This window comes from Melospiza melodia, chromosome 15, assembly GCF_035770615.1.
Source record: "Melospiza melodia melodia isolate bMelMel2 chromosome 15, bMelMel2.pri, whole genome shotgun sequence".
In the NCBI taxonomy this organism is placed as follows: Eukaryota; Metazoa; Chordata; class Aves; order Passeriformes; family Passerellidae; genus Melospiza; species Melospiza melodia.
The window spans coordinates 12,085,869-12,227,858 of NC_086208.1; the positions used below are offsets into that span (position 1 = coordinate 12,085,869).

General features: G+C 39.4%; 4 protein-coding genes across 5 annotated transcripts; 2 read left to right on the plus strand and 2 right to left on the minus strand.

The window, feature by feature from the left end:
* The first annotated feature begins 17,012 nt into the window (after window positions 1–17,012).
* On the plus strand, window positions 17,013–37,470 carry TMC3 (transmembrane channel like 3). The gene is made up of 22 exons (XM_063169816.1): window positions 17,013–17,233; window positions 18,508–18,651; window positions 19,903–19,978; window positions 22,028–22,109; window positions 22,501–22,607; window positions 23,550–23,648; window positions 23,741–23,883; window positions 25,314–25,461; window positions 26,728–26,771; window positions 26,910–27,057; window positions 27,767–27,876; window positions 28,029–28,107; window positions 28,560–28,787; window positions 30,335–30,463; window positions 31,133–31,200; window positions 31,450–31,578; window positions 32,401–32,511; window positions 32,900–33,025; window positions 34,368–34,446; window positions 34,644–34,686; window positions 35,292–35,589; window positions 36,308–37,470. Exons 1-22 carry the CDS (start codon window positions 17,124–17,126, stop codon window positions 37,146–37,148), a joined length of 3,342 nt encoding a protein of 1,113 aa, XP_063025886.1. The 5' UTR covers window positions 17,013–17,123; the 3' UTR covers window positions 37,149–37,470.
* A 698-nt stretch (window positions 37,471–38,168) lies between these two features.
* On the plus strand, window positions 38,169–43,253 carry STARD5 (StAR related lipid transfer domain containing 5). The gene is made up of 6 exons (XM_063169817.1): window positions 38,169–38,274; window positions 38,369–38,418; window positions 38,520–38,652; window positions 40,037–40,154; window positions 41,153–41,246; window positions 41,768–43,253. Exons 1-6 carry the CDS (start codon window positions 38,185–38,187, stop codon window positions 41,913–41,915), a joined length of 633 nt encoding a protein of 210 aa, XP_063025887.1. The 5' UTR covers window positions 38,169–38,184; the 3' UTR covers window positions 41,916–43,253.
* Window positions 43,254–45,065: 1,812 nt separating this feature from the next.
* On the minus strand, window positions 45,066–84,755 carry IL16 (interleukin 16). The gene is made up of 22 exons (XM_063169818.1): window positions 84,482–84,755; window positions 75,311–75,364; window positions 70,855–71,260; window positions 63,095–63,231; window positions 62,283–62,415; window positions 60,697–60,790; window positions 60,104–60,246; window positions 58,262–58,372; window positions 57,761–57,875; window positions 57,486–57,559; window positions 57,179–57,392; window positions 56,022–56,139; window positions 54,746–54,878; window positions 53,918–54,005; window positions 52,737–53,215; window positions 51,015–51,156; window positions 48,698–49,790; window positions 48,015–48,198; window positions 47,720–47,821; window positions 46,791–47,043; window positions 45,787–45,912; window positions 45,066–45,538 (listed from the first exon to the last, which is right to left on the minus strand). The coding sequence occupies exons 2-22, from the start codon at window positions 75,358–75,360 to the stop codon at window positions 45,345–45,347; spliced, it is 4,389 nt and encodes a 1,462-aa protein (XP_063025888.1). The 5' UTR covers window positions 75,361–75,364; window positions 84,482–84,755; the 3' UTR covers window positions 45,066–45,344.
* Window positions 84,756–95,899: 11,144 nt separating this feature from the next.
* CFAP161 (cilia and flagella associated protein 161) lies at window positions 95,900–102,378 on the minus strand. Of its 2 annotated transcripts, XM_063169819.1 has the most exons (7): window positions 102,310–102,378; window positions 102,070–102,159; window positions 101,665–101,900; window positions 100,968–101,052; window positions 99,939–100,097; window positions 99,212–99,285; window positions 95,900–98,289 (listed from the first exon to the last, which is right to left on the minus strand). In XM_063169819.1, the coding sequence occupies exons 1-7, from the start codon at window positions 102,370–102,372 to the stop codon at window positions 98,121–98,123; spliced, it is 876 nt and encodes a 291-aa protein (XP_063025889.1). In that variant the 5' UTR covers window positions 102,373–102,378; the 3' UTR covers window positions 95,900–98,120. The 2 variants fall into 2 exon arrangements, with proteins under 2 accessions (XP_063025889.1, XP_063025890.1); XM_063169820.1 differs by lacking the exon at window positions 99,212–99,285 and having other exon boundaries at window positions 98,154–98,289.
* Window positions 102,379–141,990: the final 39,612 nt, after the last annotated feature.

Genomic DNA, 141,990 nt, shown 5'->3' on the forward strand with positions numbered 1-141,990 from the left:
CACAGTATGGCCTCAATTCAGTTGAGTACTTAATATGTACTTAAATCCCACTTAAATCAATGGGATTTAAACATTTGCTTAAATGCTTTGCTAAATCATGGCCTATTAAACTGTCTGTGTTGGAGATCAAACTGTAATTTATATTGCTGTGATTTCTTCTTCTGGTGTTAAACATGAGACCCCAAACTACATTTCACTGTAGACTTGCTTGACTGAAGCTGAACTGTTTAATGGGAATTTGTGCAAGACCTGTATTCCTCACGTGTAAGAAACAGATTTTATTCATCTTGGTCATCAGCTGTTGTAAAATTATGTTTCTGATAAAGTGAAGTCAAATAAGCTCTGTTTAAAGGCTGAATGTTTCTCACACACCATCATTTTGAAGATTAACAGCATGAAATTTTTCTTTTTCAGTAATGAGTGCAACTCCTGGTTAAACCTGGGAAGATACAGTTATTTGTACAGAATGTAGATACGTGAAAATATTTGTAGTGGAAGGAGGAAGATTTTTATTCTTCTGCTGATTTGCTGGCAATCTCTTCCTGGCTTTTTTTTTTTCTTTTTTGCAAATGCAACCAGGGTTAACAAGAAAAACAGCCTTTTGTAGCTGAGGAGGCAGCAGGAAAAGGAGTTGCCAAAAGAGCCGTCAAGAGTCTCCAAGTAATTGGATGTGTGGAGAAAATATGTCAAAATTATTGCAACTACATATAGTATAAGTTTTTTAGAAGGAAGTCAGATGCTCCGCTATGCCTGGGATGCCCACAGAGATTACTCTGGCCTTATCACTGTTTTTTTGGAAAAGAGTGAAGATGAATGGTGGGAAAGTGAGGACACTTCTTGACTTCTTCTCTTCTCTGCTTGTAGTGGAAATCAGCCAAAACTCCAGCTCATATGCCAAGAAAGCCCAAACGAAGAGATGAGTGGAAAATACCAGATGCTTAAATTTGTCTTGGATTTTCTCAAAACTGCTAAGACTGGTTTTCTCCTTAATTGGCCAAATAAGGGATGGAGTGCATTTCTTTTTCATATACAGATATTTCTTGGATCCTATGAGTTAACCACCTCTAGGGCACGGCTGTCCTTGCCAGTGGAGGTGACAAATGTGGCTTTTTTGGACGACCTGAAGAGATGAGTGCTGCAGAGGACATCTCATCCTCCTCACCCTCAGCACTGCTGCCCTGCCAGGATTCCCCCAAGACTGAGATTCCTGGGACTGCTCTTGTCTAGAAATGAGTTTACATTTCTGCCTTGAGAAGGAATTACTCTCACAATGCATGATTTTTTTTTTTCAACTAGACAAGATTTATTTTCAGTCCAAGAGTTGTCTTTTGTTCAGTGCTTAGTTTGTTGTGTCACTTGTAATGAGTACAGTAATATCTGGGAAAAGAGATAACTGGAAAAGCCTACAGCACTTGATTATTCTGCTCAGAATATCTGATACAGCCCTTTCAGACAGCAGATGTAAGTGGTGTGAATGCATACAATTTCATAGTAATATTAATATTCCAGTTATTTCCATGATTTTATACAATATACAGATACATTAATATTAATGTCACACTTAGAAAAATGACATACATGCAGGAAATTTATGGTTTAAAACAAATGGATTTAAAAGTAATGTTTATATTCATAATATACTTCAATAATAATTTCCTACTAATATTTAAAATCCATGTGTCATCATTTGGAAAAGAAATCTTACTTCAGAATGTAAAATATTCTAAAAATTTTAGGGTTCATCACTGATTGGAAATGCTTGTTATGTATTTTATATATATATATACACACATATATATAAAATATGTATGTATGTATACATATATATGTATACATATATATGTATGTGTATTTATACATATAAAAAATAAAATTGCTTCTCAGCAGGTGTTTTTAAACTCTCCAGACTACCACTACAGAACTTCAGTGAAAGGGAGAAAACAGTAATTTTTTGAGCAGGGGAAGTAAATCTTTTTTTACCCATCATCTGCTGTTACAATTTCTTCATATCTGTGTGTTTATTGATAAATCTTTCTTTTGCAGCTTCCTTTGTTCCCAAGCCTGGATAAAAAATTATAACTGCTTTTAAAAATCTGAGAATGTTGCAGCACACTTTGTTTCACCTCAAAGGCTGATTTTTGAATTGCACATGAAAGTGTTCCAAGTTTTCATATTCGTTTTTTAAGATTTAAAGTTTCCACAAATATTTACAACTACCCACTCTTTTCTCACAACTAAGAAGTATAGATATAAAAAATCCACCTCCTCTGTTTTCGCACTCTTTATCACATATTGAATTAAATTGGAAGGGAAAATGGAAAAGAGATTAAATTGCAATTATATTACTTTCTTCAAATGATCATAATTTGATTTAATTTCAAATAAAATATTAATAAAGTGCTAACTTGGTGGGAAATGCCATTAATGGAACAGTTTCCCAGGGAAACAGAAGCAAAGTGATTAACTATCCTTTCTGCTTCAGTAATGAGATCTTTCTAAAATAAACAGTTTTGCCTGGTTTAGCACTTGTCTTATATATTTATGCCCAGTTCTAGAACCTCAACCTATACATGGCATGTTCTGGACCTTGTTTGAGGGTCTCTGTCTTAATTGCCACACTTTTTAGAGGTTGTAAATAGTAAGCTGCAAGAAAATCCTTTTTAGATGCTATAATTAGAAATAGGGGAAAATCATATACATGTCTAATTTCAATGACACAATGACTGAAAGTATCTTTAAACAATAAATGGGAAAGATGCTCATAAGCAAGTTCTCATGAAAAGATTCAGAGGCTCAAAATTAGATAATTTTAATGTACTCTTATGGTCGGTTTTCAGTTAGAAAATTGAGCTCCAGAAATGTCCCCCTGGCTAAATGAGGCTTTTGCAATGTTGAAATTAATCAATCAACTCTCGAATAAGAGCCAAGCCTCAAATCCACAAGCATGAAACAACAGCTAGTAATGGCCACGTGGAGTGATTTCAGAAGGTGAAATGTGCACATTTGGGCTTAGAACAAAGCCTTTGTGGCCTTATCCAGAGGGGATATCTGTGTGACTCACATGCTTTGCATACACTATAATAATGAAAATTAAGGGACTGGGTTTAGATGAGGCCATGAAGGTTTATTCATGGTCAAAATCCAGACCAGAGCTTTTTTTTCCCCTGATGAACAAGGTCCATGGAAGTCTGACACTGAATAATTTTGTTCCCTCTTGGGGCAGAAAAAAAAGGGATGTAAAAACCCAAATGTACTAAATATATGTGTGATAGTAGGGTTTTTTTTATTGCTTAATGGTTGGGCACAATTAAAGGATAAAATAGGATGCTGGCTTCTATGCTGAGGTTGTGGCTGAGGCTGGCATCAATTGTTTGTTTAAACTTTGGAAGAATCAGCCTGAAAAATGGTTTCATGGTAAAAATGAGGATGTAAATCTGTAAGTAATAATGCCTAAAGATGGGCTGGGTAGAAATAGGTAGGCTTTGGTTTACTGTTTAGCCAAAGTTTGCTCCAATATTGGCATAATTAATGGATTTGAACAAGTGTAGCTATTCTGAACAGCAGAGAAACCTGACAATGAGCCAGGGTTCAACCAAGGGTGGGATAGAGATGGATTTTGGAGAAATCATATGTAGGGTTTTATTGTGGGACTTAGCAAACTAAGGCTGTTATTAGATATAGGCTAAGAAAGGGATTCTGGGTTGACATTTAATACCCATTACAGAAGAGGTTTCCGGGCTAAAATCAGCACTGTGTCCTTCAGACCTCAGAAAATTACAATTATAAAGGCAAGTAGCTGTCCCTGGACTAAAGTGTTTGTGTTACCCATGCTAAAACTTGGATTCATCTGCTCACACTCACAGGGAGTGGGAGTTTTTGGCTGAGGTTGCTGTTTAGGTGCTGTTGATCTTCCTTGTCAGGGCAATGTTTCCAGGGCTAGGTGACCAGCCAAGCTTTTCCTGCTCAAGCTTGTGTTTAGAGTTATGCATATGTTCCTCAGCTGAATTGGAGCTTAAGACCCACAGCTGGTGTCAAGCTAGGAAATGGCATGGCCAGTTACCAAAAAATCCAAAATGAGAAGGAATGGGCGGAACAGGCACCGTGAGCAGGGAATGGAAGCCAAGCATGAGAGAGATGGAAGAGTTTGGCAATCAGTGTAATTAATACAAAAAGCTTAATTGCAGAAAACAGAGACACAGAAGCTTCAAAAGAACTTCCCAAAAAAAGACTGATTTTAAAAAAGCAGAAAAGAAAAAATAATCTGATGCTGATTATTTGAATTGTGTGGAGCATATAACCAAAAAATAAGCAGAACAAAATGCCAAACAGGAAGGGAAAAAAATCTAAAAAACAGGAGAATTATTAAATTCTGTTGTTTTTTTTTTTATCATTTTTAATGATGTTTTGAGAAATGTCTCAAGGATTTGCATTTTTGAAAGAGGAACTTTTTGCAGTGCCCCATGCATTTGAGGCACTCTGAGCCCTGCAGCTGCGGGCTCTGTGTGCTCGCTGCGATGCCACAGCCTCTGCAGCCATCTCGTGGGGACATTGTGCCTGGGCACCAGCAGAGCAGGCTGGCACACTGAGCTGGGCAGCAGCACAGCCTGCCTGGGACAGGCTCATCTCCAGGCTTTGCTTCCCTGCCACAATGAGTTTTTTCTGGGGCGCAGTAGGCAGAGTCCTACAGCACATGTCAGTGAGTAGTGACTGCTCGTACTGGTAGGTGATTTCTCACTTGCATTCAAATCCTGGGCGTTTCCCCCCCCCCCCTCACCATCACAGAGTTACTACAGGAGTGAGCATGCAGAGCCTGGGGCACTGGCTGAAAGCAGGAAAGATCCCTTTCATGCTGGAGCTCCATCTCTTGTGTCCTGGCAGAGCCCACAGCTTCCCAAAAGAGCCTTGGAAGGGTTGGCTGTGTCTGACAGCAGCACCAATAGGCTGCAAGGCAGAACAATCTATTTCTGTTTCCTCCTCCAGTCGACTCAGATGCATTCTGTTATTCTGTTCTCTCTGATTATACCCTTCTGATCCCATCCTGCCAACTCAACCAGCCAAATTCAACTTGGGGATGGTATTTCCTTTTTCATAACTGCTTGACTGTCTTCCTCTCTCTATCTTCTTGGCAGTTTTTTGCTTGGCAAATCAGTGAAAGAAAGGCTGCTCATTTCACTGGAAATAGCAATTGTTTTCCTGAGGGTTTTGTTTATTCAGCTTCCAGAAAGGCAGAGACCAAGCAGGCTGATTTGTTCTGACAGGATGAAGTGATGAAGGTACAGGAAATTCACTACATGGGTTCTCCTCTAAGGACTATTAATGCCTTTTGACTATGCTCATCCCACTGCCAGCAGTCAGCCTTTAGCCCTAGCAGGTACTGTTAAATATTCCAGGAGAAGTTTCCCTTGCTGCTTCCAGTGATTCACCAGCAGTTTGGGACACAAAGGTATCACAGGCTGCTCACCCAGCCAGGGAGAAATATGTTCACCACACTGAACACAATTTCTTTGAATCCCTAGGGGAAGTTCCTGCAGATCCCTAGCAAGCTGGCCCACCACCACCATTCCCAGGTGAGCTGACCATCTTTAACCATCCACTCGAGAATGGGAGGATTCCAGTCCTCAGGTTTGGTTCTGAATAACCTTGTTTCCTTGGCCTGGTGGGCAGAGTGGAAATGATTTCTTGGTGACAAGTGGCTGTGTTCTAAATGTATGGGAGGTCATGGCAGAAGGCTTTGTGAAGAGCTGAGTACTGCAGAAGCTGAAGCCTTTGTTGCCTTTTCAATTCTCTGGCCTTGGTCCCCCAGTGAAGTTTTTCTCTCAAATGGGCTTCAGTTGAAGCACAGAAAATGATTTTAAAAGAATTCTTTTCTTGCAGATTGATCAGGGAATTGCAGTTTATAGTAGCACTCATTTAAATGCTCAGAGACTACTATCCCCAACAGATGCATGAAAAGGATTAAACAGCCAAACCACCTATGTTTGTGTAAAAATCACCAAAGATTGATTAAGCAGTTGTCTACCAGATCTGATATGTGTGATGAGATATGAGAGCGAAATAGAAGTGTAATTTCCAGAGGTGTAGTAATTATTGATGTGGCTTCAATTGATATGGGGGTTCTCAAAAATGTTTGTTACTAAAAGAAAATCTTCAGACATCTCAAAGTTCCCCCTATAACTTCTGTTCCTAGGAATCTCTCAAGAATTTTCCTAACCTGATAATTTCTCTTTATGTGTTGCTCATGTTATTTGCTGAAACACACATGGTCCACAAACAACCAGTGAAACTCGTTGCTAAATGATCTTTGACACATTCTGAGATCTGATAAACAACATCTGTTTATCCCAGCAGTGTTTCAGAAGAATCCCTTTCAGGCTGGTTTGGATGTGGTGTGACTCAGAGCATCCCGGGTTCCAGCACTGGTGAAACCTGAAATGTGAAACTGATGAAACCTGTTCCCCTCAGTCCTTCCTGTTGTTGCCCTGCTGCATTTCCCACTTCTATCAAGTTTTCTGCAGACACTTTCCCTATTCAGTGGACAAATGTTTTAGGCTTTGCTTTCATGCCTTCATTTTTCTTTGCACTATGGAATTTCTTGCAAGGTGCTGCCCTGACCACAGGGAGGATGTGACCTTCAGGAATGGGTGCTCGAGAATTTTCACCTTCTAAAATTGAGATTTATGATCCAGTGACTTGAACCTTTCCCCTCCAGGTATTCTTGGTTTCTAATTTATCAGCAGCAAATCACATTGATTTTAAATGCTCCAGGAAATCAGTGTATGTCATCTCAAATGAGAGAATCTTGTTTAGCTACATTCATCTCAGATTCCAATTGTTTTGTGTCTGTGCATATCTATGGATTTATTCTGTTGGGTTTTTTTCCTCAAAGTACAGGTTCCTAATCTCATTGATTTGGTTTCTTTATTTTAGATTATGTTACAAATTTCAAATCAGGTTACAAGAAAATCAGATTAGCTCCTTGTGTTTAAACAGAACACTTATATGTCTGGACTTGGTACTTAAAAACAGGCTTTACAGAATTTGTCTGGTTTGTGTGTGCAGAAGCAGCAGAGCACTCAGTATTGAATGCACCACCCCTTCATTTTATTTCAAGGAGACTTTTCACAGTAAGTAAACAGTGGATTATACTAATGGTTTGAGAAAGTAATTTTCAGAAGTATGCTCTGGCAGTTGAAATATCAATGCTGTTTCAACTGTTTCATTTACCTTCTACAAAAAGGACCACAAATGTGGCAAATCACGTGTTCTGCACTCCAAGCTTGTTTTATGTTCTGACACTTGCAATATATTGATTTTATTATTCATCGTTATGAGAAGAAGAGATTAGTTTTATGAAAATTAGACAATGGAGTCACATTTCTGGGAAACATTACTCATTAGAACCAAATGCCTCCCTTTAGTATCAAAAACATCTAATTATTTACAAGAACTTCACATTTCAGCAGAAAATGTTATTTCTCTAAATGGGAGCCTAAGTATCCCTTCTTTTTGATTGCTTTGTTGATAAATGTTAATAATAATATTTATTTTCTTAGTCACCTGTGGATATTAAGCACTTAATGTGGCACTGAATATTTATGCTATATGGAAGAAGTAGTGCTTAAAAAGAAGAACTGAGCAAAAAGGATAAACTAAAAAAACATTCTTTTCTTAATGCTTCTTATATTAAAAAGTAAAGAAAAAATAACCCCAATGCTAAGTGAAAAAGTGGCGTAGTTTATATATCTCGGAGAGAAGGAGGATAATGAAAGCATTTTGCATAATATATAGGAAGATTTTTTTTCCTAATTAGTTGCTCACACCTTATTAACAAATGAAAAGAATGGTCTATGATTTTGAAACTCTGATATGGACTTTGAGTGGAGATTTAACTTTTGCATCAGTTCCCTGTGACTTTAGTGCTCTCAGGATTATCTATGGCGATCCAATGCTCTGCAATTAAACCAGATACATGTGACTGTAGTGACTGTATCTGGAGAATTTCTTGAGGATTGTTTTTTTTTTAGCTGAAAACACGTTATTTTCAATGTTTTGCTCCTTTCCCTAGAGTCAATCTAAATTTCCTTGGAGGCAAAGCACCATTCCCAGCGCAGAGAGCACCATTCCCAAAGCAGAGAGCACCATTCCCAACGCAGAGAGCACCATTCCCAACGCAGAAAGCACTATTCCCAACACAAAGAGCACCATTCCCAACGCAGAGAGCACCATTCCCAATGCAGAAAGCACTATTCCCAACACAAAGAGCACCATTCCCAGCGCAGAGAGCACCATTCCCAACGCAGAGAGCACCATTCCCAACACAGAGAGCACTATTCCCAACACAAAGAGCACCATTCCCAACTCAGAGAGCACCATTCCCAATGCAGAGAGCACCATTCCCAGTGCAGAAAGCACCATTCCCAATGCAGAGAGCACCATTCCCAACGCAGAGAGCACCATTCCCAACGCAGAGAGCACCATTCCCAATGCAGAAAGCACCATTCCCAACGCAGCGAGCACCATTCCCAAAGCAGAGAGCACCATTCCCAATGCAGAAAGCACCATTCCCAACGCAGAAAGCACTATTCCCAACACAAAGAGCACCATTCCCAAAGCAGAGAGCACCATTCCCAATGCAGAAAGCACCATTCCCAACGCAGAAAGCACTATTCCCAACACAAAGAGCACCATTCCCAACGCAGAGAGCACCATTCCCAATGCAGAGAGCACCATTCCCAGTGCAGAAAGCACCATTCCCAATGCAGAGAGCACCATTCCCAATGCAGAGAGCACCATTCCCAATGCAGAAAGCACCATTCCCAATGCAGAGAGCACCATTCCCAATGCAGAGAGCACCATTCCCAATGCAGAAAGCACCATTCCCAAGGCAGCCGTGCAGAGGGAGCAGCTTGGCCACACGGTGGAGCGTTCGGATCTCTGCAGGGAAAACCCAAACGCTGCTGCCTGCCAGCAGCCTCCAGCAGAGAGGGATGCTGCAGGTGCTGTAAGTTCTCCCGGGAGCACTGATCTGATCTTTACAGTGATTTATGCTCATACGTGCAATAAGGGTGGGAATGGCTTTGCCCCCTCCCAGGTCTGGAAAAAGCATCTAATGGCGAAATTAATTACCAGGGTGTTTAATTCAGGCAGCAAATCCAGTTTGCCTGCAGCATCAGGGCTGCACTCTTGTCCTCCTGCCACAGGCAGGGGTTCATTTGTGTCCTCCTGCAGGTGAAGGGGTTCTCATCCCACTGATCACCCCTGGATGCATCCAATTCTTCCCACAAACACATTTATGGTACAGACAGGAGCAGGGTGCTGTCCTCACCCTGTTCCCTTACAAAGCTCATGATGTGCTTTGCCTTCCTCCAGGCTCACCTTGGGCAGTGCTTGACTTGGACCACACAGAGGGGACAGGCTGAGGACCAGCAGAGATGCAGGAACTTTACTTTATAAATTTCTAATATATCCTCATTAACATAGGAGCCCTCCCAGAGTGGATATTAAGACAAAGAGCTTTTGGCATTTGTGCAGAGTTAAGGGAACATCTGTGTTTGTGATGGCAGAAAATTTATTGTGTGATAATAGAAATGGAGCCTCGAAGGAAAATCCTTTTATTCATAAAAAGTAAGACTTTTTATAAGAAATTTCACTCATGTTCTTTTTGTGGTTTTTTGTCCCCAGATGTGCCCACTCCCATAACATTTTCTTTCCTATTGTTAGACATGTTATCTATTTAAAAACAAGTACACATCATGAAAGGACTAATTAAACCATCAGACAATATTTTCAGTAGTTTATTCTAGTTCACCTTTATGTACTTTGAAATACAATACAAATCTAAAGGTTTGCACAGGCTGAATTAAATGGCTTCCTATTTTGGAGCTGGTTTAGTTTAGTCCTTTAAGCATTTAAACCAGTTACCCAATTAAACAAATCAGGATTAGTTACAGCTAAGATGATTTACAAGTTGCAAAGAGATTGCACTCATTTAATTAAACCTAAACAAATTTATTCAATTCTTTTGTATGTTTTCTGCATTTAGGTGTCACCTTAGAAATATTTTTATATAGTGAAGAACTGTACATCTTAAAAGCTTGAGAAGAATATATTGTGTTTAAAAGTGTGAAAATTAAACACTGTAATGAGAACTTAATGATTATACCATAAGCAGGAAATACAAGAAAGGGAAGTGAAAAAAAAAAAAAAGAAATCAGACTTAGTTTGTTGTTTAAGAATAATAAAAAGTTAAATATTAATGATAGGTTGTGAGTCATAATTTTCTTATTAAGATTTAAACTGTTTTGCTTGAGCTGAGCCTTAGAGGCTGCTCATATGCATCTTCACAGCACATCTCAAATCCTAGATGGGTTAATTTAGCAAAGCCCATGCTGGCTATTAAAGAGCTTTCTCAAAACATTCCACCTACAGAGGAAATAAAATCTACCATGAGACCAGTGAACACAATAGATGAACTTCCAAAAGCCAGCATGTGTTTAATGTGTGCTGGCAGGAAGGAGATCATCACTGCAGTAACTAAGAAAGTCTCTTCACTGCTTTATGATTTGAGGCTTTTCTTGTAACTTTTGTCCTCAAACATTTGATGTCCATAAGCTCAGTGATAATTAATTCAGCAGCAGATAAAGGTATTTGCATGGTGAGATCCTGGGAAAAAAGGACTGTTTGAAATATATGTATCAAGATCTTGTTAGTGTTTACCTAATGTTTGTAAACTGCATTTTGTGTTGTTTTTTAATGCTTTTGCACTGAGGGTAGCACCCATAAAAGACCCCAAATGCAAACCACAAAAAAGTCCAAGATCCTCACTTTAAAAAGTGGGTTAAGAAGGGATCATCCCTTGAAGATGTGAGTGTTCCATGTGGTCTCCTGGGACCTCGATTAATGCAAAGGCTGTTGGCCCTACTTACCATCCACAGAAGGCAGGGGAAAAAATGTGATTTTATTCATCATTGCAGTGTTCCCACTGTTCAGCTGAATCCCATCAATCCAGAACACTCAGAAGTTCCGTAGCTGTGTCTTTCCCTTTTGAGACTGAAAAGCCATTTGAGAAAACTTGTTATATTGAAAAACCAAGGGTGCTAATGGATTATTAAGTGTCTGGGTTAACCTTACTAGAGATGTTTTAATTGGGATAACTTAATTTAATAGAACAGAATAGAATAGAATTTTCTAGTATATGTGAAAGTCCAAATGGTGATGTGTAAAAGCAAAGATGAAAAGTCCCTTTGAGAAATCTGTTTCAAAGCTGATTATTTGAAATTGCTGTAACCTTATAACTGCTTGTCCTAGTGATGAGATAATGATAGAATTTAGAAGTGGGAGGCTGAGTGATATATGTTTCATTTAGATTCCTCCTAATAGGTGACATTTGTTGAAAGCTGACTCTTGAACTGTGCTGCATGCCTTTGCTATCTATCTGCCTTGGAGCTGTTGGAGAATGTAATTGCATTTTGCTTCATTTCCTGTATAATTTATGTGAAAATCCCTCAGTGGTAGGAAAGTACAAAGCCCAGATAATGAGTAGGTGACGATGTATAAGATTTAGGATGGTTGTTTAGGCTGCAGCTTGAACTGCCCATGACTCAGGCACTTTCAAGGTCATCTGATATTCAGTAAACTCAGGCAGCACAGTGCTTCTGAGACTGCATAAATTTAATAACATTTTTGCCTACTTTTAATAAACATCAGTCTGAACATCATTTTTTTTAGCTTTAGAGATGTGTCTTTGGGGTAGGATAAGAAGAAATGACCAATTTTATTGCATTGAGTTATTGAAGTATTTATTTATACCACATTGTCTTTCTGTGAAGAATATTTAAAGTCATTTTCTGCAGGAGTGTAATATTTTGAGGTCTCCAAATCTTTTCTTTTTGTTTTTATACCCTTTCAGAGTTTTTCCCTCATAGTTTCTTGATCAATTTCTAGATCTGTTTTTTTAAAGCTAATTTGTTAGGTGCTGAATTCAGGTGATTCTGTATCCACAGCCTGGTACCCCAGCTTTCCCAAGCAGTGTTGATGCAATATCCTGGAGGGCAAGAGGATTAAGCTCATCCCTTTGCAGACACTAATTTGAGGAGCTGCATTTGTGGTTTTTTTCTTGGACAAATGATGATTACTGTTTGCTAATGAGTTAAGTATTGTGTACCTAAACAACCTCCTAGGTTTTAATAGAATTATTTACATTCCTTATGCAGTGAATTAAGCCCATCTGAATTTCCTTGCCCATTTTTTATTAACATCTCCTTTGTAAAGATGTTAGCCAATAAATGTAGGTGAACTAATCTTACTATTCCAATGCCAAACCCTTTAAAATTAGGGTGGGATTCTAAGCCTGGGAAATTAAATGGATGTTACAAAACCCAAGGAAAGCAAAAATAGATTTTTATGGATGTCTCCTCCAGATACATCCCACCTCCTCCAGGCTTTTGACTAAGAAGGTTGTCCCAAATATCAGGACTCTGGTAAGTCCTGGCTATTCAGTTACTTTCTGCCATTGTCAGTTCCTGGAATTTTTTCCTCTCTTCTTCTAAAATGACAAATTTCTTCTTTTTTTTTTTTTTTTAATTGATTCATTAAATAGTCTAAAATTATCTTCTTCATTTTCACTGACTCCTAGGTCTGGCTTGTAACGACTCACGTAAGTCTGGAAAATAATTTGGTTACAGGGCTTTCAAAAAGGTCTCTGGTGAAATGCACACGTCTGTGGCATGCACGTCAGGCTGCTGGCAAAGAAATACTCATTTCATCATTAGGCAAAGAAAATACTGATTTCCTCATAGCGGAAGAAGCTGCAGATTATATATTATTCTTGAAAAGTCAGTTTTCTGATGGTGTCTAATTACTTTTTTGCCACCTGAAAGTTGAAAGCTGCAAGTCCCAGGGACAGTGAGCCAGGCAGGGCTGCAAGCCAAGGCATCAGCTGAACTGGCTATAAAAGCTTTAATGCTTGTTCTGCCCCTCCATGGGTGTTTGGCTCAGCATGGGGCTGTTTCTCTTTGTTTTCAGCCCCCTTTTCTTCCTTTGGTTTTCTTCCTTAGCCTCTGTCTTAGTATTGGTCTCTAAAACACTCCTGAAAGTTTCCTGATTTCAATATATTTTCTTTTGAGTTGTACTGTCAGAGAAATGTATATTTTATATTTTAATAGTCATGAAACTCATCCAAGAATAAAACTAGTCATCTCATGATGCTGTAAGATCAGTTAACTGCACAGGAGGAGCTTTTTTAAATGGATTTTTTTTTATGTGGGATGTGAATTCACAAAGAAAATTGAACTACAATGGGAGCGTTCCCCTTGATCCAAGTGTGATAAATGTCAGCAAGAGTTATGAACATGCTGAAATTGAAGAGCAGAACCTACTGTATGAAATTAGGCTGTCCAAACAATCTTAGGAGGAGAGAATGATTTACCAGAGCTCAGTAGATCAATTTTATTCTCAGTAAGTGAAAACGATGGCTTTGGCACTGTTACCCTGGAATTCCTATAACTGCTCTTATGTCCAGCTGCGTATTTGGGGACTAAACAGGTGAACTGAGATTGCAATCTGAGAATTAAATGTCTGCCTTTGAAGTCTATGTGAAGTCTAACTTTTGATCTTAGTTATTTCAGCTCTACAAGTCAAGGTACTCTAACTATGAGGAGCTTCAGTGTTTTCACACAAACCTGGATGCTCTTCAGCACCATTACTTATCACTGGGGTCTGTGAATATTTTCAGCACTACTGATAATTACTTCACTTAAAAATACACAAGCTGTCTTGGTCAGTGTTTCCAAATGCTTTTTCCCCACCTTGGTTTTCTGTACTTAAGGATGTGGAGGGATAATATTCTCTTTTTCTTACAAAGATGACTGAAAAACTTGTCCCTTTCTTAATTTTTTACCTTGAAATTGAGGTCAGCAATGTTCTGAATCTCCCAAGCAGGGAGATTTTGATAAGGTCCTGAGTTGAACTGCAGTGCTGGAATGATGGGTAAAATTTAAACTCTACCTCTATGGGAATAGAGCATGTGGGAAAGAATAAAGCCTACTATTTCCTTAAATTGTCAGTAAGCAGAGTTCACCAGCCCAGCTCCTTCCTGGGTAAGTGTTTGAAAATGCAAAATGATCCTGTGGATCAAATGTGAGTCTTCCTATTACACACAGAGAGCTGAAAGTTTTGCAGTAAAAGGCTAATGTCCTGTTTTACATCCTGTTAATAGCAATTGAAATTAAATCTATAACCCCTGTAGTATTCACTCAGACTAAAACAAACCCAAGCAGGTTTCTGGATTCAATAGAGCAGATTGGAATGGGCAGCTGGGTGCTCTGGTTGCTGAACTGCTGGCTGAGTCAAAAAGCAAAACCAAAACCCTCTTTGTGATCTGAGTTAACACTTGAATTCTTCAGAGGCTGTTGCAGGGACCATGGACAACAGAGGATATTGCCAGCTTCAGGGCTGAGCCCTCGAAGCCTGCTTTCCATTTTCCCTGCATGCTTCTGTCAGATGGGCTCGGAATTCATAAGTCTCTTGCTGCTCATTGTGCTTTTAGTGTTTGCTAGTAACTTCTCATGATGTATGTGCCTCCAGCACTGGCACTATTAGAGCTGTATAAATGTCAGCCTTAAATTGTCCCTTTGTTTTTTTTTTTTTTTTAGACTCTCAGCTTTCTTCTAACAAAGGGGAAGAAAATTTGTCTGCCTTGTTGACATATTAACATGCACTAGCCAATTAAATCCATGTAAATCAGTAATGTTAGTGTTTTAATGGGTTTGGTAGTGCTGTAACACCATGACATGGAAGGATATTGCTTTTTTTTTTAAATATTCAACTCTAGGAACTATAGATTATATTAATCTCTCCACTGTGGTTCCTTTAGATGAAAAGTAGAACATCTAAAATCTCAGGGAAAACAATGAGGCAGGAATGGTAGTACAGAAGGAGAGATATTTGTGTTTCTCTCCAGCAGATTTTGGAGACCTAGCTTATGATTTCAGGGGAATTCAGGCCATTACTGTGTCAAAACCTGTCTTTTGGGTGAGTGTTTATCTGCAACGTGAGATACATTTATACACATAGCTGGAACAAGCAAGGAGATGATGGACTGTGGTAGAGGGGCACTTATCCTCATGAGCTGAGGCATCAGAACCTGCCCCCCAGTACTGTGCCACTGGCTGAGATGCAAAGGAAAATGGCTACAGCCAAGGAAGGACATTTGAACTAACATATTCCTGCTTTTAAATTATATAACTGAAAATATATCTTGTGGAATGTCAAAAAATGTGGTGATGTGGGTGTGTTTGCAGTTCTCTGAGCATCAAATCTCTAAAGGGTGTTCCTGGCAACCAGAATAGCTCTTTTGTTTTTCCAGCTAGGAAGAGATGATAAGACTTTTAATGGAGATGTGCTTCTGGGCTGATATCTATTCCTTTTGGCTGTTTGCTTTCACTTGATGAATGGTCTGATAGAGAGAGGGTAGTGGGATATTTTCTTCATCATGTGAACTGGAAGCCAAATAGGAAAGCCATTCAGAGGTTTGTGGATTTAGGAATGGTACAGAAAGACTGAGATGTCAGAACTCTAACAGCCTTTATTTTACAGACTTCAAACAAAAAAAAAAAAAAAAACCAGTAAAAAGAAAAAGTAAGTTTTTCTGTGAGGCATCCGTGGTAAGCTGAAAATTGGAGTCCAGAGGCTTTAGTCTCTACTGGGGCTAAAGGAGGTGGGTGCAAGAGATGCTCAGAGTGAAGCTGGGACTAGAGAATCTGGCTTTTTCAGAAAAAGCCCCACACAGTAAATGGGTTTTAGCAGGCTTTAATAGTCATGCATATGACACATTCTGTAGTGCAGAATACAGCTGAACTCTGAATAGGGGCATTTCTTTACCATTCTGATTTGTGCTAATGGAACTCAGATTTCTAAGGAAGCTTCACCCGCAAGAAAACTCTGTGCTTTATTGTGAGATACATTTTGGAAATGCCGAATCATATTTATCTGGTCATCTCAGAAATTCAGTGAATTACACCTAATTAATTTACTCTTTCAATTCTGTAAGAAAAGATAAGGCTTGTGACCACTTAGCCCTTTGGTTATTTAACGGAATAAGTCTAGAACAATAGACAGTAAAAAAGTAAAACTTTTCACCAAGTGGCAGTACTTTAGCTTAATTCAGGATGGAGAGAAAAAGCAGTCTGTGCTATTCTCTACAGGAAATTTAGAAGCAAGAACTAAATGTTCTTTTTGTCGGACGCTGCAAGGGAAAGTTAACTACAACAGAGCATTGATTTATGCAATCAAAATTGTTGCTGCACTGTGTGCAGAGCTATTAAGGAGAGAAAATACCAAGTTAGGAACAAGTAAAAACTTTCTTCAAACCCTTCCTTTCACTCCCACTTTCTGAGCATCAAATTATGGCTGCTGGTATTAATATCTAGTATTTTTGGTCTGTTTTGCTATGTTTTAATAATGGCACCAGAATATCTGTAACTTCTATGATGGAGAAAAGCTCTAAAAACTCACTTCCCTGGCCCCAGCAGAACCTGGAGCAGTTCATTCGATCCTGGAAAACAAGGCCAGCATCACAGAGATGCTGACAGAGGTTGTGTTGGTGCTAACCATAGAAAGGATGTCAGGGGACTCTCCACCACTGAACTGGAAGCCCTGTGGGACAATGACATTGCATGTTTCTCTGTTACTAAAGGCCAAAACACCATCATGCTTTTGCTGAGCAAGAACCTTGTGTCAAGCACAGGAAGCAGGAACACCAACAGCACCTACAGAGGGTTTGTTGGAAACACCACCCAGAGCTGGACAGTGCGGTGTGGTGGCGTGATGAGGGATGTCCCTCATCCACAACAAGGCAAACTTGGCTGTGAATTAAGCTGGGCCTCCTTTGAGCTCTGCTTCCCACCTTGATCTGGCCTTGGAGGGGCAGTGGAGGGGCTGCAGTGTGCTGTGGCTTTAAGGCAGTGCCAGGCAGCAGCAGCAGCTTCTCCAGGCTGGAGCAGCGGGCAGTGATCCTCTGCTCCACAGGGCTCGCTGCTCTCTGCTTAATAACATTTGGCTGCTGCTGAGACGCCTGCCCAGCGAGCTGCAGGCTGCCTCCAGCCCTGCAGAGTCCCACCTGCTCCATGGCAGCAGCTCCAGGCTCCCCTGCACCCAGAGCTGCCAAGTCCTGCAAGAAGCAGCGCACGGTGAAGCGGCAAACCGGCATCTACACCTACCAGGAGCCTCCCCACAGGTAAGGGATCCCCCCTCTCCTCAAGGGACAAGCTGCTTTGTCCAGCACAGCAGTGGGAGCTTGTCTTTTCACTTCCATGCAGACAGGGTGTGTGTCAGGCTGTGGAAGGTAGTCTGGTTTGAGTAACAGTGTGGTAGCGTGGAAATGGGCATGAGAAAAATCCTTCTCTGTATTTTAAGGTGTGTTCCAAACCTCTTTGTTTTTCTTTATTTTGTCAAACTCGTATTTCATACTGAAATAGAAACACTGTACATAAAGCAAAGTAACTCCAAAGAGTTCAGGGTATAGCAGGGTAAGAAGTCCCTCATTATTTTCCTGTGTAACTATAAATTTCCCTTGAATGTCCCCTGTGACTGAAGGGACGGGAGCACAGACTAACAGATTAGTGGTCTGATGAAGTATATCCCCCAAATATTATTCCATGGCATGGTTTAGGTTATGATTTATTTCTAAGTGACTGAAAGGCTGCCTCTTCAGCAAAATTGCAGAGAACTTTCCCAGCAAGTACATAGCCATACAATTGGGAAAGTTCCTGGCTGGTGGTTGCTGCAGTACATCAGATCCCTTCGTGTCATTCAGGGAGAAACAGTCACCACAGGCTTTTAGACCTAAGCCTCTGTAAGAATGAATATTGCTGCTGTTTCATAGACCAACAGGGAGTTGCAAGAGCTGGAGCGTAGCAAATGTGGTGACAGCATCAGAAAAGATGATTTAATAATCATCCACAGAAATCTGCATCAAAGCACAGGAATCTTTTCACAGGGACAAGTAATCCTTGGTATGTGGGGTCCCACACCCCTGTGCCCCTCAGCAGGGAAGAGGATTAAATGGTGACCATGACTGAATCACCAGCTCCCCTCATTCTAACAGTAAAATAATGGGTATGATTAATAAATAAATGTTATCTGCTCTTTCTGGAAATGTTTAGGCAGCACTTTGTTCCAGAAAAATATACAGACAGTCTTGCTAGCATGATGTACAATCTGAATGGCTGGAAATGCTTGACTAAGAAAGACTGGGATTCATGGTCAGGAGTGGGGATAATTTATGACCGAACAGCAAGTGGTGGGGAGGGGAAGAGGTATGTCCTGGAGATGGAGAAACCATCCAAATTATCAATCAACTTTAAAACAAGAAGGTTTTGTGAGTTCTCTCACTCCCTGTTCCTACAATGCTCCAAGAGGTTGGATCCTGTGTGAGCCAGTGCTTTGCTGGGAATCCACAGCAATACCTTGTCTCCTTTTTGCTCTCATGGGGTATGTGCTGCCTGCCAGCAACTCAGAAGACGATGCTGGTGAAGAGAAGGCTGAGAGCCATGACCCAGAGCAGATCTTTCAGAACATCCAGTACCAGAAGGAGATCATGTCCAACATCCGCTGCCGGCCGTGGCCCATGCGGCAGAAGCTGAGGGCGCTCAGGTAAAGGTGTCTGTGCAGAGATTTTCAGGCTCACTGGCTGTCACAGTGCTTCCAGCCCCAGGAGGGAGAACAGGGATGATTTAGAGCTGCTAGGAAAGTGTTCCATGAGGATGCTCTGGGAGGATATGAGGGCTGGCTGACACAGCAGCCTCTGGGTGGACAGTCTGTAAGGGAAATTGTCTCTGGTGCGTGCCCGTGGCTCCCTTTAGAAAGTCACAGAACAAAAAAGAGCAAGAAATCATGCTTTGCCTATTAACTGCTAAAAGAGACTGTCAGCTATTAATTGGTCTCAAGGAAGGCTGTTGGTAATGCTCCACAATATGTTTTTAAGGTAAATTGTTTCACTGTGTCCCAAAAAGGAGAACCAGCCTGCCTTTTTAAGGTAATTACGTGGTATGAGAACAGAAACTGGTCATAGCACAACAACACATTGTAAATGCAGTAAATACTGGACACTTGTAAGTTTAAAAAGTATGCTCAGTGTAGTAAAAACATGTTTCACAGTTTAGGATTTCAATTATTATAATTCCAGATTTCCAGTGAAGAGCATGTGACTAACTTTTCAGGCCCATCTGTCTAAACTATGTCAGGTCTTTCACCTCATGATCTCTGTGATGTTTGGGGTTTTTTTTCTCTTTTCATCTGGCATTTTCTGTCCAAACCCTGTATGGTGCTCAGATGGCAATGCAGCCATGAGGAATCTCTACCCTACCAAGAGCTCTTGTGTTATCTGGGAAGCAAAGAGAGGTTTTTCCCTCTTAGGGTCTGTGACTTCCTGCTTTCCTGTCCTTTTGATCAGATCTTGGTGGTCCCAATCCTCCTTCTGCTGACGTCATAGACTGTGTATGATCAGATAAACATGAAACTCTCACAAGACCATACCTGCAGAAGGGGTGTCAGTATCTACAGGAGATTGCCAGACTGTAAAGGGGATCTTGCTATTTTACTCACTTGGGTTCTACCATTTCAAAGAAAGACCTTGAAACAAAAGGACAGAGAAATAAATTAGAGGAACAGAAAACTCTCCCAGCAGTCAAACTCTTGAATGCCAAATTCTCTCAGACAAAGTCTGAGTGGTTTTAAAGAATCAGTTAAAAGCTCAATAGTCAGAGAAAAAAGCATTGTCTGTGTTAGGGGCTGATGGTGGGACAGCCCATGGCTGTATTTCAGAGCATTTGAGCCCTCTGGCAGGTGCTGTTGGTGCAGAATGAGAGATGTGAGCGATGCAGACTGACCTCCCCTCTCATGCAGGCAGGCCAAGGAGATCGTGCTCAAGTACGAGGGGAGGCTCACCAGAACCAGAGGGTACCAGGCTGCTGGGGCAGAGGTAAGGCTGCTTGGGCTCAAATCTCTGACATTTTTGCTGCTGGGGCAGAGGTAAGGCTGCTTGGGCTCAAATCTCTGACATTTCTCTGAAATTTCTGCTTCCCACCAGTTTCATTTGCAGTTCTGATTCAGAGAAGTGTGTGCTTGCTCTGCACTCCTGATACTTCAGCTCAGGACTGTAGAGAGAGAAAAAAGCAGTTAAAAGCTTCTTTATTTTTTTTCCTTCTTCTCTTTTCCATTGTAATTTTAGTAATTACATTTTTGCAGACTAATTTCATGTGTTGAGGGATGAATATCCTTCTGTTAATGCAGTATAAGCTTTCTTTTCAGATAGCCTACAAATATTGATGCCTGTTAGAGGGGGTGATGTGAAAGGGATAACAACAAACATGATGCAGTATCCTCTGAAGAGCAATTTCAACAAATTGGGGCCACAGTTCAATAGCTTAGCATGAAAAATGTGTCTGGCTTTTAGTTTGGAAGACAATCCTACAATAGCTTATGTTAAATACATTATTAAAGAAGAGGTTTTGCTTGCATTATACTTAGAGAATTTGAATCAAATCTTAGCAAATCTATTTACACTACTGAAAATAGACACTGGCCTGAGTTTCTGGAAATTTATAATATTCAGGAAATTGTATTTAATCAGCAACCAGGAGAAAAATTCTTTAGTCATCTAAGCAGTCAAGAATATTTTTGTCATCATAACAAGTAGACTTTTAATTACTAATTTATCTTAATGCAAAAAGGCAGGGTTAGGCCAATAGAACACCAAGCATTTTATTCATGTGAACAAGTGAAGAGCTGCACATGTATCTGGTGCTCTGAGATGCTGGCCCCCATCTCAGAGCACTTTCCAATGTAAAAAGAGTAAGCTTTCTTTGTTCTGCCTTTGCATGTGTGGCAAATGCAGTGAAGTAAAAATGCAAGTAAAATAAACACTATTTTTTGCCTTTGATATGAGTGGAACTAGGACTTTAGCTAGAAAGAAAGTGCCAAATCAGAACATCAGTAAATCAGAGATCGGGCTCGGTGCTTGCTCATATAATTCTTCCTATACAAACACAAAACTTTTAAATTATAGTTCACAGTGAATAAAATTTGTGTCTAATCTAATTGCCTCTGTTGTATTTGCTAGAAGACATTGAGCACAGGGATGCAATTCAGCAGTTAATTAGTACCACTCATTATGTGTAGGGGATCTGTATTCTTTTATCTAGCACAAATTAGGGGTATAAAATTTACATTAGGGCTAAATTCAGCAACAGCAACAGAATGAGCTGCCTTTTTTGGTGAGGGTTTTTTTGGTTTATTTTGGTTTTTTTGTTTGTTTGCTTGTTTGTTTGTTTGTTTTTTAACTGGAAGAGATTTTTTTTCCCCACATATTTTCTTACAGAATAACATGGTGACCAAGGAGACAAAAACTGTAGCACAGCAAAACAAGCACTACATCATCAAAATTAAGAACTCAGTGGTTGAACACGCGCTAAGAACAAAATGCAGCTACTAGGCGTATATGTACTTACATAAATTTTTCATATTTGCAAAATATGCCTCAAAATATAGGTGGGATTTTAATATCTAGAAGTAAGAAAAATACTTTATAATGCCTGGAATACATTTTTTTTCCTGTTGACATTGTGAAGTTATAACTCTAACTCAACAACTCAAAAACTGCTCTCACTTTTGCACAGGTGGATTTTACTTTTTCTCCTCAATGTGTATGGTGTGTGCAGGAAGAGCATCTGGCCATGCAAAAATGGAGTTTGAATAAAGACTACAAAATAGAACCACAGGATTTCTGCAGGTGTTGGCTGCACAACATAGAGCTGAGAATAAAGTAGTAAAATATGCTGCTGTTGAATAAAAAAATCATATTTTTGCTCTAAGAGAATTTCCTTTGAGGCATTATGCTCCTAATAAGACCTTAGTCATCAATTTTTGTAACAATTCTTGTGATAAAAGACATGAGCAAAATACCCAGCACTTTATTTTTAATTATTTTTTTCATGTGAAGAAGTGTCATATTTCTCTGCTTTTTTCTCAGCTTTGGAAGAAGTTCATTCGACTTGCATACAATTTTGTGGTAATCTTTATTCCTTGGGAAATGAGAATAAAGAAAATCGAGAGTAAGTATAAAGATTTCATGGTACTAGTAAAACACTTGTTAAAATGCTGAGTCTTTTGATTTATTTTTTTAATGCACTGAATTAAATATTTGGGAGGGAGTTGAATGCATATTTTCAGCAGTGAAATCTTTATTTTAAATTTTGTTTTTTAATCTTTTCCTCATGCCTCAGAAACTGCACAGTTCTCATTGATGGTCTTAGTTGGGGGGTAACTTTTGAAAAAGTCAATTTTGTCCTTTTGGGACTCTGAAAATGAAAAAATTCTCTAGTTTGCTGAATGCCCTCCATAAGAAAGGTTTTTCTTTTTGCCTGTTATCCAACCACTTCATGGATAAATGATAGAAGCTTTTATAGACTGTGCAGGTCACATAATGGTTTTTTGTGGTTTAAGGTCATTTTGGGTCTGGAGTTGCCTCTTACTTCATCTTCCTGAGATGGCTGTTTGGAATCAATATTGTCCTTACCATAATGACAGGAGCATTTGTAGTCCTACCAGAGGTAAGAACACACTGTTCATATTTACAGAGAAGCATTTACTGTTGAACTTTCCTTTCTCAATGGAACAAACACCACACTTTAAGTCATGCATCAGTTTAAAATGTACACTGCAAAATTAATTATTTAAAATAAATTCCCCTATTAAGAGGTTTTTCTCTGCCAAAGGATAACAGACTTTTTCTATTAGTGTTCGAGATTGTATTTTGTCAACATGGTACTAATGTTTTTAGAGAATATGTTTTTATCTGATTACTAAAATAAAGAATCCATTCTTACAAGATGTAGTGGGTGTTGAATACACTTAAGTCCTATTAGTGTCATTTACACTAATGAGAAGTTTAAATGACACCAAGAAAAACAAAGCATCCCTCTCCAGACTCTGGATTATTGTGCATTAGAAAGCATTTCCTAAAAGTTCTGAACAGCCACAACTTTGTTTAGCTCTTGCATATGAGTAAGGCAATTTGTTAACTTGGTTCAATTACTCATAAACATTATTTTGCCTCACCTACCCCGTGCTTTAACAGCGTTATCAGAAAACATGGGAATACCTGATTTTATTCTCACTGCACAAAATAAAAAAGTAAATACCCCTCATATAATAAAAAGTAAACTGGAAAAATAAAGGTATTCACATTCACTTTTTAATTTTTAAGAAAAAGTAAATTTAATCCTGAACTATCATTTTGAGATCAAGCACTGCCCCATTTAATTTAAAAAAGCTCACATTGAAAGCATGGCTTTTAAAGCTGGCACAGTGCTGACACAGTGCTCGCTACCCTGAGAGCACCACCCATGTGGGCAGCTCTCGATGGGCTCCACTGTGCAGCCCTGGCCCAGATGGGCTCGTGGAGCTCCTGAGACCTTTTCTCTGTTTTCCCCATCTCCTGAGACCTTCTCTCTCTCTTTCCCCTGTGTCCTGACACCACCTCTTTCTTGCAGCTCCTGGCCGGAGCCCCGTTTGGCAGCACGCTCAGCAAGACCATTCCCAAGGAGCACATTGCATCTGCTCAGGACCTGGACACCATCTGGTCCCTTGGGGCAAGACTCAAACTACTCCTTGTTATTTTGCTGTCACTGTTCTGTTGTGATTGTTGGTTACTGCTCTTACTGATGGGCTCTGGTCTTTGCAGGGCTACCTCCAGTACTCGGTTCTGTTTTATGGCTATTATGGCCGGGACAGGAAGATTGGGAAAGCTGGATACCGGCTGCCTCTTGCCTACTTCCTTGTTGGAATGGCTGTGTTTGCTTACAGCTTCATCATCCTTCTAAAAAAGTAAGACTGCCCATTTATTTACTGCTGTTCATAAACCTGTGTGCCCAGGCAATCAGCAATGGTATTTACTCCACTTCCTTTTTATTTTGTGTAGTTCTATTAACACATTCACCTCTGCTATTATCATGGAGGCAGACTGAATTCAATTCTAGACTACCCTTTATCTTGCTGTAATCCTCACTCTCTCTTCCATTTCCCAGCCTTTAAAAGAAGGGCAGCACAGGTCATCTCTAACCTTTGTCTCTGTGGAAGTCCTTTCCCCTATTTTCTGTTATAAATATTGTTATGACAGAAATTTATATTTGAAGTGCAATGCTTTCAGCATTATTAATATTCCCCTCTATTAAAATACAAATATAGAACTGCCATCCTAGGTGTAAAATCATTTGCATTGCTTTAGTGGGTACGTGGCATCCCATTGGAATGTAAGCTTAATTTCTTTGCCATGGAAGGGAAGGAGTGGGAGTTACTTAGCAGAGAGAGCAAGACTGCCTGAGCTGGCCATAAATCCAGGGATGTGCAATGCTTGGAGAAGGGGCAAGGTCACTCTATCCTCTCCTGATTTGCTTTCTCTTCTTCCCTTCTGGATACCTATTCATCTGGCACAGTGCAGTCCAGGGATGTTTTCAGTGCTGTCTGTAATAGCTCTCAGTTTTGAGGTCAAACCTTCCCTTTTCATTTATTTTTAATCTACCTGCTGGTTTCTGCCAAGGGTCACTGGTATATTTGACACTGATCTACACATCTGTAATTTCTAGATAGGATCAGCTTTTCTTCTGACTTAGCTCAGTGATCCTTGCTTAGCTTGTACAGCTCCCCTTTAATGTTGTCCTTTCAGATGCCCTTTCTTTCATAAGCTATTAATCTTCATTTCATTTCCTATGTTTTGCAATATTCTGCCACCTTGCTCACCTGACATGAGTAGGAGGGTTTTCTTTCTTTTTCCCAAGGTCTGTAAAATGGCCCTGGGTTTCTATTTGACAGTAATAGATATTTTGAGGGCTAAAATAGTACAGCAAACAAAAAACCTTGTGCACAATCACTAGTTATGCCAAACTAGATTTAATTCCTGTAACAGCGATCTCAGTGATTATATATTTCAGCTGGATCCTACCTAGAGGTTGTAAGACTGAAATAGGTGTAACCCACATTTAGTAAGATTTATTTGCTTTATATGTCAGTTGTAAAGACTGTAAATATTGAAATGCTTTTCCACAATGAGTCATTGCTCTTTAGATGTAAATTCAAGTTCATGAGCTGCACCTCACCCTGTTTTATGTTCTTCAGAAAGCTGCCAACAGTGATGCTAATTTCTGCAACCTTTGGTAGCTCTAAATGTGTAAACATCTTAAAACTATGAACCAAACCAGTGACTTCCTTCATTGCTATCTTCACACAGAAGCAGTTAAATACCTGTTACTTTTTTACAGAATGGCAAAGAACTCAAGAATGAGTTTAGCAAGTGCCTCTGATGAAAATTACACTTTCTGCTGGAGACTGTTCTGTGCTTGGGACTATTTGATAGGAAACCCTGAGGCTGCAGAGAGCAAAGCTGCAGCCATAGTCAACAGCATCAGGGTGAGCAACTGACCTTTGAATTATTTCAAGTTGATTTACTTGTTAAACTGTAAGACATGTAAGTTTTTCCACTCATCCCCTTGCACTTCCTATTGGTTTTTTGTATTTATTTGCATACCTATTTGCCTAGAGGAGGGCTATATCACATCTGTGTGACATTAGAGGCACATCATATTTGCTGACATCCCAGCAAGGCCATTGTGTCTTTGCTTGGGAGAGTTTTATTTAATGTGCCTGTATGTGTGATAAGAAGTTAGATAACCAGAAACAAATCTGCTGGGGATGAAATTTCATTGAGTGTTGGAATCAAATTGATTTGGCAGGAAAATAAACAAATTTATAGAATGTATAATTGCTTTTATGCAAAGGAAGAGTTTTATGCCTCAGGGAATCCATGTACAACAGCTCATATTTTACAAGATGCTTTTTTACATGATAATAAGTTTTATATCTCTCTCTTTGGTTTATAACTTTCTGCACACAATTTATTGTTCTTTCTTCTTTATTTTATCAGCTATTAATCAGGCTCCCCAGGGAAGTGGTCATGGCATCAAGCCTATTGGAGTCCAAGGAGCATCTGGATGATGCTTTTAGTGAAATGGTTTAGTTTTAAGTATTCCTCTGAGTATCAGGAAGTTAGATTCAAAAGTCTTTATGGGTTCTGTCCAACCTGAGATTTTCTATAATTCTATGGTTTATTTCATCTCTCCATAACAAATGGAGGGACTTATTACAGGTCTCTCAATATTAGAAAACTGCTAAAAATATAGATGTTTTGCATCTATAATGTAAGAGCACATGTGTTTTTATCAAAATTAACTTATTCCTCAAATTTGGTGTAGTCCCATTCTCATTGGAAAAAAATTACTTCAAATTGTGCCAAGAGTAAATTAATAAGCTATGATATTTAGTTATTTCAATGGCTGAGGATAACCTTTGACAGTACTGTATTATATTAGGGACACCCAGATTTTAAAGCTCATCCTGCCAAAAAATCTGGAAACGTAACCCTCTTGTTGTATCTCCTTGAACATGCATGACTGAAAATGCCCAAGTATCTGATTACTATGTATTTGTTTCTCAGAAATCTCCATCAGTTTTTAATATCACATATCAGTGCTATAAATCAATACGGACAGTGGCATTTATCTGCTTGCACCTCCAGGATGTGATGGTTTTTTATCAGTTTACTTTAATTTCTGTGAAAGATATGTACATTATTTTCACTGAACGTTATTAAAACGGTAATGCTGTGTTTCTTTCAAGGAAGCTATATTGGAAGAGCAGGAAAAGAAGAAAAGCAAAAACCTGTATGTATATGAGATAAGAGATACTTTTCAAAGCACTGTTTCAATGCAGATATCAGTGCTAATCTGCTTGTCTTATACTTCCAAAACCTGTTAGAAATTACCAAGGTGTCATTAAGACTGTATAAATCTTTTTCCTAGGGCAGTGACCATCAGCTTAAGAATTATTGCAAACATCCTCGTGCTTCTGTCCCTTGCTGGAAGTATTTACATCATCTACTTTGTCGTGGATCGATCCCAAAGGCTGGAGCGCACCAAGAAGGAATTGACTCTTTGGGAAAAAAATGAGGTACCCTGTCTTTATGCCACCTCTGTTTTAGATGCAGGATTACTGTCTGGGGGCTTTCTGCAGCAGTAGTGTGCACAGAGGTGTAAATAGCAAGAGATGAGCCAGGAGAAATGAGGAATTAGTGGGCAGAGTGGATCTGCCTTGGTGCGCTTGCTCCCTCAGCTCTGCAGCCAGGTGTCGGTGCAGCTGAGCTGGGCAGTTCTAGCAGGTCCCTATTTTGTGAGCACAAAGCTTTCCTGTCACTTACAAATCTACTTTTACACCTAGGACAGAGCTGACCAGAGACTGGACTCATGGACTAGAAAGGAATTGACTTTGATAACAGTAACTGATTCAGTATCAGGGGATACTGAAAGTTCTGTGACTATTTCCATTCAGAGGAATGAGCGAGAGTAGGAAGTGAATAGGCATGAGGAAGCCACTCAGCCAGAGGAAGACGCTAGCACCATATTTCTTGCACAATAACTTTTAATTTCAATTAATAAAGTAGAACTTTGAAGCTACAATATCTGGAGTAAGGATTCCTGAGTGGTATTTCAAATCTATAACTTTTGATCATAACTACTGTTATTACTAATGTCAATAATAACGTTTTAAAGCATCTCCTCCAAGAAAAGCAATCACCAAAGCATGTGCCTCAGCAGCATTTCAGTCAGCCCAAGATTCCACAGAAGGCCATCATCAAGCACTGCATGTTTCTGTTCCACAGGTCAGTGTAGTTGTGTCGCTGATCACAATGATTGCACCCTCTGCTTTTGAACTTGTGGCAGCTCTGGAGATGTACCATCCAAGGACCACTCTTCGCTTCCAGCTTGCCAGGTATGGGCATTATTCAGTGTAAAAAATATGTGGAGAGAAAAGGAGGAAAGGAGAGGTGTGTTCTGGTTCATGTTTTAGTACATCTAAACCGGAGAGCTTATGAGAAGTCAATGGTTACCAGTGCTGGTAATCCTATATTATTCTCTTTTCAGAGTTCTTGTCCTATACCTGGGAAACCTCTACAGTTTAATCATTGCCCTCCTGGATAAAGTGGACAGTATGAGTGTCACTGTAAGCTTAACTTGATGTTTTCTGACATGTAAAGCTAGTACACTTCATAGACAGAATTCTGTTTATTGTGAAGTATATAAAGTTAGATAAAAATTTGTTTGAAATTTATTAAAATATTATGGGTTGATAGGATTGCAAAGTTAAGTTTAGATAGTAATGTTTATTTACAACTATTTATAGAGTATTTTTAATTATTAATTTTAATTATTAATTTTTAAGGATAACTTGATCCATTTGAAATATTTCCACCTACCTAAATTAGCTTTAAGTCCTGCCCTTTGGTGTTCCATCTGACTCTGTCCATTGACAGCTGTTTAACAGTTGCCTAGCTGCTGCTTGTAAATATATGAAAAATATGTCTATGTGTGTGTGTGAGTGTATGCTGTAAAAGGTACAGACATCTGCACCTATGTACAGTTAAAAAGCAGCTTTTGGGACATTTATTATTTCAGGACTCTGATGTGAACAGCAATGCAAGTAATTCTACCACCTCCTTGGCAACCAACACTCTTTCTAAGGACGACAATGTAACCATTCCTAATGTACAAATTAAGAGAAATGGCTTTGTCATGTCAGAGGAGCATCGCACCCAAGGCCTGACAGACTCACTGGTTAACCAAACAATTTCCCTTAACACCCAGAACCCACAGGATCAGTGCTGGGAGACATATGTTGGTCAAGTATGTAATTGTTTTATTGTCATCAACTTACTCCACTTAATTCACATTTGACAAAAAGTTAAAATCATGTTGTGCTGTGTTTTATCTTAGAACTTTTCTTTGCATAAATTCCAGAATTTAGCTAGGGATGACGTAGGAAGAGTAAAGACTATGCAAAGTGCTATGGCCACAGATACAAGTTTTGGATTTTATTCATTATCTGCTGTATGTTTAGTGCTGTTCAAATGTTCTTTTGCCAGGTTTGGTGTCTGTCTTCAGCGCTCTGCACAGGCAGATCTGTACAGATCTGTGATATGGATCCTATTTTAACATGGTGCATCCTTCTAACCCCTACAGAGAAACAAGACTATACAGATATATAAGCAGCAAAATGCACTGTGTGCAGTTTCAGATTGCTGCCTCAAGAGATGGAGATGCAGACCTGAAACAAGCACGAGATTGTGCTCTTGGTCATTTGTACAGTACCAGAAGTCTCTGCTTCAATAAATCTCTAGACAATCAAGTGCTCTTCACTTTTTCAGAGGGAGAGAGAACAACAACAAAAGGTTTCAAAATCCCATCAGTTTGTAGGAATGGGGAAAGTTGGATGGCAGTGCCATGTTCCCACATTTGGGGTGCAGAAAATCTGCAGATTTAATATGACACCTCTTGCTTCCCTACATGTGAAGGGTACATTGATTGTGACTTCCAGGGGCATTAATACATTCAGAGAGAAATTTTAACCACAAAAATGCAAGGATGTCACTGTGGTCTCTGACAGTGTCACAGTCATGTCCAGGCCACTGGATTCAGAACCATGTTAGTGTGCTTCTGTTTTTCTGAACATCTTGTTCCAGAATGAGGAATATTAAAGGTCTTGTTTAAATATGCGGAGGAAAAGACCCCTCTGAGGTTTATTAGCCTGATTTCTGTTCTTGTATATCCTTTGTGCACAATCTCATAGAAAATAGAGGGTTTGAATGTTTGCTTTTTCCCCCAGAATAGCCTAGAGATGTATGGAACTGAATTTTTCCTATTTTAATTGTATCTATTTAAAGCTCAATTAAATATAGGATAACCACATTCTTTTTTAAGCATGAAACAACTATTTTTTATGGTTTGATGATCCTATGCCATTGGGTTGTGAGTTTGTCTGAATAGTAAGATTTTTCTCATTGTGAAACACTGCAAATATGTATTACAAGAGTCAGCTTAATAAAAGAATGGATGCAGTAGAAAAAACAAACCGTTTCAGTTTAGCTAGATACATTTTTAGAACATCAAAAAGAAAATCATTAAAGTTTGACCATCACGACCAGAATTTTACAGCTGCAAACAAAAAAAAGCACCCTGGAAGCTTGATTATATTTATTCTCTTTAAGAGAACAAAGACAAGTAAGGGAAAAGTCAACTAGGAAAAATTTAAAAGGAAATTATTCATATATTCAATTCATATTTTATCAGAATATTGAGCTTGAGCCAAAAATAGAATTACAAATGCAAAAGAGCCATATGCAGTCCATTTGCTTTCAGAATGACTCAGTATGTGTGAAAAATGTGCATTTCAGGAGATGCTCAAGCTTTCAATTATCGACATGATTTTCACAGTGGCAAGCATCCTGCTAATTGATTTTTTCCGTGGGCTGTGTGTCCGGTATCTGAGTGATTGCTGGTGCTGGGATCTAGAAAGCAAGTTCGTAAGTACAATCCTTATTTCATCAAGCTAAGATGTGGAAGATTGGTAGGCTCCTTCCCTCAGTACTAAAAGTCCTTAAAGTCTTTCCACAGATGAATAATTTCTCAGTAGCACGCATCTAGAAAGGCAAAGCTCACACTGAGTTTAAATTGGAGGGTACAGGATAAACATTGAGATTAATAATGTTCTCAAGCCTATTCACATGGCTCTGATGCAAAAACTTTTGGTTTTCACAAAATAATATCTTAGCACAGTTCCCACAGTCTGAGGTGACACAGAGGGCACGTAGTTGTTGCCCACATCCTCTTTTCTGCAGCTCTAACATCTTTACTTAATGTAGCTAGTGATCCAAAAAACAGTAACCAACACCACACAGCCCTCTAAGAAAATTACAGTGGATAATACTTGTTTTGCAAGAAGCTGTTGGCATGAAAGGCTGCGGACTGTTTGTCCTTAAAGATGTGAAGTAAACTAAAGAGGAATAAATTTGTTTAATCCTCAGTGCAGAGAAGGTTTTGCTGTGTTCCCACTGCCTGCCAGCAGTTGGTTTTTGATTTGGATGTTTCAAGCCATGTACTGTCTGCAAACTGATTCAGTCAAATGAACCTAATAAATGGCCTGAAAATGAGATTAAGATAAAGGTATTCATCTTACACTGTGTTTCTTGTAGCCAGAATATGGAGAATTCAAAATTGCAGAGAACGTATTGCATTTGGTCTACAACCAAGGAATGATCTGGTATGTAGTCCTTAAGTGTTTTTTTCTTGTCCTTTGTTGGCTGATTGCGAAATCAATCTGATTATTTAAATGAAACCTATTTAATTACGATATTGACAGGGTAGTCTTTTAGATTAAGAGATCATCTGTTAATAGTGAGCTATTAATCTGTTTACCTGGTGTGAGGTTGGGGTTTTTTTTTTAGTTTATTCTACTGCTATCAAAATGGCCTCTGGCAACACGATATATGATATGATATGATTTTTCCAGGATGGGAGCTTTCTTTTCACCTTGCTTACCAGCATTCAATGTGCTCAAGTTGATTGGACTCATGTACCTGAGGAGCTGGGCTGTGCTCACATGCAATGTACCACATCAGCAGGTTTTCAGAGCATCTCGGTGAGTCAAAATGAGAGTGAAAGAGAAGGAAAAAATCAAATGCAGGCAATGGAAATATGTTGCATCAATATGAAGAAAATTACAGGAGATTTTAGCTCTAAAAGTTAAAATCAAATTTCACACTAACACTGATGGCAAAGGTCTGAGGAAAAAAGACAAAGTAACTGAGAAACTGAAGGGTTTGTGAAGCAAGGTAGTTGAAGATGTGCAAGAATTAAAAAATATGTCAGAGAATGTTCCTAGATAGCTACTATGGCCAAACAAACGCTTTATTTCCATACAAATCTGACAGAGTACAACAACCTGTATGTGTTAACTGTTGCAAGTCTTATTTCTTGATGTTTCTCTCTTTAAAAGCTATGCAATATCTGCTTTTGTCCATTGCATTGCACAACACATTTCCTCTTTTTTTTAATCATGATGAATATTTTAATTCTTTCTTTCAAATGGAAATAATGTTAGGCATCGTTAATTCTTAATAATCCATTATTTCTAACATTTTTTAAGATTAATCGACTTCTGCTGCTGTTCTTTTTCTCCCCCAACACAACTGGGCAGTAAGGGCAGCTATTTTCAAAGGGTGCAGTAACCAGTTCTCTGGCTGCAGCAGTGGTATCTGGAAAGCAGTGCAAATAGAATTTTGATCATTAGAAGTCTGTTGAAACCATCTCTGTTCAGACTTTCTAATTATAGCAGAAGATTTCAATCTTTCAGACATGTTGATCTTGAACTGGATAAGTAGATTCAGACTTGCACCTTTTATGTTGTCTCTGGTTTCCTCTCTGACAAGTATAATCTGAAACATGTTACACCTTCTTGCAGATCCAATAATTTCTACTTGGCCATGCTGCTGTTTATGCTGTTCTTGTGCATGTTACCAACAATTTTTGCTATTGCCCGATATAAGCCATCCTTAAGCTGTGGCCCTTTCAGGTAAGGTATGATGGACAATGAAAATTGCAAAGATTTTATTTCCCCTTCTTACAATAAACTTATCTTTCATAATACACAAATTACAGATGTAAATTCAAAACAAGTTGAGAGGAAAATGCTTTTCTGCTACCAATATTTTATTGTTTATGGTTTAAGAAGGTGAACAGGTCAAAGTTCTGAGTTGATTTGCTTTACATACATAATTTAGTTAGTTTATATTTACAAAATGTAATGTGCCACTGAGAAATCTCCCAAACATCACTGTCTTGTGTCTTCATACAAGCACCCTCCAAGCTTGCTTTTATTCAGTGCAGCACTGCTTAACAAATATACTCAGGATTCCTTACAACTTAATTTTACTTTTTTTTTCTTCCCACACCTCCCGTAGTGGTCAAGAAAAAATATATGATATTGTTTCTGAAACAATTCAAAATGATTTTCCCACATGGTTCAACACAGTGATTACTTACATCAGCAGTCCTGTGGTTGTCCTGCCTGCACTACTCCTGTTATTGTAAGTACTTTGGTTTTTGTAGGCAGGGTAAATGAATTGTATTAATACTGGCCTTATCTCTGGAGAGTCAAATGTAGATACTGAGGAACAAACATTGCACTGTTACAATTTCATTAAGCATAACCGAAACAACAATTCCAACACCCCATTGAAGGTGTGGTATATGGACCAGACAGGATGGAAGTGTGTTAAAAAGACTTTCAAAGGGAATTTCTCCTTCTGAGATACTTTGTTAGAACATGTTCACTGCATTGTGTCAAGGCTTGCAGTGCTGATGGTTCCAGGAAGTTTAAGAACCTCTTCCCTCTTAAGAGCTCTTCAGAAATAAATTTTCCATTTCTTCATGGTCATTAGTTCAGTTTCTGACACTGAGCAGGACTCAGTCTGTCATTTAAAGAAGCTACTCAGTCATCCAGATTTATGACAAGACAAATCAATTACGATGGTCTGCTCTTAAGTGTTAATTTAATATAACTTCCTGCAGACTCTCCAGTGGAAGTCTTTTCTTATTTGGGTTATAAATAATTGTTCACAGTTGGGAAATAATATTGATTTTGAGCTGTTAGAAATTCACTTTGCTTCTCTGAAAAGTTCTATTTTGTTTTGCTTGTATCTTTGTACCATTTTCTTCTTGTGCAAACTGCAGACAAAGCCAGAGTTTATCCCACTGGTAGCTGTTCAAATCAGAAAGACCAAAGCATCACTTCTGACTTGTAACTTTTTCCTCTAAGGTCCCAGCCATGTATTATTTATAAATTTAAGTATGACTTTTGACTGCTTCAAACTGACAGCTAGGCACACATGTAATTGTTTCTAGTATGAGATCCAGCTATAAGACTTTGTCTGAAAGCCAGTGCAATCCATTTTGTCAGGCCATAATCTGCCAGGATCTGATCTCATCTGTGCCAGGGCAAACAAGGTGTTATTTCAGCCAGCCAACAAAATAACATTGCATTGGTATGGTTGTGCAAACTCAGCTGTAACTATGGTGTCCCTGTTCTGTAACCTTGGACTGGAAAAAAACAAAACAATATCTGTCAAAATTATTTGTCTAGAAATAAAAAAACCAAAACAAAACCATTTAGAAATGCATCCCAGGTTACATACAAAATGAAAGTACTTGCAAAAACCACAGGTGAAATTAGAACCGCTGTTAAATGTGTTTTCAGTGTCATTTCTTTCATCTATATTTGCTTGAAAGAAGGCTGTAATCCATTATTACAATATAAGAAAATGTTACAGAGCAGCAGCTGAACTTGCACATCATTTTGACCTATAAACCCTTAAAAAGAAACTGTCAAGAATGTGTGAAATGACTCATAATCACCCCTTTCTCTTCTAGCATGCTAATCTACTACCTACAAAGTATTGCAAGATCATTAAAATTCACCAACAGTCAGCTGAGAATGAAGATACAAACGGTAAGTATGGTGAAAAGCACTATTATATGTAATTTGAGGGGTCTTCAGTAAAGTATGAGCCTAATTAAATCTCTAAAGTCACTTCTAGTCTTTCACAAAATAAAACAAATCCTGTATTTTTAATCCTTACAGAGCTGGGGATTTATTCTCTAATCCATAATAATTTACAAATTCTCATTCTTCTGAATGTCTTTTAGGAAAGAACTGAAGATAAGAAAAAGGTGGTTCAGATGGCAGTAGGTAAGTTGGTGACCTTTAGAAATGCCACTATTAATAAAGTATTTGGATGTAAACCCATTTTGATTTCTCATACATATAGGGAAGTACAATAACATTTTTAAAGCTGTATTTCCTGTAGAATCCTCCTTTTAGATGGTTTGTGAGCTCAGTTTGACCCAATCCTGGCAACACTGAAAGGCATTGTGCATAGTTTAAACCTGAATTCACCTGAAATTTTTGGACTGGGTATTTTCCGGCTTTTATCATCAACAGGGAAAAACCTGGGATGCATCTTTGATAATTCAAATAATCTCAGACTTTGCATGCAATTCAGAGACTGGTAGGCAGATGAAAAATTGGCTTGTTGCCCCTTTTGCAATCCTATAGTGCAATATTCGGTATTTTTTTGTGTCCCCAGTACTACATCTGCTATGTAGTGTAGTATGAAGATCTACCCCTTTATCCCTGAGTCTCCCAGTGCGACAGCTGTTTCTCTTTTCTGAATACAGGAGGTTCTATTGGCCTTAGATCCCTGACTGAAGGGGGAAATTCAAGCCACTGAATTTGCACAACAGTTTCTAAATGTAGAGACATGGAAATTTCCTCTAATAATATCTGTTTTCCAGCCAGAATCCAAAATCTGGATGCTAATGACAAAAGACCAGAGCAAGAAACTGATATCATCAGCCAGGAGTCTTCTGCTCGGTCCTCAACACCCCGAAAGAATGGCAGTGTCTTGAACTTTGAATCTCCCGTGAGCAAAGGCACCAGAATTCAAACCATTTCCCAGTCTGTGCCCCAAGCTGTGCCAGCAACTGATGTTGTGAGACCTGCCAATGCAACTCCCACAACTTCGACCTCTTTAACACCAGCTCCCTCTGTGTCAAGTGTACAGAAACCAAGAAATGATCATATCACAAACAGGTAAGACTGCTTTGGTTTTGAAATTGTATTTATTCCAGCAGCTCCATGCCATACTTGTTTATTTTCAAAACAGCTGTGCATTCAGACTGTCTGGAGCTGTAAGACAGCAGAGGGATTTTTCAAAAGCAGATACATTCACAGGTACTATTGATATTGTTGGTGACACCACATCCTTAATTCTCCCTTAACAGAGATGGGATTATAAACCTTTTGAAATGATGTAACTGATGGAGTTTACACACAGCTCAAGCAAAGGTAAATACTAGACTTGCCCTCAGGCACATAACTAAAATACTTTGTGCAGGATACCATCTCCATGAAGAAAACAAATATAAAGTGAAGGAACTCTCTGCAGAATGTCTGTGCAGCTTTAGTTGTAAAAAAACTAGTCTGGTATATCAGTAGATGGATGCTTTAAACTATCTGCTGGGGTTTTTTTCCAAGAATAAACATAAAGAACAATTCTCAGAACAATAAGAAAACAGAAAGGGAATATAATTTGAGAGGACAAATGTGAATCCTTTCCTAGAGAACAACAAATATATCTCCTAATTTCTAGGATATGTTTCTAAAAATTGTTCTAAAAATTTGGAACAGTGGAGATATGATAATCTCTACTTTTTCAACCTAGTCTTTGACTTACACAGCAGTGAATTCTTCTGTATTAATTTATAAGTGTGTATATCAGTATTTCCTCTCTTTTCCTTCCTTCCTAAAGATACCCAAGTGTTGTCCATAGGAGTGCAAGTGAGCTGTCCAAAACAAAGCCCTACACACCAGTGACTTTCAAAAAGCACACTGAAGATGTCCATTCTGAGCCTCTGTTCAGAAAAGCCATTCGGCAGGTAAATTCGGATGCCCTTGGGGCAGGGGCTCCTGTATTTTTGGGATGCAGACCGTATGCTACCAGGTATTTTCTGGTTAATGAAAATGAGTCCCGCAAAAAATCGCTGCGTTCAACCTCCCGACTCCAAAGGCACTTCAGAAAGGAGGAAGCAGGAGACATTATTGAGCTGTATCCACGCCATGTCAGGAGATACGTGGTTCGGACACCACACCAGATGTATTCCCCTCATCCCAGTGAAGATGAGGAGGATGAAGAAGAACTTGAGAAAGAATTCATGAACAGATCCCATCGCCCTCGCTCGCTGTCTGACCTTCGGCCAGCATCACGGTTTTACATTGGGGATCGTGCTGATGGCCACATTGTAATGAGCAAAGATCTAGCCAGAGTGCATTACAAATCCTGGGATGATGGTTTTGAGCTGGACCTGGACAGGCCTCCATATGCGTACAAGAAAGTACACCTGAACTATCCTGAGCCACGTGTGAAACCAAAATCAAAGCAAAAGCTGGAGCAATCTCTAACAGAGTCTGATTCCATTTCCATTGAATCCAGCAGTGATCCGCAGAACAGCAGCAATGACCAGTACATCCAGGTCATTCATACCAAGGACAAGTATCCAAAAACTGGGGCAAAACTCGCCAAAAAGAAATCTAAAAACAGTGTTGATCTAAGTATGTCTGAGCCTAGTGAACTGGTGTGCTCAAATGTCTGAGAAAGAGCCCCTGCCTTGTTGTGTTTTGAGCCGGTGTATGTGCAGTTGTGCTTTATTTGCTGTTGGAGGTCTGTCAGAGTAACTGCAATGTAGTTTTTGTAAAAATCGTGTATGCAGCCGCTCAAGCTGGGAAAAGCCTTATTTTACTCTTTATTGTACCTTGCTTTAACATCACAACTGATATGTCGCAAATCTTAGAAAAGAAGGTTATTCCAATTTATTCCCTACTGTTACGCTGTCAAAACCCAAAATCTCTGCCTACTGGAAAATCAAAAGCAATGTACTTGGGGCACTTCAATTAAAACAATACAGAAATACATCAGATGAGGCTCTTTTTATCTGATGCAGCCAGAGCTGAAGATGCTTCCTGAATAAATTCAGCAGGGAATCAGCTTCCTGCAAACCGAGTTGCTAGAGTAGATCTTGTTTGAATATGCTGTGGCCTGAACAAACCAGGAAAAATGTTATATAGAGAGAATAGTGAGTTTCTTTAGTGTATCACAAGGGCAGGGGAGTTATTTGACAACGTGAGTCAGACTTCTAGATTAAATCCTAGATCCTGTATTAATTTTCTGGTGAACCTCAGATCAGCCTGGTAAACTTCTCAGCGGTAAACTTTAGATCCGTGGCCTTTAAAAGACTCACTTTATTACTCGCAGTTTCCAAATTCTATACGGTTTTTCACACACCGCTGCAATTTCGCACTTCCTTTAGATACTGAAGATTCCTTGGTTGGTTTTTCGCTTGTTTCTCTCCGCGTCACTGGGATTGGGACTACACCAGTGACGAGCGCGGGGCGGCCCGATCTCTGAGGCAGCCCCGCTCCGCCTCCGATCCCACACGCGTTACCACATCCCCGCCGTGCCTTCCCCGCTGCCCGGGCTCTGCCGCTCCCCAGCCCCGCACTCGCTGTCCCGTGAGGCGCGGCCGGGCCGGGCCGGCGTCACCCTCAGGTGAGGGGCGGCGCCGCCATCGGCCCAGGGGCGGCGCGGCGCGGGCGCTCAAAGCGGCGCCGCAGCGGCCACGCCCGCCCGCCATGGACTGCGCGGGGCGCGCTGAGGAGGCGGCCGAACAGCTGCGGCTCTACCGGCGGGACCCCGACGGCTGGCGGGGCTGCCGCAGCACGGTGGGTCAGAGGCTGCCGAAGCCCGGTGGGTGGGTGGGATGCGGCGGGGACGTGCGGGAGCCGGCCTGGGGACTGAACGCTTCCCGTCCCGCAGGGTGAGGTGGCGGTGTCCTGGAGACCCTCGGCGGAGTTCGCTGGCAATCTGTGAGTAATGCTTGTTCCTGGGGAGCGGAATCCTGCCCGCGGTGCTGCCGGGGCCAGGCGGGGTAGAGCAGCGCGGTTCGGTTTCGTTTTGTCCCCCGCAGGTACAAGGGAGAGGGCGTCCTGCCCGCCAGCCCGCAGAACGTCTGGGAGTGTATAAAGCCGGTGGCCGGCGGGCTCAGGACCAAGTGGGACCAAAACGTGAAGGACTTCGAGGTCATCGAAGCCATCAGTGATGTAAGTTCCTTAAAAACTGTTCTGGGGAGATTAGTGCAGCGTTTGGGCCTTATGAGACAGCCGATGTTATGTGCAGGGAGGTAGCAAGTCTTAAGTTGTAGTGTGTTTCTGGCTGCATCAGCTGAACGATTCTGGTTTAAGTAAGAAACCTTTTTTCCTTTTTTTTCCTTTGGTTTTGTTTCTTTTTTGCTTTGTCCTTTTGCATACACTTTATAAGTTTTATTAACATATATATATATATATATGTATAGACAATAGTTTATTTTTCTGGAAGGAAAAATATATTGTTGGCTAAAAATATGCAAATGTATAACATATACATACGTATATATGCATACATACATATATATATGCATGTATAACGTTAAATATATAACGTTAAAGATTCCTGCACTACATTGTTGTTAATGCTGCTAATCAAGTTAAGAATGATTGTTTTTAGCAAGCCCAGTGTGATGTAAGAATAGGTTTAGAGAATACACAGACTTAGCTAAGCAGTGAGGCATTCACGTCACCAGCCATCAATTCAGGCCCCATCTTTCACCATGGCAGCAGTGACGCTCTGCCCTGCACATCACACCCTGCCTTCAGCTGGCCTCAGCACCCAGTGCTTTGCATCTGTCATGAAAATGGAGATGCTGCAATTTGAGCAGACAGATGAGCAGGGCTGTGTATGAGCAGCAGCTTCTGCTGGCACGCTTGTACAGTCTAATTCCTTTTTTTAAAGGATATGGGAAAATTAAAAGAGCATTGGTTTTAGCTCCCGAATCTGAAATGGTCATATGTGCTCAGAGGGAGCCAGGTGCAAACACAACTAGTCTCAGAAATGTTTTTGGAAGTTCCAGGAAGTTTATTTTTCTTGGGGAAATCCTGTAGGCATTTAGTACTCATTATAGACAACTTCAGGAATGCTGCAGCCTGCCACTTGAAATTCACAGACTTGCCAGGACCTACCAACGTGGTAGAAACTTCTGTTTTGGGAGCCAGTCAGGGAGGCAGATGGCAGCATTAATATTTGTGCAATGTAACAAACTGGGTTATCAAGTTGTATCCTGCGTATACCACACAAAGAAATTATCTTTGCCAGTGTCCTGGGGAGGACAAGGGTTTTAACTATCCTGGGGCACAGGTGTGCCAAATTTGCATTTCAGCATCTCTTGTGGTATCTGTCCCTTCTGAACATGGAAGCAATGCCTCGTCACTCTGTTTTTCTCCTGTCCTTGATTGATCATAGTGGTGCCTTTTGCCTGTGGTGTTTCTACATCAACAAAGGATGTAGAATACCTCAATGGAGTTTAGAAAGTATAATTAAAAGAGTGCCGTATTTTTCTGCCGTACTTTTGGAAACATAACTGACATAATAATTCTGTTCTGTGATTTCCAGACTGTGTCTATATGCAGAACCACAACCCCTTCAGCTTGCATGAGGATTATTTCACCAAGGGAATTTGTGGATGTAGTAGTGATGAAGCAATACGAAGATGGGACGATGCTGTCTGCTGGTGAGGCACTTGTGTTCTGAACAGCTTCATGTTTCATTTGGAGATAACCAACAGCTACTGGAGACAACTATAAAAGCTACAGAAATAAACATCAAATGAAAATTAAGTAACAAGCTGGTCAGTAGTTGTTGACCTGATCTTAATCAGAAGAGAAAATAGTAATCTCTCTACATTGTTGTTTCCAGAGTATATAAATCATCTTAAGACTCAGATATTGATAAGACTGGCCTATGGTTTGTTCCCTTGCCATGCTTTTGAGCTTGAATAAGTATTTAATTTAGTGTTAAATTCTGGGGTATTTTGAATGTGTTTTTTGTTGTTTTAATAGTCTGAAAGGAGTCCCATTTAGGCGAAATCCTGTTTTAACATTTCCTGCACAGGGTTCAATGAAGCTATTGAATAAATGTACCACTCCTGTATGTGAAAACAACTGATTTGATGAAAACAAGCAGTGCTGATTTTTAAGGGGCTGCCACTGTAGGTTTCTTTGGTTTTTCACTTTCATTCTGTTAATTGTTACTGATCTGGGCTTTTATTGCCCCACTGTTCAGGTGTCCCATTTTCCTATCCTGTTCAGAAAAGCCTTGTCAGGAATTTATATACTTCCTAGAGTGCAGCTTTTCAGCAGCCAAGTGATGTATCTGTGTGATGTGGATTTGTTGGAAGCAGCCCAAATGACCTCTCAAGAAAAGCAATGCCCTCGCACAACATGGCCTTGATGAAACTGTGTCAAATGCCAATGCTTCCTCCTTCAGAGCTCAGCAACAATTGCTTCTAAATTCAGCACTTCTTTGATTTCTCTATTCTAAGGCCAAAGTGGTTCCTTTTAATGGTCTTTTCTGACCACTTGTCAGCCCCACACTGAAGAGGTTGTACTGCAGTTCTTTTTAAATACGTTTTGAATAGTGACTTTGCTTCCCATCTGGAGCTTTGCCTGCCAAGGGCTCTTTCCTGTCTGCTGGAAGAATGACACTTTCCTTCAATGCTTTTTCTTTCAGCCACCAATGTGGAACACCCGCTGTGTCCTCCTCAACCAAATTTTGTGAGAGGTTTTAATTATCCTTGTGGCTGTTTCTGCATACCTGTTCCAGGGTAAGAAACATCCTGCTTGAATGGTATAAACTCTAAAGCCCTCCTTATCCATTGTGTGGTTTGTTTATGTGTATGTGGCCACATGTGACCTGCAACCTCTTGGCAGTGGTATGTTTCTGCCTTCCCAGTAGTCATTATGACTGAGTGTTCTTCTTGTTCTCATTTTTGTGCAATGAATTAGTTTATATTCATTTCCTAGAGGGAAGTCTTTACAGTTACAGAAACTGTTATCGTGGTGCAGTTCTCCCTGACCTCTTGAAATTCACAAATTCAGACAAGAATGGTCTTATTTTTTGGTAAATGAGGATCTGGTTGATTTGCCATATTTTATAAACAGTCATGTAGCTAATTAGGGCCTGGATAAACTTCACTTTTGTAGCTACATTCACTGAAATTTGTCTGGTTTGTTTGAAAAAAGAAAAGCTTTTGGAAGTATCTATTCTAATACAAGTAAGAGTCACTGAAAAGTTCTTGATGCTTTTAAACCACTGTCTATAAAATTACTTTCATTGTCTTTGCAGGGAGCCAAACAGGACTGAGCTCCTCACTTTCTTCCAGACGGATCTTGGTGGATATCTTCCCCAGACAGTGGTGGATTCCTTTTTTCCATCTAGCATATCTGGATTTTACAGCAACCTGACCAAAGCTGTTAAGGCATTAAAAGCATGACAAGATGAGTTCTTTCATCAACAGCTGAGGGTAGGAAACAACCTGTCAGCTCGTGGGTATAAATACAAATTTGGTCTCAGGGCTTTTCTGTCTGCTGAGATAGAAAAAAAGATGACATGAAACAATGAACTGAGTACAATATATTTTTAAACCAGCATTTTCTGACTCATTGCAGAACAATGCATTCTTATGTAATACAAAAATCTTCACTTTAATGATTAGAAAAATACCACATCTGAGGCTGGAAGAATCCTGGAGGCAGCAGTGGTGACTCTGCAGGAAGACAGGCACATACTGGATCTGTTCTTGCCCACTCTTTGGCAGTGTCTGTGAGGTGAAGCATTGCTAAAATCCACTTAGCACCACATCCAGGTGCAGGTCAGCTCTGTTTGGTCTCTGAAACCTCCCTGTAGATTCCTGTGGAAAAATGTTTCTCCCCCAAAAGAAGATGTATCCCTCCTGCTGCCAGCACTCCTAGAGCTGCTGCGATGCCTCAGTGGGTCCAGCCTGCACATTGTGAAAGCCAGAACAAATGAGATTATGTAGAGGATTTCACTTGTTTGTTCCAGCAGACAGCAATAGTGATGGTAAATATGCCTTAAGTGCTTTTTTTTTTTTTTTGGGTCAAGGTCCAGCAGTGCTAATCAATGCACAGGTGTGTGGGCTGGCAGATGGACTCTCTCCCTTTCCCCTCTCTGGTACCAAAACCAGTGGTTTCACAGTGTCATGACACAAACTGAACTAAATAGAGGCAATAAAATTAGAGGATTAAGCACTTTAATTGCCATTTTTTAAAAGGCCTATGAAATGACCACTTTGAACTGTATTTGAATGTTTTTTGGTTTCCTGTGGGGAGAGGTTTAACGGGTAAATAATCTTTTTATTAGCTTTACCTTGACAGGCCATAAGGATGTTGCTTTTTTCTATGACTGGTTTGCCTCCCAACATTACATTGGGAAATCAGCACCTGAGTTTTGTGCCAAGGTGTGTCCATTTTAGGAGATATCTATGGTGCTGGTTGCTGCAAGAAAGTCAGACATTACTGTGGATTACATATAATTACAAAAATAAAAATAATTGCTGAGTGAGGAAGTTAAATGCAGGTTGTGATTTTACTGTGGTGACTCGATTATTTAACAAGGTTTATATGCTCTGCTTTCTGCCCCTGTATTTTTTTATCTTTGGTATAGGACATGGACTTGCACAATAAGTTTCCCACTCTAAACCTCACCCTATGAACTAGTTTATCAAGGAGATAGTTTTTAGTCCAGTCTCCTTTGTATACAAAGATGTAAAAACCTGTGTGAGTGTGGTGAAATAAATATTTTTTGTGCTACATCTTACTGTTTTTTCTGTATCATCCTTTGAAATGGTTCCTCATACACTGTTCTGCCATCAGGGAAGCCAAACAGCTGCTTAGACCTCCAGCATGTCTCTGAATTTAAGGCAAAGAGAGGGAAAAAGCCTTCCCTGATAATGTCCACTACCTAGGGAAGAGGTGTTTTGGTGAGAACACTTACCCTCAAGGTTCTCTGCCCTTGGTTGGTCTTTTTTTCCGATTGCTGCTTTCTATACTTAGGAAGAATGACAAATTCATTGAGAAGAGATGTGGGTCTTGATACTGCGGAGGCTTATATATATTTTTGTAAGTGTACTGAAGTTTTTAGGCAAGAATTATAATATCTTGGCAAGTCTTGCCAGGATTAGCATGAATTTAATTAGCAGAAAGTTCAAGAAGCGCAGCTGTGGTCGCCACTCATTATTCTGCAAGTAATGCATATTATTTTTGCAATAATTTGGCTTTTTATTAGCTATTTATAATTTCTTTTTTATTGCTTTGAGCAATAAAGGTGGTGAGACACTTCATGGAATAACTTAAGAACCCTTTTTCTGAGTGCCCATCACCTTCTACCCAGGAATCAAGAGCTCTTCATATTCAGCGTTCTGCCCTACCAAATTGGAGTTGGAAATGTTTTGGCAAAGACTTTTATTTAGGTACCAATTCAAAAATATATAAGAAAATTTTCTCTCACATTTTTCTCTCATTTTGGTTGCTACCCAACTAATAAATGTTTTGTTTTGAGATAGAGGTTATTTTTTGGGAAAGAGAGCTCAGCTGAGTAAGTGTGGGGACAGATGGCTTCTCAAGAATGTTCTTTCAAGGATTAATGTTCAGTTGTCTTGTGAGAAAAGGCCACAGCAAGTTCAATGCCTGGATTTAATTAATAACCTCCTGCCTATTCTCCTTCCCTTTCTCTTAACTGCTGTTTTTGAGGCATTGTTTTAAGTGTATGGAAGACAGCTCCTGAGCTCCTTAACTTCTTCCTGGTGAAATTAGGTAACAGAAAATTCCCATCTCCAGGAAGGTGAGCAGCCAAGGACAATAACCAGATCAGCCATCTGGCTCTCAGCTGGGGAGTCACCACTTCCATCCTGCCCTTGCATCTCTCTGTCCCTTTAATGGAGAAGACCAAGTGTGTGCATGAGACCATCTTGCCATAGGTACCTGTGCTGCTGGCAGAATTCCATACAGTGCATGTAGGAAGCAGTGTTTGAAGCATGGATTTGTCTCCAAGTTATTTAGCCTTTCCAGAGTAAACAGTTCAGAAATACTTGGATTCACAATTAGTCCTGCTGCTACTTTCCCTTGCAAAATTAACACAGACATTTAAAAGAAAAAAGTGTTGTTACAAGGTAAGATTTTGTTCTGAATGGCCTTGTTATTCTCCTGCTGTAGTCCTCTTGAGACCTCTGGCTAGAGGAAGGTTATGAAAACTTTGACTACATTACCCTCAGCTTCCTGCCTCCCCCTTGGAATACCATGAGAACTCCTTTCCACCCTGTGTTTGCCTGCTGCAGTTGAGATGGCTCTGTCAGCTGCTAGTGGAAAGTCACTTACAGGTTTTGGCTGTCCTGAATGTTCTATGTTTTTTATAGGAAAGCTGGAATTTTCTAGGGGATGTTTTGACACACAGAATTGCAACCCCTTTCTCTGCCCTACCCATTCTCTAAGTGTTTAGTCGTAGGCTCAGACACATTTCTTGTTGCTGGGAAGGTAAGGTAGGGAACAGGACTTGGAGAGTAGCACTGAAAATTCAGCACAGGATCTGCTTCGGATACTCATTGAGTTAATAGCTTAAAACAGGAGAGTACTATAGCTATGAAGGATTTTATTACAACCACTGTATTATTAACAAAGTCATTATTTTATAATTATACACTTTGTAACATCTGTTTCTGAAGGTTGAAATAAGAATCATGCCCGTTTCCTGCACGTTTTAGCTAATCCCAGACAGCTTTCTCTGTAACTGGCAGTAAGCTCCAGTGTACTCCTCGTGGGTGCTTTCTGAGTATCTTGCTGAGGCAGCCAAGTGCCTGCAAGTAATAAAATCCTTTGTTTGAATATTGGCAGTAGTCTAATCCCTCCTCTTACAAAGTTTTGGATGACTTGCTGGTAACAGAGCTGTGATTCTTCCTCTTGATGATGGCTGTGATGGGCCCATCAGGTAATGCCTTGATTGCATTCCACGCCTCAAAACGAGTGAGTCCTTGCATGGCAGTTGTGTGCACTTGCAGGAGCTCATCACCGGGCTGAACAGGGCTGCTCTGCTCCAGTGCAGTCCCTGGGGACAGAAAATGAATTCCCTTTAATTCTTTCTGTGGAGGAAACTTTAATGGATCTTTCACTTACTAGTGAGTGGATCACCAGCATGTTTGCTAAAAACCACCTGGTCCCAGCAGGCAGCAAATTATTGGTAGTGAACAATATAATGCTGCATTTGAGAAAATAACATTTCCACAGTTATAAATCAGCAGTCAGTTATGAACCCCACAAGGCTGCCTGAGTTGGGAACATGGTAAGTGTGTTTACCTTTAAATATCCTGTTGATGATGATGGGTTTATCTCCCTGAATAGAGCCTTTCCCTCCTTCCAGACTGAATCCTAAACCAGCAGATGTTTTTTCTAGAGTTACAGTGCAGATTGTATCCCCAGTGGCTGGAAACAAATGGAAAGTTACCACATGGACAGCACACAGTCTAAAAAGCTCAAACATGTTACAAGAAATTAACTTTTGGATTGTTTGCAAAGGTCCTATAAACTGCCAAATGAAAGAGAAAACTAAAGCTTTTAGTTTCTCATTATGTCATTTTAAGGCCCTATGGGAAGCTGGGGAAAGAAAGTTATGTTTGAATTAATGGGAGAATGGAGATTTGAGATATTTACTAGAATTATAAAAATCTGTTAAATGAACCAAATCTAAGGGTAATATTTGACTTAATATTAGTTAGGAAGTTGTTATTGACTACCAGGCTGCTAATTTGCAGTATGGAAATAAAGCTACAGATCTCCAGTTCATGCTGTAGAAAAGAAAAACCAAAACCAAATCAAAACAAAACTATTCTGAAAGTGAAATATTCTGCAAAACTCTGACCTTGCTGTGTTTCAGATGTAGCCACCTGCCATGTCAAACAATAGCATATTGTTTGTTCAAACTGAAATTCTCTTTCATGGAGAACAAGTCTTGTAACAATATTAGAATAAAGAATCGCTGTTCTCTGAGTTGTCATTATACCTTCAATTAGATGGTGTTCTACAATAGCCATCTTTGTACATCTCCAGAAATCCACATAGAGAATCATGCTTGGGTTGTTTTAGGAGTTCTTTTATTTTAGAAATCCATTAATTCTTTCCCTTTTCAGTAAAGTTATTTCAAATATTTCAATGTATATTTCAGAATGCTTTATTAGTTGTGCTGTCTTTAATCATGTTTCACAGATTTATACAGCCACTGCTGTTTTTATGAACACCTGGATTTCAGGTGATGAGTAAACACTTATCAAGTGGGGGCTGCAAGATAATGCCTCTAAACTTACCAGACTCTTGTGAGGCATCACTTGCTACGGATGATGTACTAGAGCTGATTGAAACATTGAGATTTGTTTCTCCATCTTTGGGTTTTCTGGTGACAACAACAGCTTGTCTGGCTTGCCGGGCCTGCCGCATGATTGCTGAGGCGTCACTGTGAGTTGCACCTTTCAGACACTTCCCATTAATGGAGAGCACTTCATCTCCTTTCTGAATGGTTCCTTCCTGACAGGCCAGGCCATTGGGAAATACTTTGTGAACCTATTGAAGAGCCCAGTCACCACACACACACACAAGGGAAAAGAGGACGTCACTAAATCCCTTAGTTAACACTACACCATGTGCATTTTTCATTCTTTGCCAGGAATAAGTTGCTTCTATCACATTTCAGGATGGAGGACAAATAAATTTGCACTGAGAAGCTTTCCTGTGCACATCCCTCCTCAAGCAGCCAGGGGAGCAGTGTGGCCCTGGTACCAGATGGCTAAAACTGTGTTACCCATGCTATGTACCTTGCATATTCTACTTCCTGACCCTCTTGCTGCTCGTGAGAGGAAGGAGGTGTGAGACTTATCTCTAACTTCCAGACCCCTGATGTGTTTTACCCACCTCATTTTTCCAGACCATCCTGCATGGTCTTCTATAAGCATGTGAGTAAGGTGTTGGTTATTTCCTGCTGGGGGCTGTGTGTTCTGCCTCAGCTTTCAGAGCTGCTGGAGAGGAGGTGCCCAAGGCAACAGGACACTGCTACCAGACACCTGGAGAGGCAGCTCTGTGCAGAAGGAACCTGTTTTCACTCACTATGGTCCTTCCAACCCTATCAATACAGCTGCCTGCTTTGATTATCTAAAAGCCAAAACCTGTAGTAGAAAACCAGTAAGGTATGTATTTTTAGATAGAGCATTGTTTTGAGAGTAATTTTTAAGATGCTACTTACTGTAACCACTTTGTTTTCTAGATCAATGCCCCCTGCCAGGCTGAATCCAAGCCCAGTATCTTCTTCTTTATGCAAAACTGTAACATGAATATCATCAAGTTCCTAGGTAGAGAAAGAAATAAAGTCAAGAACTTCCCAGAAGATATGTCACAATGATTAGAAAGTCTGTTGTGCATTTTTTAATGAGACTTAGTGGCATAAGCAAAATATTAAGTTGCAAAGTTAACCAGACACATTCATTCTACAGCTTTCTGAAAATCATGCATGAAAAAAGAAAAAATAAATGCAGGTTTACCTTTAAGGTTTCTTCATCTAGGGCTTTAACTTCCTCTATAAGCTTTGCCAGCTCCTCAGGGGAAAGCAGAGAGATGACTGACTGCCCCAACACAGCGGATGCTTGAGGTGAGCCCTGTTCCTGTTTGTCTTCCTCCTTCCCTTTGTCTGCCAGGCTCACTGTGTATTCTCTCAGCTCTGAGAGGCTATCCCATTGTGACAAGAGCAAAAAAGAAACATTGAGCTATGAGAGAACATACCCACTAAAGCAAAAGGCAATTTTGGAGCAGTCATCTTTTCATCTTATTAGCATGTAATTCAGGTGGTAACTCCTACAACTATTATAAATACAGGCAAATGGAAATTAATCGTGTTCACTTAAAGGAAGTACAATCCATTGCATAAAAGAATGAGAAAAATTTCATGGCCTCAGGCAAATGCACTTAATCTGCCTTACTGTGGAGATACTAGAAATAATGCTCCTTAAATAGGAGGATGTTTGAAATGTCCATGTATGGATATAATACAAATCAAAAACAAGATTAACAGTCATGAGTCATTTAACCTTCGTGCTCTAAAAAGTTCTTAACTTAGTCTGTGCTTTACTTCTGTGTGCTGCTACCTTAGAACTTTACTCTGTCAGTGAATCAGTGCAGCTGCTCATCAGGGCTGACCTGTAAATCTGTTTTAAATATGGCATCTTACTTTAGGGAAAAGCCAGTGTCCAGCTGATGGTTCTCACTCGCCGCTGAGGTGGAAGGCCCATCCTCCTCCATGGAGGACTGAGACACTGTGTCCAGAGTTTCCCATGCACTGTTTCCAGAAGAGGCTGGGGACTGAGGAAGGCAAAGCAATGATTTCATTAAAGCAGATGACACTTGGCTGCTGATGGAATAGATTTTGCTACACTTCTCATCAAATGGCTTCATTATCTCACAAGCCTGGGCAGCAGTGAGAGGGAAGCTCCGTGACCTCAGGCTGTGCGCCTTCGCTACTGATACAAGATGGGAGTTTACAGCCCCTGCAGTGAGGAGACTTGATGAACTTTCAGTGCTGCCATTGCTGCTTTTCTCTGAGCTGCTTTTCTCTGAGCTGCTTTTCTCTGGTCTGTCAATGCTCTCCCTGCGAGAGGAAGATCTATCCAGGCTCTTTGTAGCCACAGGCGGCTGCTGGTGGCTGTTTTCACACTGTGAGTGGAAGGGTTGGTTTGAACAGGCTGGAGCTGCCTCTGCTGCAGGGCGAGAAGGTTCTTTCTGCACCGATGGTTTTAGGCTCAGCCTTCGGGGGGTTTTTTCAGGTGACTGTGGAGCACTCAAGGATTCAAATGAGCTTATTCTTTGTTTTATTGATGATCCTCCAGGAGACGCACGTGAGAAGCTGGATTGCTGTTTTTTGCTGGAAACACTGTCATGATTGGGAGGACTTTGATCTGCCTGTGGTTTTAGATCTGAATTTGCTTTCCTCAATCCTTTCAGACTTTGGCGGAACCAGGTGGGCTTTGGTGCAACAGGAGGACCCTTCTTCACACTGTCATTTTCATCTGATTTTAGCACTTTGGAACCCTCTGATTCTGATTTCTTCAGAACTGTCTCTGAGCTGCTTCGATTTTGGTTCTCCTTTTTTTTGTCTATGCCAGGTTGCAGATCTAAGTGGACGTTGTTTTCACTCATGGTAGGATTAAATAAGCTTTTTATGCAGTCAGAAATTTTAACCCAGGGGTCTTCTGTTGTATCAAGACTATAATCTACCCGTGCTTGTCTTTTAAGTACAGGCCTTTGTATTGATGAAAGTGGATTCCCTGTAATAAAAAGACATGGATTATAAACAACCATCCATCTACTTCTCGCTGCATCATTATTAATTCATTAACCTTGAATTTCATTCAAATCTCTGATAATTTTTTTGAAGTTCCTAAAAAATTTAAACATTTAAAAATTCATAGTTCTTGATCCATAAGTTCTGAATCCAGACACTGAAGTTAACTGAAAAACAAGGCTCTTGCACACTTAAATATGAGATTTTTTTTTTTAGAGTTTACAAATACTGAAATTCTGGGGTGCTGAAATCTTGATACAGAATGTAACAGCTAAAATAGAAAGTTAAAATTGCAATGGTTTTTTGCAGCCTAGAGAAAAAGCTGGTGTTACAGTAGATTCTTTAAAAAAAACATTTATTTCCTACATTTATAAGTATATCCTATTCTAAAAAGGCTATCATAGGAAGATCTTCTATATTTATGCTTCCTCAAATTTCCTCAGGCATTTCCAGTTGATTTTTCTGATAAGTAAAAACTTGATTCTAATATTGGAATATTTTTTACTTCAGAAAGCAATTAAGCATTTTAATGTTAGACATGGTGGAGCTGAATGGCAGCAAAGTTCTGTTTGTGCATCTGCACAGGTACTGTTTTCTGCTCCAATGTGAACTTTTTTTAAGGTAACATTTTTACCTTTTTTAATTATCTGAGCCATAACTTACAGAATTACATAAGCCTGTATGTTGTAAGAGACCTCTTGAGATTGTCTGTTCCCTTAACATTAAGTTTCCTTAATTCTAACTAGCACAGCAGGAAAGTAACTTATCCGTGGTTTGTACCATTGCAACACTAGGGTCTTGAAATTGTGCATAAAAATATCCTTTAGAAATGCTAAGACTGAGCTTTAATGTGAAATGTTCAGAATAACTAAGCAGTTTCATCTGAAGCAATACAGAAATACTGTACCTGTCCATTAACATTTTTTACAATAAATCATCTCTTATGCTGCTTTTGATCTAGATTATCTTTTTTCAAAGATTAATAATTACAATAAATCATCTCTTATGCTGATTTTTATCTACTTTCCATTTCTTTACAGAGATTAATCAATAATTTGAAATTTCATCTGTTCATCCCAAAATTTAGAGATAAGGTTTGAAGACTATATTTAAAGAGAAAGTGAAGTCAGCTCAATACCCATTTTGGAATCCAAACTAAATACTATATATTTAGCTGGGGAAAACAAGTTAATTGAATTAAACATACCTAATTTTTCTTTTCTTTCTTGATCTCTGCCCCCTGTAGCAGCAGCTGTGTGCTCCTTATCACTTGCAGTAGGAGAAGTGGTGAAGACACTGTGGGTCACATGGGTTTGATGTCCCTCTAGCATTGCTTCTCCAACTTCCTGCTGAACAAACAGGAAAGAGAAGTGTGTCAGAATGCAATTATGCAAACCACACTATATATGAATCTGAAAAAAATATATGCATCTGCAACAAAACTAGAAACCCTATTTAAAATTGTGGTATGCAGGCCTCAGACTGAGTAATACAAAATTTGTGGGGGATAAGGGTTAAAAAAAAATTTAAAGCACTAATAAAACCTTTTTTTAATGATCTGAAATACATTCTGACCAGAAACTTTCTCTCTTGGGTATATACAGATATAAAGACAATCTTAACAGAGGAAGTTGTCTTCCTGAACAGATCTTGATTTTTCATGGATTTTATTGATTTTAAGATTTAGGTTTTTCTCACCTAGAATGACTAAGTACAAAGAGTAAGAAGTTGCAGGGAGTGGTAAGTTCAACAAGTACTTATTGCCCTTAATTTTACTTCTGAAAGTTGGTTTTCTAGCAGTGATTTCTACTTAGGGGATGCTAAAAATGACCTTACCTAAGAAGCTTAACTGAAGTTTTCTTAGATATTAACATTATATGTGGGCTTCAGTTTGCTCTGTATAATTTTGTATTGATCTTTGCAGCTTGGGAACTGGTTAGGGGGGGTAGTTTATGGTTTTTGTGTTTGGTTATTTGTTGTTTTGTTTTGGTTTTTTCTGTGATTGTTTTTTTGTATTTTTCCTTTGCATTGCATTGAGAGCAGTTCATTTCTACTCCCATATTACTAAACCTGAAGAAAAGAAGTTTCAGTTTTAAACAAACCACAATTTTGTTTCAACATGCAGATCTCACAATCCTTCACGCTCATGCAAAAGTGAAACACACTCTGTTGCCCTAGATAAGAGAGGGAACTGAAATTTAGTAATATACAAATGTACACTGTTTTTAAATACTGTAGCTCATCAACAAAGATGTATGTTAAATGGTTTTATTTAATACCTCCTGGTTTCAAGAAATGTATCTGAGCCCAAGATTCCCTGCTGCACATAATGTTAGTGCTTTCTTCCAATAAAAATCCACTACTGAAACAATGAAATTATTGTTTTCTGACTACTTCCATAAATGATATGACTCTGTGACACAGGTAGTTGTGGTGAGCCACACCAAGCTGGCATCAGAGGCTGTGTAAACCCCTCCAGGCCCAGCCTAGGGCATAACCCTGGCAGCAGAGCATGCTTGATTAACACCAATGGCACATGCTTGTGAGGAGAGGCAGGGACTCAGATTCGTTCTTGCAGCTGCTCTCACTGGGATTTTAACTCAGATACCTTAGTATGGAAGATTTTCTGCAGACAATTCTCTGCCTTCTGACCTTATTTTGAACATAACATTTTGTGATATACTGGCTTCACTAAGATACTCGCCTTATTTTCAAAACAGAAGAGCCTCATCTTCTTCCCCCAGTTCTCACATATATATATATTTTCTCTTTCTTTCCTACTCTTCTTCTTGCTGTCATGCAAAGCCACTTTGCTTTCTCTTTCTTTCCTACTCTTCTTCTTGCTCCCATGCAAAGTCACTTTGCCTTCCTCCTTCCCCTGCCTCACAAATACGCAGACACAAGAAAAATGTTGTAAATTTTACTTTACCTGAACACTCTCAGAAGGTGATGCAGCCACTTCTGATACAAGCTTTTCTTTTCTGTCTCCATTACCCTGGTCATCACACGTGCAGTCTTGCTTGAAGTATTTCCTTGGTGGAGGTTTGGGCTTTGATGATTTAGGTTTTCTAACGAGGATCTCTGATGACTTCTTAGTGTTTTGCAAGGCTCGACCGCCTTCACTACAGGTGGGAGGGGAATTTCTCCCTGAATTACTGGCAGAGAATGAGTAGAGCAGTCCAGGCTGCTGGGTGATTGGTACATCTACACTGTGTACTCTTGCTGTCAGGTCTGTGAGCTGGTGCACAGCAGCAGCAGGGGCACAGGCGGCCCGGGGGGTGCAGCTGCTGTCGCTGCTGGAGCGGGTCATGAGCCGCTGAGCCCTGCGGCTGCAGCAGCCCGTGCTCCTGTCCGTGTGCTTCTCACAGGGCTGCCTCCCGTGCCAGCTCAGCTCCAGCCTCTTGGCACCTGCACCAGGAACATGGACAAATGTCTGCTCAGTACAGGCAGAGTGCTTGCTTCTGATTCAGCTGATGAAATCTGCCCCTAAATATCATCCTTGGTGGATGCAAAGGAGTGATTTATGCAATGAAGGCTTGTACGGTCAAGAGTCAACAGCCAAGTTCCTGAACAACCAAATAATATTCTCCTTATACATAGGTATGTCAGCACTATCATTTTACTGATGATGACTGTTTCCTGTTGGTTCTTTAGAAGACACTCAAAGCAGTATCATTACTGGGAGACGTTATACCTGAGCTGGGCAAATAGCTCAAGCCATGACTGCATTTCCTCACAAAAAAAGGAATTTACAAGGTTTACCCCTAGGGCATCACCTTCATAGTTCTTTGTTGTCATAGTTCTGTCACCTACAGACAGTGGTTTGAAGAGCTCTAAGCAGGGCTTGTGAATTAGAGAGGATAAGCAACTGTGAGAGTAAGTTTGCACAAGAAATTTTTGTGGGTAATCAGACAGACTTGGTCTGTTCTCATCACTCTGGTAATGTATCATGGAGACGTGTTAGGAGGACTGTCCTGTAAGGTTTCCTCCTCTTTCTTTCTGCTTTAGGTCACTTGACTGTTTTCAAGGATTCTAATACAGTGTGTACTCATCCTTGACATCTTTTAAGTCAAAATTACCATATCTCAGTGAATGCATTTATTCCCTTACCTTCAGTACTCCATTGATGTCTCTCCTTTCCAAATCTGTTGCTTTCCACAGCTTGTGCAACAGCTTCTTTTAGCTGTTGTTCAGACACCTAGGAAATATAATGCCATTTTACTCTCATGAGGTGAGTTAATTGCACACCATTATATTTGCATATATCCCAGTATATATGAAGCATATCTATAGATATGCTCTTTTTAGTGGCAGTTTAGGTAAAATGGGACCTTTCAAAGGTAAATGTTCTTTTGCAGATTTCACTAGAAGTGGAGTCCTGGATTTACCAGTATAAGGTAACTCAATACAGCATAGTTAATGTAACAATTTAAACTTAATAATAATTTCTACAGTATTTGGTGCTAGGAAGGATTTTGTTGAAAAATCTTGCAGGAATAAAATACTTTACTTCAATATTAATTTAATTATAAATATTGGCAGGGCAAGATCTAAATTTTAATTACTGAAAGGTAGTGTATAAACATTTATTTCATTTTGGGGAGGCATGTTCCCTCTTTCAAATTATTTACTTATTATTGTAAATTCTTTCTTACATAAGAATTATGTTTTGGGTTATTCCTTAAATGTTATTTCTTTAGTTTCCTTATTCACTGCATAGAACCTCATGTAAGACTGTCACCAGTGATCTTCAAATCTTAAATCATTTTCCTTAAGAGAGTGCATATCTCAGATTTTTTTTTGTGTGGAGTGATGATCATAAAGAGATAAGCATCTTTGTAGTCAACATTTTTCCACCTGTGTTAGATCAGCATTTCCTCCCTCTTAGTTCTCAATACGTGCTATATTGAAATTCAGAAAGAGTACAGACTGTGCTACCTGTGGTTCAGGGTGTCTGCTAACAATGATTTGTACTGCACCAGGATCACAATGGCTCAGCACAGCATAAACTTCATTAAGGGTTGTATTTTGTACTGAAGTTTCATTAATTTCAAGAATTTCATCTCCACACCTAGAGAGATATTAAAAAAAAAAGATAATGTGAACAAAGATTTTTCTCCTGACCTCATCTTACTCATGTGAAAATATATTAAAAGCAAATTCATAAGGTCTACCTAATTAATTTTCTTACAGATTAAATCTGTCTTTCTGTCCTGTTACAGAAAATGGAATGGGAATGAGTTAGATGTCAAGGGGTTTTGATCTGCCATGTTGCATGCAACCTCTGAGCTTTCTGCATGTTCAGCTCTGCACACTTGGTGTTCTTTCTGCCGTCTGCAGCTCAGCTGTGGCTTCCACCTACACCTTCCTTTCCAGTTAACACTTCACTTCTCATGTCTTTATTTTATGTCAGTGCTATTTAAGGTCAGAAACGATGTTATCTTCCTGCTACATAGGTGAATAACCAGTTAAAAGAAAAATTCCAATGACAAACTCTCAAAATCTGCTAAACTGGATCTTTATTGATGAAATCAAAATTTGGCTCATATGGAAACTGAGATTGCCTTGCTCTGCTCTAGTTCTCGCACACATTAGGAGCCTGACTGGAGGCACTGATTTCCATCATACAAATATTCAAATCATTTAGGACTACAGTTCTTTCATCTAAAGCATTAGAGAGGAGGATTACAGAACACCTAAACTTAAATCAAAAATACTTCACTGAAACTGCTGTGGTCAGTTCCATTCTCAATATGTTCAACACTACTAGTTGATCAAAAATCTCTGAAAGTGAATTTCTACACTCTCACTAAAGCTCATTTCAGCAAATCTGTTTTTCTATTGGGCAAGAAGTGATAGAATTTGAGGAGCTAGTATCAGGAAAAAAATCGAGCGCTCAAACAAGCCAAGTTATGTGATGTGTTTAGGTATTTCCAAATACTTTCTCGTTTGGAGATCTCCTCCAGTAGTTTGTCTAATACCTTCAAAGTTAGCACAGCTTAGACAAGAGGAAGAGATTTCACTGGGTTGCTGTATTTCTGGAAATTCCACATATCCTGAAGACATGCTCCAACCCTGAGAATAGCACATGTGCCTTAAACCCCAAATTCCCAGAAATCAGTATTTCTTCCTGCTCAAATAGGTCAAAAGCAAACTCATAAAACAGATCAATGAGAGATTTGTAGCATAAGACAGCCAGCCTTTCTCATCCTACCTGAGTCTCCCATCCATATGTGCCACTGAGCCTGGCGAGAGGGTGTGAATAAAGATCCCTGAAATACACTGGAAGTAAGGGATGCTACATAACCCAATTCCAAGGCCAACACCTGGCTCTGAAAAAATCAATAATAATTGGAAAAACTCCATAAGAAACAGTCAAAGAAAACTATTGAAGAACCTTCTTAAAAATTAATTAAATTTAATTATTTTTTCTGCATGAACCAGAAGAAAAGGCTCGTGTTCATGAGTGTTGCACATTCAGTATTTGTTGCTGCTTCCACTGCATTTTTCTATACCTTTCTATTGTTTTATTGTGGGGTTGTTATGGGGGCTTTTGTCCCCCTCAGGATTAAAGTGTAACAGACACAATAGAATACAGTTTTATTTTGCAAAATATCTGTCAGATAGAAGAATTCAAATGACTTTACAAGGAGACAGAATAGAAAAAAATTAGGAGCTAAAATTAACAGGGAAGAAAAGCTAAAATTAAGGATATATGGCTACTGTTAGCTATATAATTTCAGTCTTCTTTCTGTTTTATATAATACAGCTGAAGACTTCTGTGAGTTTACCCTCTTGCTCTGGACAGTCACTGATGTCAGATCCCTGTGTGTTTGGTAAGTCACTGGTACCTCATAGAGGCTTTGCTTTGTTTGTTGCTCTGATGTTCCCATATTTAAAAGTTTATTTCATTGTGCCAGTAGTTGTTTATAAAAAGAAGATGATGACAGTTGGAGAGGAGGTGAAAGAACTACAAGAAGATGTAGATACTTATTTTATTTGGTTTTAAGCCTTTTCAAGAGTGAAATTAACTGCTTGCATAATTATGGGTAAAAGTTGCACAGTCTGCTTAATAAGAGGAATTTCTTGGCAAGAGCTTTACTCTTTCAAGTGAAGGATATGAATGTGACTCTAATGCTTGAGAGCAAAAACTCCTCAATGATTGGCTCTTGAGGACAGACGGTGCTCAAAATCCTGTTGTTGATAGATACTTGTTAGCACTGACAGGCAACAAGATATAATTTAGTGTATTAAAAAAACTTATTTCAGGAAAAGAATCAGGTTTGTGAGGAAAGACATTCACAGAGCAAATGAACAGTGGTTTGTCAGTCAGTGCTTTGTTGGCAGTGCTCAGTTAATGTCAGCACTCACCTTTGTTTAGGGTAACTTCCATTATGACCCTGTCATTGGGCTTTGTAGGATTTAAGGAGAATGCTCCATTTTCTGAGCTGAAAGAGCTGTTTTCCTTGGTTATGCATGTACTGGAGCTCAGTGACTGACACAGGAGGGGTGACTGACAGCTGGAAGCAGAATGAGGTGTGCTGAAGCTTGTCCTGACTGTCAGTGTCAGAAGACCCTTTTTGGCCTGCTGGAAAGAACAGACAGTGAGTGAATGGGTTGAGCTCACATGCACATTGTGTCTAAAACCAGAGGTTGTTCTGGAGGGAGAATACATAACCTTAAATTTCTGCAAAGCATCATAATGTGTTAATCCATGCATGGATTCTCCATTCAGTTCCAGGATTTCATCACCTGTTTCAAAAGAGAAAATTTATATTACTATTACTGTATTGTGCAATAAGTTACATGATATAATACATGCACTCCAAAAGACTCTTGCAAATGCAAAAATGGTTGCAGGTGTAAAAGTCACTTAGGGCTCATTTCAGCTTCAATCTGTCTTTCAGTCATTTTTTGGGAAGTGGGAAAAGGGAGAGAAGAGGTATTTCCCACCTTCTTGTAGCCTCCCATCAGCAGCAGCAGCTCCACCAGGAAAGATGGTTTTGACATAGATGCCTATTGGTCCATAAATGCTGTCTTTACCACCAACGATACTGAAGCCCAAACCCTAATTTATGAAAGGAAAAGTGTGTGAGAACCCATGTTCTGTTCTCATAATAGTTCATTTGCAGTCTCTTCTGCATTACCTACATGGGCAGTCTTGTCAGTGGGGTAGTATAACACATGAAAAAATAGTGGTTTTTTTCTGCTGCCTGTAGTAAGTGTAAATGGGAATTTCAGCAGAATCCTCTCATGTTTTGCTTTTTTGTTTGTTCCAATCAATTAATCCACATTGCATGCACATAGCAAGGAGTCTAAATGATTTTTTAAATGTTTTCTTGGATATGAACTGGCGGCCCAAAAGTAGCAACCTGCAGTCACTTCTCTGCACATTGCAGATCACATTTGTGACATGAAGTAAAACTCAGAGTAAATCAACAGAGCCAGTCTTACCTTCCCTTGTCCTTTCATCAATACAATGTTTGAAATCACTGAAGCCTGTGAGCCGCAGGATGTGTGCACAAGTTGTGCTGTACTTAGGGATCTGGATGGCCTTGAAATTGCCTGTGAACATTAAAAAACCAACAAAACCAACAGTTTTCTTTTATGCATAAGCAGTAATTCTTGAACATACATTGCAGCAACTTGTTAATTTATAATTTTCTTCCTTGTAACTGATTGTACTAAAAAATATCCTTGCAATTTTCATAATCTATTCGTTATTCAGAAAATCTCTGCTCACTGAATTGGTCCTGTAGGGACTAAATTGGAGAAAAATTGGGATGTTGGTCCTTGAAGTGGTGAAATGGTGTAGAAAGATATATTTGTGCTCTGGCTTGAGTCCCCAAGCCAAAACCTATTTGTGGTCACTAGGGAATATAAACAAGTATTATAGTTTTTGCCTTCAAGAACTGAACTAGAATCAAGACATTCAAAATCTTTCCTTCATCTTGTGGCTAAAAACTTTATCTTGGCACATACCAAACCTGTTTTCAGCATTTTCCCCAAAATATGAATTTCTGCTGGATTTCCTAAATTCAGCCTCTGAGATTTGGCCCATTTTAATAAACTTTTAATTAAATATTTAGTGAAATATTTAATGAAAACCTCCTATTTCAACACGGAATTGGGTATACAAGATAATTTAAGCACTGACAGAAGTCATTACCCAAAACTAGCTATGCATGAAGTTCAGCAGCGTCAGGGTTAATTGCACTTATTACATATCTGAGAGAGTTCAACACTCTTTTTTTCTCTTTTTTTAATGCAGCAAAGTGAAACTAGCAGGGATTGAAGAGTGAAAAATCAGCCAAAATTATTGCTTCTGCATATGTGAGAATCTCAATTTTGACATGAAAACTGGTTTATCTATTCCACATGAGATTTGGAATGGGACTAAGAAGTGAACAGGTATGCAACACCAAAACCACACTCTCCAGAATGCATTCCTCTGTCTGACCAGGGTGACTGTTTATTCTGGTATGAGTCTTCTGAATCTGAAACTGGAAATTTTCAAATTTCCTTTGTTTCTGTGTGAGAAGGTGTATTTTTTATTTCTGTTTGTGGTGGGTAGCAATACCCAAAGCCAGGATGCTGCCGAGGAGCCTCTTCAAATGGGCAGCCATGCAGGAGCTTTGAGGAGAAGGAAAGCCAGTGAATCCCTGAGGACCTGTCTGTGCACTCAGGCGTGGTTTGGTTGGGTTTGTGCTCTGGTTTGCAACCTCCTTATTCCTGTTAAACCCTTGGGTCCCTCAGGGTTGGTGATGGGCCAGGAGAAGGCAGCGAGCAGCAGGGAGGGAGGTGGGAGATGAGTGTGAGGAGCTTTGCCTCCATCTCCTTCTCCACGTCTGAGTCTGGGGACCATAAATACTTGAAACATTTCCCAACATCTCATGGATCAGTTGGCATCTATCTGGAGAGCACCTGAGCCAGTCTCCAGCCTCCTTTAACAGGTGTTTAAATCTGTCTCTTTTAGTGAGAGCCATGGTCAGTCCATACCCACTTGTGGCCATGGCTGGGCCAGTGGGGCACTGGGGCTCAGAGTGGGGTGGTGTAAACCACCCTTGGGAATTTAGCCACACCAAAGAACCTGCTGGGCAATGGGAAGGAGAACATGGAGAAATGGCACGGAGCCAACAGAGGAGATGTTGGGGGCAGAAAGCAGAGGAGGCAGAGTGACCATCGCCCTGGCAGGGCCTGCAGGACAGAGGGATCTGGCAGGATGCGCCATGGTCGTGCAGAGAGCCCTGTTGGGGACAGCACCGTGTGTTCCTCGGGTGTCTCTGTGGCACTCACCGGGGCTCTCCCTGCAGGGCAGTCCAGCTGCTGTGACAGCGATTTTCGGCCGGCGTGGAGGCCGTGGGGCGGGCGCTCCCTGAGGGGCCCAGCTCTGCGCGGCGCCGGGCCCTCCACAGCCCCGGCCCAGAGCGGGCTCGCACCTGAGGGTGGGCAGAGAGCCCAGTTACTGCACAAGGCTTGGACAAACAGCACAGGCATGTTAGGCAAATGTTACCCAGAAATGGTTTTCCCTTTGTAAATCTCGTTGAGAAGGCACCGATGTTTTCAGTTGTCACTTTGGCGACAGTAATTAGTGTTAAATATGGTAAAAAGCATGCATTCCCTACCAAAAATGTGTTGGCCTGTTTAGAATACACCATTAAAAAAAGCCCCAAACCATAAAATGCAAACCTTATGCACCAAACTGGGATGCAGGATGTTGTGAATACAGCAGCTGATGATTTTATGCATCAGCAATTCTTAGCTAAGGATCCCAGAATAAATCTGGATAACATTCAACATTTCTTTTAGCACCGTAGTACCATCACACAATGGGGTGATCTGCACCCCTTGAGTATTGCAAGAAAACAGATTATTGCTCTGCAACTTACTGGTGGAGTTACTGCGAGTCCGCTGGCATGCAGCCTTACCGTGCAGAAAACCATTCTGTATTTCCAAAGGCCTGTCCTTACGTGTTGGTGCTTCCTAAAACAAACAAAACAAAGAAAAACCCAACAAAAAAAAGCCATGGCTATGCAAGAAACTTCCAAAATGATCTATTCTTAAAAACCAAATTTCTTCTAATTTGGCTTGCAGAGATTTCAGCCTGAATCTAAAAAAAACATGGAGCGAAATTCATTATTTAAAATAAATAGGAGGATAAAGGGGAATGAGGCTGAAATTTTGCTATAAAAATTATTATAACGAAATAATAACATAGAAATAGTTCAGATCCTTAGACAAAATGAACAGAAAATTAATTGAGCATGCCCAGTTGGTCCAGACAGATTGATGGATGAGTAAGATATAGCCATGTTTATCTAAATTCTGGAGGTAGCTGATACTTTTCAGGTACTTAAGCACCTTAGGGAGGTGTTACATTTAAGAGGAAAAATTCTTAATCCCATTTTATGCAATGGTGGATGGGTGTCTAACTTCTGATTCAGATGGATGTTTTTTAGTAAAAGTGCAATCTGAGCATTCAGAAACCTCCAAGGACTAAGTTTAACAGCTTTTGAAAAAATCAGTAACTTCCAGTTGGAATTGCCTGTTGCTTTTGAAAATGTGGCCCCTAATTCTAGCATTTAAAAACTTGTAGATTAAACATTCAGCTCTCTAAATGCAGGTTTTTAGAGCTGTTAGAAAATAAGTACATGATCACATCTGAATGACAGTTGATTTTAGGAATAATTTCTGGGTGGTTCCTGCAAGTCCTGATTCTGATCCTGTTTCTGTGACACAATTGTTTTGATCCTGAGGGAATCCCAGTTAAAGGAAGAAAATTATTAAATACAGACACCATATGGAAACTGATATAAATAAAACAAAATGCCAAATTTTTGCTCAGTGTAATTCTGCAGGAGCTGAGACAGGAGCAGTGTCAGAGCACGTTCAGGAGTTCTGTTTGGCGATACAAGGCCTATGGAATGCTAATTTTCCTCTTGGACAGCAGGTGGGGGTATTGCCAAGTAGCAAAATCCTACTCGGGCTTTTCCCTTAGGGAACTCCTCAGAATTAGAAACATGGAGAAGATCCTCAAAGATGAATTTTGGAAATGATTTTGCAGTGTTTTTCTTGCCAAGCTAGCTAGCTTGAAAATTCTTTGCTATTAACTATGGATGCTAGATTCACAGAACTATTTGTTACAGGGCCTGCTCTCTATAAATCCCTTCTCTGGGATTTATGGATCTTCCCTTAAATCCATTTCTGCCTTTCTTCTAAATGGAAAATTAACATTGGCAAGCTGTGTGTTTCTAAAAGAAGGGTTTGAACAGCCCTTGCTAGAGTTTCCCAGAGCCTTGGCCTCCCCACAGCCTCTGTTTATCTGGGAAAAAACTATGCTGAAAATCACCAGAGTCTGACCACAAGAGGTTTTGGGTTTTGTCATGAAAGGCAAAACCATCTTCAAATGTCTGATGAGCAAATTCCCTCCTCTCTAAAGTAAATGTCCCATCACCCCACAGTTGCTCATGCTTACTTTGTGAGCCATCATGATGTTCACCAGCCGTGTTGGTGGGGGAATGAGAGACTCAGCCTCCTTTCTGGGCAGGTCTTTCAGTGATTGTACATTTAGTGCTAACAGTTCATCCCTTGGGCTCAGACAACCATCCCTTAAAGGAAAAAAAGAATCATTTGTATATTATTTGACGCAGAATAGTATACCCCTGTTCCATGTGCTACCTGTCTCACTGTCTGAGGAGTCAGCTGCAGTTCCGCCTCTGCCTTGACCTGGGCTGCCATGAGGTACCTGGGCATGTGATACTCCCATCCCCTGCTAGGATTTTTCCCAAATTTTGCTTTGCTGCTCTCTTTTGCCTAGTCCTGGTGATCACTGGCTGCCTGGTGATCACACAGCTGACATTCAGGCAAGACATTCCTCCCTTCTCTCTGTCTTGCGCTGAAAAATTGATCAAAGACTACATTTACTTCCTGTCAGGAACCTTGACTCACATTGCTTTCCAGTGTCCTTGTGGGACTGATGCCAGCCTACACTGCCCTTTAACAAGGAATCACCATTTGAATACCTGATGTTACGTACACTCTCTCTTCTTCCAGGTTTTATTTCTTGGTGTAATTGAGCAGCATAGATCACTGAGTGGTCACAGTTCTATTTTTCTACAATCTTGACCTGTGTCTCCAACTGGAAGCAATGTAAGAAAAGATTCCCAGACATCATTTCTTTTCTCTGGAACTGAGCTCAAGGCATAGCTTGTCACAAAAAGCTGGTTGTGCAAACTCTGTGCAAACAAATGTCTCTGTAATAACTTGCTAACTCCACATGTACTTTACCTGTTTGCTGGGCCCTCAGCAGGCACATGGCTGCCTGTTAACCCTTTCCAGAAAGATGCACATCTCGGGCTCCTGGAGAGCTTCATTCCCAAGCTGCTGTTCCCTGATGTTGAGCACAGCCTGCAGATACAGCTGTCCTGATCCAGAAGATGAGAATTTGCATGAGCAAAAATGTTCTTAAACTGTTAAAAGTTACTTACACTTATTCTGAACCTTTTTAAGAAAGGCTTAGAACCAGGTTGCCTCCCAGGAGAACAGGAGCCTTTAACACTGTCCATTTGAGAAAAAACAATGGTGTTATAGAGTCAGTGTTTTACAGAAGTTATTTTCCTTAGGACTTCAGTGGCTTCTGGCTACAAGAGGGAAGAATTACAATATAGTGTCCCTTTGCATGAGGGGAAGAGAACAAATAACAGACTTCTCATAGTAACTGGGTAGACTTTGCCTATGCTAACTATTGTAAGAATAGACAGGGAGGAAAATAAACACATGCCAGAAAATTAAATGCTCTGGAAAACAGAAGAGGTCTGAATGGAAAATAAGTAAAATAAGTGTATACAAAACACTAGACGCTCCACCCCTGCTGCTGACTTGTTAAGTGGGGGCAGGGGACCAGAGAGGTCTGCAGCAGTGGAAAATTTTTTGTCCACTCCAGACTAGTTGAAATTGCTGTAGTCTGCATTGCATCTGGAGGACTAATTGTAAGCATATCTTTAATGCAGTTATGAATCATTAACACAGGGCCATTCAGAAGGAGTAGTGCTTTGAGACATATATGGAAAGCAAAGAATGGAGCAACTGAGCACATGAAGCACAACACATTTGACTAGGAACTACACTCCTGTGGCACAAATGTGAACACCTAAAAATTTTAAAGAGACAAGGAAAGCTGGAAAGTTAGCACACAATTTATTTTCCATTTGCTTAGTATTTCTCCTGATTGAAGAGAATCATTCATTTCTCCCTTATTCTGCTCCCAGCTGAACCCACCTCCTCTGCCCTCGCCAGCCTCTCCATACTCCACAAAGTGAAGAGGGCTCTCAGTGTATCCTGGATCCAGGCTTGTTCCCAAGAGATTTGTGTGACTGAGGTATAGATTTCTGAAGGGGAGGCAAATTTCATATGTTAGGACAGGCCACAAAACATAACAGTGGTCAACTGTCTGTGTTGCTCCCAAGGCCCCTGGTCAAAGTGCATAAACTATTTCCAGTAATCTGTAGTCCTCTGAGAGCACAAGGAAAGCTGTGTAGCCACTTTCACCATCAGTAGGGCTTCATTTCCTCCCTAGGCAGAGCTCATCCAGCCCTGAGGATGAGAATCATTGTGCTGCTTCACCAAAAATCAATAGGTATTGCATCATTCCTAACTGACAGCAAACACAAAATGCAAATTACAGCAATGTCAATAGAGGTTATTATCTTTCAGGCTGACTGCCGAAGCCTGGCTCCCATTCTGAAACCTGCCAGAGTGAATCTAAGGCTGTGAATGAATGAAATATTTAACTTGGGCCCTGGGCTGAGTTCAGTAGGTAATGGATAAGGGCTACACTTGTATTGACTGACTCGTTAACTCTGTGGGTTTGCTTGCATTCCAGATTGTCTGCCTTTGATGAGGAGTGTCTGAATTTCACGAAGCCTTTTTTGTTCCTGAAGAATTTTTCTGGTGAGTAATATGTTGGTAAGGATATAAGCATGGACAGAGTTCTATCTTAAACCAGTTGGCTTGAACTGTAATATTAGTTTTGGAGCTTTTATATTTACTTTTCACCCAAGATAAATATCTTGGGAAATGCTTACTTGAAACCAGGATTACATTATGTTCTTTTTTTTTCATGATCTTATGGCAGTTCTTTGAAGTCTTCGGCATGGTAACAAAATAAAGATTAACATTCTGATGCCTTAAAATTTGAGATCTTGAGTAGCAAAAAATGTGAGTTCCTTTTCTGTTTGTTTGCACTGTCCTTTATTTCAGGCATGATTATGACATTAGAGGTCAGATTCTGCATACATGGAGCATCCACTGAAACTCACAGGTTTTTCAATAAGATGATGTGCTTGTTGTAAAACATGAGAGGTGTAAGATAGATATTAAAGGCAGGAAATTATTCTGCCATTTGGCTGAGTATTTCTGAGATGTCAGCTGCTTGTGTACTGGGGCTGTTGTGAAAGAATAAAGGTATTTAAAACTCAGTGTTTAAGAAAGTAATTTTCTTCCTTTTTACCTGTATTCAGAATTCAAGTTTGGACTTGCCAGCTTCTCTTCTTAGGAATCCCTACTCTTGTGAAATGCTCCCTTGAAAGATACACATATCTTCTCACAGACACCTGTCAGACACACACAGACAACTTTGCACAGCTGTTCTCCACACTTCATTTTATTGATTTTCATTGGCCTTTTCAGACTGTTCCCAGCTCATCTCTGATAAAAGCTGAGTCTGCCTTTCCTATAGCTTGTTCACATTAAATAGCTACTGTGTTCATCCTGCTTATAAATATCCTCCTAATTAATTGTCCAAAAGTGTTGTGTCTCTGCCCAGTTTCACAGGACATCACAGAGAGCAGTGGGTTTGGCTCTGAGGTTTTTCATTGCAACACTGTGAAAGTCTTTTGGGGAAGAGATTGTATTCTGTACAATGGGACATGTGCCAGGCTGGAAATTCTGGGTTTTATTGGAACATCCATATGAAACATCACCAAATATAAACTGATATGAAGATTTTTCCAAGAACTGTGAGTTGCATGCACTTAGTCACCAGGAAAGTAGAGGTTAAATCCCTTGTACACAGCAGAAAAATCCTGGGAACAATTTTTGTTTAGATTTGTAGTCATATTACCCAGTTGGGATATATTTCAAATTAGCTCTGTGTCTCAATCATTGCTGCAATTCATTTAGGTGAATTACTTAAAAAAATAAGTTTTTATTGGTCTATGGACATGTGGCAAATATCTGTATGTTGTCAACATCTGTTGGGTCCTGGATATAGATCATGATATTCATATCCAAGTTATTGCAACATGACAGAAAATTAATAAAAGCTGTTCTTCAGAAAAATAAATGTTTGACCAATTCTTGTGCGCACAGTCAATTTGCTTTGGGTTTAGTTCTTTAATATTTTTTCCTGTCTCTGATTATTTTATGCATAGAGATACTACTGATGGTTCCAAGAGTAAAGACAGTATTTATTTTTACATCCTTTTCCTTTTTAAAGGATCCTTTTATTTGTTCTGTTTGTTTTGAAGGGGGATTTGTTGGTCTGAATACAGTGAGTACTGAAAATTTGCTAAAAGAAGGTTGTCAGATTTGAGGCAGGGGAAGGTGGATCCTGGTCAGCCTTGTCTCTTCATTATTAGAATATATATTTAAACATATATTTTTCTGCCAGTGAATAAACTTTCTGCTTTTTCTTTCCAGCACGTCAGGACTCTGAGGAAACTTTTATCTGCATTGTATGTTCCACTCAAAGCAAAATTTGTATTTAAACTGAGTCTGCTTGGCTGAAAGACAAAAAGTAAAGGACTTTAAGAGCCTTCTGGAACGTTACACAGGTGAGAATAGATTAACTTTTCTTGTGTTTTTTCTGGAAAAATAATTGGTACATCCAGGCCAACTCTCTCTTCCTGTTACCATTTTTTGTCATCCAAAATGTGAAGCTTCTGAGAATGTTTTTTATCTGCCATTTAAAAGATTCTTTTTTCCTTCATGCTTTCATTAGACATTTCTAACCCAGAGTCCCATCTCAAAACATCTAATTCCAGATGTTGTTTAGAAATAAGGGTAACCATGGCATCTGTGGAAAACTGAAAAACTTTTGTGCACTCTTAAAGTAAGACACAGTAGTTAGATTGTCTGAATTGAAATGTTATACAAGGCTAGTTCAAGTAAGGTCTTGGACTCAGTTAACCAAGTGCATGACAATGAGCTAATTGACTGCTGGTTTAAAAAAAAGGAAAAAATAAAAGGAAAAATATATCTAACAGCAGGACAATAATTTATTAAAATATTTAGCTTTTCTGGTCTTTCACAGTCTTATGACTGTGAAATGGCTGGGATTTCTGAGAGAATATGATCTTTGGGGACTTTCTTCAAGGAGAAATTTTTTTCTGCCTCAGTTCTGACAGAAAGGGCCAGAGTCTCTCTGGCATAAACTCACTCCACTGGCTCTGATGTATCCTAGCCCAATGCCTTGGTCTTTTAAAATATTTATAGAAGGTGTAATTCATTTTCCCAGCAGCATATTCCCTTTGAAACCAGTAAAATGGCAGAAGCTGGAAAGCCAGGATGATGCAGGGAGCAGGGCATGAGATCAAGCCGTCCCTTTGACAATTCAGCACAGCAGATGTTACAGAAGAACCTTTTCCCCTGCCATCTGCCATTTGGTGTGTTTTCCTGGGAGCCTTTGCTGGCCTGCATTTTGCACCACATGCTGCATTAATGGAACAGCTCCTCTCCCAGCTTGCTCTGAGGATGACCTGGTGATGGGCACCAAAAGCAAGAAGGCTGGGCAGACAGAAAGAGAGAAGTGTGAAAACTGAATAAATACATAAATATCTAAATAAATATAGTCTCTTCTCCTGGCTTTGGTTTTCCATCCTGCCTGTGGGCTTGTGTTTGAAACATTACAGTCTGTTGCCATAGCACTTGTCCTGGTACCAAAGGGCCAGCTAACTGGTGTTTGCATCAAGGCAAGTTAATAAAATTATATTCTGCTGATGACCAAAGGAGAAAAATTACCTTTTGCTTTTTCCCTTTTTCAAGCAGAGAGTCAGGGACTAAAGGAAAAAAGGGATGCAGAAGTTTCTAGAACTAAGTAAAGCCATGCAGTCAGGTCAGCTCAGTTCCCGTATTTATTTAATCAGAATTCAACCCTTTTCTATTCTAGTTTATTCTAGATGATATTTCATCCCTGCTACCAGCCCCACTGGTAGCTCTCAGTGCTTCCTGGGTTTTAGGGAGTGTTGGGAAGATGTAATGGAATGCTTCTTGGAGTAGTAGACGTGCTTCTTGCAGCAGCTCTCACACTCAGCAAAGCCTGCTGTTCTCTGAAGGAGATGATATCATCTATTCCTGCCCAGTTCTCCAACAACTGGAGTGATTTCAGTCTGAGCAGGCAAAGACATCTTCTACAGTATTTGCTGTGTCCATGCTCAGGGTATCAGATACTGATTACCATTTCTTTGGTTTCTTTTCTTTCAGGCCTTGTGAAAATTGCTGATTTTGTGAGAAGCAAACTGTAATGGAGATCTGCTTGTTTATACATAGACCAGCTGGCAGTCCAACATACCATACCATACCAGATCAAGCACTACTCATCTCAGAAAGTGTCTGAACAAGTGACACCAGGGTAACCCTGGGCCTCTAGACACAGCAAGTAATAGTCAATATAAGTGAATGGTGGGCCACAGAAGCCAAATGAATTAAAAGACAGTTCATCTGCTCTCATTGCTGACAGAATATTAGAGGAGGAATAAAAAAATCTATTATTTAGTCTTGCAACACTGATTTGCTAATAATTTATTGCTTATGGTGTATCCCATGCAGTCAGCAGAGTATGGCTCAGAGAGGCACTTATGGTGAAAAAAAGGAATTTGCATTTTGAATACTGATGTTACAGGTTCCCCTTACTCTGGAGAAGAAATACACAGGGAGCATTAAATCATGCAGCACTTTTAGGCATTCTTCTCTCCTTCCTTGTGACAGCAATATTAAGTTGTTCAGTTCTGTGGGAGTTATTAACACCTTCAGAGTCACGCTTAGGGCTGGAGGTGCTGGAAAGGAGAAGAATAATGGAATATCCTCAAAAACACCACAGAAAGAATGGAATCAATTTTCTTGAACAAAGACAAGGATTCTTCAGCTCTGAGTCACACATCATGATTTTCTGAAGTGTCACATTTAGATGGAGGAGAGAGAATTACACTGGGACATGAAAAAATGCCTGTTTGACTTCTTAAAGAGAGAAGGCTTAAGCTTTGTAAGACATGTGGTACAGAAGATTGTTCTGACAGGCTTGTGCTGTATGGAAGGTAGAGATCACTGCTTTCATACTCCAGGAGAAAGCCTCAGAGGCACAGGACAGGGTTGGTGTGGCTGTTACCAATGTTCATCCTACTTAGCAAGCCAAGATAAGACTTCAGAATCACTCATTGATCCGTGACTCTGAAAGGTATGGAAGATTAGCAAGTAGCATTTGAAGAGGTTTAGATTGCTATGAGAGCTCTGGAGTGGGAATTTAATGGTACTCATACCCTACAGCAGCACTAAGCAACCCCAATGCTGCTGTGAGGGACTGAGCTGCTGACTAATTTATGTCAGCATCCTACACATGCTCTTCAGTGACACTGATGCTTCAGCCTAAGAGTGGATTTATATCCTTAGGAATTCTATTTTATATGTGAAAAGGCATTGTGGGACTTACTCTGTTCCTCAGATCCCTATTTTAGCTGTTTGCCAGCTATAAAAGCAAACAACCTAAACTTCCAGTCTGAGATAAGATACTGAGGAGTTGCATGTGGATATGGATCACAGCAGTAATTGGAGCCCTCACACTTGAGAGATGTGCAAGGAAATAGACTGTGGCAGCTGACACAAACCTGAGTGCTTCAGCTTTTGAAAAGAAAAGATGGGGAGTGCACAGAGGCCAGCTCCTTCACTCAGACACATCAGCAGGGTGCTTAAGGACTGTTTCCAAAAAGGAGGAATCGGAATGGTTTTGCAGGGGACTGAGTGAGTTTTGGGACTTGGGTCTTGTTTTCTGTCAGAATGCAATAGCAAGTTGGTTTGGTTTTGTCTTCCTGCAGGGACTTTGTCAAGAGTGGAAACACCTTGATTCATCCTGCTGTGGTCTTTGTGATGCAGGACATGCTGTGGTCATCATCAAGGGTAAGGGGAGATTCTGATTTTCAGTACCACTTGTGCCACTGTGTGTTTAGACATAGATGTCTAATTTTAGCCAACATATATTTTATTTTATATAAAATAAAATAGAATATACAAGGACAACTATTTAGGTGAAAGAATCAGTTCTTTCAGGTAAGCATGTATCTGCACAGATAAGAGGCATAAGGTAATAAAGGAGATGCCAGGATGACACTTGCAGTGAGGTCCCTTTTACACATCACAGCAACAGGTAGAGAGAAAGTGGAAAAATTAGGCTATCCTACTGAAAGAACTTTCTAAAGCCATCTAAAATATATTACTCAGACTGAAAGGTTGTTCAGATTGTTTGGGTTCACATAGCTGATTAAAAAATAGCATTTTAATATGAGGCTCTTAGACTTTTCACATCTCTAGGAAATGTGACATCTCTGGTGGTTTTAGAGCCATCACTACCTTCTCCCTGAATAAGAGGGAAAGAGCATCTGCCTACTGAATCTCCTGTGTCTGACACAGTATTAATACAATTCATGCTTGCCTGGCTTGTGAGATATCATGGTATCACACTACAAGAGCGCTTTGCTACAGTGACGGGTTTATATTTTGAGCTGAAGAGTCTCTTGCAGACAGAACACGCCAGCTGTACTTGTCTGAACACTGACAGTGGCCTAGAGGCACTGATTTCAGCAGGCTGTGCATCAGCAGAGTGCAACAGCACAGCAGGGAAGCCAGTATATTTTCATGCCTTTTATGCAGAGCAGGAACACTGCAGGTTCATAGGCTCTGAAAAAGCCAAGTAGAACACTAAGTTCCTGAGAAATAGTAATTAATCCATTTAGGAACTACTGCAGTGGGAAGCATTACAATACCCAGCACGAGTTGCCTACCTTGGTGAGGAACTTTCTTCTCGTGTTGTTGCAGTTCTCATTTGCTGCAGCTTTGGACTGGAGGATGCTGGTGACCACACGTGGAGGATCAGGTGGGCTGTCCTCTGCCTCTGCTGTGTATGGCAGCTGAGTTCTGGGACAGCAGTTAAAATCCTCTTGACCCCAGCTGGTAGAGCTCTCCAATGGATCAGGGTATTTCTCATCGGGACTCGACCCATCATCGCTGGTTTTGGCATTGCAGAGTATGAGGGATCTTGAAATGGAGCGAAACTTTCTTGACTTCCTGTTCCCAGCACTGTTCTTTTGATCCATCTTCAGAGAGCTGCTGCTCTTTTTCCTATCATTCTCCCATTTATGTGGCATGATACTTTCAGTAGTTTTCTCTGCTTCTGCGGTGCTAAATATCCTTCAGGAAAGGAAATATAAAAGTAAGTTGTAATATACCCTACTTTCTCCCACTTAATAACCTACGCTACTGGAAAGCCCTAATGAATAAATCGAATCAACAGAGCCTTTCAGTCTGAGAACAGCCACGTGATATCTCATGACTTGCTAATTCTGCTTCTGTGCAGAGCTCTCCTAGATCCTCCTTCACCTTTTCATTCTCTTGCCATGTTACCCCAGCAGAGTGGAGTGCTTTTAATAAATGTTTGTGATGCTGCCATTGTCTGCTTGCTTTAAGCATCTGCTGAATTTGCATGTTGAAATCCCAAATTGAAAAGGAAGATACTGTAAAAGCATTGCTCTATCCTCCTAATATTATTTGGAAAGAAGAAGCTCCTTCTGAAGTTTGATTCATGAAACCACTATAATTCAAAGAAGATTAATCAAATTGTCAACTCTAAATTTTCTGCCTGGCACATCTGAGTTGTAAGTGGTTTAGCAAAAGTCGATCTTAGCCTTGAGAGAGTAAGGGATGTCAGGCTGCCATAAAGCTTCCACCTTTGCAAACCAGAACTCACTTTAGACTGTGCATTTAAGAGTAACAGAGGGATCCAGTGAAGCACTTAAGATGTGAATATCTGATTAGGGATTGAATTCTATAAAGGAATACACCTCCAGTACATCAATCAAAAAGTGTCCTATTACAGAAATGGTTTATTTCAGCACATGATTCAACATATAAAATTAAGATAAACTGGAAAAAATATATACAATCAAAATAGACCAAAATTTGGAGCTTTTGCAAAATGAGTAACATAATGAGCATTTTAAGATAACAAAGTAGTTAAAACTCTCTCAAAAAATTTTTCTAGAAATGCTATGGTAGGTATGTGTCAGCTTAAACATTCAACAAGAGGATGTCTAAATTAATTACTTTGACTCTCTCACCTAAGTTCTATCATAATATTTACTACACAAACTTTTCTATTCTCCTCACAGAACCTAACTGATACCAGTGTTGCAATTCTAGAGAAGATACCGATTGAAATGTAAGTACTTGCATAAATCAAAGATGCTGTAGGTGTTATACACAAAACTGAAAATCAATGTAGTTTGAAAAGCATTTTCAGGTATCCTATTGAGAGAAAAAATTGTCCATTGCGCTGTTAACTGGGTTGTTGCATTTGGTTTGGGTTTTTTCCCCTGTTTCTATGCAGAATTAAGAAGATATGTATATATGCACTTTGTACCTGAAGTTCCACTGGTGATACAGACAGAAGGAAGGCACATTTTCTAAAGGCTCCTTGCAGCCACAGTAATAAACACAGGCCTACAAACTCAGACCAAGCCGGGATAATAAATCCAATTCAGCCTGGTAATAAAGCTGCAGGATTATTTTTCTAGGGGTTTTTTTCCTTATACAATTAAACAGGAAGAACAAAAGCAGATGATAAACACTATGCCACTGAGCATCTGCCTAAAGGAGCTACATGGCATTGCTGGAGAAATTCACAGTTCAGCATGAATCTGAATTTGCTTGAATTTGTAAAAACAAAATAATTTTCAGGTGCATCCAAGATGTCCCAGGGAGAAGGATGTTTATTTGTGCAGTCTTTTTTGGTGTTTTTGGATAGGTAATGCTTCTTCAGCTTTCCATCATATTTTCTATCACACCAGTCCTATTATTGCTCAGCCCTTATGTCTTTTTTCCCCAAAACAAATCCCTAATGCTTCAGAAACTTGTTCCCTGATTAGTGGAACTCCAGGGATTTCCTTGCAAGACACTATTTAAGGACAAAGTTTGAAAGTAGCAAGAATATGTCAAGTTCCTCAAAGCTGGAGTGCTTCCTGCCCCTCTCTGTGTGTCTTGGGGATCCTCTCTGCTCCTGTGAGAGTCTGACCCTGCTGGATTGGAGCAGGGGAATGGAGGTCACTGGGCTCCCAGCCTCCCTGACATTGGCATGGGGGAAGCTTTCAGGGTCAAACTGGACTTGCATATTCTCCATCCCCTTCAATTCACAGAACATTCTACTTTTTTCTTTTTTTCAGAGCAGCCTCTCTTATGAATGATGAGTCTGGTGTGATTGAGAGCTGCCCAGCAGCACAGCCACGCTCTCTTCCTGTGACACAGAGCACACAAATGTAAGGTTTGGAGATCTTGTTTGTGACTTTTTAAAAATGCACTTTTTAGTGTTTTGATAAGCCTAAAGCCCTAATCTATAATCATATACATGACCTAAATTTTTGAACTTGGAAATCCCCACTGTTAGCATCTCCACTGTATTTGGAAATTAATCTTGTTAAAGCCTATGATGTTGTGTTTCCTGTATGTCTAAATGTAAAAATGCAATCTGGCCCATTAGACCAGAATGTGGAGTTGAAAAAGAAAGAATGGCTGGGGTGAAGGGAATTTCTGCAAGTCTCTACTCTCTGCACCCAGGTAGGAAGCAACAGAACTGGAGGTGAGTGGAATGGGCATCATTTGAAAATCTGCTCTAGGGATCAGTGATAATGGCAATTGCTATTAGACACTGATAACACCACCACAAATGTACCCAAGCTGCACATTCAGACCTAAACAGTCCTGCCTATGTGGGGAAACTAAAAGAAAGAACACTTTTCATTCAAGTATTTCATTTTTGCACAACATTAAACACACTCTTGCTTTTCTCAAAGAGGAAGAATTTTAAAAGAGCTATTGAGCATTTGGATAAGCAGAGGACTTGATAGCTTAATGGTCAGAATGCAGCTCTCTGGAGACTGGCATGCTAGAATGAAGTCCTTTCTAGCTCAGCCTGAAGCTAGTGGACTGAAGGGAGAACTGCCATCAGTACTAAACATCCAAGAGGTGCCTCTCTGGCTCTGCTAAACATCTGGGATGCAGGGACGATGGAAGCACCTGTTGAAACAGCGAAGGAAACACGGGTCTAAGTGCATCCTGCTTTCCCATCCCCCTGCAATGCTCCTGAGGAATTTTATCTTATGCAGAGAGAACTCTTTACCCTGCTCCATCAGCTGTTTCCTCCTCCCCTGCCCCCAGGAGAGCTCCATCCACTCAAAGGCCAAGTTTAACCCTGAATGACTTACCCAATCCCACAGTGAGGCAGGGGCTGACGTGGAAATAAACCCACTAGACCTGAAGACTTCCAGTTAAATACTTTCTCTTGCTATAAGTATTAGATCACAAGTCCTAACTAAGGCAACATTCTTTCCAGAGCTGCTGATTCAGGGTTGCATAAGTGACAGAAATATAGGAGGTACCAAAAACATACTCTATAAGCTTTCCAATAAAAATAACCAGAAAAGCTATTTTACACAGCATACAATATCACAAGTACCAGAGAAGCTTTATGATTCATTGCCATCTTCCACTAAATTTAATTTGAGATATTGATGGCCATGGACAATTACTTCAAAGTCAATTCTCCAAACTATTCATCTTTTTCTCCAGTGCACTCACTGCTTGTCATTTTCTTTTGCCATTCTTATACCTCCAGCTTGCCTGATGGAAGCTGTCTGTGGTTTGTAATGCAAACCAAATGTTCCTTCTATGTTCCATTTTTTTTCCCCCAAGCTTTATTTTTCCAGCCTTAAATCTTAAAAGCCCAAACTCAGACTGTCTTCTGCAAACAAAATACATGATCTGAGCTGTAGCCATTTGGTTCAAATTTTTGGTTGGATATTAAACCAAGCATTTACAAGATACAAATAATTTGGTGTAGCTCCCAGATTGAATGCGAATGCTCTGCTGTTAACCAGACAGTAGGAAATACAGGACTTTACTAGCAAGAACAAGATGAGTTTTACATTACCAAGTGCTAGCAGCATCCTCTTTTAATCTAGATCTTTCTTCCTAATTTAATCTAGATCTTGTGATCTTACTCAGATTCATTGCTGCGCAGTACTATTAGCACTGAAGTATTGCAGATGTCTAGGGTTTCCCCACAGCAGGTAGAGCTAAAGATTTGGAAGTTTTCTAATGAAGAGTAAGAAACTCTCAGAGAGTAGAATTAAAAAATTATAATTAAAAAAACCCTGATGGTAAAATAAAAATTTAAAAGGAGGAACTTACAACAGCGAGGCAGACAAACCTGACTCCTGCAGAAGGCTGTTCCTCTTCATAGGCCTGGCAAAAAAAGACAGAGTGAATAATTGAAAACACACTCTCCTGGTGCCACGTGACTCAGTTTCAGTAATTGTGCTCAGTACATTGGAACGGAGCTATTGTTTCCTAATTGAGGAAAATGTCAGCAAGGCTAGATAAACAAAAGCAATGGGATGCAGTATTGGGGAAGCTGTTTCCAGCAGGCTCCCAGCTACCCAGACATGGCAGCATTTAAGGATTTTGTGCCATTTGTTTTCACCCATTGCTCTCTGGTCCAAGGTTTGATGGGTTCAGTCATGTTGAATCCACCTGAGGGGAGTTGGGGCAACAGCAGAGTATGTGCTAATCCAGTGAAGGTTTTCTGTTGGAGGCTGAGATGGCAAGAAAGTTTCTTGCATTTTTCAGCTGATATTTTAGCATTAAGCTAGTAAGAGTTCTGTAGACAAATTCTGCTCCAGGAGCAAAACATAAGAGGGGCAACTTTTGAATGCCAGACCCCTGTATTGTTCACCATGAACACAATCTCTTTGATTTCCCAGTTCTTAAATACTTTCCTCTTTATGGGCTAGACTGCAACTTTGTGATCCCACCAGATCAAGGACTCAGAAAATTGTTGTTTATCACACAGATCATGTCAGTCCCCACCTGTTGATCCTCAGTTGTGCTCAGACAGACAGGTAACAAAATTGCTGCAAAAACCTGCTTGCTCTCAATGAATTCATGTGATAACATGCATAGGGTGTTTGTTAGCTTGAAAAAAAATCCATAAAATAAAACATTATATCTGAAACAGTTAACGTTAGTTTATTGAAATAGTCAGGCCTCTTTAGAGTATTCTCACAAACCATCAATATCATGCTTTTCAGGAAAATGTAATCATAAACCTGGCCCTGTCTGGTCATAGAAATGGTCAATATGAAAGTGCTTAGGTACCTGCTGCCCTCTGTGTTCTGTGTCTTGAATGTTCGGGTTTTATTGCTCTGTCACTAACCTTGCAAAGGAGAGAGAGGAATTATAGAAGAGATTTAAAATGTTGCATGGAGAGGGGCTCATGTTTGGTCATCCTATGGCTTCTAGGTAAACATAGACTGTAAAGACAAACATCTCTCCCATGAGAATGATTCCATACTGGGAGAAAAAGGGAACATGAAATCTCTGCTCTGTACAGTGTCTACAAGAATCCTGGAATACTCTGTCCATACAATTTTGTTTTAAACATGTATCGAGAGAATTTGACATAATTTTCTTAACATCTATGTCATTGGGATATTTGTTCCTCAAAGAAATCTTCTCTAAAGGACAGAGGTTTTACCTGACTCACTGCTTAACAAATGACATGGAACATTACCCAACTCTTTCACAAGAGCAAAGCTTTGGCACTGAGTAGTGATCAACAATTAGGAAGTAGCTTTCCTGGAAAGGAGGAGAAATAGGGAACTGACTTTTTATTTTGGGGAAGAGTTTGTTACTGTATTTGAAGAGAGAGCACAGTGGCCTTGTACATAAAATGGGGTTTTATATGTAGTGCTAGTACTGTAAAAAAGAAATATCAACAAGGAAGTAAAGCCACAGACTGTTTACCACTTTACTGTCTTTCACTACAACACAGACATGTTTTTGTTTAGCAATAGAGAACTCATTCACACAAAATCTCAACAGTCTCTGAGTTCTGATCCAAGCTGATTGAGCTAGAAGCTCAATAGCATTGGAAAGCTTGCTTTATTTCTTCCCATTGTCACATGCTTTTGCATTTCCTGACTTTGGGCTGGATAATGTAGTCCCTAAGCCACTGGGAGTTTTGTTCATTCCAAGTCTGGGCTTCTGCCAGGGCCAGCAGCAGAAACATAAATATCACAAGGAGGGGCTGTTTTTTCATGTTACTTTACTCTAACCTTTTCAGTTTTTTCCATCTTCTCTGTACAGTAATTGTTCAGTGCCCAGTGGTGAACAGAAAAGCAGGTTTTTAGAAGCCATGAGGAAAAGGAGAGGGAGAAGCTCTACCGTGCCTGCCTCTTGCATTAATGGTATGCTTTGATATTGGATACTGTGGTCAATCTTCATTACTTAGCTCAAAGGTATTGTAGCAGGAAAAGGGCAATGAACACTGATCAGAGGCTGGAATTTTGTATTAAAAGATTGAAATTATGTGGACTTTCCTGTGTAGAAAGGAACTACATTGATAACAGTTTATGAGATAATAGGAAATATAAGGCAAATCAGTGTGGTTTCTTTATTTCCTTCTCATGTGAGGTACAGGAAAAGAATGTGGTAAAATAAAGAGTGTTCAAACAAATAAAAGGAAATACTTAAAATCTAAACCATAATGAATGTGTGGAACAAGAAGGCAGCAGAAATCATGAGCACTTTGAAGTTAGCTATTTTGTCTTTTATTTCAGTCAGACAGAGATTTTACCCCAAGACGTGAATCGATGAAAATATAGATCTGTGGTTAAAGGGAATAGCATAACGAAGGGGCAGCAACTCCTGCCTCAGAATGAAAGTCGAACAATGCAGTTTACAGGTAGAATGATACTCCTGCCATGGGATAGTTACCATAAAATGGAGTAACTCTTCTGATATCTGGAGTTAGGATCTACTGGCAGTGAGTAAAGGCAAGAGAAGAGCCACTGCACTCAATAGTTATGGCAATTCTTCTTTTTTGCATTACTAAAATCAGGATGTGTCTGGAACTATAGCAGATACAGGAACTGATCCCTCTTTTCTCCAAATTATTTTCCACACACACAGGTTTGGGTTCTAGAGGACAAATATGCAGACTATTCAATACTAAATATTTTGCCTGTTGCTACTGGTGATAACCTTTTCCAAAAAGGAATGTATAAATTTAAACAGGACATTAGTACTGGGCAAAGCAGATTTAAGTCATGATGGAACAGCCTCAGTCCTGATCTCCACCCAACCCCAAACACTGCTTGTGTTCATATGAAAGCAAGCCAATAGTTTGGAGTGTTCAAGTTTTTTCCTGTCCTTACATTGTTCAGCAAACTGATAATTTACTTTTGCCTTAAACACAGCCACAGTTTTCACATTTGCCATGTTCCAGACTACAAAGTTATGTTGCAAAGGACAGTCCATCCTCTCACTGCTGCTAAGCCAAGTTGGATTAGTCATCTCTGTCTTGGCTTTCATGACTTTCCCACTGCCCTTCCATCCATGAAAACATAGCTACATGGCAGATTGAGTCACCATATTAGCCCAGCTAGTCCAGCATCCTTCTCCAGCAATAACTGATAGCAATTGTTTTAAAGGTATTAACTTAAAAAAAACAAAATCAAGACAGAACTTGCTTTCAGGAGGAGTTTCTGAGTACCTTGGTAGAGTAGACTGGCACTATGCGGTTTTGTATATTTATTCCAAAATACTTGGATATATCATGATATGATATGATTGATATGATATATGATATATGATAGTCTTGTGTTAGCAGAAGTTACAGCTGCCCCATCTTGGATAAGTATTGCATAATGTCAAATTAGGTAAATCTCTTTTTAATTCCATTCATTACTTAGTACCTAACTTATACCAGGAAGCACAAAGATATTTTTTCCTTTCTACACATGAAATGAATCCTGTGTAATAGGACTGTAATTTATCCATTTCTGGTTCCCATTAAGCTTTTGATTTCAAGAGCATGCACAGGGAATGAGTTTCATGTGTTACATATAAATGTACTTCCTTGTAATTGTTTGAAATTTGTTGCCCCTAAGATTTGTTCAGTTCTTGTACTAGGAAAAATATTCTGATCTTCACATCTCCATGGAATACTTTTCTCATTGATCTCTGTACTGATGTCATCCTCTATCTTCTGCATACTTTTATCTTTTTGTCTTCTGCCCCTCCTTTCAGCTTCACACTGCTTTTATATGTTTGGAACTCTTCTTTTCGCTTCAGATCCTTTTTGAAAAAGCTCACTTCCTTTTGTGAATTTTATTACCTGACTATTTTATGATAGTATCCAGCTCTGCAATCTCCTAGACTATTTTCAAGTGAATTGCTTTCCTGTGAAAGTTCCTAGACCATGTCTTGCCAGAAACATTTGTGTTTCATGACTTGCATCCTCACTCTGTGATTACTGACCTCTCTTGCTGCAGTGCCCCAGAGATGAGCAGTAAAATAATGCTCATATAGTTCCATGGAAGAGGGTCTAATAGTAAGTGTACACCCATAAAAAGTATTTTTACCTCATCTTGAGAACATATCCTTGAACTCCATAAAGAATATGTTATTTTATGCATACAATGCTTTGTTTACAAAGTAGCCCATGTGATTTACATAAGTGATTGTGTTAAGAGTGTGTGATTGAAAAAGTCCAGCACTGTGAGTGTAAAATTTGTTGGCTGTAGCCATGGAGAGGTGAATGAGGCAAAAATTGTACCCTTTCAGCTAAGTGTTGTGTGCTGTATTTTTATTTTAATATTTTTATAGTGTGTATGTAGACTATGTGTAATATTATACTGGGCTTTGAGAACCACTAAATATTTATGTCAGCTATGAAGCTGCTAAAAACCTAGTACTGAAGGAAAGGTCCATCTCTTTTTTTTAAACCATTGACCAATACACAGTTTATAACTTAATGCAGCACCAGAGTAGTGAAAGCATTATGTGAGCTCTCCTGTATGGTGTCATTTAAATTTAAACAAATATTTTTAAAACTTATGACTTTACCTTCTTTCCCCATAATGCTCCTTTTTCATCTGGCTTAGTATTTCCTTTAATTTATAGTTCCCTAAACTGTAGGCATACATAAAGGCCCCTTTAGGCTGTATGAAAGGAGAATTATCAATAGCCAAACTATGATTTATAAGGAAAAAACCATAAACGGCAAAAAAAACCTGAATTGACTCTACCTAAAAAAATTATTTAATTAATTTCTCTTTATTTTTCATGATTTCAGTTAAAAGGTGTACTTAGACCTGCCCTTTTTTAACCTGCTATTGTGAATTCACATTGGATTTTGTCATATTTGTTGCTGCTGCCTTCTTTACTCCTTGAACAGATGTGAATGAATGGAAGTACTGAAAAGGTGAATATACTTAGTCCACCTGAGAACCAGTGGCAGAATTTGCTCCATATTTCACACTCTGGTCCAGGCACCAGTCGCTCCAGCAGTCTGATATCAGGCTCACCAGAGCCAGGGGCTTGTCATCTCTTAGCACTTCACAGGTAACAGGCATGGTCCTCTCTGGGTGGCTGGTTGGGTTGGGTTGGGCTGTCTGTGAGGGCTTTTTGAGGGGGGGAAGGTATTGCAGAATGTTTTGGGGCGCTGTTATGGTTTGGTTTGGGCTTGGGCTTTTTTGTTTGTTTGTTTGTTTTCAGTTAGCTTTGTCAGTGATTGGTGATGAATTACACAACCTCTTCTCTTGGATATTAGTGTAAGAAGAAAATGACTTTACCACGTTTGCAGAGTTGTCATTTTAAGCACAAGGCTTAAGCAGTAGCTATTTCTGAGTATTTGTCATCCCTGGAGCTTGGCAGAGGCAAAGCTACTTAACACAGGCTGCTTCTTAACTCTGCCTTAGAAAAGTCTTGAGGACCCTTCACATTTCTGCTGCTGTGCCTTATCTCTAAGGCTGTGACAATCAGAATGAAGCAGAGAAGACAGGTTTTGTTTGTGCTGTTGAAGATAACAGTATAAAGTTCCAATGGCAGCTCTCTCGTTTTTTGGCAATACTGTAACTTTTAACACTGACTTCAGTCACAGTGCACACCACATAGACCACTCACCAGCATTACAGAAAAATCAGGGTATTTTACAGGTTTCCCATGAGGATACCAGTGTAATATAATCTGGCACATAAATATGTCCCTGGTAAGGCACAAAACATAATGTTTTTGGTGCTTCATGAGATCTGATGATCATAGGTGTGATAAATGGTGCTGGGGTCAGCTGCAGCATCCCAATATAAGTCTGGGATTTAGTGTCTGTGGGACATTACTCTGCTTCCACATTTTGAAATCAGCCTACACCTCCAGAGCAGAGCTTATCTAATATTAAGCAGTTTAGAGCTAGTGGCTAAGAAATCTCAACTGAGGATTCCTGATACTGGGTTTTGATTTTTCTACAGAATCAGTTCTCAAGCCCAGCAGTTGTTGTTCTAATTAGCTAGCACGATTAACCTGTTAAAGATAAAATCTTAACCTGTAATTTGTACTGATGAAAATAATTCCTACTCTAGCTAAAACTTGTCTTTAAAAATAAGCACCAAATCTGAATGTAAAGACATTATTACACCAGTCCTGAAAACTTGCTATATACTCAGACAGATTGTTATGCTGCTTAGTTACCATTTCTTTTAAACATCACTGTGTCCTCATTTTCCTTTATTCTGTGTTGGCCCAAAAGAGCTTCACTATTGCTGTTATGGCACAGTAAATAGTTATGATCACTTCCTCAGAATTTTTTATGAACATGAGTAGGAGGACCATGGAGTGAAAGGAATCATGGAAGAGCAGCTATAAACTGGATTGTGGGACAGACTTTGGGCCTCCAGACCCAGGGCTGACTTGAGAACTGACTCTGTGGAAAGGCTGGAGACACTTAAAGAGCTGCTGTGAAACATGTGCTGAGGTTCTGCACAATCCATCCCCTAGAGCAGCCTCGGTGCACCTGGCCACTGAATGAACACGACCCTACAGCACAGATGTGCTCAGGGAAACAAATTTTTCAGGTGTCCTTTTCTTATGTGTGCTCATTTTTGATCCAGAGAATACCTGATAATGATTTCCACAAGAACTGATGCTATATTCTTTGTCTCAGTTGGATTTCCCAAAAGAAGCAGCCTCTTCTGGGATTTAACTCCCAAGAAATTGTCCAAAATCATGTTCCAATACAAAAATATGACCACCAATATTACCCAGGATTTTCTTTCTCTGGTTCTTTCTTTTTTATTTCAACATCTTTTAAACTGATTATAAATGTTGTCTTTTTATTCATTGACTGGATCTTTAAAGACTCAACTCAAAAAACACTCAAGAATACCCAGACCTTTGAGGGTTGCATAAGCTGAGGGTTTTTTTCTTATTTCTGTCTTAAGAAAAGGACCCTAAAGACATAAAATAGGTATCAGAAAAATGTTAAGACTTTGACAATATCAGTTTAGGCTCAGCATTAATTTTGGGCAGAGAAGTAAACTACCCATAACTGAATCTTACCAACCACATCTAATGCACTATAAAGCAGTAAAAATCTGCCCCAGCTCATTTTTGACTGAACATTCTAATTGAGTCTGGAGATCTCCTTCCAACTCTGATGGTGACTTGCTGGTTTGACTCAAGGTTTGCTTTCCTCACTTCTGAATCCTTGTCCTCATCAAAGAAAGAGGGTTATGGCTTTGTGGTCACCTTCTTTTCTGGATGTGTGGGGTGAGAATTTCTCTGATGAAAAGTACTGGAAGATAATTAAGTGTGTATTGTTTGTTTATTTAAAGGGACGATGAACAAAATAATAGCGAGAAACATTCTAATTATTAGAAAAAAACAAGAATTTGCTGTTGTCAAGTAATGATATCCTTTCAATCCACCTCCTATTAAGCAGAATCTATTGCATACAAAGCTTATTCCATATGATAAGGCATGCAAGCTCTCTCGCAGGGTGCAGTGTGTGCCACACTGTAATACAGAGAGCAGAAATATTATTAACAGCAGGAGGCAAATAAAGCAGCAGATCACAGCTCTGGTGCTCTCTGAGAGCCAGGAGATGTAAAAGCAAAGAGACCTTGACTGTCAGGTCTGTCCTTCAGCACAAATGGAGGCGATTTGACAGCCCCACAGCTTCACACCAGGCTGGTACTGTGGGGGAAGAGGGGAGGGTTTTGTCCCCACTCCACCCTGGCACCAATCCTGCTCCAAACCCTGCAGTGTCCCAAGGCTCTGCTGGCCAGGAGCTGGGTGCCAGATCTGGGCTCCCCAATCTGGGCTCCCAAATCCGAGCTCCCCAATCTGGGCTCCCAAATCCGAGCTCCCCAGTCTGGGCTCCCCAGCTGCACCAAGCAGGCTGCACTGGCGGCAGGGCCAGCACAGCACCTACACCCTGTGCTGCACCAGCCTGGCACCTCCTTCTGCGGGCTCACGCTGCCTCAATCAGTCACTAATGAGGCACAAAATCACGGATCCTATTAAGTGAACGCTGCATTAATAATGCTGGCAGGGTTTCAAGTCTACAGATGTTATTTATAATAGATGACTAAACAAATACGTATTCCCTGTGAGACTCAGACTCAGGAGCAATTTACTGATTTCCTGTATAGGCTAGTTCATACAGAGATTTGAGTAAATACTGCATTTAAATGTCTTGCTTGGATCTATGCTCTGGAACTGTAGTAGACAATCATATTAATGTTCAATTTTAAATTTATTAGAAGATTTATTTTCAGATTATTAGATACTGGCCCTATCTAGTTCTCATGGAGGAATATATTTTTCTGTATTGCTTCTTTAAAGAAAAAGAAAATATTTAAAGAATATAGCCTTCAGTTACACAGCACAGTGGAAATGAGTAGAAAGGTTAAAGAAAATTTTGGGAAAAAAGGGACTTAGAAGAAGCTTAAAAAATGAATTAAAACCCCATATCCTCTCCTTTGAGGAGTTTTGAAATTAATTAACCTTATTTATGAAATTTAATTGCCAATGAGATATTTTGTAGTTTTAAAAATGTTCCTGAGTAATGAATCATTTGATGATTATGTGATTTTGTTTCCTTTCTGGCTCTTATAATATTGCAGGTATACAGGGGCCTTCAAAACTGAAGAAAGCTGTGAACTCACAGAGGTCTCTGGTCCACTCTGCAGGCTTTTACATACATCAAGAGAAAGAGGAAAAATATTTTACAGCAAACCAAAAGTGTCCTAAATTAAGGTATTCCATGAAGAGGATCTTTGTTTAATTCATAATGCTGATCATTGAACAATAATAGTTTGTTTCAAATTTCTCAGACAATTTAAAGACAAAGCGGTGATAACAGTGAATAGGCAGACAAAAATGTAATTTGTGACATACCTCTTATCTGCTTATTCTTCTCTTTTAAATTCTGAAATTAAAAGCAGTTGAAAATACATACTGACATGTAAAAAGAGCTGACTGCATGATGACTAAATAATGTGCTATAAAAATATCACTTACCATTGACATTGCCAAGTATCTTCTTATTTAAATCTGCTATTATCATGTCTTCTTGGATATGAAATACGCAGCAGAGTCCATTCCCAGTCTGTTAAATACTTGAGAAAATAATAAATGCAGTGTAACTCCACAGTGTTTGGATATTTGACTGTAACTCCTAAGCATTCAAAGTGACTCCCCAATATAACAACTTTTCCTCTGCAGAAAATGCCTTGCTATTTGCCAGCAAATCTTTAATGCTTTAGATTGGGTATTTCCAACTACCGCCCTACTTGCTAGGCAGATGTGTATAAAAGAGATGTTATTTCACTGAATCAACCACTGAGATCGTAACCCTTTTCCTGTACCACAAACAGAAATATAAAACCTCAGACTTTCCTTTTGGACTTTTACTGACTTGTGTCTGTTGTAAGAAAGCAAAACACAACTAATCCGAGCGCCAGTGTATGGAAAATGTGTTAAAACGTTTTAGATCATCTCACTGCTTCTCATTCCTGCAATTCATTGGTTAACTGGCTCCTTCTGTGTTTATGTAGTTGCATGGTACAAATACAACACCTAAACTTCTCTCCCAAAGTTGAAATGATTCATTTATTACTTTTTACACCACCCCCAGGAAAAAAAAAAAAAAAGAAGGAAGAAAGAAAACACACAGTGCTCATTTAACCCAAGTGAGTGAAAACGTCTTTCATAAGGTCTGTAAGGGCTTTGGGAGGTTTTTCTTTGATGAATAAAGTCTGTGTAGTGGAGGGAAGAATTTTGTCTGAGGATGGTAGAATTTAGGCTACAGCAAACAGACAAACTAGGATCCTCTTGCTGTGAGAAAATAAGATAACAGTAAAGGAGGTGCAAATGTTATTTATTCATATGAGATCAATTGGGATGGACTCATTGTTTTGAGTGAAGGCAGGATCAAGAGAGGAGGCATTTTTGTGAGTGTAGTGAGTACCTTGCTCTCTGAAATTGTATCAATATTTATTTAGGTCCTTTGGTGACGTAATTACCCTAAATACATAATACATAGGCTTTCCCTCTTTTGGGTGCCTATAAATATTAGTTAACCACATTAATTACAACCACAATGGGAAAAGCACAAGCAGAACAATGTGAGGGCCATACTAAGAAGTGGAAAAAAGGATTAAATGAAGACATTTCCTCTGCTTCTTTTTCTATAATGAGGAGAATGGGGCTATGTGATAAGGCACTCTTCCATAGGATGTACCATCCTGACTTCTGATACTGCCTGTGGATGCAGCCCCTGTTAGACAGAAGGGATTACAGTGGGTAACCCTTGTTTTCCCAACAGCTCTGATGGGACAGCTACTCTGCCTTCATTCATCATCCTCTCCAGATGGACATTAGAACTAATCAGGTTCTAGCCCTAACAGCTTGTTTCAGGACCACAGCTGGAATCAGCATGTCTAGACTGATTTATTCCTGGCTTTCAGACCTCTGTGCATGCTACTATTCCATATGCTTCCTGTTAAAGAGGTAATAGTGCCATTTCACAGCATAACTTTTTTCCTTTCTTCCTCCTCTTTTTATTGTAATTAGATATTATTTTGCTTATGTAGGAAAATGTCCTGCCCCTGCTCTGAAGCAGGTCAAACTTCCAGACAAACAAAATAAAGTTCACAAAGGAAACAGTTAAATTTTCTGACTGCCTTCGCTGTCACAGAAAATGCTAAACACATTTGTAAGTTATATAAAACTGTGTAAGTTCATATTTTCCTCTCCTGGTTTCACAGCCCAGAACAGCAAAAGGACCTTGTGACATCTCTAGGCTCTCAAGAGTTTAGTAATAAAAATAAAAATAATCCTGGGCAGAAAACAACACTCCACACCCTGCTGCTGCTGAGCAAATGAGTTTCCCATTTTCCTCACTTGTCCTCAGACTAAACAATGTTAAATTTACAATTCTAACATCTATTTATAGCAGGCACTCTACCCTAAGAACCACAGAGGTTGGTGTATATCATTGTCCTTAGTCCACAGGCCAGCTTTCAACTTGGCTCATCACGTAATTAGGAGAGAAATCTCCTGCCTTAATTAATATCTAAGCAATTTATGCACTGATGCATAGATAAAGCCCCAAGCTGGGCGGTGTGTGTAGGGGTGGAAGGGGGTCTTCATCTGCTGTCAATTAACCTCTGATTGAAGTTATTAATGTTTACTGTGAGTGGTAACTGATAACATCAACAGCACCATGGGCTTCTGCTGGGGGTCTGCAGAGCCTGGGAAGTTCCAGTGGGTGCTGCAGGGAGGGAATTCCTGGGGTCTGACTGTCAGGATTACCAGAGCTGTGGAAGCAGCAGAGGGTAATTTGGGGATGTAAGTGCAGGGGCTGAGGGGAAGAAAGGGATTAAAGGAGGAAAGAATTCAGTTACAGTGCTAGGCTGGATTTGAGCAAGTGGGTAAAAACTGAACACAAGGTGCTGGGTATAGGCATCATCAGCTGAGCCAAAGCTGGGTAAGACCCAGCACTGGATTGGGCTCTGCAGACTGGGCTTAGCAGAGCAGGGAGACTCTGACCCTTTGCAGTTTTCTCTAGAGCAGCACAGAAATTACATTCAGGCCTCGTGCTCAAAAGAAGCTGATCCACAGTCTGTATGTCACTTATCTCCGTAGGTAGGACAAAGGGACAGATATGCACCTGCTAACATTTTTTGCAAACTCAAGGACTGAGAAATAGAGAAGTTGTTTAGAAAAATAAAACCTTAATTTGAAGGATGTCATAATTTTGATACCCTTTAAATATCTTTCACTTTGTACTTTATCAATGCCCCTAAATCTCATTTAATTTCTTTTTCTAGGTGAGTCCCATTTCTTTTCATATAACGAAAGCAAAATAACCTAATCTTAAAATGAAGAATACTTTGTTGATGTATTTGGTGGCATTGTTGTTCTTTCCAGTACTATTCTTCAATCCATCTTTAATATAGCTTGACATTTTGTTTGCTTTTTTTGACCACTAGTGTGCCCTGAGTAGAAGTTTCCATTAAACTGTCTGCAGTAACGCCTAGATCTTTTTCTTGAGTGATTTTGCAAACCATCAAGTGTATATGAGTAGTTCAAGTTGTTCCTTTTAGTACATATTACCTCATGCTTGCCTACACTGAATTTCAGCTACCATCTTTTTTGGTCACTTCTTTTAAGCTTTGTTTTGTTTTGTTTGCTCTTGGGGCTTTTTTTAAGTCATGGCTTTTTTAAATGATCACATAATTCCCATTTATGCTGTCTCTGCTACTGAATGCTTCCTTTCGAGATGAGTAGCAAATAGATTAAATTAACCCCATTTTTGGTGTAGGTCTTAGGATCTCTACTTGTTAATATACTTCCCAGTTCAAAATAATCATTGACTTGTATTTTTTTATTTAGTCTTCATAACTTTCTGAGTCATAATATATTTCTTAGTCCTCTGCTACCCTTAGACATTTTATGACATTTAAAATAAACAACTAGGCTATACCCCTAAGATTATACTTTTATCCATTATTCTAATGTCTTTTTAAAAGAATTTAATCGCAATTGGCTGTTAAAACTCTACAGGGACAAGTACAGCCAGAGTAGCAAAAGTCAAAGCTAGTTTACCTAGAAGAGCAGAATGGCAGGACAGAGGAAGTCAAAAACTCATTTTGCAAGAAGAGTCTCTTTCAGCCTCTCCAGAGCAGTGTGGAATAATCCTCTCACAGCTGAATTCAGAAAAGCAGCTCCCAGGTGCTCCTAGTCTAACTACTGAGCTCAAGCCTGCTCTTCTGTGCACCAAAAGTCCCCTCTCCATCTTCCCCTCCCTGCCTCCTTGGCAGCAGTGGAACAGCTTGTTCTGCTCTCAAACTGCCCAAGAAAAGAGAAATGGGAGCTGGAGTGGGGTGTGAGGATGTAATTCTTTTCTCCAGCTATCTCCAGGCCACCCACCCTCACTGAGGTCTTGGATGCAGCCTTGAAAATGGATGCACGTGCCAAAAAGCATCAAGGAAGAACAGGATCCTTACTGCTGAATAAAGCATTAAATGAGCACTCCATGTCCAATTCTGGCATCCACTCATTTTAGCACAGATGGCAACAAGGTGGGAAGAGTTCAGAAAACCATTATAAGAAGTCAGAGGACTGTGTTCTGCAGTAAGAGACTAAAGAATTTGTTTTATTTTCTTCCAGCAGATTGTTGCAATGTGATGTCTTTGCAGTCTGTGTACATACCAGCATGAGGCAGAATTGAGAGCACAGGAACATGAAGGCAGATGCACTTGAATCACAAATATGGTTACACAGAAGTTCATCATTAAGGTAATTAGAACTTCCTGGAATGTTTATTCTGCTCTATGCAGTTTATCACAGCAGTGATATACTGGTTTTGGAAAAGTGGCTCATCTCACCTCAACATTTAATACCCTCCTAATCAATTATGGGAGCTAACTTTCTGTTCAGCTCTTTTTTCGAAAGCCTGCTCAATTCATTCATATTTTGCATTAATGACTGGAAGAATGCAATGTACTAATTGGCAGGATCAGGTGAAATGAATTTACCTCACTAATGGTTTGTTTTCTTTACCTAAGGGAAGTTATTAATTATGACTTACTATGTATTGTCCTGATTGTACTCAACATACAAATGTTACGTAGCGTAATGAAATGTGAGACTTAAACCCAATACTCTTTTATTCCATAATCAGTGCATTTATCATACCAGTACATTTTTTACAGTAACAGGAACTGTATGAGACAAACTGTTTTTAACTGTGCAAAGATGAATCCTCTTTGATCTCTAAAATGCTCTTTCAAGCAAACTTTTTAGCTTCAATGCACAAGGGAGAAACATATTAATACAAAACTTTGTGGACTTTTTTTGAAGAATGTAACTGTGGCTATATTTGTCTACTAAATTGTAATGATCTTTTTTTATTTCTGTGGGGAAAATAACCTAGGTTCACCTGTAGAAGCTTAATATCATATTGGATTCTCCACAGGGAGAGGTAGTTTTGCAAGTTTAAATATATTTTGAAGAGCTTTAGTTTGTGTTCTTCTCTTTCTCTGTAAATTTGGTTTCATGGATGGTTTCTGAACTCTTTAAGAACTCCTTTATTGCTTATCATTTCAATTTCAACTTCATTGTTCCACCCTCAGGAAACTTACCAAACCTGCTGTTATGTTGAAGCACATAGAATTCCAGGTGATGAATACTCTCTTCATGACAGTTACACAGGAGGACTGTTCTCACTTAATTACACTGCTCATTTGCAAAAATTGCTGACCTACCCTGGCATGATAAAAAGTTCTCTTTGGTAGGATACCTTCAAATATATCTGAAAAATTATTACAGAGAATTTATACCAATTCTGACATATTTTGTTATAATGATAACATGATATTATTGCAAAAAACGTAAGATTATAATAGGTTACATAGGCTGACCAAAAAAACTTCACCACTTGTTGGATTTTATGTAATGCTTAACTTCTAAAACCAAACAGCAAATGGTTGTGTCGTGTAAGAGGCCAAATGTGTGGTAGAAATTGACTTTGCCTCAATTCTTTCCATGATGAATGAACATTCTGTTCTCAGAAATAATTGCTTGGATGAAAAGGTCGCACACATCAACCGTGGAGTGCAAATGGTTACTCCCCAAATCCTTGTTAAGCTAATTTCATAGGAAGCAGGAATTTGTGTTGGTGTTTCTGAATGCTGTATAAAGCCCAGTGTTCAGAAGAAACCATTCAGTAGTCCCAAAGTGTGGCACTATTTAAAATCAGTTAACACTTGCAGACAAAATTCCATAACCGCCCAACACGGCACAATCAGTTGATATATGGTTAGATATTAGTTAGCAAGAGGCAGCTAAAAATGCTGAATTTCAAGTACTTCTGGAAGCACCAAAATTTTCAACAAGCAATGAGAACAATAAGCTATGCTGTATCAAAGGTCATGCATGTGATGCCATACAAGGGTCATGTAACTATTGAGATAGCTACATGGATTCCTTTTAAACAGATTGTAATTTGTTTCTGAAAAACAGATGTGGAGAAAAAATACAGGATCCAGGGAACTTGTGTATGGATAAATTGATAACTTAATTAAAATTATTAATTTGATTAATTCAACCTGTGGAACTTGGTGCCATTTGAGAGCAAGTATAGGCAGACATATTTTATGGAAAACTTTGGAATGCCAACATACTTAAGAACAATGAAAATTTTTTCTTTGTAATATTTCTTTGTTTTTTCTTATTAGCCCCTGATAAACATCCACAATCTACTTCTTACTACCTTTATGAAACGCCTATGCTCAGTAGGGGTAGTGATGCACAGATATAGTAAATGAAGGGAGGGCACATGATAGACACATGAGGAAATGCAGAGCAGAACACCATTACCTGTGATAGAAAGGGAAATGGAAAGAGGTTTGTCTTCCTTTGAAACAGTGACTGGAGATACAAAGCTCAAGCAGAGGGGATTTTTGGTTTTGCTCTCTTTTTACCTCTACTATGATCGCTGAGTTCCAGTGTTGCCATAAAAATAAAAGACAAAGTTAACTACTGCTCCTTACCTGAGCTACAGCAATTTACCATCTATGTAAGAAATGAGCCCAGCCCCATATTTATGATTATTATCTATTAGACATCCTATTTCACAGCAGGGATAAACATGAATTTGCAATGCCATGCAGCTGTGGGTGGCTGTCTAGGTGATTACCATGGCTGACTGCTTTCTTCAAGGGCTTGCCAGGCCAGAGCTAGCTGCATTAAGACTCTAAGATTTGCAGTTTCATACTCAGTCCTTCCCTTTTATCCTGATTGGCTTCCCCTTCCAAAGCAACAAAACAGGAGGCATTCTTTAGCTGTCTTTCAAGCTGCCATTCTGTCCAAGAATTTGAATGCTGATGGTTTCAACTGGGCCTGCTTGAGACACCTGAAATGTAGTCAACTAATACCACAGCAACCTGACTAAATTATTAATGTAAGTTACTTTGATTCAAGAACTAAAAATGTTTTATTGGTCATAAACATTTCTTACAATATGGTGACTTTTGGCAGAATTCCTGATTTGATCCAAAGTTTACAAAACACAGTAAAATAAATTGGGAGCTTATCGTAGAAATTACGCCAACAAGATTAAGAGTTGCTTTTGTTTTAATTATGAATAATTGACCACAAAGTGATCTAGGTCCTCTGCTCAATATACTCTGGAGAGAATTATCACCCTGACTGGCTTGGGATGAACAAAGAGTGCAGCTCAATATGCTGGGCCATCTTTAGGCAAATTTTTAGTTTCTCTGTAAGACTGTGAATAGAACTTGAGAAAGCAGAAAGGGGCATGAAAACAGAAAGGAAAAAGGGTGCATGGTGAAACAACAGCTAGAGTGTTATTCTGAATAACAGAATATCAGAATAACACTCTAGCTATTTTTTCATCTCCCTGTGATGCCATGGAGCCATTCATAATCAGACCTGAATATGTCCCTGACCACCATAGATTACACTGAAAGAACTAAATACTTCAGGTAGCTTCAAAAGAAACCAGTTAATTCTCTTACATAAGGAAAATTTTTTCTCCTGCATAATCTGTACTCGATGTGATTTCCATGTTAGCAAAAAAGTTCCCAGAGTGTGTATGTGTATATAGCAGAAATTCATTTATATTTCTCTATAAGTGTTTATTTTCATGGCACAGTTACATTCACTGGTTATTTTTCAGACTATAATGCATCTTGGGTGTTCTGGCTAAACTGATGCTGCCAAAATTGTCAGCAAAAAGACCGGAAAAGCTGATGAACCTTAAACTTTTACCCAAACAACTGCTCAGTTGTTTCTTCGGGATATGGAAGAGGCAGAAAGTCCAAGCAAGAGGAGCAGTAGGAAAGCAGGGAGGAAGGATAGAGATTTCTGTCTAACATGGTTTTCAAAAACCTCTGTGTTTGATCTTTTAGACACCCTAAAACCGAGTTATTAGCATTTCAGGAGTTATGAGAGATTTGAATATAAAGGAAAGGTAATTCAAACTTCAGTTCAGTGCTCTGCTTATTCACTAGTTTCTTGCTTTCATTTTGCTTAGGAATTTAATGTCTTTATAAATTGTACCAGTAATGTTTACAGGAACATCTAAATACAATTTTTGAAAATTATCTTAGACCAAGATCTCTAAGGATATGTGCAACATAATTCCTGGCAATTTTAACATTAAAAAACTGAAGGAACAGTTCTTCAGTCTCTCAGGACTGGTGTCTCTGTTGCAAATGAGACTTGTGCTAAGAGCTGGTTAGGTATTTTTAACTTGTATGCCATATAATTAAAAAACCTAAATATATGCGTAAAAAATAAATACTACCATGGATAATTCTTATTCCCCTGTGTGGGTTTGTCAGACCTACAGGGACAGCACTGTGGTTTGTGGGATGTTCTCCTAGCAACTCCTACTAACATCAGAATTACTTGGGCAGCTGAATCTTCATACCCCACACTAAGAGTTTGCTACTTGGCACTACTTTATGTCCAGATTTCATTTGCCCATATCTCTGGTTATTTGCACCAGGGTTACTTCAGTTCCTTGTCATCTTACAAATGCTTTTAATAACAGCTTTATGCTATTACTTACTGAGCTTCTCTGCTGTAGTTCTTTGTATTTGGAAAAAAATTATGAAGATGAAGATATGGTCCCTGCCTCAAGGAGGCTATAATTAAAACAAGACCAGCATTATAGAAACATATATTCTAGCTGGCCTCTAGCTGGATGGTCTGTTTAGTTTTGTTTTGACGTATTGTATGAAGCAGCATTTAACAGATGTTGGGAAATTAGCTCTCTGAGTTTCTTGTATAAACTTAGAGCAGAGATTCATGTGTATGAATTAATTTCATCACTGAATGTGGGCATTAATGTCATCAGGCATTTTTAAATGTTTGGGCCTATTCTGCTGTACTTTGCATCCTCCTTGCCAGAAAATATAGAAATTTCTCAAGAGAAGGTGGCTTAGTTGTAGCAATACTTTCTAGCACCATACAGTTTTTCGTACTGACAATTTCCTTCTGTTGAGTGAATGTTGCCTTGTACAAGCCCAGCAGTGGAAAAAAAAGGGAAGAAAAGTGTCAATTGTTTCATTGCATACCCTCTGCACACAGTGTTGACCAAAAAAATCCCCAAAAACCCCAAACTGGAAGGGTCTCCCTGTGTCTTGATGCCAAGTTATCCTTCTTCTTGTCAGTAATGCTAATTTATCATGCAAATCCTGCAGTTTATATCCTTATGGCTGCTCATATCCTGCTGTCACAGCAAGGTGACAGATTTTCCCACTCCTCCTCTTTGCCAGGAGAATGGAGCATTGAGGATTAGATTCCCTTTTACAGCTTCCAGGGCAAAGTCAAACCTACTTGAAGGGGGGAGCTGACAGAGCAAGGCTTGCCCCTCTGTGCTGTGTTCAGGCAAGGAAACAAGGCAGGTCAGGCAGAGAGTAGATAGATCTGGGACAAAGCCTAAAACAGAATATAATTAGAAGAGAAGTGTAGCTGACACAGAGATTTCGTAGTTTTCTGACACAGAGATTTCATAATTTTCACCTGTATTTAATGTATTTTGCATATCACATCTGTATTTTCTTTTAAATTTTGTTGCCTCCTTAGTTTAATTTTCATACTTTGAAGTCTTAAGTGCTTCTAAAACAACAGCTATGGTTTAAAAACATAATTTCACACCCACCCCACTCAAATTACAACCAACATGCAATATTAATTTAGGGTGAGTGGGCACAGATGCTATCAAAATCACCCTCTTACCTGCCAACTCCACCAAATTTTCCAGTGCTTGGATATTTTCTTCCACTGATTTGTAGAATCTTATGGTAATGTTCTCTGTGCCTTTTTCCCCCTTAGATGTTTTAGTCAGTTGCTAAACCTGCATATGGCTTCCTCCTCTATCAGCTGTCTGAGCTAAAACCATACTTTGTGACAATCACTGAACAGAAAAGCAGCTCTGAAGACACTGATGTGATTAGGTGTGAGGCCAAGGAGTTGTGCAGAGTGCTGAAGAGCACTTTATAACCACAGTAAATCAGTACATTTGGGCTAGACAACATGGCAGAGAAGTGATGTGATGTGAAATATGAGCTGGGGAGGAATGTGAAAGAGAGGGAAGTGAAAAGGCATATTTGAACTGGATTTTCATTTTCCATCGTTAAGTGTGAGTTAACCAGTCAGCTTTTCTTTGCTGACTCTGAGTTCTCCTCTTTACTTCAATATTGTGTTGCTAACACCCAACAGCAGAGCAAAACGTGCAGATATGAGCAGTCTCTGTGCCTCAGGCCTGTGAAAAGCTATTGTAACACAGCACTAAATTTGGACTAATGCACCCTGGCCCTCAGCAAGGACTAATAGCTCAGGATCAGCTTCATCCTAACAGCTTTTGAGCTGTCTGGGATGGAGGCAAAGTGAGTTTCATCTTCCCACAATGTACTTTGTGGAGCTATCCATATTGGGTGGAATCTGGAAGAAGCATTGAAAGCTTTTTAAATATATACACCTACAAAAAAACAAAGCATTGCAAAGGAGGGAAACATCACTGCCCTTATTTCATGATACACACTATTAGGACAAGAAAAAGCAACATAGTGGTCAGGTCTGGGGTGAGGTTCAGGTCTCCATTGCCTCATCCACCAGAAATATTGTTACTCTAACTGGCAATAGCAGGATTGTTCATACTCTCCACTAATATTCAATTCCATAATTCTTGAAAATAAATCCTGTGTTCATCAGCAAATGGATCAATTACAAACCCTACAGTGCACTCTACACAGCCTGATTTTTTCCTAGTTTAATACCTACAGAATCAAAGCAGAATTATGTCAATAATTCTGTTGTGAAAATGGGAACAATTCTAATTTCTGTAAATTGGCAAAAGCAATAACAGTAGCCCTATAAAAATATGCATTGCTCGTCACACATCAAGTTTAATATCTTTACAGAGAAAGTGAAAGAAAAAGCTCCTAAGTTCCTCTAATTATGCTTTTGTTACAAATTACTTAATGTTCTAATTAATATAAAGTTGATTGAATGCAATACACAACGTCCTGTGTTGCTCTGTCTACCTTTGTGCTTAACTTTATTTTCCAAAAAGATGATACAACATTAATGACATATCCCAGCCTAGAATTCAAGTCTGTTTTAACTCGGTTTCCTTCTGTGGCATTGTTTCAGGGACTCATTTGGATTTTAACATCTCAGGCTGTTTTACAGACACGGCAGGAATTGTGCTGTTTATAAGTTGTGCTGCCATCGTGTGGACAATATTAAGAAGTGCAAAAACAGCTTTAAAGAAATTGGGAAACGGGTAAATATCTGTATTTGTTATCGTGAATTAGATTAATTATAAATACATATGATATTATATAAGAGCTATGCAAAAAATCTGTGGGGTTTACACTGCTAATGGAATCAGGAATATTGATTCAATCCTGTTTATTTTCAGTTCAAGAAATCCTTTGCAATGAGCACAAAGTGATCAAAATACACAAGTCTCCAAGCCACTTTTAATCAGCACCAAATTCCAACATTACCTGCTTTTTTATTCATTTCTGTATCTTTTGATCTCTCTGTTTTTCCTCTAAGTCTTTGCAAAACTTGTTTTTGTACAGAGTGCATTGCTTTCCTTCCACTCACACGCACAAACACTCACTCAGAACATCAGCCAGCCCAGGCACCCTGCCCACACAGTCCTCATTCCTGCATGAGTTTACACGAAGCTTCCTTTCAGAAATGGTTTTGGTCTAAGGCCTCTTCTTGTTTCCTACATTTGACCCAGAGTTAAGAGACTTAAGAGTTGAAAGAGCTGCATCTAATACCAGTAAAATCCAATGGCCAACTACAGTGCATTCCTGCAGTTTAAGTCTTACTAAAATAAAATACCTATGGAACTTTATCTACTAAATTTTAATATCTATAAAACATTAGGTCAATCCATTGTGAAAATGTGCAAATTTTTACCTCTGAATGTTGGATTATGAACAGACCCTCTAGAAAAACATCATAAATCGTGGTAATTATGCTTACATAGAAAATGAAAGGAAAAAGTGAAATAAGTTCCTAAAGATAATTTCCTCTAAAACAGCCCATCTATAACAGGTAAAGGTTTACACACAAGAAGTGTGATTCTAAAGCTGCCCTCTGCAGTACAGTCCCTCAAAGCAAAGCAGCATGTCACAGCAGCATGTTCCACCTGCTGCTCTGAGATCCTCTATGCCAGATGCTGTAGTCTGCTAACTTAATTTATATTGAATAAAGGTAAAGCTTTGTAAGCCTTGCTTGTGGGCTTCAGACAGATTATTTGGGAATAGAGCTTAAAATAGTGTTTGGACCAATCCCTTCTTTTGTGAAAGTTTAGTAGCGTTGTTTTGGAAAATTTAGAAAGTTTTAATTGCCCTTTATAATCACTGAAGATCTTTGGAATCTTTTATAAATGGGTATCAGTGTAGCATTTTACTTGGGCTGTCATTTACTTGTGCAGAAAGAGCCTGCTCTTGTGGTACAGTAGGAGATGAAATAAATATATGTTTAACTAAACAGATATAATGGAATGCCATGCAGTAGAAGATTCTCTGTGATGCTTTTTCAGCTTCTATAGAAAGACAGGTAAATCTACGCAGTAATGATCTCTGTTTTCCAGGTATTTGCATTTTATACTTGGTTGATTTTGTTTTTAAGGAAATGTGACTTTCACCTGAAATTTCTACCCTTCAAGGCCTTATTTTTTTTTTCATGTGGATATTCTGTTGTCTAATTAGGTAAGAACATAGACTACAATCTTTTTCTTACTGGATAAACTTACAGCATATCATATTTGCTTTCTGCTTTAGTATTTATTATCATGAAACTTGTGGGAGCCTGATTTTCTTTGACAATTTTACCTTACTCTCAAACTTGTTAGAAATTACTATGGATTGAAAAATGCTGTGAGTGAGAGGTAAATGGAACATGGTGATGCATGGAAAATGCTTTTGTAAGTCTCTAGTCTGTATCACTGTGCTCAAGTTCTTGATTACTTGATATTAAAGTGTTTAGAATACATGGAAAAACATCAAAAACTCAATTTTATATCCATAAATTAGAAAATAATCTCAAGATAAAAAAGTCTCATTAGTGACTTAATAATTGGCAATGTTGTGCTAGAAGGAGGGTGGAACAAACTCAACAACCAACTTTCTTTCAGATGAACTTTAAATGTCAAAGCATCCCATGATAACTTTGTGTGTGTTTGGTTTTGAGTGTTTTGGAAACTGACCACTCGCCCTTTTAAGAATTGTGACACTGGTTTGGCTTTGGAAGAATTGGTTAAGTATACTCTGAGAGGCAGTAATTTAATGAAAATCTATTAGGTTTTCTGGATTCTGACAACTTTTGTCATTGGTGAATGTGAAAATGGAAAATGGAGCCTTTCCTGACTTACAATTTTTTCATTTTGCTCACGAAACTTTAAAGAGTTTTTTGCCCATTATAACCTTGATGAGTTAACGAGATTATGCAATATTACTAATGACAGACTTTAATTTCCATTTTTAAAATAAACATCTCTAAAACTAAAATATAAACAGAAAGAAACAATAATCAGTCTCATCAACCTCTCCTGGCTGTGGTCTTGAGCTTTTACAGCCTCTGTCTTTTCATGAAACTATTTATGCTCATATCCTTCTGGGAGAGCTTTGGGTCTTTCAGGCATTGTACCATCTCGAGGACCAGGATTTCGTGTAATTATCTCCCAGTAATTCTTATCTTCTTCCACTTTGCGGGCATCAAGATAATTGTGACAAATTACTTCAAATTCTCTTCCAAAACTAGACCTGCAAAGTCAAAAGAGATGGGATAGGCAGGGAGAATTAACATATATGCAAATTCAGCATATCTTCATTACTTGTGAATTTATTGAGATTTTCTCATTCCTTGATATACTCAGAAATATCACCATGCACTTTCAAGTACCAGACACTTAAAAGAAACAAAATAACCCACTTTGTTTCCTATGAATAATTTAGGAATCTGAATTCCAAAATAAATGCCACCTTTTTAGCTTCAGAGCTAAAAGGAGCCCCAGAAGAATAAGGCCCTGATAGACCAACTCAATTTCTAAAAGTTGGTTATGCCCTCATCCCCACTTCTCTCTGACTGAGGAGGATTCTGGCTACTTAACAACTTCTTCAGCCTCAAACTTTCAGATCTTTCATCCTCAAAAACCTTACACAAATCCTCAGTCAGGTCTTGCTACAAAGTTAATAGGAAACATTGGTGTACTCCTTAGCCTAATCAATATTAATTTAATGCATATGTATTAACTGAATTGAGAGATTAACTTTGTTTTGTTGAGACATTTATTCAGGTGGACATAAGCATCTAGAATTTTATGCACTGTGATTTTATTTAGTTCCCTTGTTCTTTATACTTCTTAGTATATAATTTCTTTCAAAAGTAACACAAACTGACATTGCTCACGATATTCAAAGGGAGAACCACTAAAAAACTAGAGAACACTAAAAGAATGATATGATAATGAAAAAAAATCCAAACAACAAAGACTGATCCAACTGCCTGCAGCAACCCAGCAGGCCATGTTACAGCCAATAAGTAAAATAAGGGAAAGGAGAATGGCATTTTCCATTATTTTCCATTTCCTCGGTGTGTTCCTAAAGCACTTCTCTTGTTCCTCACAGTAATTCTTGCTGCTGGCCCATCACTGTGCACACCCTGCCCGTTGTAAGTTACTCTTACCACACACAGAAGGTCCTCGGAACAGCTAAGTTGCGGTTGGTGTAGCAATGAGTAATAATAATTTTAGTTTCTGACTGGAAAAAAAAGAGCAAGGGAAGACACTTGACAAACATTTTTAAACCAGAAGTGTGAATAAAGACTGTCTTTAACAATTAGTTAATTTTGACTGTGTTTATTAGTGAGCTTATTCATGTAAATGAGTCTTAGTTCAAGGCTGTGAGGGCACAATTGTATTTGTGATACTCTCTTGTACACCAGCACTTCAGGGAGCCCAGCAGTTATCTGATATAGGAAAATAGTGTATTTACAAAAGCTTGAAAACATCCACTTATTCAGATGCCTTGAGAATTTTATTAGACATTTGATGTACAGAACCTCTTAGTTAATCGCACCTCCAAATATTGGAAATGGAATTTACTGTCCCAAAAGGCCTGAAAAACAGGTATGTAATGCACCCTCACAACATAACAATGTCAAGCTTTGAAAATTTCTGATGAGAAAAGCTGAACAAGTCAACCTCAAAATGAACAGTAGAAACAAATATTTTTATAAGCAGATTCCTAATTAAAGAAATTGTTCCTCCCCTCTCCCCCCTTCCTAAAAGTAGAGGTTAGAACTGGCATAACTCACATAAATAAGTGAATAAAATCAACATAACATTTTTTCTCAGTAGTCCACCTGTTTCAATTAAATTTTCATAACATTTCCTACAGTTTTAGTTTCTTACAGGAACTGGACATCCTTCATGTTCGAGACGCAGTTGTGGATCCAAGGACTTTGCTTGCCAGAAAGTCAAATAGGAAAGCTCACCTGTCAGAAATACTTTCTGAAGGCGAGATTTTTTAGCAAAATCTCTAAATGTTTTGTGGTCACTTGCCAGATAAAACTGAAAAAAAAATATATTAAGGACAGTATTAATGTAAGAGAAACAAGATATGTAATTTTGAAACATATTTCTGAACAAAAGAACTTTTCTCTAGGCTCCTGATAGATCAGTCTTCCCAGCTAAAACTATGCAGGCAAAACCCATAGGATAAATTCTACACTGTTGATACACTCATTAAGTACTTATTCTATATGCAGATTTGTGAATACTAATTTAAAATTGAATTTACATTCCAAATATTTTTATTTCACCAAAGTGATTGTTGAGAAGGAAAACTTTTTCAAAGTTGTGGTGATTTATCTTGAGGGCATATGTACATGTAACACCTTATTTGCTTTTAATTTGCAGCAGGAAAAAATGCTCCCATTTAAAATAGAAATAGAAATCTGTTTCCTCTGAATGATGGAATAGTGCATGACTTTCTATTCCTACTATGGATTATCTTCATAAGAAAGGAAATCTTCTCATTTTGGAGTTTCACAGAATATTCTGAGTTGGAAGGGACCTACAAAGATCATCAACTCCAACACCTAAGTGAGTTGTTCAAAGTGAAAAAACCCTAAAATCCCCTTGAAGAATTCTTTCATGATTCACAATCTAATTGTGATTTCTTTTTCTTTCCTTTTTAGATTTCCTTTATTCAGTCATTCTGGCTAACAGCCCCCTTGATCTGCACACCTGACCTCAGGTAAGAAGCATAAACTTTCTAATTCAGTATTACTTATCTTGACCTATGCATGATTCTGAGCCTGTTCTGTAAAACTAAGAAATTGCTCCAGTGTACAGCTTTATATATCTATTCTTAGGGAGGGATTCAATGCACATTATCAGTAAATGCTACCACTGCCATTTGTAAATTTGGCGCCTTACCAGTTTGTCAGAAACCCCTCCTTTGGTGCCAAGAAGAAAGTTCTGCCCGTATCGAAGTGGTTCACCCACTGCACTTCCATCAACACTGTTGAAATTGTACAAAGGGAAAAAAGATACATTCAAATATCAGTTTCACTATTGTTTAGGGGTTTTGTCTGTTTTGGGCTGTGGTTAGATGTTGCTTTGTGACAACATTTTATGCTGTTTACCTTTTAAAATAGGTAAAATACCTTAACCTAAGGCAGAGCCTTTGACTATTGAGCAGGACCTGGTTCTTTTGTTCTATATATTTGAGAAAGAGAATTCGCTGGATTTTTTAGAACCAGAACCGTGTCCACTTCATGGAAAGCAAAAGCAAAGACACATATTTCTGCTGGCAGGAGAGTGAATATTAATACTAGTGATATTTGGACATATTTTCTCTGCAACTGAAATAAAAACAGCTGCAGAATTTACCAAATGATACAGTGAACTTGATACTGTCAAGTTCACCTAAGCTGATTTAGAAGTCCTTGGAATTAATCAGAGTAATATGCAGATAGAATCAAGCTTAATGCATGATTGAAGACTCTTTCTTAAATAAATTAAATTTATTCATATTCCTTTGTACATTAGTAAACTTCATTGTGCATTTCTCAAAACAAGACACGTAAAGCTAAACTAATAATTGAAAATAACTCAGAATAAAGCAGCAGACCTTACAATGCAGAAAGCATTTCGACCTATGGGGTCCACCCTCTTGACGGCACTGAGTCCACGTGAGATCTGCAGGGGCTCGTCCGAGTACAGGGACACTTCTTCCATGTCGACAGCCAGGGTGACATCGCCGCGCAGCTCGGGGTCCCTCTCCTCCGGGGGGGTGCAGTCCGGGTTCACGAGCAGCACGGTGTCTCCAAAGTGAACAAATCCATCAGAGGACACTGACAGCTCTACCTAAATGAGAATTTTCGCGGTACTTTCACAGAATTATCTGAACCTAACATCAGAAGTATTTTAGTGTATGATTTCTGTAGCGTTCTTAGTGTATGCAGGACAATAATAGGAGTTATGCCACTCTGTGGGGGTCGTGGGGAAGTGGACACAACCCTCTTTAAAAAATTACCTTCTTGAAAATATTCTCTTTAAGTCTGGCTAATCTCTGTACAAAAAGTTGTCCTTTCTCTCTCTTACGGATAAAATCCTTCAGGAGGTCCTGTCGGCAAAGGAGAGAGGAGCAAATATGTTATCCAGCACCCACAATCTCGGGTTTAAAGTGGATTTAGGGAGCCGGGGGGCAGCCTGGAGCAGGGGGGACGGCGGTGCCCGGGGATGGATGGCAGTACCCGGGGATGGATGGCGGTACCTGCTGCGCGATCTCGTCCTCCAGCCAGTTCCCGACGCGGACCCCGAGGCGGTAGGAGGCCATGGCCGGGCCGGGCCGCGTCCCTCGTCTCCATAGCGACCGCACCGCGCCGCGATTGGCCAGCCCGGGGAGGGCGGGGCGGCGATTGGCCAGCCTAGAAAGGGCGGAGCCGCAATTGGCCAGCCCGGAGAGGGCGGGGCGGCGATTGGCCAGCCTGCGGCAGGCAGGGCGGGGCCAGGGGCGGGGCCTGAGCTGAGGGCGGAGCGGGGCCGTGAGGGGCAGTGTTTGACAGGGCGTAAGCGCGTTTAGATCGGCCCGTCCCACTGTAAATCCGACACTGCCCGGTCATCCCGGAGCTGTGTCCCTAAGTGCACGCGTCTTTTAAATACCCCCGGCGGCAGTCACTCCAGCACTGCCCTGGCAGCTCGTTCCAGTGCTGGCCAGTCCTTTCCGGGGAGCCGTTCCAAGTGTGAGCTCCCCCAGGGCAGCTTGAGGCTGTTCGCTCGTGTTCCAGGACTTATCATGCCGGTCTGTCCGACTGAGCAGTGAGAGCAGCTCAAGCCTTCTCGGGCACTCGCCTTTTACACTACATATTAAACAAAGAGGTGCACCAGTTTAACACTGCAAATCAGTTCGTTATCACTGCACTGTGATTGAATCTATGTTGAAATCACCTTAAAATCACCTCATTTCAGCCCTCCCCTGCCGTGGACAGGGAGCCCTTCACCAGAGCAGGGAGCTCCAAGCCCCCTCCAAGCTGACCTTGAGCAGCCACAACCTCTCTGAGCAACCTGTGCCGGTGTTTTACCACCCTCCTTGTGAAAAACTTCTTAATATTTAGAGGAAGTGAATGTATCAATTGTAAATGTTTTGTTTGTAAATGTTTTGCTTTGTTATTATCTTGGTTTGAAATCTACATGGCAAGTTAAGCTAAGTGACTGTGCCCATGCCCTGTGTTTATTTTCCAGATAGGCTAAGCCTATGATCTTCAGAGAAGGTGTAAATCCTTGCACAACACATTTAATCCCTTTACCACTGTCTCGGTTTTCTTGCAAGCTTGCTATCATAAAGTTTCAATGCAGGACAACTTATAAAGATTTTTTAAAAAATTGGTTTTTGCATGGACCGCTGGGCTACATCTTATAATCAGTTGATTTTTCCAGTAATTCACGTGAAAACTTGGCTCTTTCCTGTTTGTTTTGTAACCCAAAAAGTTATCACTCAAAAAGTTATTTAGCACATCCCAAACTTTCAATGACCAAATTCTCTCCATTTTTGTTCAAATAGCACCACTCAGTGTTCAGTTCTAGTAAGTGACACTTCCCTACACCTAGCTCTGTTGCCAGCAATGCTGAAACTGTAATTAGAATAAGGAAGAAACTTTGTTCATCTTAGCTGAATGCCAGAAGACAAACACCTTTTTCTTATTTCAGAATTAAGCCACTTCAATCAATATTCAGTAATAAATCATTGTTATAAAATCATCTCTTATGCTTAGCTGTGTCATTAAGAGCAGGTGCACTGTTTTGCTGTAGCATATATAGAATTCACAGCAAGCTTCCATAGTTTTGTAGCCTTTTGCACTGTCTGTATTTATTTACTTACACATTCTGTTGGAGAGAGAAGTATCTTTACTAAAATGTAGCTATGTACAGAAATATCTCCAAGCATCTCTTAGCAGGATTATGCTGAGTATCCTTGTTACCTGGAAGGATTTAATTTCTGATTACATAGTATTTCCTGTAAACAAACAAAAAGAGCTCCCGATAAAGATGTTTGAAAATTGAACATCTTCCCTGCAGGAAAGTTTACAGGCTGTTCAACTCAACTCAGTTCCCTTACATGCAGATAAAATCTGTGTTTACTCTTAACATTTGTTTGCTTTATTAAATGGTGTGAAGAAAAGCTGTGCTTGTGAAAGAATTGATCTGTTTTGTGTGTCAAGTTGTGCCAGAATACAAATTTACCAGAATTAAAGGTCTATGTGATTTACTGAATACAATAATATTGCAGGGGTTTTTTTGTTTGTTGGTTTTTTTTTTTTTTTTAAGTCGTTGTTAAGTAAAATTTTAGCCAGCTACTTTCAGGAGCTATTCTACTGTCTGGAGTTGCAGATCTTTTACCCTTTTTATCTTCTCCTTTTGTTTTTTTAATGAAAGATATCTAGATTGTTGAGAAGACCCCAAATAGCACATAGAGCTATCTATGCCATTAGTTTACATAAAATGCTGGGCTCGTTAGACTTTTAATTGCCTTAAGCTTGTCAGAAATGTGTGAGCTAGAACATGTTTTAAATACTTGAAATTATAAATGCATTGGTAAATATCAGTACTGCAAATTATCATGTGTGGTCCAGTCTGGCTAAAAGGACAGGGTCTGAGTGAGTGTGAGCATATGTCCATGAAAGATGAATGTGGTCTTACTTAGAGAAAGTAGCAGAGCAAAAAATACTAAAAATAAGTAATCAAATCACATGCATGTTGGATGGGAATTTTTTTATTACCTGCCTTTTCTGCCTTGGGAGTGTGGCTATGGGGTTTTTTTCCTGTTTTCTTTTTCCTTTTGAAATTTGTGAGTATGCCAAATTTGATTAAGAATACAGACTAAATAATACTGCACATGAGTAAAATGTTCTCTGGGACAATTTGTCTTCTTTCATGTTATTATTTTACACTAGCATTATTCTGACATGCTATGAATCAGTTTTCTTTGCTGTTATTAGGTTTCTGGCTATTAAAGTGATTAATCTACTTGTTAATAATTTAACTACAGTTTCTTATTCTGACCTGTGCCCCAAATACTCCTCTGTTCAGAGAACAAAAGGAATGAAGTAGTTTTTGTGATCTTATTTAAGGATTGTTATTTTGCCACTTGTGGGGATGCCTCCCCTTTTGGATGTGAATTCAGTTTTCCTGTAATGATTTTTGCTGGGAAGCAGTGAACCTGGTCACGGTCCATTATTTTGTGAAATGTAGCAATCCATTAAACTGACCTTTCAGTCTGCCTTTTACAAGGAAAAGGAGCAGGATTCTTGTATGCCATATTGGCAGTAAGTTTGCTGATACAGGTATACATGAGTGGAAATTTACTCTATATGGGATCTGGTAAAAGATATCCAAAATGGATATTATTGATAATTTGGTGGTTTATAACCAAAAGATTATGCTAGAGACGGAAGGAAGGGGAAGGGAATAATTTTCAATGTGTCTAAGGCTACTAAGACTAGTAGTAGTAGTAGTAGTAGTAGTAGTAGTAGTAGTAGTAATAATAATAATAATAATAGGCAGTTTGTTTGGATTGAGTTATCCACATCTCCATGGTGTTTTCTACTGGTTTCTAATTTAGATTTGTAGAGAGCATTTCCCTTTAGAGAAATTGTATAATGAATATTTTCTCTTCAAATTAAGCTGTTCCATCATGACTGACTGTGCAAGCTATTTGAAGATTTTCTCCTCTGCCTGGCTGAATTCCGTTCAGCAGATGGACTTGAAAAACCACTAGAGTTCTGTATCTCTCAAAAAAATATTGTCATTCCAGAAGCAGTAATTTATGAAAAGAATATAGAAATTTTAAAGTATGTCTTCAAGAAAAAATACTGTGTTTTTCGGAGATCTGTATTAACTCTGAATCAGCTAAAATACTTTCATCAGCAATAAATAGTTCAGTGTGAGCAGAAACACCATTAACAAAGCTTCATTTCTTCTTACATTTATCTCTTTGCAGGACTGTGCATCATGTATGTCTACCCTTAGGCAACTTAAAAATGCCTCTTTTCCAAGCTGTGGAGTATTTCTTCAAGGTGTGTGACCAGAACAATGAGACTGGCCATGCCATTGGGTGCAAAAAAGTCTCAGCTGACTTCTTTTAGGAACTGCTTGTTTGGGCCCTGCTTGAAGGGACTTGAGATGTTCACCCACTTCCAAGGTATGGAGTGCATTGCATGTGCTGAGCTGCAGAGTTCTGTCCTCAGAAAAGGCCCTGACACAAAATCACTGTGGCTGAGATGTGGTCCTGTTATAATGGGTGGAAATCAGCTCACTGATCTGTTTAAACTTTAGTTTCCACAAGTACTCATGCTTGAAATTTTGAAATTTGCTTTATCTTGGCAATTTTTGCATGTAAAAAGCAATAGCATGATTATCTGTCGAGAAAAAAAAAAAAAATAGCCCTGAGCTCCATGACTTAAGCTGACTTTGACTGTGCGGCTTGTTCAGGCAGAAAGTCCTGCCAATGTGGACACACTGCTCCTGAAACTGGAAGGCAACATTTCTGCACGGCCTCTTGTGACCCAGATCACTCTGTTAGTTCCCACTTTAGGGCTATCTATAGATAGTACTCAGGGTTGTCTTTGCTTCCCTTTGTAGCCTTGCCTGCAGCATGATTCCTCTCCTTTATTGTGAATTGCCTGTTGGATCAATCCTTGCCCTGTGATGTCACTTCACACAAGTGATGTCACTTTGCTGCTTTTGGGTTTTCCTTCCCTGTGAGGATAGTGTTTAAAAAGAGACCAATCTGTTCCCTTCATTTTCTATAGTGCAAATATACACTCCAGTCTTGAAGCAAAATAATGATGTACACAAATAACACTGGAGATATAAGTCACTCTACCTTTGAATATTTCCTAAATTTGTCTGCTAGAAACTGTATCCCACTGGCCCCCATTTGAAGCTTCTTTGTGGTAATTAAGGTTTAGAGATAAGGAAATTAAGGAGATCAGAATACTTTGGTTCACATGAATCTGTGTTACATAAAATGAGCTGTCTAGAAACAGGAACAGAAACTGATTTATGTATTTATACCACAAAACATGAATCAGTTAAATATTTCTGGCAGAGCAAAAAGGAACGTGATGAGACTCTTTTGTCCTAAGGAGGAAAGAACATGTGTATTGTAATTGTTTTTAACATTTTCTGCCACCATTCTGCTATTTATGGTTTTAAATTGGCTGACCCTACTCTGGCAGTGTATTTATGTCAGACATCACGGCCTACAGAAAATATTTTATATGTCTGAAGACCCTGGCAACTGTTCTAATTTGAGACTCAGAAGATTTTGTCATTTCTATGTAACAACGGGCTTGTAAATTAGTGCTGCTTAGCTGGTGGCTTTTATTTGAGCTGTAGGAGAGAAATTGTTGCAATGTAATGCTGAGGATGCAATGAATGGATGGAGCGCAAATAATGGAATAAATAAGAAAATTGCAAAAATTATCATTGCAATGTACAATAATATTCAAAGTTTATTTGCTAGGCCAAACTGAAAATCTAGACCATTAATTCCATGAACACCTGTTCTGCAGAGAAGTAACTTTCTTGCTAAAATAACTTTTAATTATTAGAAAGAGTTGTCCTGTATGTACTTTTCAGTGGACTGGAATAATACAGAATGGGCCATTTTTAATCTGAATTTTAACAACAAGCAAGTAAAATGGATTAGTGTAAAAGCAAGGGCTGAGCTCTTTACAAAGGAGGCAGAGTATCTGGTCTGTGTGCAGGAACAGTATTTTTGTGCTGCTCCCCTGAGGTCTATGTGGTCACACAGAGCACTGGGGGCCTGTGCTTCTCTCTTAGGGGAGATCCTGGAATTGCACTGGCATCTCATAGGTATAGGGAACTCTTGGTGAAAGTTCTGAATAAATTGTGTTTAAAATGTGTTCTATATGTTCATTAAGGTAATCAAAGAGCAGCTTTCCCTTCTCCCTGCTTCTGGCAGCAGAAAGCATTTTCAATAATATATCAGAAGTAATTATGAAGATCACCAGACCATAAGCATTGCTATTATTTAAACTTTTGAGAATCCATCTTGGAGGGAGGAAGCAGACACACAAAAGAATGCATAGAATCATCATAATCCATACAATTTGTTCATATCTTACTCCCTAAGAAGTTTATGATACTCCCTATCATCTTGATAGGAGTTAGTGAGGAGAAAGCAATATCAAATAAATGTCAAGGCTATTAAGCTTTTTAACTAGGGCTTTCACATGGAAAGAGAAACCCCAAATACAACATTTGAGCAATCTTAAGGAGTAGTAGCTACAGCAAACAAGAAATTAAAGAAGAAATTTGTGAAATAAAAACTAATGAGTTATATTCCATAAGAGAAAAGCTTAGATAGATTTTCCTCTTGTTGCAGGATACACCACTGATGTAAGTGGATTGATATTTGCATAAGATGATTATCAAAGAGGAAATTCATTTGCATTTATATCTCCATTTTGTGTAGTCTTTTGGCATCAAAAACTGTTCTCTCTCTTAAAAAATCCATGTGGTGATAGAGTTCTCTGTGGAGAACAATCACTAAATCCACACAGAACTTTCTAATCTCTGTTGATCCTGGCAGCAGTCTTTGGCAAAACTTAAAGCAGCAATGGTGTCTTACAGAAGACTTGCTTGATTTCCCACGATGTAACAGGGTATGTAAATGATTCAGTAGAGTCAGCTCTGAGATAAAAAAAATCTGAATGGACATGGTCATACAGGGACTCAAATTCCAAGGCTTAAGAGTACAAATGTGCAATTAGTGTGACAATGCAGGATTTTATGTCAAAATATTAGTGAAAATGTAAAATAAGAAACATCAGGAAACTGGTTACATTAACAAAGAAGTTTCATGTGTAAATTTAGGCCACTTGTATATCATATGACTTAGGAAAACAGGGAATAAATTCAGAAAGGAGAAAGGTGAATTAACCTTGGGAGACCAGCTAGATCTATAAGGAGAGAGAAAAGTTTGCCTCTTAGTGGCTGGATGGAGGAATAAGTGACATTCTCCTGATTCTTTGAGATCTGGAGCATGGAGAAAGAATCAAAGCTGACCATGGGGTTCTGATTTATTAGGAATGCTATGGTGGCATTATGGCAGAGGAGGATTCATAAAATCAGAATATCCTGAGTTGGAAGGGTTCCACTGGGATCGTTGAGTCCAGCTCCTGGCCCTGCACTCCAGAATCCCACCATGTGCCCAGGGGTGTTGTCCAAGTGTTTCTTGAGCTCTGTCAGGCTTGGTGCTGTGACCAGTTCCCTGCCTAGGCTGTTCCAGTGCCCAGCCATCCTCTGGTGGGCTGCCCAGCCACCTTTTCCCCTATATTCAACCTGAGCCTCCCCTGACTCAGCCTCACGCCGCTCCCTCAGGTCTGTCACTGTCACCAGAGTGAAGAGAACAATGCCTGCCCCTCCTCTGCCCCTTGTGAGGAAGCTGTAGACAGCTGCATTCTAAAGGAGGCTTTAGAATTAACATAATTTTGTTCTTCCTCCTGCTCTCTCATATTTCATGGTTCTGAACCTCTCAAATTCAATTTATTTTGCTACCTCTCAAGTTGTTTTCTTTGTTAATTTTGGGGTTTTCTTTTCCCAATCCTCTAGTTCATAGAATCTGTAAGGGCTGCTTGGTCCTTTGGGAATCCATAGGCTCTTCTGATGAGACTCTACTGTTATAGGTATTTTTGCTGATATTAATTCCTGTAGGTACTTTCTGAGTATCACAGATATGGTGTGTTAATTTATCCATTATTTTTTGTAACCACCTTTCTCTTTTCTTCTCTTGTGCTTGTTTGTTAAATCCTGAGTAAAAGGTACACCACAATATAATTGAAGGGCAGCACCTTGCTCTGTTCTGCCAGTTACATTGAAAATCCTATGGCTTTTAACATATTTTTTATAACTGTATCTTATTTGGGAGTGCTTTTGTAACACTATTCCTGCAGCAAGCGTCTTCTGTTGGCTGCATCTTCCATATTATGGAGTATAAAAGAGTCTAAAAGCAGCAATGATTTGTATAAATTAGACATGGCCTTTCCCAAGTTGCAGGTACCTGGCATAGTTGTCTGAAGTTTGGCTGGCTTTATTCATAACAAGATTATATGCTTTCCTACTTTCAGTAAAAGTCTTTCTATTATACAGTCTTGCATTGACTTATAATAATGATTTTTAAATCTGTTTTTGTTCCTCAGAAATGTGTGTGAAGTCTTGCCAAGGGATAAAAAAAAATATGAGAAAGCAAACAAACAGAATAAGCACATATCTACAGAAGAAATGGTTGCAGCTGAGAGTGGTTGATTCTTCTCTCTGTGAAATGTCAAACCAAGTCCTGCAAAACAAATTGTTAGAAATAGCCCTGGCTATTGCAAACTCATAGCCTAAGCTGGTCAAAGTGTTGAGCTTCAGTCTGTAAAATCATGAGGGATGATTCTGTTCCCTACTGCAGGAAAATGTGCTGGAAGCCTGGCAATATCTGGTTCTTCCTAATTTTTATTGTATGGCATCTTTTGTGCTGTTATGAATCCTGCATGATCCTAGTTAAATTTGGAAAGCTGGAGGACAGCTTTGCTGCTTTAATAACTTCTGCTGCTCGTGTAAGAGGTTTATATTTGCATGCCAATTTAGCATGCTTAATTTGCTGCTAAGGTTCACTGTTCTCATTGTTTCACATATCCTGGCATGAACTCATTTAATTTGTCCTTTGTTAGCCTGCGTCCAGCTGATGAACTCCTAATCCCAGCAAAGGTTATCAAATGTAACAAAAATTGAACTAGATTTTTTTTCAGGAAATACTAAAGGAGATATTTGACTGTGATATCCTTCTCACTGTGATGGCAGATAAATGCAACCATAATCTGCTTATAGTGGATAGCTGTGTTTACTTCAAAGAACTGAAATTAGAAAATATCTCCCTTATAGATATTTCTGTGGTCAGAATGCATCTCTACCAAACTCCAATGAATGTTCTCTGAGCTTTCATCCAGGGAAAGATGAAAGCTAAGAGACCTGTCCTGTGAGGAAAGGCTGAGAGAATTGGCATTGTTCAGCCTGGAAAAGAGAAGCCTTTCAGGCTCCCCTTCCAACCATTCTATGATTCTGTGATTTTGATGTTTTCAAACTGAGGTTGGGCAGCATAGAGGACCAATTCTGAATTGTCATCTGTACCTTATAACGTCAGCTCTTAGAGCTGTAACAACTTCCAGCTCATGCCTCAGAGTTCCTCACATCTTGGAGAAAACCAGAGTGATGGGTACACTGGATAGCACATGATATGCCTGGGAGACATTTGAAAATATTCACTTTACTAATTTTTGTTGGCAATTATTACCATGATTGTTGAGACAGGCCAGGAAAATTTTCTTGGTTTTGCCAGGTATAATAAATTCACTTTTGTGTTGCCATTTTCAGCACTAGGATTACTTGCAAGCTTGGAAAGAGAAATGAACTTCTGAGAAAAAATATTTTAAGGACAGTTTTCTTTGAATACAATTCACAATCAGTGATAATTTTAAGACAGGCATTTCAGTGCAGCACGGATAGGTGATATCCAGGGCTGTACAGATTTTTTTCTGTTTAACTGGAGTAAGATTGCTTATATGCTTATGACCAGTCATTAGTGCAAAGAGGAAAAAAGGCAATTCAAAGCACTGAAATTAAAAACATCCTTATGGTAGTTCTTGTTGTCCAGACTCTTATCTGTAATGTTTTAATGCTTGTCACTAGAAGCAGTTTGTTGGTAGCAGATGGAATCTTTTGGTGTCCGTACCATTCTTTCAGCAGCAAGTTATTCTCATGTATGTCTGTGTTGTCCTAATCCTCAGGCTTTGCCACAGTAGTGTCCTGAATATTTTTTTATTTTTATTTTAAGTCCTGAGGTGCAGTTTTTACCTCAGCTGTCTGGGCTGCACAAGGATCCAGAGTCAGAGCAGGCACTGGAGGTGATGCTGTGTAGACATGAAGGGTAAAGACAGGAAGTTTGGAGGGGGAAGTTGAAACCTGTAAATGAGATTCAAGGAGGGAATGAAACATGATGAGTGTCAGGCAAAGCAAATGATAATTCCAGCAACCTTGTGGACACAATGGAGAACAAGGCTGGAATTCAGGAAGGAAGAGGAGGCAGTGAGACAGAATGATTTTTTCTCAGTGTGGTCAAGAGCAAATAGTACCTCAGTGCTTTTTTGTTTTTAGTGGTAGATAAGCCAAAGTATTCTGACCCTTGGAAATTGATTTGTCCTGCTTGTTACACTGATTATTTCTAGAAATTTGCTGAAGGTAGGAACAGGGAAATGTTTTTCAGTGGCAGTCAGTCCTGTAAATAAGTGTTATGGCACCACAATGTAATTAATGCCAAATGTGTCATCATGCCTTAGTCTGAAAGGAATTTAGAATGGATGCCTGTTTTCTTAGTGAACAAAATACCACTTCACCCTAATTAGACTCATTTTTTACTGAGGACGTGTTTAAGTTGTCTTAGCTATACCTTTCTCTTCAGCATTCCTGCAGTCTGTACCAGTGATAGATCCTTTGGCTGATGTAAAACTGTGCATGTGGGAGACATTTAATCTGGGGGCAGGACTAAATCTAGTCCAAAGAGAAAACCTAGAAAAGTACATTGTGTAAGCATAAAGGCCAGAGAATAAATTGTTTTGATGTACTGATACATTCCTATTGTGCCCAAATTACTAATGCAGACCTAACATATGTTGACAAACTGACAATTATTCAAATCTATTTTTATCTTTTATTCTGAGAATTACTCCAGACCTGTGCTTTAGTACCTCATAGTAGAAAAGAAACAGCTACTTTTGTTTTTGCAAGCTGGCTTTATTCTTTAGCAGTCTCCAGTAGAAAGATTTCTGAATCCTCACCAACCATAGATTCAGAGAAGGACACAGCAAACCTGCCCTAAAATGCTGAACTGAACTGTTTTGTAACCTTACAGCTGGAAATATTTACACTGCAAAGGCACAATGGAAGTGTGTCATCCTTCAGATTCCCATACATATCACTCATTCCCCACTCATCATTTTCCTTCACATTTTATGCTGTAAAGGTGATTCATTTACACAGAACTAATGCCACTGGGCAGAAATCAATGTCTGCACAGAAGCTATTTTTAATGCTGTTTAGAATAGCACACACTTTTTCCTGAAATGTGTTCAAAGATCATCATTCATATGACAGAACTGTGTGTTTGCTCATGTAATTTCTGTTGGATATTTTGGATTTCAGAGAAAACAGGAGTTGCTTGAGAGCAAAGAATTGCTGAAATGATAAACACGCTACCATTTGAACTTTTGAAAGTGCTCATAAAAACTGACACGTCAGTAGTGGATTAACATTAAAAACTCTGGTGTACAACAGGAAGCAGGGTTTAAATCTGGGGAAAACAATAGGCAGTAAGAGCCTTTGTATCTGGGAAGGATTTCCTTGTTTTAAATTTGCTTGTAAACATGGCATGAATTCTGCTGAAACATGTGGGGCAGTTTTAGTGATTTACATGTCTGAGAACTTTCCCTGGTGACAAAAATAGCAGGCATTTTATTTTTAAAACTTAAATAAAATGCTACCTAATCTGATTGCAGGGGGCACAAAGCCTCTATTTCTACCTACTGCATTCAGAGCTGTTAAACTGTAATATTCTCAGTCAGATGTTTAACATGCCAACCAGGTCTTAGTCTTTCTTACTTATAATGAAAATTAATTATTCTTTTAAACCTTCTTTCCAAATATTCTGGGTATGTAATCTGTCCTGAGCAAATTTCTGATTTTTAATTAATTCCCTGGTTTTCTTCTGGCCATATTCGTAAAAAGAAAATTGACTTGATGTTTTAAATTTTTTTTCAGAATTGGTGTTTTGTTACCCAGTGGCACAATCACTTCTAGCCTTTTAAAACTGCTTTGTGCTTCTAAATTAGTTTAAAGAAAGTGATTTACTTATTAATGATTAAAGACATTTAATAATGCAGGATTTCTATGATTTTTTTCTAGCTTGGATCCTACCACCTCATATAGCAAGATGTTATACAACATGAAGAAACAATGCTTTGCAACAAGTGCTTGAAATGAATTAATAATCTGGATTTCAAGGTCAGTGGTGCTGTTTGTGCCAAGATGGCTATTGTTGCTTGGCGCTGCTGGTGTCTGCAGGCCAGAAAGGGGCTTTAAAAAAAACAGCCAGCTAAGAAACCAAAGTATTGCTTAATGACATACACATGGTGACTGAAGTCATGGTGCTACTGGGAAATTAATCAATTTCTTTAGTCCTCTCATAATTAGGTTTACAGCCTTTAGGGAAGAGCTATGGTTAGGAAGATAGAGAACAAATATTTCGGGGGGGAAAGGGGGGGTCTAGGGAGAGCCAGCCTTGAAACTCTTTCCAAAATATGGACAAATGAAAAATAGTCATTATTATGTCAACTGAATTAATATCTAAATCTAAATGCCAATCAGACCTCTCTCTGCAATCTATATACTTATTTTACTGTGTTATATTTTCCTAGAAATATGAGCTGGAGGACATGGAGGCAGCTTCCAGACAGGCATTTCCATGCCACTATTTCCTGGGGAGTGCTAGTTTGCTTAATAGAATCCTAAAAGTCCAAAAAAAGTCTGTTTCCATGTTGTGCTTTGACATGGGAGTTCAAAAACCCAGAAAATAATTACATCAAGTGCCAAAATTATACACCTAAAGCTGGATATAAGATCATGAGAGGAGTGGTGGATCTTTTACACAGATTCACAGACCAGTTTCAAAGGATTTTGCAAGCCAAGGGAAGGACTGATTAGCTCAGGATGCAGCACAGAGCAGGGTGATTTGCCTTGTTCCAGCAGCCCAGGGTCAGCAGCCTTGCAAGCTTGCCAGGCAGTATTTGCTTTTCCCAAATTAGAAGTTGTGTGTGCCAATAGTAGATTTCCTGGTTAATTCTGAGCTGTAAATTGAGGGAGAGCCAGGTGCCCTGGCCTCATCCAGAGTCAGGACAGAGCTAGTGAGTCCAGAGGATCTCACTGCCCTGAAATTCAGCAGGAGCTGTGAGCCCCTGGTTGCCGTGCAAGGGGTACAGTGCCCTAGAAAGCAACTCCTCTATTGCAGCATCCTGTATAAGAAGAAAGTTATGATTTTCACAAATCTAGCAAATTTAAATAAAATGAGAAAACAAACCCTCGCTATGGGGATGCACTATAATTGCACTATGTGCAATATCAAGACAGGAAAACATATGCCATAGTTAAAAGGATTTTTTCACTTTGTGACCTTATTTCAATTATGAAAAAAGCAGGAAATTGATTCTGACACTCTTCTACCATCGGGGTGAAACTTCAGTAAAGTTTCTTTTTCGGTTCTTAATAGTCTTTCAGTGCTCATGTGGCAGATGTTCCTCAGCCCAATCAGTGTCAAACACTCCTTGGTTTTGTGTGTGCATAAAGTGATGGCTGACAGCACTGGGGGTATGGAGGGAGTGTTCCATGCTGCACTGGTGCAGGCTGCTGCTAATATTAGAACAGAATGAAAGCTCACTTCCTGGAGGCATCAGCAAGCTTTATTTGCAAATTTTTTTCAGTTGCATCAGACATGTGGAATAAATTATCATAAACTGCTTGTGATTAAATGTAAAGTACCAGGAGGATTTGCAATAGTTAATCCCTTTATTTCTGGAGTCTGTGAAGAGCAAATTAAGCTGAAGACTGATACATAACTGGTTTTCATTAAACTAATGCTCTTATATTATAGAATTGTTTGGTTTAATTATGGAACATAATTTTAGAAATTATAAGCTTTAGAAATAAGGCAGTCAGCAATGTATACTAGTCTGTAACTGATGTTGTTATGCATGAACCACAAGTTTATACTGTGATACTTCTAAAGTGACATTAGAGGTACTAAAACATGCTCCTACATTTTGTAATAAACTAGATCTTATTTTGTACCAACATATTACACAGCTATGATCAAAAGATTTCCCCCCTCCCTAAATTCTACTGAAAGAAAATCCTCTATTTACATCTATTTTAATTTCAACAAACTTTTGGGAGACAGTCTTGCTTTCCATTTAACTAAAATAGATGAGATTCCGACATCTGAAAGAATTTACCTCAGCAAATGTGACTCCATGTTTAAAAAAATACCAAGAAGACATTAAACAATTAAATCAAATTTTGTTAACATGCAAAAAGAATTAACCTCTGGATTGGGAAAGTGTGTAAATAACAAAGAAAGCAAGCAGAAAATAGTAAATGCACTTGGTTTCTCATTCAGTTCCTTCTCTCTTTCTCCTTCCTTTCCCTTTATATACCTACCAAAGGAGCCATCCCCACTGATGTTTGTGATGTAAATGCAGCCGTGTCTGGAGCTCTGGACAAGAGGTGCTGTGAAGAAGGAGTTCCCCTCCTTCAGTGGCAGAGCAGGGAGCTCAGGGTTGCTGGAGGCTCTCTGGGTGCAGAGAGCAGCACAATCCTGTTGGCTGAGCCCGTTCTTTGCCCAGCAAAGACACCAGGTTAAGTGGATTTTCTGCAGGGCTCCAGGTGTTGAGGTAAACCCCAACCTCTAAGCCTGTGGTTTCATGAGGCAAGGTGAGCTGATCTAGTAGTTTACCACTGCTGAAAGGATTATCTTGTTCCTTTGCTCCCAGCTAACACACCAGCACTTTCTGTGTGTTATCTCACCCTTCAGAGAGTCCACTTTAACCTGTTCACCCTGCAGGACAAGGGCAGGATTTTCTTGAGTTAATAAACAGAATTGTTAATGAAAGTAGGTGATTAGTGCTGTGGTTTGGGCAAGTAGCAAGGGTGGGACCATAGCAAAGAAGGGAGAAATGGCTTAAAAGAGAATGGAAACACAATCTTACTCTTTTTTGGTTTTTTGTTTTTCTCAGGTTCTTGTGAAACTACACCATGAAATACAGCCCTGATTTATCTGAGAAGGTAAATAGAAGTATTTATTTAGGTAACTGGAAATACTTCATTGTTAAAGGCAAAGCAGTAGGTAGTGAAAGAACATGGAGAGATGTTTGTGTTGATGTGTGTGCTTCTTGTTTCCCCTATTTATAGCAAACATTCTTTTTAAATATGTGCCCACTTAGGTAAGGACTTTTCTTGAACTAAATGGCTTTTTTGAGCATCACATGATACCTTTGAAAAACTGCTTCTGCATTGAAGGATCAGAAGACTGGAATAGAAAAAGAGGAGACTGTGCACACATCCTTCTTGACAAGGGAAAGAAAAGGCATCTCTAAATTAGGTGTGATTGGTCTGATTTTCTTGTGCATGTCTTCTTTTTCCATCTGGAAGTTTCTTTGTTGGAGGAATTTGAGCCATTTCTACATTTGTCCAGGATTTATGGATGTTCAGTAGCTCAGGCAGAGACACTGCAGTTTGGAGATTGCAGATATGTCCATGTTACATTTTCAGAACAGACACAGAGTGCATTTGCAGTAAGTCAGATGTTTTAGGGCAGTAGCACAGAAACCTCCTGTGGATCTAATATGGGTAGTCTCGATAATTTCAACACAAACCAGAAGCACTGAAATATTTTATAATAAGCATTTAGTTTTCACTGTCCATGAAATCTTGCAAAGTATGGCAGCCAAGCCCCGCTGTAGGGAATTGTGGGGCTGTAACATGCAGGAATAGAAAAGAATGGAAACAAAAGTGTAATATCAGTATGTGCAGCGATCCTGGCCAAAACACAAAACATCTTGCCCTTTGTAAATAGAACTTGCCAGGGCTATACTGAAGGTTGTGAACATCAATTCCAAGAATGCAATTTTTCCTGGAGGGTAGGAATTTTTTTTCTGATTTTCTACAAATTTTGCCCGATTGGATGTCCTCTCTGTTCAGCGGGTACACTGCATTCTCAAGCACTGAGATGCAGCCCAGTGAGTTTAAACCCTGGGGAACAATATTCCTTCAAGTTTTGGCTGCAGGCTTTCTGTTCCAAAGCACTTCAAACATCCTTCCCCCCAGGACCCACCCTTACTTACTGCTGGAGGTGGTACACAATCAGTAGCAGTCTCCTTCAGTCAGATGGGTGTGCTAATAAGCTAAAGACAACATGCAAAGGAAATACTATTCAGAGGTCCTGAGGTCCCAGGGGCTATGACTCAGATTTGGGACAGGGTGCAAGGAATGGCTTTATTTGGTATCTGCTGCCTTCTGCAGCGCTGTGTCATTGTTAAAAGTGAAAGGCTCACGCACCCAACTCTTTTCTCATTGTTTATAAGGGTGAGGTATGTGGATCATACTGCTGTTAAACAAACACAGGCATACAAGGCTTTCCATGTTCTAGGTGTAACTTGGCTAAGGCTGAGGAATCCAGAGCTAAGGCTGCTGTTGCAGACATAATGAACTCCAGCACCATTCCGTGTAATGCAGCTATGCAGCTCCATGTGGGCCATCCACTGCCTACCCAGTTCCATGTCACGGGCTCTGGATACTTGTTCAAGTGTATAACTACATAAATACCTCAACATTTGAAGAATTTCTAAGAATAGGGTGTTTACAAGATAAGAAAGCACAGGTGGGTGTCCTAACTGCAATTGTAGCAGCAATTATCGGTGTAATATGGCATGAGAGGAATAATCATAGTAAATTATAATTATGATCCTCTGACCTGGCATTGATTTACAGAAGTGTTGAGGCTGTAGTTTCTGAATGCTTGGTAGAGAATTTTGAGCACTCTAAAACTATTCCTTCAATCAGATACCACATGCTTTAGGTTATTTAAAAAACTTCTTTGTTTGATTCAGACTTGGGTTAATTTTATAATGAAGGAGACAAGAGCTCATTAACAAAAAACTGATGCTTTTATACTCTGTGGTTTTGCAGCTAGTGGCTGTTATTTGAGGTAAATCACTTATATGAATGCACTAATATCCACCATTGAGCTTGATACCCACAGCAAGTTTTGGTACTAAATAAATTCTAACTTTCCTCTGCAGTCAGGACTGAGGTTGCTCATGTCAGCAACCACATGTGTTGCTGTGCTGCTGGTAATTGTGAGGAGTTACTGAACAAACTCAAGGCAGGGACTGTGCATTCAGTTTCTTATATTGCTGTCATGCCCTAATGACCAAAATGGAATACTGGGAATGCTGCATTTAAACCAAGTCTGACAGCAAGGATTAACTGGGACAAGCACTGATTTGAACTTGACTGTGAATGTTTCTGAAATATACAAGCAGAAAAAGGTAAATATTGAATGTGAGGACATCCTGATCCTTTTACGTGAGCTCACTACTTAGTAGGGAGAGGGAGAAGTTACTTTTGCATTTTTTTGAATGCCTAAGGATCTGAGCATGCTCTGTCAAGCAGGATACAGAGCAGACTGCAGCTCTGTTCTGTGTCTGTTAAGGAAATGAGCCCCACCTCTGCTAAAATGGGCAAAACATCCTTGGTAAACAGAGCATTGGGCAGAGCTTACACAATTAGCAATTACTCCGTGAACCCAGGCTGGCCACTGCCCAACTTCAACTGAACTTTTATCCTCCTACAACGTTCTGTTTAGAAACTATTTTTAAACAATAATACTCTCTAGCAACACCCATCCTAGAGGACATCAACTGCTCTGACTGTCATCTCAACTCCTGCTTAAATTGGGAACAGGAGATGCCACCTCTAACAGAAACGATGAAAAGTCAGTGAGCAGTACTTCATGTCTTATATATTTTCATTAATGAAAGGAAACAAATTACTGCCACAATGCTGCATTTTTACACTCAGTCCTGCTCAAAGCCTTCCTTAGAGTCATTGCGCCAGTGCATTCTTCATGACAGAAAGTGAGTGTGTTGGAAAGCTGTCAGTCAGGGAACCTGAAATCATCTCTGCCCTCAGTTTGGATTTATACTCTGTGCCAGAGACAAGGAGTATTTTGCTGATTCCAGGTTATGCAAGCAAGCTTATGCCTTAGTTACCTTTCAACAGTCAATGTCATTTTGTAATTTGACAAAAAATTAAAATCTTTAGTCACCTGCTACTTCTAATAATGTCTTAGAGCACCTCCTGGAAAGTGTTGGCAAAATAATCACTGCTCTGAGACAATTTTTGAGTTCAAATAGATGGGAACTTGCCCAGAATTACTTGAAACAGTATTAACCACTGATGTTTTCCCAAATCAAGTTTATCCTTCATTTCCTACCAGCATATTTAGCTATCCACAGCTTCTCAGCACTAACTGGCTGGTTACACTCTAAGCATAGTTGTATTGCAGCCATGGTCTCTTTTTGAAAATAAAATTGAAAGCAGCACATGCAAGGAGGAAGTGATGTAGAGAAAACAGGAGGACAGAATTTACTTTTGCTTCATAATCCAATTGCTTTGGACACACTGAATCAATGGGGCTATTCCAGCTCTGAGAATAAGGCCTGCTCATGTGACTACGTGCTTGGAATCCCAAACTCTGCCAATTCATGCTGGCATAACTAAAGAGATTCCTGCCTGCTCTCCTAGATGCTGTCAGGACACTGGGAGGGGTGGCAGCTGGGCAGTGTTCTTGCCCTGAGACACCCAGTCTGGCGTAGCAGCAAAATCAGCCATAAAATTCAGTTTTTGCTGTCCTGTGAGCAGCAGTTGCTGAAGGCTCCAATTCACAGTCCTTTATGGATTTTGACTTAAGCAGCTGAAAAGGTCACTATCCTGCTAGCACTCATTACTCCAGCAAAAATTGTAATAGGAGCCTCCAAACTAATCACAGGGGGTTAAACCCTGTTCTTCAGAGCTGTCACCAGTATGGATCTGTCAAAAATCACTGCTTGCATCCAAGGTCAGTGAAGTCAACTAGCCAATGTGTATTTATGTGCATGTACACACATGCTTTTAAATACACTTCTGCCTGTTAACTACGATCTCCTGGTGAGCGTGTGATTCCTCTATGGTTCTGGTTTTGTCAGCAGTTTGTCAAATCATATACTGTGAGATTTTCCCACCAAGAGGAGCAGTAGCAGAGCAGCACTGAGGGAAAAGTGATTTATTGCACACATGTTATAAGGGAAGTTGCTCTGAAGAATATTTATATTTATGATTTAAATGAGATCATGTGGGGATTTTTCTCTCAAGAAAGGAGTAAGAAAAATTTAAATGGATGCAGCTCTGTGTTGGTGTGAGCAGTGGCCATGACTTTTTGTGGGAATATATGAAAAAACCTCAGAACTCTTGCTCTGATTTTGAAAAATAATGTAAGAGTTATTTTGGGAGTATAGCCTCCAAATTCCTACCCTTTGGGTGTAAAGCAGGCAAATGTCTGGATTTTCGGAATAAAAAATGCTGCCAGTAGATAAATGTTTGGAATTATTTTGACTGCAGCCAGCAAATATATCTCATCACTATGGTTGCAAAAACAAACACCCACCAAAGAACTGTATCTGACACAGGGAAAATAATTAAGGGAAATGGAACAATTTGCAGCTTGTATTAAATTCTTTGCGTTCCCTCACACAAATCAGTAGTTAGAGGGGTGAACTATGACCTTGATGTGAATATTCTGTTTGAGTTCTTGCCATTCTGACAGTAGCAAATAGGGCAAGCACTACTTAAAAATAGAAAGGAACTTGAGATGTAGCCTCTTACTCTGAACCATTTTCCATCCTACATGTTTGATAATCGATGTGAATTCAAAAACATAGTTTTGCTTTTGAGTCCAAACTGAAAATAATTTGGTTTTTTACCTCTGGTTTGGATGTAAAGACAACAGAACTACAGAACTTCCCAGAAGCACCTTACTGTTAGGAGTCCTGCCAGCTCAAGTGCAATAGAATCAGTCCATAGTTAAGCAAGGAATGAAGTTCTGTACCACTAACAAAATTAATTTCTTATAAAATATATTAATATGTTTTAAACACTAAGTATTTTAATTTACAAAAAAACAATAAAAGGAAGAAAACAAAGGATGGTATATCCATGGTTAGATAGCCATAAAGGAATATAAAATTCATCACAGGTTTTGGTACTTGGGGCACAGCTCACATTGGAATGCCTGATGCCCTTCCACGTTGATGTGTTGTGCAGCTGCTAAACCATCAGCATTTAGAGCCAGCTTGAACATGAAATTTATGCTGTGTTTTTATGAGCAGGGTTGGTTGTAAGTAGCCATGAAACATTGTTGTTTCCAGGACCTAAGGTGACACTTCTTGGTAGGGCATTCTTGGAAAGAGGAGGAGCCAGAGGAAGACACTGCAGGTACTGTAGAATTAAGTAATACCATGATTCACTTCCAAAATCTTTTTGACATCACCTTACTTAAAAGTAAACTTCCGTTTTTAAATTGCAGTTCATGGATACTCACAAGCAAGTGGATACTACACTCATGGATACTTACAGCAAGTGATTCCAAGCTAGGAAAGGAGTGAGAAAGTTCTACCTTACCTCTTTTTAAGTATTTTGCACTGGGAAATGTACTGAAATTAAGAATTTTCAATTAGTTTATGTCATTTACCTATAAATTTTAGAAAAGTAAGTCGTCAATCCATTCACCTCCCCCCTCCCCAGACAGCAGTAGAGTGACATCATATAAAGGGAATGAACACAATGCTGAAAGTGTCCTGCTGGTTTGTATTAGCCTCCCTGATCTGCACATCCTGTGTAGCACCAGTTCAGCTTTGCCAGTTTGAAAATAGACAGATAGTTTGTGTGCACAAAGAGTGAACCAAGAGTTCACTGTGTGGAGAAGCTTCCCAGCAAACAGAGAGCAAAGCTGTTGGGAACGTTTCAAAGGTGAATGCACAGTCATTCCTCTTCAGACACAGCACACTTTCTGTACAAACTTAACATCTCCTCCTCCTTCAAAATACTGACATAGGAATGAGCAGGATGAGGGATAAAAGAGGTTAAAATTATTGTAAGTAGTCTAAGTGATGCCCTTCATCCTGTCAGATGAAACTGATGGAGTTTCATCTTTCTGAAACAGATGGAGCAACTAACCTGGGAACTAAGGAGCAAGTGGGTCTGTAGGCAAGGAAGGGAAGAATAAATCCTGTTGTTTAGAACAAATGGGATAGCATGTTCAGGCCTGAAAGCACAGACTGCTTGCAAAGTTTGGTTTTGTGGGACTTTGATGAGGGTTTTCTGCAGCTCCTGTTACACATGTAAGCAGCAAATCCACCTATATCTTATTGATAGTTGTGAAAACTTCATTCTGTGAGGATGGATTTGAGAACCTCTGTGCTGAGAAGGGAGGGTGGGGTGGCATTTCTTCCCTTGGTACAAATTCAGACTCTGATACTGCTAATAACAGCTGTATGTGTAACTGTGGAGCTGCTAAAGATGAAATGAAAGGCAACTTAAATATTTTTTCCTTTCTGAGTCCAACACCTATACCATCCCTTTTGTCTATTCATTCTGTGTGTGTTAAATTAGTGTATGTTCCAAAGTAGCTAACTTATTTTTAAATGCTGGACAGCCAAAAGAATTTTTTTTCCCTTATAGAATTCCTTCTTGAATCCTTTGATAAATTAACTGTGTTAAAATATAATCTTATCCTTAATTTTTAATTCTTTTGTGAAAAGCTTGAGTAGCACAGTATTTGTGTGTCTATGAGTAATAAAGGCAACAGTAATTAAATAGTAATTTATTTAGTGTGCATGTTACTTATATCTCCACAGTCATCAACTGAAATGTAGGTGATGTTCAGCTGCTGGTGATAATAAAGGCAGTTATATCACTGTAGTTAATCAATGGATGCTTTGAAAATCAAGGTCCTAAGGAAGAGTAGAGAAAAGGAAGGAAAACACCAAAAAACCTTATGTTTGGACTGGGTATTTGCTGAAAGATCTCAGCCCACTGGTAGGAGGCCTGTTGAGCAGGTGGCTGACAGAGATGGACAGACAGCTGCTTTTGTCTGGCATGCAGGTGTTTAACTTGGCTGCCTGCAGGTTAGCTGTGCGATGCCAGGTTCTCTGAGGGAATCACCTTGTTTAAGAAGAAGTGGCTCTTGTCCATTCCCATAGTGAGCTTGGTGAATGAGGCTGTGCCTGTTTTCACTTCCTCTCTGCTCATCTCTTTGACACAGTCCCAAAACCCTAATCACCTGCTGCTGGATTTCGATGGGACAGAAAACAGGCTTTGCAGGTATGGTACAGTGAGCTTGCCTTTTATTATATTAGAAACAAAGGATGTAACAAAACCCGATGTTGCTGTGATGTTTAATATTGAAACTACTGTTAATGCTATATCATTCTTCTGAGAGTTCTTGGTTTGATTTTGATAGACTGACAAACATTAGCTGAGCTCTGTGTGCTTGTATTTGAAATAATGTTTTTCAGTAGTTCCCAGATGGGCTAGAACTTGATTGTAAGTATTTTGGGATTTGCTGCTGTGAAAGTTTTGGGGTCAATCCAAAAGCAAAACTGCAGAAATAGCTGTATAACATCAGCAAAGCAGTTTGCTCCTTTCCAAGTTGTAGTAAGCCATAAAGTAAATATAATGCACTGGTAATAGATGTCAACTGAGAATCTTCATGAATGGTGGCAGATACACATGATTAATGTGCTGTCTGCTAGAACAGAGTGTCAAATACAGACTTGTATAAGTAGGTTAAATAAGTTTGCCCTGAGCATAATGTTGTCATCAGTGCACTTTTCCTCTGCTGCTAAGTGTGATTGCAGCCTGACTGATCTGGGAGTGCTGTTAAAGGCAAAGTTCTCCTGTTGCGTTTTTGTTTTTGTGTCCTGACTGCCCTGTCAAGCAATCATTTGATTACTCTTGCAATTTTTACATTTCCTGCATGGAATCAGACCTGTAAGAGTCCAGGCAATCTCCCCTAAAGTCAGACATAAATTTCTGATGTTGTAAAAGGAGAGTAGTTGAATGTTGTTCTGACTTTGTTATCTTTAATCAAGAAATATAAATATACGCAGAGTACAATATTTTGATCTTGCTCCACAAAAAAAGCTGCATTTCATTACTTTAACTTATAAAGTAATATAACTTAGGAAGTTTTATAAGTAAACTTATGAACCCTCAAAATGCTAAGAAAAAGCACCAATACTGTTCTTTATGAATGCAGGCTGTGCAGTCAGCCTCCCTAACATGGCACTGAAAATGGAATTCCCATTTTCATAGCTAGCACTGCAGATTTACCCTACTGAAGCTCCTCAGAAGACCAGCAGGCTGGAAAATGCACAACTGGGAGAAGGTAAGGAGAGCCAGCTTCTCACTACAGTCCAGCAGCCCAGAGAAGTTTGCAAAAGTCAATCACAGTTGGAGCCTCTACTCCTAACCTGAGGTAACCTGTCAAATTTTGCTCCTGAAGGGTCATTTTGCTGAGTGCCTCTCAATCTGTTTTTGCAATCATGCCAGAGAACAAGCTGACAGTCAATCAGCTCAATTTAAAAGAGAAGGTGCAAGCTTTGCTGTCCTCAGTCCTGTGAGGCTGCTCAGGAAGAGACAGTACCTGTCTCACTCTTCTCCCCTGGGACACTGCAGCTCCCTATAGATTCTAACTGAGCAGCACAAATTACAGGTCTGATTGTGTCATTACTGGTGTTTTACTGTAGTGACTGGTCTGTTATGCAAGTCTGTGGTTGCACTGGAATCAAAAGTCCATATGGCTTGGGGAATACAGGATAGGATAACAATCATTAGTGTAAGGTCAGCTTGAACCCTTAGGTGTTGAGTTGTCACCAAAAATATTTGGTTTCCCTTTAATATACTACACAGCAGATTGCCTTCTTATTCTAAGTGAAAAACTGATATTGAATTAGAAGACCTTGCTCTATATGAAGGAAACTCAGAATACTTAAAAGAGGAGAACATAAGGGCAGTCATATAGAATGTGAGATATGAAACAAGAGCCAAGTTAAAAAATGATTAGCTGTTTGCCAGCCAAAGAAAACAAGTCTATGAGACCTAACCTGCCTACTCCTCTCCTAAGGCTCATGTACCAACTCATGGGAGCTCTGCAGTGGAAATGTACATTTAATTCTGATTTGTTTTACTTGGCAATTGTATTCCTCCAAGCTTACTGATTTCAGCATTCAATATTTTCATGAAGCATCTCAATGAAAAATACCTAAAATCTTAGTCAATCACTCCTGAAAAATAATACAAATATCACTTCCATTTAATGACATATGGAATTATTCCCAATGAGTGATTTAGAAGAACAACCAGAGCTGCACATAGTAATATAAGGTATAGGTAAATAATGTATTTACACAGTGGCAAAAAGATATTTCTTGTTTTGTTCTCTAGTCATTCCTGATTATTCTTTTTTAGGCTTTTCTGTGTGAATTTATTCTAAGAGATGTTGAGTGTTTTGGAAAGAAAAAGTTAAGAAAATTGGTCAGTATTTTGGGTCTACTTTGAAAAGCATAAACAATCAAACTAGGTTTACCTAGTTAGTGTATTTAAAAGTAGTAATTTAGAGAGGAAGTAATTACTGAATTTCACCAGCAAATCACAGATTTCACGAGCTCTTGAACAATCCAAGCAGAAAAATTTAGGACTGGTGTGAGAGCTGTCTACATAAAGCTCTGAATGTATATTTGGATAGATTTTTCCACAGCTCTTTGAAAGTCTGGCCTCTGTTTTATGAAGTTTGTGATTTTTTTTTAGTTGTGAGAACAGGAGAAAATAATTTGTTATTTACCTTGCTCCTTCACGTGCCAAACATCTCAAATCGAAGTAATTTCTCTAATGTTGTGACTCATTCAGTCAGAGAAACTTAATGCATTTTACTCACTTGAATATTTTCACCATCACAATACTTTTGTGAACTAGTTAAGTGTTATTAACCCCATTTTACAGCTGAAAAACACAGAAATAAGAGAGATGAGAAATGACACTTTCAAAAATGACCTCTAAAAACCATAAGTGTAAAAATTCAGGAGCCCCTTTTGAATGCAGATATCAGTCATTTTGCCAGTGTGTCCTAAGAAATTTAGCAATTTTGGTGATGCATCTTGTGACTTACATTTTAATTTTATTTGCACTTTCACCATATTACTTCAAAATGAAAACAAATGTATACTTTATTCATCAGCCATCAGATCTGCTAAGAATAAATAATACAATACTGGCTTCACCATGCTGGTGAGTGCTCTGCTTCAGCTGTTTATTTAGTAGTGGTGCTATTTATAGAAAGCTCCTTCATGTGATGGTGTTGCCAGTAACACAGATGTCCCTTCAATGCACTCTATTTTAAACAGAGGTGAAAGGCTAAGGAAAAATAGAAAAGAACCCACCTTTAATATTTCAATTTAACAATAACAAGCAGGGTGTGGCCACCCTGAAACTGCAGCTTGTCAAATGCTTGGGAGAAGGGAAGGGTGGGAAAGCTCTCTGCTTACCAGTTCCACAGTCTCGTTAGTAAAAACACATCTGACACCAGTGATTGTGGCCTGAGAGATACAGTGAGAATGGGTGGTGCTTTTAGTAATTGCTGTGGATAAACAGTCTTTCTAGCATGTAGAATGTAGCAGTTTTATGAGTGTTAATGTAGTTGTATTTTAGAAGCTGTGAATAAAAACTCAAGAATTTTTCTCTGTTTAAAAACAAAAAAAAATTCCTTCAAATACTGTTTTTGCCCCCAAGGACACTGTGAGAATCTGCACATAAAGTTTATGCAGAAAGTTTCTTCTTTGTGCTCAATCTGCTCTCCTTAAGCTGGGCACTGGGATATTTTCAGTGTTTAAAATGAGACTTACTTAAGTTACAGAAAATGCTGTTGCTCCTATTTGACAGTGGTTTAATAGTAAATGAAATTCACGAGAACATGGGAAGGTCAAAGACAGAAAAAATGCCCATTTTACACACGGATAATCTTCCCTGGAATAACTTGCACTTCATATCCATTTGGTTTTGAGGTGTTCTTTTGTGTGTGTGTTCTTGTTGTTTGGGGGCAGTGTTGGGGTTTTTGTTGTGTATTTGTGGTTCAGTTTTGTTTGGTTTTAATTTTTTTAGAGAGTAACAATCTGAACTTTCTATGAACTGTAAATTTAAGGCTTAAATAATATGTATTTACCTGGAATCAGCTTAGTAGAAGCTAAGCTAGCTTCATCCTAGCCCTGGAGGAAAAAAATCACATATATTTCCAGCCAGAATAGACTTCCAGTAACCCACAGTTACCCAGAACTTGCTCTCCAACATATGAGGTCACCTGGAACAAGCACTTGAATTTTTAAATTCTCCTTTTATTGGGATTTATTAATTTAGCTCTGATTCGAGAGGAGTTAGAAATGAAGAAAAAAATATGAGTGCTGTGTAGAATCAGAGCTAATGTGTTCTGCTATTCCAGAAGACTCTACCAAATAACATCCACTCTGTTTTATCTAACTATGAAGGAATTTTATTCTGAGAAAAGGGAGTATTTTTCACAGTGTGTAGCATGGTTGAGTGTCTGCCATAAAATAGACTGGTCATTCCTCCAAAAATGCTACAAGCAGGTTGTAGTGAGTCTAGTATCTAGACAGATTTTGTCTGGGTTTATTCAGCACATGGAAAAAATATTTCATCTCATTTCTTCCCAAACTGACACCACAAAGCCATTTCATTTATTTTTCCTGACATGTTGTTGTGTTGTTCAATACTGAATGCAGTGTCCCCTGACTTTGGAACAAGCTGGTAGGATTGAGCAAAATTTCTTTTTCACAGAAGAAAAAATGAGATCATAAAAAAGAAAGTTAACTACAGAGCAGTGATTGGGCTCCTTGCACAGAAATGTCAAGCACACCTGAAGCAAATTACTCTGGTAAGCCTTGCTAGCCACATACTGTACAGCTATTTTTGTTGCTTTCTATACCTTAAAGCCTCCTACAATAAATCCTCACCTAGTGAGAATCTAGTGGTAAATTTTTCAACTTGAACAAATTATAATTCTGCTGATGGCACAAAATAACTGTACCTTCCCATCTGGGTCATCTTCTAATCAAAGCAGGAAAAGATCAAACCCCTTTCAGAGATAAGCAGCATGAAAAAACTTTCAAGGAAACGAAATATTACAACTTTTTGCTCCTGCAACTTCCATTTGGGTGGGAGTGGGGGAGGAAGGGAGACCTGGAGCCAGCTCAGAGAAGGCTGTAGTGTGTCTGGAATGAATGGGAAGTGCAGGGGTGTAAAACTGAGCTGCTATCCTAGACAGGAGTCAGGCTTTACTTGAACAAGGGAGATCTCTTTCAGAGTTCACTACTGAACCGTGAAGGTAAAAGGAGAACAAGTTGCATTACAAAGATGTTCAAAAGGTGCAAAAAGCTTGACTTACCACTATTCTTTTGTGTCTGTGATTCTCTTCAATCTCATATCCATGTTAGCCGCTAGGAAGAACGAAAAAACCTACTTTTACACTGATCCAGTTTGCTTAACACTTTGCTCAAATTGCTGCATAAGCAGCACCTGAGAAAACAGTAAATGGGAAAATTTGGGAAATGCAATGATGGCAGAGGATCCTGATAAAATGAGAGCAGAAAATCTGCAAGTCCATCATAAATGTGGGACCACCAGGGCATCCCCCCTCCAACAGAGTCTACTTTGAAGGAGTTAGCAAATAATTTATTCTAGGACTATAGCTCTTATTCTAGTCAAGGACTACAGCAAAAAGATCACAATTTTCCCAAATTCATAGCTGACAAATCAAAGGTCTTTTCATATAAATCTTATCAGAACTGGGATTGCTGCTTGCTCACAGTGGCTTAGATGAGTGGCAGGGAATTATCAGTTTTCTCTCATGTTTTTTATCATCTTTTGTGAACCAAGATGTCTGCAGATGCTTCAATATCTGGACCACAAAAAAAGAGTGCCAGTAAAATGTGACCACTTAAGCAGTCCTAGAAAAAGTGAAGGGCAGAGGAGATGGGTGATTCCTCCTAACTGAAATCCTAATTATCATTAATCAACCATGAGTTAACTGGGAGTCACAGCACATCAGGGGTGCATCCATGGGCCTCAGGAGATCTGAGCTTGTTTCCTGCTTTGTGGCAGATCTCAGTCTCTGAAGCTGGACAAGTGATTTAATCACTGTTGGCCATCTCCAGCAGGGGTGATCAGCTCAGACCTTTTGCCTCTATTGCCTCTGCAGGCTAAAGGCTCCCAAAATGTGGCAGTCTGTCACTGCAGTGTAAGCTCTGTACAGCCTGATGAGACCCGGGCCCCTTGCACAGTCATCTGGCAAACACCATAACACAGTTCATAAATAATCATGTTTTACAATAGCCCTTTTCTTCAGTTCCCAAGGAGAAGACGTAACACATTGTGTTAAAGGAACAACTCTCATCTGGTAATATTAAAAATGTTCTGAACTGCTCTCTAGTCACCTAAGAAGTCAGATGAAGTTGTAAAATCCCTTTCAACAACTTGGTGTGATTTTAACCTGTCTTCAAGTCTGAGCTTGGAAATTCTTCCTTTGAAGAGAGTTCCTTTGGACAACTAAGATATGAAATTAATTTCTCAAAAAGTTCATGGTCTTTCAGGGTTCCAGGTTTTGTTCTGATATTTATCAGTGACTTTTAGCTTGCCAGAGCCTTCTTGGATTGAATTCATAATTTAAGAGGGGAGGATAAAGTCAGCTATTGCACGTACCTTTAATGCAAAGTGAGTTATTGTATGTGCACTGCAAAAATGACAGCAATGACTGTCTGAACTATCCAGGCACAGAGAGCTGTTTCTGTCAAATACTTATGGTGTGACTGAACACATGCTCAAAGTAAGATCTTTGTTTAGTAAATATTGAATATTCCCTAGTCCTTTATATCCTGTCGTCATTTCCTTTGTACAGCTTGCAGCTGTACTTTCAAGCCTTGTACAAAAGTAATTGGTTAGGCAGAGTTCAGAAGTGTGTTTAACTATGTAGCAGAGATATTTTTGATGTTTTTTCCTCTCAACAAAATTCATGGAGTTCTGTATCCTGCATCTAAACTGGCCTACACCAACATTTGTATATAAAACAGTAGAATCATTTGTTATCCATTTGTTGAATGTAAATATACTGTAATGCACATATAAATATATACATATATACATAAATATAGATTAAAAATAGGGAACTTGGCTGCCATGTAGTCACTTTGTGGTTTTGGAAAACAAAGGCTTTAGAGTGGAGATAGACATTGTATTGCATTAGCTATTTTCTCACAGTTTGAGAAGCAGCAGCTCAGAACACTTTGGTCCATACAGTAAAACAGGAAAGCATGTAGACCCGTGTGTTTCACCAGGCCTCTGAAAAGGGGTGGGTGGAAGGGATGATGGCTAATTCAGAGGTGGTCACAGGTTCCTGTGAGTTGGGAATGGGAAAAGAGGGATTTTGTGTAGTGGTGAAGCCCTGCAGGAAGGAACATCCACTGAGGAGGGAAGGAGGACTGTTCACCCTCAGTGTTCACAGGACTTGCTCCATGGCAATGCCTCTGTGTGTGTTGGGTTGCAGAACAAACATGGAAACCACAATATTGCAGGGTGGTTTTGTCAGTTTTGAGCTGTGGGCAGAGCACACAGGTTTTGGATTGAAATCTTTGTTTTATTTGCTGCCCAATTCATATTGAAATGGGTTCATTTCTTAGTGATTTTTTTTTTCTGTTGTGTTGTCCACCCAGCATGTTTCCATTCTCTGAGTTGAATGTGCAGTGACTAACACTGACAGAGTTAATTAATTGAATAGTAAACATCTGTGTTAGGGCTGCTGCCTCTCTCAATTCTCACTCTTTTTAAGCTCTGCCAGAGGACTTGGGCTGTGTAGGGCTGGACAGAAGAGAAGTTTGGATGTTGTTAACAACTCTAAGTTACTCTAAGGTGTAAGCACCACTCAAGTATGCTGCTGAGCACTTACAAGGCACCATGATTCAGCTCAGTGGCCTACAGGTGGAAGGCAAACCATTATTTTCCCATTTTTTGCCTTGTAGAATTCATATGGGCTTCAAAGTCAGGGGATGAAAACCTGCAAATTCTGAAAATGCCTAAACTCATTACTTCCTGAGAGTTCTTTTATAAACGATAACACAAAAGTCACAGGGAAAAAAAGTAATATAAAAAACCCCAAACAAACTGACCAACAACTTAGATGAGGTGGAATTCATGCTCAGTTCTCTGGGAAGACTCCCAGCCTATGAATTGTAATCCTGAACGGACAGTGTTCAGCAGGCAGCATCCTATTTTCCATCCTTACCAACTCCAATTGTTGTGATTCATCCAGAGATGGTTTTTTTCCAGTGTTAAGATAATGGAACAGCAAAATCTTCCATGAATATGAAAGTCAGAGCCTCTGACTGAAATTGAAATTATTCTTTTGACAGAGTAGCAAAAGAAAGATGATAAATAACATTATCACACCAAGGGAAGCGATACATTTGCAGTGTCAAGGGTATCAAACCAATGATTAGCATATTCAGTTTCAAATTAACCTCATTGTAAATTGTAACTATAAAATCTCTTTTGAAAAATTACTTCAAAACTGAACCTTACTCCAGACAGATAGCTGGAATTTGACCTCTTTGTGATAGCTTTATTTTTTCCCTTTTTCTTTTAATTCATTACGTTGTCACTAATAAATACAATAATCTGTGTCTTCTGCCAAAATACTTCACAAAATATTATTTGTCTCCCAGGAGAAGTGGGAAGATAAGTTTTGTTTGTTCGGGGTTTTTTAAAAGTGAATTTAAAAAGAAAAAAAATATTATATAACATGTATTTTATGATTCATCAGTCTGAGGCCATGTTGAGAATTAAGAATTGTTTTATTGGTGTTTCAGTGCCAATTCATTTACATCACCAATTATGTTGCAGGAATCAAACTGCTTCAGGAAGGCTCAGAGCCTGGATCACAGCCCACAGCTTCACAGTCCTATCCCCTGGTGGGAATTTTACACAATATTCCCCCAGGTGCTACAGCTGGGTCAGCAGCTCTCCTGAGATGGGGCCCTGAGGGAGCGGCACAGCTTTAGCTCTGCTCACAGACACCATCCAGGGCCCAGGAAGGGAACATCTCTCTATTTTCTTCAGGCAGAATACAAGCAGGAGCAGATCTGTATAATGGCCTTTCTGCTGCACAGTTCCCCAAGGCTGCTGCTCAGCTGGAAGCAAGGGTGGGTGAGTCAGCAGTCTGTCTCTGTCCTTAAGGTGTCCTTATTCTGTGCTCTATTTAGGCAATAAAACTGTAGGGTTTTTCATTCAGATCATGATATGTGGTGGTGAACATACTGCACTGCTATTTCCAGAATAAAAAGTTGTCAGTGTAGCAACAAGGGTGGCTCTAGCAGCACAGATTTTGAGGAGTAATTTTTTCTTTCTTTTCTCAAGACTCTGGATTAAGCTCTCTTAGTGCTATCTGCCTCTCTCACCTGTTCCAGCTGCACTAGCAGGGCTGTATTTAGTTTTCAAGGTTCAAGGTTACCTTGAGGTTGGATTCAGACCATGGTCAAGAAATGTAAACACGTGAAAGGCATGTGAGCACGTTTGGGAAATGCCATATGGTGTTCTTCCTCCTCCCCATCCTTGCCAGTGAAAGCCTGCTGACATTTTTGCCTTGAATTCTCTAGGAAAGAACAGATAAACACCAAGACAAAACTGCAGCCTAGCCAGGCTCAAGCTCAGATGAGACTTTATCCCTCTTCTGAAAACCTTAATCAGGCCAAGCTTACATGGGACTGGTGTTTGCTGACTTACTGTTCCTGCCTGTCCTTTGGGAATCATGGAAAGAAACACATCCCAGGGCTGTCAGAGATGCATCCAGGCTGCTTTAACCTGTTTTTAGTGGCTCCTGGGGTATGTCTGCATTGCTCAGTACAGATACCTGTTTTGGCTACAAGCAAGTTTCCTCCAGAGCCTGAGCCAGCACAGCTGTGCCAGGGGGGCTTTGCATAAAACTAATTGTCATGTGCTGCTACTTCTGTGTGCCACACTCTGGGCTGCACAGCCCCACTGTCTGCTGCAGGACAATGGAGCTAACTCTAAAACTCTTCTGCCTTGTGGGGCAGAGCTTTGCTGTCTTCATACATGCTCAGGATTTCTTCTCATTTAAAATTTTTTAGTCTGTGTAAATGCTTCAAGTTATATTTGCCTTTCCTTTTGACAAACTGACAAACTCACAGAGACAAACTTACATCTTTCCCACCAGAAAAATCAGCCCATACTGTTGTTAGTAGTGCTGAATTATGGTCATGCAATGAGAAGAGTTGGAGATCTCCCAATATCTTCCTTTCTGATACAAGAGACAGTCATCCAACAGCCAGGTATGATGCAGTGCTCCTGTTCTTGCTCTAGAGATCCTATTGTGGTGATCAAAAAGCCCAGCATTGTGCAGGATTGCCCTGGAAGCCCCAGTGCTTACTGGGAATGGCTGCTCTCAGTCCTTTTCTTCCCCTTTCCACCTCCCTGCTTTCCAGACAGCCCCTGCTGCCCACCAAAAGGGGGTTCTGTGGGCTCTGAAGAGGGCAAGATACATGTTTCAAATATAATAGAAGTACAGAATTCACAGGGCTATGGCTTTGTGCATCTCCAGGGAATTCAGAGTTGTATTGCAGTGCCCAATTTCCATGGCTGATGGGCTGATTTCAGGGACTCAGTTCCACAACCAAATCTCCTGTGCAGCATGTGACTGGCTGGATGGTACCCCACATATTGATTTTAATTTGAGGAACTGATCACTCACCTGCAACTTCTAAAAGTTTAAATTTAGTTTGCTATTATTTGGTTTCTCTGGTCTGAGAATTCCCCTGGTAAAAACATTGTGCTTGCTTTTATCTCCTTTCCTGCTTCCTCAGCTGCCTCCAGCCCATTTGAGCTGTTCCTCTTGCCACCCTGGTTCAAGTTAGTAAGTCACAGAGCTGACCCAGAATCACCTAAATCAAGGTTAAAACTTCTATCAAAGTTTTTATTTCTATTTCTAAATTGTAGCCACATTTTCCAAGGTAAAGCTCATCTATTTCTTTTCCTTCATTCTTATCCTTGCTTCTTTTTTCACACTTTCAGGCACAGCTCTCTGAAAGCTGGTTTCAGTGTCGATGTAAAACTTTAACAGTTGGCATTTGGTCTTACTCCCACTCAGCATTTCTTTATTTCTTTAGCTGTGATCCTACAACTGTGTGTGGGCTTGTGTTAAAAACCAGATCACTGAAATGGTACAACATTTACTGAGGCAGGGAGGGAGGAAGAGAGGAAGAACAAACTTGGTAAATTGACTTCACCAAGGTCTCTTAGAGGATTCATCTTCCTTCTCTCCCTGCTTGGCTTTCTCTCCCTTCCTCTCTATCTTTGCCCACCTGCCACTTGTAGATCCCATTTCTTGCAATCAGCTCCCCACACCCTGTGTTTACAGAAGTTAACAAAGTTAACATCATGTTAACAAAGTTTTCTGTCTTTGTCTTGTGCACCTTTTCACCAATACAGAGAAAAGTGTATTTGTACTACTGGGGCACACAGAAAACAAGCAGCACATCAGGTTAACCTAGTTGCAGCTCTGTGTTGTAAGGAGGATGTGTTAATGGGGCTTTTCAGGGAAGCCTGTTTGCCTCTGAGTGCTCATGGAGGATTCTGGATGGTATAATGATAGAATTTTCACATGACCAGAATTTCATGACATCATTTGTTAGCATATGGAATGCCACAAGGGAGTTCTACTTTATTTAACATAGTAACAATGAACAGCTGGCTGCATTACAGTCCTCTGTGTCAGAGAGGATACAGTCAAAATATATTAGTCTAGTTTAAAACATTCAAATTACTTTTTTGTAGGCTGGCCAGCATGCCCCGTGAGTGAGCAAAAACAAGGAAAAGACAACTCAATAGTGGAAATAAAATGTCAAACATAATGAGAGCCTGAGGTCCAAGCAGAAGAAATGTTGCCATGAAAGGTGTTAGAGGGATTTAACCTATTTAAGGGACATGGATTTTAAAGGTATCAAGTTTCCAGAACTGCTCTGTTGTCTACCAGGACTTTTAAGCCAAGAGTTATATATGATACAATGTTGATATCACTATTCTGATAAAATTATGATTTCACTTGCCTGAAAATTCCAGTGTTAAAATGTCAACTATTAGCTCCTTTTGTAGCTGTGTGAGTTTAGCAGGGAGATCATTTGATCATTCCCAGCTCCTGGCATTGCCTTGTTTGCTGGGGTTGTTCTGAAGCACCTCTGCTCCCTTCCCCTGCAGCCATGCCAGGCAGCATCATTGCAGCTGCAGTAAGGGCACCAGACAGCTCTGACCATTGTGATAGCTATCCTATAGAGAATTTTAGAACCTTCTGCACATTAGCACTGTGTGGTGTGTCCCAAAAGCTGGCATGTGCAGTGGCAGCCCCTGTGATGGCTCACAGACTGTGAGCTGCTTCTTTCTCTGGGCAGCCTTTATCAGGTTTCCTAGTTTTTCCAAGCTCACCAACTAGACAATTAGGATTAAGCATTCATTTTCTCATGTGTTTGATGGATGTACAGAGTTCTGTCATCTAGCATTTGTTTTGCTATGTCATTTGTCATAGCAAAACAGAAATACTCTGCACAAACCCCCATTCATGCTGGATTTTTAGTGAAGTTTACTCGAGTACATAAAGTATTATACAAGTTAATAATAGGAAGAAAGATGTCACTTCTTGACAGTTTGTGGTATTACCCACAGACCTTTTCAGAGTGCTTTGCAAATGCAGTTTTACAAGCTGAAAAGGACATTGTGTCCCTGCAGTTGCCATTAAAGATCTTTCTGTAGTATTAAAACATGGGATTGACAGGGAGTTTCTCTCATGATTGGCCTGATTTTTTGTTGTTTTAAGTATGCATGGTTATACCTTGGCATTGGTATTTTCTAATAGCTAGTAGAATAACACTGCCATTAGCTTTTCTTGCCACTAGGCAGAGTTAGACATATTCAGGAGCTGGTGTCTTTGGGCATTGGTGTTTGCATTGCTTTTTCCCCAGCTCACCTGCTATTCTGCTTTGGATACAGATGACCAGAACAAAAGAAAGGGTCTCCAGATCTGGCCTTACAAACTGATGAATGAACAACCACTTGAGGTTTTAGTGCACAATTAAATGTGACTTTGTCATACTTTAATGGCCAGATGAAAAGGGGTTCAAAACTGGGAAGGGAAAGAAAGAAGAACAAAATGCAGCAATAGTCTTGAGGCATCACCCTCAAAGGTTGTTTTCAACAAGATGTCCATGTTTAAGGTTGAACAATTGGATAAAGGATTGAATAATATCTTACAGATTATTTTTTTCCTTCAGAAACATTTTTCTGATCTGTCCAAGACGTTGAGAGGGAAACACTTTCCTCAGCTCCAAAGTGAAATGAAACAGAATTTATCCTTACAGTTCCTCTGAAACAAATACAAAGAGAATGACATTGTCTCACATCTTAGAGTTACTGATGGGGAAAGTGAGGACTGAAGTGGTCAGGGTGGGTGAAATCTGCTGAAATGCACTTTTGGAAATGGACTGGAAAATACAAAATGCAAAGGTTCTGCCATTCTGCAGCAAGAAAATTACATTCCAGCTTTTCAAGCAAGAGACATCGAAACAGAGCTGCTGCTCTTAAACACAGCTCCTTGTGCAGAGGTGTTAAATCAGTTTATTTACCTACCACAAGCATGACTAGAATGTGTGAGGAGGAAGGTGCCTGCCTCCTGCAGCATCCCAGCTGAGGACACAGGCAGCAGGATGTGCAGGCAGTGCTGGTAAAGGGAGGGATGGAAACAGGGACTTGACTCAGCTCAGTCTTATGATGCGAACAAGTGAATTAGAATAAGAGACGTAGAATTTCATGTTGACTTGAACATTTCAAATTACAGAAAGGACAAAATTGTAATAAAAATTTGATATTTGAGGATATTTATTATGGTTTTTGTGTGACAAAAAATGCCGTAATTAAGACTGCACTATAAAAACAAGTGTGACAAGAGCTATTTTTAAGGTTCTCCAACTCTTTGACAAATTCTCCTTTTAAGCTTTCTTGCTTCCCCCAACAGTGGGTAAAAAAAATCATATGATGTAACAAAAAATCATAATTGCAAGCCCTTATAAAGCTTGTTTAAATAAAAGTAGAAAATTAAATAAAATATATATTCTGATTCCAGTTTGCATAATTTAACAAAAATAAGTTTAGGGTCCAATGGGAAAAAGTAGCTCCCATATAGCATTTTCTATGCCTACATTTTTAGAATAAAATGTAGGCATAGAAAATATAAAGAATAAAATATAAAGAATAGCTTGACACACTTGTTGCCTAAAAATATGCATCCTAAATATTTCAGCACTGAAGAGTTAACATGTATTGCTTGATATTCCCCTTTTTGCAATTTAGCATTGCCCTTCTAATAAGGCTTTGATGTATAATATCACTTTAAAAAGTCAGTCACTCTTCACTATTTGGTCAACGCCTGTTTTGCTATGTAGGGATGAAAATAAGCGGTGCTTAATTGATGATTAAGTTTATCTATCTGCATTATTTTTGTACCTTATCCCAGATGGGCTCTCCTACCTGCTGGGAGGATACTCAGTAGTAGAGTTGTAGTGCTAAATAGCCTGCAAGTAACACATTTTATAAACCAGACTGTATTTAGCCTCTGTGTTTTCATTATAGCTATTTTCCAGACACCAAAAGCTGAGTTTGTTTTTTTGAAAGAGACTCCACAAGTATAAACTAGAGCTTAACTTTTTATTATTTGTAAATGTTACATGTTTTATTGCTGAAGAGCTTTATCAAAACTTTGCACAGGACATTGAATTCAGTGCTGGTAAGGGAAAATGATCCATCCTGCCTATGCAGAAAGCATTACATCATGGAGGGATGGAAACAAAGAGCTCTGAGGGATTGGGATAGGCAAACTTCCCTCCACTCACAGGAAATGGGTGAAGTCTTTCTTGAAATTATTATTCAGACATTTTGTGCTGTGAAGGAAATGTCTCCCGATAGCACAAGCTATTGGTTTCCTGTTGTGAACTAACAGTTTTGGCATAACCAAGAATGGACAGGAAGGGCAAATGATTGGGGGTCATTGGAAGAACTTGTTTTAATGAAAAGATCAGACCAAGTAAGTGGGAAGAAATTTGGCCTGGAAAAAACCCCTGAAATTAAAATGGGAGTGGGGGAAGGGGGGAGAAAAGGGCTCAGATGCTGATTTCTATAGTGGAATTAAACAATAATAACACCAAAAAAATGTTCCCTATGAAATGTTCCCAGGGTTAGCAGGGGGAACTATGTTGTTGGGCAGGAAATATTGCAGGGGGAGAAAGCCCTTTGTGTCCTACCTAATCAAGGGCCTAATTCAACAAATATATATCCGGCTTCTACACTGAGGAAAGCAATTTTTGGAAGGTTTCACAGATGTGGAATTGCTTGGGTTTTTTTTACAAGTAAGACCTTATAAGAGAGGCACTTTCAAGTGTTCTTTTTCAAGCAGGGTGTATAAATAGCAGTGCCAGCAGGTCCCTGCACTGCCTGAATGCTGGGCCAGCTGAGTGTGAGCAGGAAAAGGCAAAGGGAACACAGGCAAAGGCTTACATGACATGTTCCTTCCCAGCCTGCAGTGACAGCAGGGAGGAGGAGGCTTCCCTGGTCCCCACTGAGCTGATTGGGGACCTGTGCCACCTCCACAGCCTTGCTGAGGCCGTGCCAGGACTGCCCTCACATGTGTGCTGTTGGATCTTCTCTGGAGGGACATTGCAGAGCTGGTCCCACTCCAGAGCCTTCCTCCTGGAGCATCATCACTGCAGCTCTTCTCTAAAGGGGACAGTGCAGAGCTGGTCCCAAATCCAGAACCTTCCTCCTGGAGCATCATCACTGCAGCTCTTCTCTAAAGGGGACAGTGCAGAGCTGGTCCCACTCCAGAGCCTTCCTCCTGGAGCATCATCACTGCAGCTCTTCTCTAAAGGGGACAGTGCAGAGCTGGTCCCATCTCCTAAGCCTTCCTCCTGGAGCATCATCACTGCAGCTCTTCTCTAAAGGGGACAGTGCAGAGCTGGTCCCACTCCAGAGCCTTCCTCCTGGAGCATCATCACTGCAGCTCTTCTCTAAAGGGGACAGTGCAGAGCTGGTCCCATCTCCTAAGCCTTCCTCCTGGAGCATCATCACTGCAGCTCTTCTCTAAAGGGGACAGTGCAGAGCTGGTCCCATCTCCTAAGCCTTCCTCCTGAAGCATCAACACTGCAGCTAAAGAGGGGACAGTGCAGAGCTGGTCCCATCTCCAAACCTTCCTCCTGGAGCATCATCATTCCAGCTCTTTAAAGGGGACAGTGCAGAGCTGGTCCCAGCTCCAGAACCTTCCTCCTGGAGCCTCCCAGGGCTGGAGGATGGAGGGCATGGCAGGGAGCACTCACCGAGCCCTGCCCTGTCACTCACAAGGTTTCACTGCCAGCAGCAAAAAGTAAATCTAAAAATCTCTCCAGTGTCGCAGGCTTCTTTTTAAGATGGCAGCCTAAGTTTCGCTTCAAACATTCCAATCATTCTATTTCTAAAATTCAATGAAATCTGCTTGGACTTCTGTGTTATGTACTTTTGGAGCAAGCATTTGCACCCTTGCAAAGATTATTTCCATTGTATGGAAATTCAGGTTGTAGAAAGTGGCTGCCTGGTTCAGAAAAAACATGAAAAGAGTTACTTTGATTTTGCAGATTCTTAAAAGCCTGCCTCTAAAGAGTCTTTTATGATGCCAAACCTAAAAGAGTTTATAAAAATGTGTCTGAATTTGTTTTGGGATTTAATTTATGTAGAATTTTTAAACCCATATACAACATTTCTGCTTTCTACTCTTAGAAAAATACAAACTTCAGTCACATTGGAATAATGCTTTTTTTTTAACATCTCCTTTTAAATATTTTTGTTTCCATTAAGGACTGCCAGCATTACCATGGAAACCCCCAAAAATAAAGACTTTCCCAGCCTTATGAGAGTACACCTGCAAGAGCAAGAGCAGCCTATCAAAAGGGACTTCTTGATTATGGGTGTCACCTAAGGACATTTTGTGAGGTCAGTATGACTTTTTCTCTCAAAATTTATTGAAATTATATTCTTAGCATTGATACAATTTGGTATCTTGCCATGGACCAGTAACAAATGTCTGTTGCTATCCAATAGTGCTCTTTTTAATATACTATCTCAGTTTCAAGATAAAAACCAGCTCTTGACAAACTGTGGAGTTGAGTTTGGAAGCTCTAAAATATCAAGATGAAATAAGCACTCATTTCAGTGAGACAAACACGTAAAATGCAGATCTAATAAGCTGTTTTAATATAAATCATTCCACTGGCTTCAGAAGGACTTGGATCAGAGTTACAAAGAGAATTGCAAGAATTCATCTGCTGCTTCCTAGCAGAGAGGTGGAGAATATTTACTAGTGAGAAGTTGGCTGCTATCAAAATGGATCTGGTTATATTTTTCAACACTGATAATTTTATATAATTTTTATTTACAGAATTAAACAGTTTGAAATTTTACAGTTGCAATTAGTTCTGTGCAGTTTTCAAATTAAAAAAGTTTTTAGTCAATTGCAATGGCTTAGCAAATATTTTTTCCAAGAAGAAGGCAGCTATGCTGGTAGGACTGAATTCAGATAACCTGGCAGTACATATGAATAATATTTTAAGACAATGTTCTTGTAATAACAAGCTCTCAAACCAACCAGATATTTCCATTTTTTTGGTGCCTGCTCTCTGTTCTTAAGTATATGAATTGTATATTCTGCTTGCCAAATTGTTAAAATTTCCAATGTATGAAGGCTTTTGATTTGTGTACCTTTCTGCAGTGTAGTGGCAATTTGACAAGCCTGCATCTGTAATGAGCACCACTGGGAAAATAGAGATTTTTTTTGTTTGTTTTTCTGTATTAAGAACATTCCAAAACTAATGAAAAACTGAATTTTAAATGAAGCTAGAAATACACCTTTGTGTTATTACCAATAGCATAGGAAAATCACCTACATATTTTTTGCTGTTGTTTAAGCACATTTATTAAGCATACTAACTTAAATGCACTCAGGTGTTACCAAGATTTGCTTTTCCCTGCTCTTTAATGAGCAAGGTCCTTG

Bases quoted from the DNA above. Each gene is read 5' to 3' on its own strand.
- CFAP161 (XM_063169819.1), bottom strand. From the start codon at position 102,372: ATGGCCTCCTACCGCCTCGGGGTCCGCGTCGGGAACTGGCTGGAGGAC. The intron at 102,160-102,309 runs GTACCGCCATCC...CTTTGCCGACAG, and splicing joins AGGACGAGATCGCGCAGCAG to GACCTCCTGAAGGATTTTAT. The intron at 98,290-99,211 runs GTAAGAGTAACT...TTGACTTTGCAG, and splicing joins CCGAGGACCTTCTGTGTGTG to GTCTAGTTTTGGAAGAGAAT.
- TMC3 (XM_063169816.1), top strand. From the start codon at position 17,124: ATGGCAGCAGCTCCAGGCTCCCCTGCACCCAGAGCTGCCAAGTCCTGC. The intron at 22,110-22,500 runs GTAAGTATAAAG...TTGTGGTTTAAG, and splicing joins GAGAATAAAGAAAATCGAGA to GTCATTTTGGGTCTGGAGTT. The intron at 23,884-25,313 runs GTAAGACTGCCC...ACTTTTTTACAG, and splicing joins TTCATCATCCTTCTAAAAAA to AATGGCAAAGAACTCAAGAA.
- STARD5 (XM_063169817.1), top strand. From the start codon at position 38,185: ATGGACTGCGCGGGGCGCGCTGAGGAGGCGGCCGAACAGCTGCGGCTC. The intron at 38,419-38,519 runs GTGAGTAATGCT...TGTCCCCCGCAG, and splicing joins GCGGAGTTCGCTGGCAATCT to GTACAAGGGAGAGGGCGTCC. The intron at 38,653-40,036 runs GTAAGTTCCTTA...TGTGATTTCCAG, and splicing joins TCATCGAAGCCATCAGTGAT to ACTGTGTCTATATGCAGAAC.
- IL16 (XM_063169818.1), bottom strand. From the start codon at position 75,360: ATGAAGAGGAACAGCCTTCTGCAGGAGTCAGGTTTGTCTGCCTCGCTG. The intron at 58,373-60,103 runs GTGAGTGCCACA...TAATGTTCACAG, and splicing joins GCCCTGCAGGGAGAGCCCCG to GCAATTTCAAGGCCATCCAG. The intron at 54,879-56,021 runs GTAGGATGAGAA...ATATCTCTCTAG, and splicing joins CATATGGATGGGAGACTCAG to GTGTGGAGATGAAATTCTTG.